General features: G+C 45.5%; 2 protein-coding genes across 2 annotated transcripts; one reads left to right on the top strand and one right to left on the bottom strand.

Annotated features, from left to right (window-relative positions):
* Positions 1 to 8,809: 8,809 nt before the first annotated feature.
* Positions 8,810 to 98,165, top strand: TFR2 (transferrin receptor 2). Its single transcript, XM_073623131.1, has 19 exons — positions 8,810 to 9,014; positions 48,681 to 48,728; positions 61,434 to 61,608; positions 65,371 to 65,554; positions 68,442 to 68,582; positions 68,661 to 68,772; positions 72,443 to 72,565; positions 72,646 to 72,723; positions 77,360 to 77,499; positions 79,421 to 79,593; positions 81,903 to 82,022; positions 83,688 to 83,770; positions 83,855 to 83,918; positions 84,034 to 84,101; positions 85,420 to 85,493; positions 85,612 to 85,696; positions 87,119 to 87,346; positions 88,673 to 88,813; positions 93,842 to 98,165. The coding sequence occupies exons 1-19, from the start codon at positions 8,970 to 8,972 to the stop codon at positions 94,067 to 94,069; spliced, it is 2,310 nt and encodes a 769-aa protein (XP_073479232.1). The 5' UTR covers positions 8,810 to 8,969; the 3' UTR covers positions 94,070 to 98,165.
* A 14,522-nt stretch (positions 98,166 to 112,687) lies between these two features.
* LOC141133637 (E3 ubiquitin/ISG15 ligase TRIM25-like) lies at positions 112,688 to 115,581 on the bottom strand. Its single transcript, XM_073623130.1, has one exon. The coding sequence runs from the start codon at positions 115,526 to 115,528 to the stop codon at positions 113,963 to 113,965; it is 1,566 nt and encodes a 521-aa protein (XP_073479231.1). The 5' UTR covers positions 115,529 to 115,581; the 3' UTR covers positions 112,688 to 113,962.
* Positions 115,582 to 116,702: the final 1,121 nt, after the last annotated feature.

Below are 116,702 nucleotides of genomic sequence, written 5' to 3'. Positions count from 1 at the left end.
AGTGTGTGTCAGTCTGGAGGAGTGGGTGTTCCAAGGTAGGCTGTATTTGCATGCACACTTTCCTAGGTAACGCCAACATGTGATGTTGAGCCTCAATGACTGAAAGAGGTGAAATCCAATTAAGAAAAGGGACGGGCCCTGGAACTAGGATAGAGGAGATCCCAAATGTCACCCTCACCTCCTGGCCGATACAGTATCGGGTTTCCTCTCTGGTGAGCGGCAAATAAGGAAGCAGCTCCTGATTGGCGCAGCTTGAAATTGCAAGCAATACACCATGTTTGAGTTGCTGCGATTAGACTGAGCCCCCCACCCCCTTCTGTTGTTACCTACTTGACTATTTGCATCTTGTGGCCTCCCCCCCCAAAGCACCCTTAGACCCTCAATGACCCTAGAGCACTCCCCAAGACTCACAGTGACTCCAGAGCACCGTGAGATTCCCAGTGACCCTAAAGCACCCTTAGACCCTCAGTGACTCCACATAACCCCAGACTCCCAGTGAATACCTACTTGACTATTTGCATCTTGTGGCCTCCTACCCTAAAGCACCCTTATACCCTCAATGACCCCAGAGCACTCCCCAAGACTCACAGTGACTCCAGAGTACCCTGGGATTCCCAATGAACCTAAAGCACCCTTAGACCATCAATGACCCAAGAGCACCCTGAGACCCTCAGTGACCCTAGAGCACCCTGTGATCTTCAGAAACCCTCAGAACACTCTGTGACCCCAGAGCACCCTGAAACCCACAATAACCCCAGAGTACCCCGAGACTCCCAGTGACTCCAGAAGACCCCAAGTCTCCCAGTGACTCCAGACCACCCTGAGATTCCCTATGACCCTAACGCTCCCTGAGATCCTCAGAGACCCCAGAGCACCCTGAGACCCCCAATGACCCAAAAGTACCCTGAGACCCTCAGTAACCCCAGAGCACCCCAAGACTCCCAGTGACTCCAGAGCACTCTGAGATTCTGAGTGGCCCTAAAGCATCCTTAGACCCTCAGTGACCACATAGCACCATGTGATCCTCAGTTACCGCAGAGCACCCTGTGACCCCAGAGCAACCTGTGATTGTCAGAAACCTAAGAACACTCTGTGACCCCAGAGCACCCTGAGATTCCCTATGGTGCTACTGCACCCTGAGATCCTCAGAGACCCCAGAGCACCCTGAGACCCTCAATGACCCAAGAGTACACTGAGACCCTCAGCAACCCCAGAGCACCCCAAGACTCCCAGTGACTCTAGAGCACACTGAGATTCCGAGTGGCCCTAAAGCACCCTTAGGCCCTCAATGACCCCAGAGCACCATGTGATCCTCAGTTACCCCAGAGCACCTTGAGATTCCCAATGACCCTAAAGCACCCTGAGACCCTAAGAAACCCCATAGCACCCTTACTATGTATTATAGCAGAAAGTAGAAAATATTGTTTCTTTATCGTACATCACGGGACACAGAGCACCATAATAATGACTATGTGGGTTATACGCTTACCTTTAGGTGATTGGACACTGGCAACCAATAGTAAGACGGTTCCTCCCATATAACCCCTCCCATACCGGAAGGGCCTCAGTTTTTCGCCAGTGTCTTGAAGGTGATGGTCATGGCTGTTGAAGCTCTTCAGTTTCTTCAAAGAATGTCCCACTGAGGACGTTATAATCGGATCCATTCGGATGGCTTACTAAGCTAAAGTGGATGGTACCCGAACCTCGGTTCAAGAACGAGGTATTGCTTGTAATGTGTCCTTTTTAGGCGCTGGACCCTTGTTAAAATTGGTATTCCTGGTCAATCTTGCCCAAGGAAACCATAAAGGGTGCTTTACAGGTCCAGGGGTGTGGACCTGGGGGGTCCTTAGAGGCGCTACCCGCCGTGATGGGGGAAGATTGGGCCTGGCAAGACAGGCTCTGCTGCTTGGGATGGTGAGTACTCCCTTTGGGGCTTTATATTATATATATATATATATATATATATATATATATATATATATATATATATATACACACACACACACACACACACACACACACACATATATATATATATATTTCCCCCTTGTAAAGCTGCTAGTGTAAGCCTTGAGCCTGTGTCCAGGATTACAGAGGCCGGTTTGGCGTGCATTTTTAAATTTTTGCGTGCGAGTGCGCATGCGCGTGCACGCCGCGTGTCCACCGCGTGCGCGTCACCGGCGTGCGAGTGCGCCGCCGGTGTGCGCATGCACCGCTACTATCCACGTCACAGGTGCGTCGCGTGCATTAGGACGGCGCATGCGCCATGCAGTAGGCGGGTCGCTGATCGCTGATGCACGCGCTCGCTCTCATGCTAGTGCTTAAAGGCATGGAGCTCCTGGCGTGCGCATGGAGGAAGCAGAGCGAATGGTGGGCACGTGAATCTGATGGTCTTGGACACAGCGGTGACAGGTTAAAAGACTGGTTGTAGTTTGTGGGGAGTACTCCTTTTTAGTTTTCTCGTATGTAAGCAATGTCTTCCAGAAAACGAGGAACAGGGAATAAGGCAAGCACAGGGGTAAGAGTCCCTCCACAAAAAACAGGAGACCAACCCCATGCTGATGCAGCCTCAGTTTCTTCTGAAGGACCTGCGGCTTCTGACCTGGCTGAGCCATTGCACTTGTCAGGCATAGTGGCCACTACCAATGTACCTGCCTCGGCTTATGTTACAAAGGATGATTTGGCATCTGCCTTAGCGGACCTTGAAGGCAAAATAGCTGGCATGATTGCCTCTGTAACAGGGGGGAAGGAAGCGTAATAGATCTCCCTCCCCGGAGCCTGGGCCAAGTGGAGAGTCACTAGAGCCCCAGGACTCTTATAGCCAGATGGGTCCAGGTGAGCTGGAACCAGAATGGGCAGAGGATCCGGAGGAGATGGTCATAAAGGACAAAGAGGTATGAGAGGCTGAAGATTCCTCAGCTGAGGATTTTAGCCTAATGGAGATGGTACGAATTGAGTTTAAGTTACCCCCGGTTCAGGAGTCTGCACTCTCCTGTTCAACCCTGGGATCTTTGCGACCTAAACAAATTTCCCAAGCGTTTCCCTTGCATCCGTTACTGGAGCAGGTGGTTTACGCGGACTGGGAGCATCCTGACAGGATATTCTTACCTCCCAAAAGGTTTTCTGTCTTATACCCTATGGAGGAAAAGTTCAGGAAGAAATGGAGCACACATTTGGTAGACGCTGCCATATCTTCTGTGAATAAAAGTTTAACCTGTCCAGTGGATAATGCTCAGATATTCAAGGATCCGACTGATAAAAAGCTAGAGTCCTTATTAAAGGCCTCCTTTTCGGTGGCTAGTGCAGCAGTTCAGCCAGCTATTGCGGCTATTGGGATTTGTCAGTCCCTAAAGGATCGCTTTAAGAGGTTGGTGAAGAACATACCTTGCCAGGAGGAATCTGCTGAGGAGCTATCAGAGATCCCTCATGCCTTGTGTTTTGCGGTAGACTCAATCCAACAGATGTCTCGTTTTGCGTTACTGTCAGTTCATATGCGCAGAGTATTGTGGCTAAAGAACTAGTCTGCTGAGACGCCATGTAAAAGGCTACTTGCTGCTTTTCCATTTCATGGAGAGCGCCTGTTTGGCGAGGATCTGGATAAATATATCCAAAAGATCTCTGGAGGAAAGAGCGCCCTGCTTCCTATCAAGAAGAAGGGGAAGCAACCCTCTTATAAAATTCCTAATGCCCCAGGTCCTGGTGGCTCTTCCCCTAAGCGGTATCGACGGCCTCAGCTGTCTGGGTTTAAGAGACCCCAGGGTCAGAAAAAGCCTTGGACCCAAAAGCCACCCAAGCCCAACTCCAAGTCTTCCTTGTGAAGGGGCGCCCCCGCTCTCATGGGTGGGGGGCAGACTTCGGCTGTATGGGGAGGCCTGGGAATAACTGGTTCAAGACAGATGGGTCATTTCCACTGTAAGATACGGTTACAGAATAGAGTTCCGGGAGGTCCCCCCGAACCGGTTTCTGTACTCAAGGGTCCCGGCGGATCCAGAGAAGAGAAGATGCCTATTTCTAGCTTTACACCATCTGCTGACGCAGGGAGTAATTGTAAAGGTTCCGCATGAGGAAAAATTCAAGGGGTTTTACTCAAACCTATTCACCGTGCCGAAACCAAATGGGGAAGTAAGGCCCATTTTGGACCTCAAGGCTCTCAACTTCTTTGTAGACGTCCGATCCTTCTGCATGGAGTCGCTTTGTTCGATAATAAGGTCCCTAAGAAAGGGAGACTATTTAGCGTCCATAGATATCAAGAACGCGTACCTTCATGTGCTGATCTTCGGTCCACATCAAAGGTTCTTACGCTTCGCTGTAGAAGGCAGTCATTTCCAGTTTGTGGCACTACCTTTCAGTCTGGCCACGGCCCCCAGGGTCTTCACAAAGATTCTGGCCCCAGTGTTGGCTTCCTTTAAGGTCTCAAAGAGTCTCCGTAATAGGATATCTGGACGATCTACTTCTACCCTGTTTCCCTGAAAATAAGACCTAGCGTGATTGTCAGTGATGGCTGCAATATAAGCCCTACCCCCCAAATAAGCCCTACCCTGTTTCCCCGAAAATAAGCTCTACCCTGAAAATAAGAACTAAAAGGACTTTAACTAGGACTTATTTGGGGGGTAGGGCTTATATTGCAGCCATCACCGACAATCACACTAGGTCTTATTTTCGGGGGAAACAGGGTAAGGGAATGCTCTCGACCTATACTAGTTCAAAACGTGTCAAGAACAGTATGGGTTTTACAACGCCTAGGTTGGTTGCTAAATATGGACAAGTCAGCTCTTTGTCTGACCCAAGCCTTGATATATCTGGGTCTCGTCTTGGACACCGCTCAAGAAAAGGTGTTTCTTCCGCCCTTAAAGGTCGCCTCCATAGTGGAACTTGTACAAAAGGTGAAAAAAAGAACTAACACCTTCTGTTCGACTGTGCATGAGATTACTGGGCAAGATGGTGTCATCCTTCAGCGCAGTGCCATATGCACAGTTCCACTCCAGAGTGTTCCAGAACAGTATCCTGAAAGCCTGGGACAAGTCTGCTTGAACCTTGGATCAACCTATGGTTCTATCTCCACAGGTTCTATGGAACCTCTCTTGGTGGTTAAGAACCAGCAACTTAAAAATAGAGAAATCTTTCCCACCAGTAGCCTGGAAAGTGGTAACCACGGACGCCAGTCTTCTTGGCTGGGGAGCAGTCCTAGAGGAAGCGTCTGTTCAGGGAGTATGGTCCCAGACAGAAAAGACTCTGCCCATCAATCTACTGGAGATCCGGGCAGCTCGTCTGGCTCTGCGATTCTGGATGTCCAGGTTGCGGGGTCTTCCTGTCAGAGTCCAGTCCGACAACTCCACAGTAGTGGCATATATCAACCACGAGGGAGGTACCAGGAGTCGGGCAGCCCAAAGAGAGGTAGATCATATACTGACCTGGGCAGAAAAACATGTGCCATTTCTGTCGGCAGTGTTTATTCCGGGGGTGGACAATTGGCAGGCAGATTTCCTAAGTCGCCAAAAATTGTTACCAGGGGAATGGTCCCTGCATCCCGAGGTGTTCTACAGATCTGCCAATACTGGGGGACCCCAGATGTGGATCTGCTGGCATCCAGATTCAATGCCAAGCTGGACAGGTTTGTATCCAGGACCAAGGATGCGCTTGCTGTCGGGATAGATGCATTAGTAGTTCCTTGGGATCAGTATTCTCTGATATATGCCTTCCCTCCGATCCAAATTCTGCCGCACTTACTACGCAGAATACGGGAGGAACGGAAGCCGGTGATCTTAGTGGCCCAGGAGATCATGGTACTCGGAGATTGTGAAATTGGCAGTAGGGGACCCGTTGGTCCTTCCTTGCTGTCCAGACCTGTTGTCTCAAGGGCCCATATTCCATCCTTCTTTACGGTTGCTGAATTTGATGGGCTGGCTATTGAGACCAGACTATTGAAAGACCGTGGTATTATGGGTTCAGTCTTGTCCACCTTGATAAACGCTAGAAAGTCAGTTTCTAGAGCTATCTATTATAGAGTATGGAAGTCATACATTTCTTGGTGTGAGAAAAGGAAATGGAACCCTCGTAGGTATACGATTGGAAAAGTTCTCGCTTTTCTCCAAACAGGAGTAGACTTGCAGCTCGCTTTAGGGACAATTAAGGGACAGATTTCGGCCTTATCGTTTTTTTTCCAAAGACCAATTGCATCCCATTCTTTGGTGCGAACCTTTGTCAAGGGAGTAACACACTTGAGGCCACCGCTTAAACCACCTTTATGTCCTTGGGACCTAAATTTGGAACTGTCAGCCTTACAGAGTCAGCCTTTTGAACCTATTAGGCATATTCCTTTTGTCCTATTGACCAGGAAATTAGTTTTCCTAGTGGCTATAACACTTTCTTGCAAAGAACCTTTTATGATTCTTCATCAGGACAGAGTGGTCATGCGACCTCGTCCGGATTTCCTACCGAAGGTGAATTCCAAATTTCATTTGAATCAGGATATCATTTTACCTTCCTTTTTTCCAAACCCTAAGACTAGGGAGGAAAGGTCGCTTCACTCACTGGATGTGGTGAGAGCGATAAAAGCTTACTTGGAAATGTCAGCTCCCTTTCGGAAGACTGACTGTTTTTTTGTCTTGCCTGAGGGTCCTAAAAAAGGACAGCCGGCAACAAGTTTAACTATATCCAGGTGGATTCGACAGACTATTGTCCAGGCGTATGGATTAAAGCGCAGGGTTCCACCCCGGGATTTAAGAGCACACTCCACTAGAGGAGTTAGTGCATCATGGGCAGTACGCCAGCAGGTCTATGGCTCAGGTTTGCAAAGCGGCCGCTTGGTCTTCAGTTCATACTTTCACCAGGTTTTACCAGGTGGATGTGAGATCTCAAAATGAGACTGTTTTTGGCCACAGTGTGTTGCAGGCTGCTTTATAGTCTCAGGCCTGTTAGGCTTAGGGATAATGTGTCCCCCCCCCCTCAGATGCATTGCTTTAGGACATCCCACATAGTCATTATTATGGTGCTCTGTGTCCCGTGATGTACGATAAAGAAAAACTGATTTTTAAAACAGCTTACCTGTAAAATCCTTTTCTTGGAGTACATCACGGGACACAGAGGTCCATCCCCTCTTTCTGGGATCGTCATTGCTTGCTACAAAACTAAGGGCCCTTCCGGTATGGGAGGGGTTATATGGGAATCGTCTTATTATTGGTTGCCAGTGTCCAATCGCCTAAAGGTAAGCGTATAACCCACATAGTCATTATTATGGTGCTCTGTGTCCCGTGATGTACTCCAAGAAAAGGATTTTACAGGTAAGTTTTTTTAAAAATCCGGGTTTTTTTTCTCTAAATTTGGGTTTTTGTTTTTTTTTTTAGTTATATTGAAAAAACCAAAAAAAGCAAAACAAAACAAAACAAAAAAAACAGTGATGATCAAATACCACCAAAAGAAAGCTCTATTTATGTAAAAAAAAGATATATATTTTGTTTGGGTAGAGCGTTATATGACTGCGCAATCACCAGTTAAAGTAGCGCAGTGCTAAATAGCAAAAAAAGGGTCTGGTCATGGAGGTGGTAAGGTGGCAGAGGCTGATGTGGTTAAGCAGTATGTAACACACAGTGCAGGGGTCAGGAGTATGTGGAGAGTGCTGTGGTCATTGCTGGGTTTAGGAGTACATAATGTACAATGTGCAGGAGTCAGGAGTGTATAACACAGAGTGCACAACATCCTATGTTACCCAGTGACCCCGGATCACCCTGTGTCTCCCAGCGACCCCAGATTACCCTGTGTCTCCCAGTGACCCCAGATTACCCTGTGTCTCCCAGTGACCCCAGATCACCCTGTGTCTCCCAGTGACCCCAGATCACCCTGTGTCTCCCAGCGACCCCAGATTACCCTGTGTCTCCCAGCGACCCCAGATTACCCTGTGTCTCCCAGCGACCCCAGATTACCCTGTGTCTCCCAGCGACCCCAGATTACCCTGTGTCTCCCAGCGACCCCAGATTACCCTGTGTCTCCCAGCGACCCCAGATTACCCTGTGTCTCCCAGCGACCCCAGATTACCCTGTGTCTCCCAGCGACCCCAGATTACCCTGTGTCTCCCAGCGACCCCAGATTACCCTGTGTCTCCCAGCGACCCCAGATTACCCTGTGTCTCCCAGCGACCCCAGATTACCCTGTGTCTCCCAGCGACCCCAGATTACCCTGTGTCTCCCAGTGACCCCAGATTACCCTGTGTCTCCCAGCGACCCCAGATTACCCTGTGTCTCCCAGTGACCCCAGATCACCCTGTGTCTCCCAGTGACCCCAGATCACCCTGTGTCTCCCAGCGACCCCAGATTACCCTGTGTCTCCCAGCGACCCCAGATTACCCTGTGTCTCCCAGCGACCCCAGATTACCCTGTGTCTCCCAGCGACCCCAGATTACCCTGTGTCTCCCAGCGACCCCAGATTACCCTGTGTCTCCCAGCGACCCCAGATTACCCTGTGTCTCCCAGCGACCCCAGATTACCCTGTGTCTCCCAGCGACCCCAGATTACCCTGTGTCTCCCAGCGACCCCAGATTACCCTGTGTCTCCCAGCGACCCCAGATTACCCTGTGTCTCCCAGCGACCCCAGATTACCCTGTGTCTCCCAGTGACCCCAGATCACCCTGTGTCTCCCAGTGAACCTGGAGCATCTCGTATTGCCTGGTTTTCTGCTAATTTGTGTAGAAGGTACAGAAGTTGGAGGTTGGCCATGACAGCCAGTGAGGTAACATTTTCAGAAGAAGGTCAGCAGTTATATAAAGGAAGGACACTGCTCGCCCTGTCCTCCCCCCTCTTGAATGACTGTGGCGCCGGTGGTGGAGCAAAGAGGAAAGTGCCAGGCAGACGGCCACCTCTGCCCGTATCGATTGTCTCTTCTTTATTTATATTATCATTACGAAATTCTCGCAAGTTTTGGAAAGTTTTCTGTATGTGGACTTTGATTTATTTGTATGGAGAGGAGAGGAGGAGCGGATGAGTGAGGGGAGAGGAGCCAATACCGAGGACACCTCGGAAGAGGTGAGTGCTCTGTCTATAGGGGGCAGAGTTGTTTGTTATGGGGGCAGGCATAGGTGAGATTTAGTGATAAGTGGAGTTTTATAAGACGGGAACCCAGCAAAGGGATGGTGGGAACCCCTCATAATGGGCACAGCAGGTGTACAGACCTGAGAACTCAGCGCAGGGATGGTGGGAACCCATAATAATAATAATAAACACAGCAGGTGTACAGACCTGGGAACTCAGCATGGGGATGGTGGGAACCCCTCATAATGGCCACAGCAGGTGTACAGACCCAGAAACTCAGCACAGGGATGGTGGGAACCCCTCATAATGGCCACAGCAGGTGTAAAGACCCGGGAACTCAGCACAGGGATGGTGGGAACCCCTCATAATGGCCACAGCAGGTGTAAAGACCCGGGAACTCAGCACAGGAATGGTGGGAACCCCTCATAATGGGCACAGCAGGTGTAAAGACCCGGGAACTCAGCACAGGGATGGTGGGAACCCCTCATAATGGGCACAGCAGGTGTCCACACCTGGGAACTCAGCACAGGGATGGTGGGAACCCCTCATAATGGGCACAGTTGGTGTACAGCTCTGTGAACTCAGCACAGGGATGGTGAGAACCCCTCATAATGGGCACAGTTGGTGTACAGCTCTGTGAACTCAGCACAGAGATGGTGGGAACCCATCATAATGGGCACAGTTGGTGTACAGCTCTGTGAACTCAGCACAGGGATGGTGAGAACCCCTCATAATGGGCACAGTTGGTGTACAGCTCTGTGAACTCAGCACAGGGATGGTGGGAACCCATCATAATGGGCACAGCAGGTGTACAGCTCTGGGAACTAGTACAGGGATGGTGGGAGAACCTCATGATGGGCACCCTGCACTATGTTTGTCCTCAGTGTCATATTTTGTATTAGAGATAAAGAAGTGGGTTTTGGGATTTGCAGATCTGAAAAGATTTCTTATTGTTTTGCACCTATATTGTAAAAGTTCTGAATCTGAGGTATTTCAGTATTTTCATCATCTACAGTTCTACACAGATACATTTTTACACTTTCCATCAGTTTCTGACTTTTATATGTTAAGCGGCTGAAAGATAATCAGGATAAAAAGTGAGATACATTGTAACAAAACTAAATGCAGATATCTCCCTGATATTGATACAATGACCGCCATGGATTATGGTGCCATCTCCTGGTGTCTTGTGGTACTGCAGAAGCTGGATCTATATGTATAACTTATATAACAGATAAATTCTGTGACACATCTAATAAATCTGACCTCAGGCCTTCCCTCCAGTCTCGCACAGTTGTACCGCCTCCTCGCCTGAACGCAAATGGCTTACTCTGATTTTACTGCACACTGTGAGCTTCTTACAATGTGCATTAGAAGCTGCAGAAAGTCACATAGAGCTCCGCCTCATTTCCTGGCTGGACGTCCGGCATCATCTAGCACTTTCTCTCCCAGCCTGACTGTCCCTGACCCGCCCCTGTCATTCATTGGCTTTCAGTGCTTTTAATTATAGAGGATCAGCATTACTCCTCCAGGTTGGCACCTGACCATCAAGGCATTTAAATATTTACACATGTAGCGCCCTGGGGGGTTTAGTCAGGGAGCTCCTCACAAATTTACTTGCCAGGAGTCATTATCTTGGTCGATTGATAGAGATTTCTCCATATTTTTGGCCTAGTTGCACTTTTCTCTTCTACCACTAAGTGGCCGGGCACTTGGAGGTATTAGATTGAAAAGGGCAACTCAAGGTCAGATTATGGGTATATGGGGTATCTCAGCCAATGGGCAGGGTTTTTTTTAATCCCTTGGCCTGCTGGGAGAACCTATATATTTGGGTGGAGTCAGGTCATCTATGTTCTGTGCCACCTGGACGGCTGTCTGGGTGGACGTGTGTTGTCTGCCCCGGGCTGCTAAGGCGGAGATCCGTCCTATCCCAGGGACATCTGGCTGCAAGGCTGTCTGTGGGCCTATCCAGAAGTAAGAGAGCAGGGTTGGGCTTGCGGCTTGCAGTCCATCCAAAAGTGACAGTTCTGCCGGCTGGAGAACCTGTTGCAGTCGGAGGTAGAATGGAAGCTTTCACCACAAAGGGACCAACCAACTTTAGGGACCACAGTGAGTAACTGAAGCAAGTACGGGAACCACATTCTCACCGAATGGGCACGGGGGAGAATCGGGAAACTTCGGGCGGTGATCAAGTGAGGGACCCATCTGGAGGAGACGCTGTGTCAAGCCAGGGACCGAGCCGGTTAGCAGGGGTGAAGCTTGAGAAGTATCCAGAGTGCCAAGCTAGGGACCCAGCAGGGAAGCGTGGGTGACGCTTGAGAGGTATCTGGAGTGCCAAGCTAGGGACCCGGCAGGGAAGCATTGGTAATGCTTGAGAAGTATCTGGAGTGCCAAGCTAGGGACCCGGCAGGGAAGTGTGGGTGACACTTGAGAAGTATCTGGAGTGCCAAGCTAGGGACCCAGCAGAGAAGCGTGGGTGACGCTTGAGAAGTATCTGGAGTGCCAAGCTAGGGACCCGGCAGGATAGCGTGGGTGATGCTTGAGAGGTATCTGGAGTGCCAATCTAGGGACCCGGCAGGGAGCGTGGGTGACACTTGAGAGGTATCTGGAGTGCCAAGCTAGGGACCCGGCAGGGAAGCGTGGGTGACGCTTGAGAAGTATCTCTAGTGCCAAGCTAGGGACCTGGCAGGGAAGCGTGGGTGACGCTTGAGAGGTATCTGGAGTGCCAAGCTAGGGACCCGGCAGGGAAGCGTGGGTGACGCTTGAGAGGTATCTGGAGTGCCAAGCTAGGGACCCGGCAGGATAGCGTGGGTGATGCTTGAGAGATATCTGGAGTTCCAAGCTAGGAACCCAGCAGGGAAGTGTGGGTGACGCTTGAGAGGTATTTGGAGTGCCAAGCTAGGGACCCGGCAGGGAAGCGTGGGTGACACTTGAGAGGTATCTGGAGTGCCAAGCTAGGGACCCGGCAGGGAAGCGTGGGTGACACTTGAGAGGTATCTGGAGTGCCAAGCTAGGGACCTGGCAGGGAAGCGTGGGTGAGGCTTGAGAAGTATCTCTAGTGCCAAGCTAGGGATCTGGCAGAGAAGCGTGGGTGACGCTTGAGAGGTATCTGGAGTGCCAAGCTAGGGACCCGACAGGGAAGCGTGGGTGATGCTTGAGAGGTATCTGGAGTGCCAAGCTAGGGACACGACAGGGAAGCGTGGGTGACGCTTGAGAAGTATCTGGAGTGCCAAGCTAGGGACCCAGCAGGGAAGCGTGGGTGACGCTTGAGAGGTATCTGGAGTGCCAAGCTAGGGACCCGGCAGCGAAGCATGGGTGACGCTTGAGAAGTATCTGGAGTGCCGAGCTAGGGACCCGGCAGGATAGCGTGGGTGATACTTGAGAGATATCTGGAGTGCCAAGCTAGGGACCTGGCAGGGAAGCATGGGTGACGCTTGAGAGGTATCTGGAGTGTCAAGCTAGGGACCCGGCAGCAAAAAGCGTGGGTGACGCTTGAGAAGTATCTGGAGTGCCAAGCTAGGGACCCGGCAGGATAGCGTGGGTGATACTTGAGAGGTATCTGGAGTGCCAAGCTAGGGACCCGGCAGGGAAGCGTGGGTGACACTTGAGAGGTATCTGGAGTGCCAAGCTAGGGACCCGGCAGGGAAGCGTGGGTGACACTTGAGAGGTATCTGGAGTGCCAAGCTAGGGACCTGGCAGGGAAGCGTGGGTGAGGCTTGAGAAGTATCTCTAGTGCCAAGCTAGGGACCTGGCAGAGAAGCGTGGGTGACGCTTGAGAGGTATCTGGAGTGCCAAGCTAGGGACCCGACAGGGAAGCGTGGGTGATGCTTGAGAGGTATCTGGAGTGCCAAGCTAGGGACACGACAGGGAAGCGTGGGTGACGCTTGAGAAGTATCTGGAGTGCCAAGCTAGGGACCCAGCAGGGAAGCGTGGGTGACGCTTGAGAGGTATCTGGAGTGCCAAGCTAGGGACCCGGCAGCGAAGCATGGGTGACGCTTGAGAAGTATCTGGAGTGCCGAGCTAGGGACCCGGCAGGATAGCGTGGGTGATACTTGAGAGTTATTTGGAGTGCCAAGCTAGGGACCTGGCAGGGAAGCATGGGTGACGCTTGAGAGGTATCTGGAGTGCCAAGCTAGGGACCCGGCAGCGAAGCGTGGGTGACGCTTGAGAAGTATCTGGAGTGCCAAGCTAGGGACCCGGCAGGGAAACGTGGGTGACGATTGAGGGGGATACCACCGCCAACCTTGGAGGAGCTCAAGGGATTCAGAGTCAGTGAATCAGAAGGTCCAGTGAGAGACCAGTGTTGAAGAACTACAAGAGGGAGTTGTAGTGAAGCTGAAGGTACTGTTACGTTTGAGTTAGGAACTGTTAAAGACTGTTGCCATAGGAGACAGCATTCCTGCATGTGCAGATGTGGCTTCTTGCTGGGGCTTTTCTCTGTACGGCTGTCCTCCTATTGAAGTCTCTGAGTCTGTCAACTGAATTTGCAACTACCTAGGGGGTGTCCTAACCCTCTTTCCCCCCAAAAATAAAAAAAAGGACTGTCAAAAGAAATAAAACCTCTTTTACATCCAAAAAGTGTCTGGCGCCCAACGACTTTTACCATCTTTGCCTCACAACCCACCACATATTGAAGGATGTCAGCTATCTTTGGCCTCGGAGGTCCTCTTTAGACTGGAAGAGGCTACATATAGCTCCTACCACTGCATGCATCAGAGCTGAGGACTCTTGAGGGAGGACGCTATGTGCAGCCCCCTGCTGGCCCCTCCCACCAGCCGTGATCTGCCCCCCAACTGATACATCTTCTCATATTAGGTGCAGCATGCTAAGCAAATCCCCCTATGTATTAATTCCCTCTCACAGAGGTCGTCATCCCTTGACAATGCCTTCATCTGCATTTCAACCCTAGAAGGATGGAGCCATCATTATTCTGGCCTCATCCAAGGTCACCATCTACTTCCCCGGCTGAGATGCCGGCTCAGAGATTACACTGCCATGTAGATCCTGGTGTTAAAAAAGTTACAATGTTGCAGTTTAATCACTGGTTGAGAGGAGACTGAGGAAATACTTCCTCCTGCCTGCAGCAGACTGATGACATCATCTCAGCCTGCGCCTGATGTAGGTCTATGACACGTACTCCAGCAGGGTGTCAGAAGCCCCTCAGTCCAGTGCAGATGTTTGCTCTGGCAGTGAGGATGGAGGGTATGCCTCGGGGTGTCAGTGGTCTGGGGGTGTCCATCATGGGGGGAAAGGGGTGGGGGAGCTGGGGGGTCTTAATGATTTTACAGTTAGAAAAATGAAGTGAATTTTAGTAGAAATGAAGAGCCGTGTGAGCTGGGATGTGTGGGAGGGGATGATTTGTACACACAGTCAGTCCTAATCAGCAGAAGACATGCATGAGAGTGGGCGGGCGGCCAGATCACACCCTACTCACCCCGTACAACACAGCACAACCGTCACTAGGATCCAGTCTAATATAACTGTGTATAGTGCTCTATGAATGGACAGTACTACTAATTCTCAGTATCTGTTCTTATTCTGTGTGTATGAACTCTGCACAGTACTACTTCTATTGTCCTGTATGTCGGGTGTAATTCTCAGTATCTGTTCTTATTCTGTATGTATGGAGATTTTTATTTGTAAAAACAAACAAGATACATAATAACAAACTAACTGACTTAAAATAACATAAATACAACAATTACTGACATGTTGTTTAGATCAAAAACTTAGCAGTTAAAAAAGGGCATTAATAGGAAACAAATGTCACAATAAGACTCCTTTCCATAAGTCTATACTTCTCCAACATTTCCTAATTTCCAAACCCTTAATCCATCGTAACTCGGATAACACTAAACCTGCAATTTTACTGGAGATAAACTGTTCATTATGCATGGCAACTTTAGTCCTTGCATGCCATTGATAGTACTTGACTACGGTAATGATGATGTACATTGTCCCTCTATCTACACCGTGTATTGTTGGGGGAACACCATAAAGCCTGTCTGAGCAACTTAGGTTTTCCAACCTTTGGATCCCAACTCCAGCAGCTACTTCCTTCCAGACTTCACGGCTTCCCCAACAATCCACCAAGAAATGCTCCATGGACTCCTCCTGATTACAGCCCAAAGGGCAGATCCTTTCAGATGCGGCCAGACCTTTCATGTTCCCCCTCACATACATCTTCCCATGGAGAGACAGCCAGGCAATGTCATGAAACTTTGAGGGTAATCTGGGGCTATTCAACAACTTTAAGCTTTCCTCCATAACAGCTGTAGTGCAGTCTCTGAGTACAAGTGGAGAACAGAAAAAGGTCCTACAGATCCTCTGGTATAACAATTTCCTTGGACTTTTTTCAAGGTAGGATTTCTCAATCCCCCACCTCCTCAGAGACTTCAGAGCTGAGTCCAGATATGGTGGGAGATAACCCTGAGTACATCTCTTCCTCTTGAGAGAACCGCCCCGCATCCAGGGCTCTGCACGAGGCAATATCCAGGCCCTAACACTGTTTACCCACGGAGGGCCAACATCGGAGTCCAAACACCCAAAATTAACTTTAAGAAACAGAGAATCAAAAAACACCTTAGGATTTATCATATTCAACCCACCCTCTTTGTTCAGCAGGTAAGTAACCCCTCTTTTTATTGGATTCAGTCTATTACCCCAGAAGAGCTGAAAAAACAGACTGAAGAGCCTTACAGAGAAAGATTCAGGCAACGGAAAAACCATAGAGACGTATAGAAAGATAGGAATTAAGTACGTCTTCAACATTTTGACCCTTTCTCTGTAGGTCAACTTGCAATTCTTCCATCGCTGAACCCTTGCATTACCAGCATCCAATTTCTCCTCCCAATTTAGCCTGGCATTATCTTCCCTTTCAAACGTAACCCCTAAGATCTTAAGACAACTTGAAGCTTTTGCAAACTGGGGCAGATCAAAATCTGGATCACCCTGCAGTGTCCAGAGAGCTTCACTCTTCTCAAAGTTGACAAGAGACCCAGAGGCCTCAGAGTAAGTTCCAATGGAAGCTGCTAGCAACTGGGCCTCATGGGAGGTGGACACCACTACAGTGACATCATCCGCATAAGCGAATACGGATAGGGCCGAGGCATGGGGCACAGGTACCCCCCGAAAATCACACTCCTGCAGTGATCTCAAAAAAGGATCAATGGCAAAAACATATAAGAGGGGACTCAAGGGGCAACCCTGCCTCACCCCAGCCTCAACCCCAAAAGTACCGCCCTGCCACCCATTGATAAGTGGAAAACTCTCAGCTTTCCAGTATAAAGTTCTCAGCCAATCAACAAATAACCTTGGGATACCATACTTTAAACAAAGTCGCCCACAGATACCCATGGTCAACCCTGTCAAAAGCTTTAGCTTGGTCTAAACTCACCATATACTAAACAAGGAATAAGGGCTAAATTGCCCGAAGGAAGGGGAAAAGGACTTTTAAGGTGCTATTTACATCAAAGATATAGTCACAAATTCTGTACAATCATATTAAAAAAATGAAAATTTTATTGAATTAAGATTAAAATATTCATGTCTCACATGGAGAGTGGGACATGCTTTTAAGAACAATATGACATAGATGATATCACCCAAAATTATTCACATTGGACAATGCAACATAAAGCAACTACTTAAAGGTGCCATGACAATCTGCCGCTCGACATGTTTCGCTCTAATACGAGCTTCTTCAGGAGTTTAAAGGCTATGATTGTAGTGGACTCTATAATAATGGGAGAATAGACAATAATCAATACATGCGTTTAAACATATTAAAGATATATCCAGTAAATGAATAAACTGGTTTATCAAAACAGAGATTGATACAGAACATATAAATGCATACACATGAATAGAAGTTTGGGGACCAAACAATTGAAATATATATGGGAAATCAAAGTTTATATATCTTACCAGGCTGTAATGCATCAATGCGACATAAATATTCCAATAGAGTAACAGATTAGTGCTGATTTCAAACCGGGAAGTTCTCACATTTATGTTCCCCTGTTCTCACTTTATGTTCCCCTGTGGTCACACTATGGCAGCGATGTCCCTATATATATGTGAGAACTTCCCGGTTTGAAATCAGCACTAATCTGTTACTCTATTGGAATATTTATGTCGCATTGATGCATTACAGCCTGGTAAGATATATAAACTTTGATTTCCCATATATATTTCAATTGTTTGGTCCCCAAACTTCTATTCATGTGTATGCATTTATATGTTCTGTATCAATCTCTGTTTTGATAAACCAGTTTATTCATTTACTGGATATATCTTTAATATGTTTAAACGCATGTATTGATTATTGTCTATTCTCCCATTATTATAGAGTCCACTACAATCATAGCCTTTAAACTCCTGAAGAAGCTCGTATTAGAGCGAAACATGTCGAGCGGCAGATTGTCATGGCACCTTTAAGTAGTTGCTTTATGTTGCATTGTCCAATGTGAATAATTTTGGGTGATATCATCTATGTCATATTGTTCTTAAAAGCATGTCCCACTCTCCATGTGAGACATGAATATTTTAATCTTAATTCAATAAAATTTTCATTTTTTTAATATGATTGTACAGAATTTGTGACTATATCTTTGATGTAAATAGCACCTTAAAAGTCCTTTTCCCCTTCCTTCGGGCAATTTAGCCCTTATTCCTTGTTTAGTATTTAATCATAGGATGTGGTGCTTACAGTTGAGTATCTCTGTCCTCCCTATATCCTAAACTCACCATATACTTCCCATGCCTAAGAACCTTACACCTCTCAAAAGCTTCCCTCAGGGAAATGAGAGCACCATAAATATTCCGCCCTTTTACCGTGCCATACTGACAGTCTGTCAATAGTGCTGGAGAAAAACACTTCAACCTAGAAAATAATATTTTTGCCAGAATCTTCCGGTCTACATTTAAAAGGGCTATAGGCCTCCAATTCTTGATGTCATTAGGTTCTCTACCCTTGAACAGCAGAACTAAGGATGATACTCTCATGGATGGAGGCATCAGGCCTTTCTCCAAACAACTTTTAAACACATCCACAAATTCAGCTGTAATGCCATCAGGTCCTGGTGCCTTCTTTTGACGTAATTTATCAATAGCTTCCCTAACTTCCTCCACCGTTATGTCTGCTGTCAAAGGAGAAAAATCCAAATTATCAACAACAGGACCTGGAACCGCCTCCAAGAACTGTGCCATCTTCTTCTTATCCAAACCCTTCTCCCGAAATAAGTCAGCATAGTATGATCTTACCACTCCCAGAATACCCTCCTGAGACTCCTGCAAAATCCCCTGGGAATCCTTCAGGCCCATCATTAACTTCCTAGTCACCTTGTCCCTACAATTTTCAAAGGGATCAGGTGTCCCTGGGGATCCATAATCCCGTTCAAATACCAGGGAGTTGTATCTGCTATATTGATATTGACTTAGCTCAGATTTAACTTGATCAATCTTCCTCCCTGCCTCCAACCCGCCAGAATAAAGCGACTCCAGCTCTTTCCTCAGCCTGAGATAATAGCTATATCTACTTTTCCCCATTTTAGCAGACAACTTCCTCAAGAGAGAAGAGATGTCCTTTTTAACATCCTCCCACCAATCCGCAGTACAGTCATAGAAGTCTAGTCTCTCATCATGGTGTTGCAAGAGGTTCTGTACTTGTTGCTGGACAGATACATCTTCTAAAAGATTAGAGTTTAGCCTCCATAGCCCCCTGCCCATATCAGGATGCTTACAGGTTCCCAGACAAAAGTAAAGGGCCACATGATCTGAGTAAGGTACCAGCTTCTCACTCATATTGGTCACCAATTCTGTAGGACTTACCAGTGCCATATCTAGTCTGCTTTTGATATTACCGCGAAAGAAGGTGAAGCCTGGCTTCCTGCCATTTTGTGCAAAAATATCACTTAAACCGGTTTGCAAAATAATACGATTAAGAACTTTGGAATCACTACCCACCACCCTACCAGAAGAACGGTCACTTGATGTCCTAGTGACATTAAAGTCTCCTACCATAACCACAGGGACTGATGTAAAAAGATATGATTTCACATCATTAAATAACCCAATTCTTCCTGCTATTGTTTGAGGCCCATATATGTTAATTAATCGGAGTCTCCTGCCGTGAATTGTTACCTCCAATATAAGACATCTTCCCATTGACACCTCAGTGAGTCTATGCACCGTCACATCCTTAGTATTGAAAAGGATGGCAACACCTGCATAAGACTCCACAGCCAAAGACCAAAATGAGGGTCCTGTGTGCCACTCCCTCTCTGCCTCCCGCATAAATCCAACAGATGTTAGATGTGTCTCTTGTAAAAAATAGACATCAGCATCCAGGTACCTGAGGTGTTCAAAAACGGCACGCCTTGTCCTCCTGTTTTTAATGCTGTTCACATTGCTGGAGACAATGTTTAGAGAAAAACCTGCCATCACAGCAAAGAGGAGAAAAAATAAGACCCCCATTATAAGTCAGAATCGGAGTCACTCTGCTGACTACCAGTTTCCATATCAGATTCTGCGGATCCAGGATCAGGGGGCGGACGCCTTTTAGTGGGCGGGTCATCCTCTGAGCCAGTCGCATACTCTTTTCCCACCCTTTTTAATTCCTGCTCCAGTTCCTGGGCCTCCAGAGAATAGGAACCCACATCCGAATCCGATAACGCTTCATACCTATTGGTGGAAAGTGCCGTACCCACTTCTGGTGCCCCTTTCACTTTTTTAGCTGACTTCTGCACTAATATCCAGTCACTTTCGGGTTTACGGGTAGACTTATCTTTTTTATTCCTCCTCTTCTGACCAGTGATCTTCACAGAGACAGGAACTGGAACAGAAGAAGAGTGCGGGGCCGGCTGCTCCTCAGCCTGCTGAACACTGTCCGCCCGCCCGGGAGTAGTCTCCTGGACCTCCGGGACCACCTCTTCCCTAGTCAATACAGCCCCATTCATTAAAGCTTCCTCCTCCAGTTGTTCTGCTGCAGCCAACAATTCATTGTCTGCAGATTCCCCATCCTTATTATGGAAGGCCTCCGGGCAATCCCTATGGAAATGGCCAAGCCCACCACACAGATTGCACTTAACCTTCTCACAGGTAGAACTGATGTGGCCAACCTCCCCACAAAGATTACACTTCAGGATCGTACAAACATTCGCCACATGGCCAGATTTACCACATTTATAACATAACCTGGGCTGACCTGCATAGAAGCAAACTCCTCTCTCCCGCCCAATGAAAAAAGAGTTTGGCAGGTGATGGGTAACATTGTTACTTTGCCTCAACTTAACAAGAACCCTCCAACCACCCGTCCAGATCCCATCACTGTCTTTAGTTTTTGTCAACTCAGAAACCATTTCACAATGTCTTCTGAGCCAGATGACAACATCCTGGGGGGGCACAGACTCATTCCAGAACATGATGGTAACATTTGCTGTGTCAGGTTTGGAGATGGGAATAAAGATGAAATTCCTCCAACCCTCTTTATCCCGCAAACCACTGAAACTGGCCCAGAACCTGTCTAAGTCAGACATGAGCTTAAAGCTGACATCATAACCTTGTCTGTCAGGGAGATTGATGACTGCCAGTATGTCTGCAGGAGCAAACCCCATCTGATGACACAGCAACTCCCTTACTACAAACCTCCTATCAGGGAGCTCCTCTCTGGAACCCCTATGCTTCAATCTGACCACATTCCTTCTCTTAAAGGCCTGACCAGTATAATTGTTACTGGTGGAAAAAGAAGGGGCCCCACGGCTCCAGGCATTCCGAGGAGGGACATGACCAGATGGACCAGCATTCCCTTGTGGAGCAGGTGGTGGATCTACCAAAGGGGGGAAATCCTGAGAGTTATTCTGAACTGACACCTCCATCGCTACATTCTCAGAGCCCTCAGACTGCTGATGACCCCATTCAGATATACCAGCATTGATAACATCAGGATTATTCACCACATCAATATTAGTGACATCATCACTGCACCTCATATCATCATTACTAGTTACCTCAGTGTTACTCCCCCCATGATCACCAGTCCCCCCAGCATGGCTCCCCCCAGCATGGCTCCCACCAGGAGTACTAGTGGCAGCAGCACTATTCTCACAATCCATGTGCTGGGAGTCCACCATGTCACTCCTCTGAGTCTCCTGTACTGTAAATGTCTGCTGGGTTATACTGATGTTCCCACCACCCTCCAGAGCTGGAAGTCCAGCAGGAGGATCTACTCCAACCTCACTGTCCTCCAGAGGCTGCACAGTCTTCCCTTCAGGAGACACATGTGGTGGCTGCGTGCGTTGGACCGGATCCCCAGAGTCTGACTCTGTAGAAGACTCAATCCTTCCACTCAATCCCACCTGAAATCGATCACGATTGTGGTACACCTCCGCCACTGGTCCCAGTTCTTCCAGAACAGCATCAATGTCCTTTGACACGCCGGCCAGTTCAATGCCCAGGGAGTTCAGTTTGCTGTCATATAAAATTTCCTTCTTGGGGTTGGCAGCTTTAAGTCTATAAACACATTCAATCTGATCTGGATCCTAGTCTTGGCTTTTCTCAGGGACGCCATTCTTTTTACAAGGAAAGGAATCTTGTCAGCCAGGTGCAGCGCAGGTTCAGACTTTAACACTTTCTGCTTCGCGGCTGCAGGACGCTTGAAATCCTGATCCACCTTCCCATTACCAGTGCTGGTCTGAGGGTCTCTGCTGGGTGTAGATGGTTTCACTGGGGCAGATTGTGGAAAATTATTACCACCCTCCTCTTTATTCTGCTGCAGCTTAGAACGCGATGAACGTCCCTGGCCGCTGCCCACCATTACACACTGTTGTAAGTTCTCTTTAATGGTTTTCTGTTCTAAGGAAGTTCTGGTGTATTTGCGAGGAGTACTGGGAGAAACCGATGTCTCTGCTCCACTCTGAGCTCTATGAGCTGCACTCTGCTGAGCTTGCTGTGGTTGTAATGGCTGACTGGATTGGATCACGCTTCCAGAACTTGGACTGTACTGGGTGGTATTAGTATGTTCCTGGACTGAATGAGCCCCACTCTGAGGGGTTCTTTGAGTTGCACTTCCAGAGTTTGGACTGTGCTGAGTGATAATAACATGTCTCTGAACAGACTGAGCTCCACTGTGCTGGGCTTGCTGGGCCTGCAATGGCTGGCTGGACTGAGAACTCTTTTGCTGAATAACATGACCAGACTTCCTCTTATCAGTATTATCGGTACTTTTCATACAAACATTTCCATGTCTACTTACAGTCTCTGCAAGTGTCTTCCCATTCCCAGAGCTCTGTCCTCCGGCTTCACCACCAACCACAGCTTCACCTGACAGTCCTTGTGTAGGCCGGAAAGCCTGGGACTCTCCTGAGAGAGATCCACGCCCAGGGGAGCCCAACCCTGGGCTTGTACCAGACATCAGAGGAGCTCAGCACCACACAGACTTCAGCTGCTCCACAAGCAGCCACACCCTCTGCACAGTACTACTTCTCTTGTCCTCTATGGTGGATGTAATTCTCGGTATCTGTTCTTATTCTGTATGTATGAACTCTGCACAGTACTACTTCTATTGTCCTGTATGCCAGGTGTAATTCTCAGTATCTGTTCTTATTCTGCATGTATGGACTCTGCACAGTATCACTTCTCTTGTCCTGTATGCTGGGTGTAATTCTCGGTATCTGTTCTTATTCTGTATGTATGGAGATTTTTATTTGTAAAAAACAAACAAGATACATAATAACAAACTGACTGAAAAGAACATAAATACAACAATTACTGACATGTTGTTTAGGTCAAAAACTTAGCAGTTAAAGGGTATCAATAGTAATAAATGTGACAATAAGACTCCTTTCCATAAATCTATACTTCTCCAACATTCCATTATAAGTCAGAATTGGAGTCACTCTGCTGACTACCAGTTTCCATATCAGATTCTGCGGATCCAGGATCAGGGGGCGGACGCCTCTTAGTGGGCGGGTCATCCTCTGAGCCAATCACATACTCCTTTTCCACTCTTTTTAATTCCTGCTCCAGTTCCTGGGCCTCCAGAGAATAGGAGTCAGCATCTGAATCTGATAACGCTTCATACCTATTGGTGGAAAGTGCCGTACCCACTTCTGGTGGCCCTTTCACTTTTTTAGCTGGCTTCTGCACTAATGTCCAGTCACTTTCGGGTTTACGGGTAGATTTATCTTTTTTCCTATTCCTCCTCTTCTGACCAGTGATCTTCACAGAGACAGGAACTGGAACAGAAGAGGAGTGTGGGGCCGGCTGCTCCTCAGCCTGCTGAACACTGTCCGTCCGCCCGGGAGTAGTCTCCTGGACCTCCGGGACCACCTCCTCCCTAGTCAATACAGCTCCATTCATTAAAGCTTCCTCCTCTAGTTGTTCTGCTACAGCCAACAATTCATTGTCTGCAGATTCCTCATCCTTATTATGGAAGGCCTCCGGGCAATCCCTATGGAAATGGCCAAGCCCACCACATAGATTGCACTTAACCTTCTCACAGGTAGAACTGATGTGGCCAACCTCCCCACAAAGATTACACTTCAGGATCGTACAAACATTCGCCACATGGCCAGATTTACCACATTTATAACATAACCTGGGCTGACCTGCATAGAAGCAAACTCCTCTCTCCCGCCCAATGAAAAAAGAGTTTGGTAGGTGATGGGTAACATTGTTACTTTGCCTCAACTTAACAAGAACCCTCCAACCACCCGTCCAGATCCCATCACTGTCTTTAGTTTTTGTCAATTCAGAAACCATTTCACAATGTCTTATAAGCCAGATGACAACATCCTGGGGGGGCACAGACTCATTCCAGAACATGAGGGTAACATTTGCTGTGTCAGGTTTGGAGATGGGAATAAAGATGAAATTCCTCCAACCCTCTTTGTCCCGCAAACCACTGAAACTGGCCCAGAACCTGTCTAAGTCAGACATGAGCTTAAAGCTGACATCATAACCTTGTCTGTCAGGGAGATTGATGACTGCCAGTATGTCTGCAGGAGCAAACCCCATCTGATGACACAGCAACTCCCTTACTACAAACCTCCTATCAGGGAGCTCCTCTCTGGAACCCCTATGCTTCAATCTCACCACATTCCTTCTCTTAAAGGCCTGACCAGTATAACTGTTACTGGTGGAAAAAGAAGGGGCCCCACGGCTCCAGGCATTCCGAGGAGGGACATGACCAGATGGACCAGCATTCCCTTGCGGAGCAGGTGGTGGATCCACCAAAGGGGGGAAATCCTGAGAGTTATTCTGAACTGACTCCTCCATCGCTACATTCTCAGAGCCCTCAGACTGCTGATGACCCCATTCAGATATACCAGCATTGATAACATCAGAATTATTCACCACATCAATATTAGTGACATCATCACTGCACCTCATATCATCATTACTAGCAGCATCATTACTAGTTACCCCAGTGTTACTCCCGCCATGAACACCAGTCACCCCAGCATGGCTCCCACCATGAACACCAGTCCCCCCAGCATGACTCCCCACATGAACACCAGTCCCCCCAGCATGGCTCCCACCATGAACACCAGTCACCCCAGCATGGCTCCCACCATGAACACCAGTCCCCCCAGCATGACTCCCCACATGAACACCAGTCCCCCCAGCATGGCTCCCACCATGAACACCAGTCACCCCAGCATGGCTCCCACCATGAACACCAGTCACCCCAGCATGGCTCCCACCATGAACACCAGTCACCCCAACATGGCTCCCACCATGAACACCAGTCATCCCAGCATGGCTCCCCCCATGAACACCAGTCACCCCAGCATGGCTCCCCCCATGAACACCAGTCACCTCAGCATGGCTCCCACCAGGAGTACTAGTGGCAGCAGCACTGTTCTCACAATCCATGTGATGGGAGTCCACCATGTCACTCCTCTGAGTCTCCTGTACTGTGAATGTCTGCTGGGTTATACTGATGTTCCCACTATTCTCCAGAGCTGGAAGTCCAGCAGGAGGATCTACTCCAACCTCACTGTCCTCCAGAGGCTGCACAGTCTTCCCTTCAGGAGACACATGTGGTGGCTGCGTGCGTTGGACCGAATCCCCAGAGTCTGACTCTGTAGAAGACTCAATCCTTCCACTCAATCCCGCCTCAAATCGATCACGATTGTAGTACACCTCCGCCACTGGTCCCAGTTCTTCCAGAACAGCATCAATGTCCTTTGACACACCGGCCAGTTCAATGCCCAGGGAGTTCAGTTTGCTGTCATATAAAATTTCCTTCTTGGGGTTGGCAGCTTTAAGTCTATAAACACATTCAATCTGCTTCTGGATTTTAGTCTTGGCTTTTCTCAGGGACTCCATTCTTTTTACAAGGAAAGGAATCTTGTCAGCCAGGTGCAGCGCAGGTTCAGACTTTAACACTTTCTGCTTCGCGGCTGCAGGACGCTTGAAATCCTGATCCACCTTCCCATTACCAGTGCTGGTCTGAGGGTCTCTGCTGGGTGTAGATGGTTTCACTGGGGCAGATTGTGGAAAATTATTACCACCCTCTTCTTTATTCTGCTGCAGCTTAGAGCGCGATGAACGTCCCTGGCTGCTGCCCACCATTACACACTGTTGTAAGTTCTCTTTAATGGTTTTCTGTTCTAAGGAAGTTCTGGTGTATTTACGAGGAGTACTGGGAGAAACCGATGTCTCTGCTCCACTCTGAGCTCTATGAGCTGCACTCTGCTGAGCTTGCTGTGGTTGTAATGGCTGACTGGATTGGATCACGCTTCCAGAACTTGGACTGTACTGGGTGGTATTAGTATGCTCCTGGACTGAATGAGCCCCACTCTGCGGGGTTTGCATTGACTGTAATGGTTGGCTGGATTGAGTTGCACTTCCAGAGTTTGGACTGTGCTGAGCGATAATAACATGTCTCTGAACAGACTGAGCTGCACTGTGCTGGGATTGCAATGGCTGGCTGGATTGGATCACGCTTCCAGAACTTGGACTGTACTGGGTGTTATTAGTATGTTCCTGGACTGAATGAGCCCCACTCTGAGGGGTTCTTTGAGTTGCACTTCCAGTGTTTGGACTGTGCTGAGCGATAATAACATGTCTCTGAACAGACTGAGCTGCACTGTGCTGGGCTTGCTGGGCCTGCAATGACTGGCTGGACTGAGAACTCTTTTGCTGAATAACATCACCAGACTTCCTCTTATCAGTATTATCGGTACTTTCCATACAAACATTTCCATGTCTACTTACAGTCTCTGCAAGTGTCTTCCCATTCCCAGAACTCCGTCCTCCGGCTTCACCACCAACCACAGCTTCACCTGACAGTCCTTGTGTAGGCCGGAAAGCCTGGGACTCTCCTGAGAGAGATCCCCGCCCAGGGGAGCCCAACCCTGGGCTTGTACCAGACATCAGAGGAGCTCAGCACCACACAGACTTCAGCTGCTCCACAAGCAGCCACACCCTCTGCACAGTACTACTTCTCTTGTCCTGTATGCCGGGTGTAATTCTCAGTATCTGTTCTTATTCTGTATGTATGGACTCTGCACAGTACCACTTCTCTTGTCCTGTATGCCGGGTGTAATTCTCAGTATCTGTTCTTATTCTGTATGTATGGACTCCTGATCACAGCCTTTAAAATCTTAAGAAGATAAAATTACAACAGAAACTACCCAAATGACCCTGATCAAAAGTTTACATACCCTGGCGATTTTGGCCTGATAACATGCACACAAGTTGGGTTTGAAAGCTATTAAAGGTAACCATCCTCACCTGTGATCTGCTTGCTTGTAATTAGTGTGTGTGTATAAAAGGTCAATGAGTTCCTGGACTCCTGACAGACCCTTGCATCTTTCATCCAGTGCTGCACTGATGTTTCTGGATTCTGAGTCATGGGGAAAGCAAAAAAACTGTCAAAGGATCTGCAGGAAAAGGTAGTTGAACTGTATAAAACAGGAAAGGGGTATAAAAAGATATCCAAGGAATTGAGAATGCCAATCACCAGTGTTCAAACTCTAATCAAGAAGTGGAAAATGAGGGGTTCTGTTGAAACCAAACCACGGTCAGGTAGACCAACTAAAATTTCAGCCACAACTGCCAGGAAAATTATTCGGGATGCAAAGAACAACCCACAAATAACTTCAGGTGAAATACAGGACTCTCTGAAAACATGTGGTGTGGCTGTTTAAAGATGCACAAAAGGAGGCCCTTGAAGAAAGATGGGCTGCATGATCGAGTCGCCAGAAGAAAGCCATTACTACGCAAATGCCACAAAGTATCCCACTTACAATATGCCAAACAGCACAGAGACAAGCCTCAAACCTTCTGGCACAAAGTCATTTGGAGTGATGAGACCAAAATTGAGCTATTTGGCCACAACCATAAACGCTACATTTGGAGAGGAGTCAACAAGGCCTATGATGAACTGTATACCATTCCTACTGTGAAACACGGAGGTGGATCGCTGATGTTGTGGGAGCTACAAAGGCACAGGAAATGTGGTCAAAATTTTTGGCAAGATGAATGCAGTATGTTATCAAAAATACCGAAGGACCATTTGCATTCATCAGCCAGGACTTGGACATTCCAACATGACCATGATTGAAAACACAAGGCCAAGTCGATCTGTTATTGGCTACAGCACAACAAAAGTGAAGGTTCTGGAGTGGCCATCTCAGTCTCCTGACCTCAATATCATTGAGCCACTCTGGGGAGATCTGAAACGTGCAGTTCATGCAAGACAGCCCAAGAATTTACAGGAACTTGAGGCTTTTTCTTGCCAAGAGGAATGGGCAGCTTTACCATCTGAGAAGATACAGAACCTCATCCACAAATACCACAACAGAATTCAAGCTGCGTTTTGATATGCAATTTGACATGTCAAATGGTATGTCAAATCGGCGGCAATTGCTGGCAATGGCACTGTGCTAATCGGTGCGACGCTGCATTTGCGGCGCCGCACCAATTTCAAAAAGTTGCTTCTGTACTACTCTTTGCGATTTCAGGGTGCAATTTCCATTGACATCTGTGCAGAAACCCACACAGATGTCTGTGAAATCGCGGCCGAAATTGGGACTGACATGCAGGAGTGAAATCGTGCGAGTTCAGCTGAACTCGCACGGCTTTATTCCTGCAGCTCAGTGTGAACCTGGGCTTAAGGTAAGATTGTGGAAGACAGTTTCATGTCACAATTCATTAGACATGTGCACAGCCAAAAAATTTGTTCATTTTCGTTTTCGTTTCATTAGTTTATTATTTTTTTCGTTTTTCGGGTCATTCGTTATGATCGCAATTCGTAAATTCGTTCATTTGTATATTCGTAAACGCGTTCATTCGTACATTCGTAAATTCGAACATTCGTTCATTCGTACATTCGTTCATTCGTACATTCGTACATTTTTACATTTGTACATTCGTAAATTCGTAAAATCGTACATTTGTAAATTAGAAAATTCGGAAATTTGTAAATTCGAAGTTTGAAAATCCAAAAACCCGAAAATTCAAAAATCTGAAATAGTAACTAACTATTAAATTATAGGTATTGTAATTTCCTTTCAAATTTGACTGTCAGTGAACGTAACAAATACGAATTTATCCGAAGTTACAAATGATCCAAAACAAATGCTGCATCTAAACAAATGGAACGGAACAAATTAATAATAAATAATAATAATAAAACGTTGTTATTATTATTATTGTTATTTATTATTATTAATTCATTACGCTCCATTCCGTTTTTTCGGATCATTCATAACTTTGGATAAATTTGTATTTGTTACGTTCACTAACAGCCAAATTTGAAAGGAAATTACAATAACTATAATTTAAAAGTTACTAGTAATTACTAATAGTTAAGTTATTATTAGTTAACTATTATTTCAGATTTACGAATTTTCGAATTTACAAATTTACGAATTCACCAATTTACTAATGTACGAATGTACGAATGCCCGAATTTAGGAATGTCCAATTTTATCGAATTTACGAATATTCGGAAAAAATTCGTTAAACGGGTTTTCGTTAATTCGGATATTCCAGAATTAACGAATTTGTCGAAATTCGTTAAAAAACGAATTTGGAACGAAACGAATTGCACATGCCTACAAGTCATACACCATAGCAAGGCTGAGCACAGCATCAAGACATAAGGTAGTTATACTGCATCAGCAAGATCTCTCCCAGGCAAAGATTTCCAAGTAGACTGGGGTTTCAAGCTCTTCTGAAGAAGCACAAAGAAACGGGCAACGTTGAGGACCGCAGATGCAGTGGTTGGCCAAGGAAACTTAATGCAGCAGATGAAAGACACATCATGCTTCCTTCCCTTCCACCTCGGAAGATGTCCAGCAGTGCCATCAGCACAGAACTGGTGAAAACCAGTGGGACACAGGTAAACATCTACTGTCTGGAGAAGTCTGACCAGAAGTGGTCTTCATGGAAGAATTGCAGCCAAAAAACCATACCTCCAACATGGAAACAATGCTAAGCCACTCAACTATGCAGGAAAACATAGTAACTGGGGTGCAGAAATATAGCAGCAGGTGCTCTGGACTGATGAGTCAAAATGTAAAATATTTGGCTCTAGCAGGAGGCAGTTTGTTGGAGGAAGGGCTGGAGATCGTTACAATAATGAGTGTCTGCAGCCAACTGTGAAGAATGGTGGAGGTTCCTTGCAAATTTGGGGCTGCATTTCTGCAAATGGAGTTGGAGATTTGGTCAGGATCAATGGTGTCCTCAATGCTGAGAAATACAGGCAGATACTTATCCATCATGCCATACCATCAAGGAGGCATGTGATTGACCCCAAATTTATTCTGCAGCAGGACAACCACCCCAAACATACAGCCAATGTCATTAGGAACTATTTTCAGAACAGGGAGTCCTGGAAGCGATGGTTTGTCCTCCACAGAGCCCTGATCTCAACATTATGGAGTCTGTCTGGGATGACATGAAGAGACAGAAGGTTATGAGGCAGCTGACATCTGCAGAAGATCTGTGCTTAGTCCTCCAAGATGTTTGGGACAACCTACCTGCTGAGTTCCTTCAAAAAGCTGTGTGCAAGTCTACCTAGAAGAACGGACGTTGCTTTGAAGTCAAAGGGCGGTCACCCCAAATATTGATTGGATTTGGATTTCTCTTCCGTTCATTTATTTTCCATCTTGTTAATTGATAAAAATAAATAAACGATCAACACTTCTATTTCTGAAAGCATTCTTCATTTACAGCATTTTTTCACACCTGCCTAAAACTTCAAGTTTTAGGTTAGAACTACAGTAGTGTAGATAGTGAAGGAAAGGGAACGATCTGAGTGTCCGTGGGAGGATCAGAAGGGTTTTTACGCCATGAGGCAAACATGGCCGTCAGAGTTCTGTTTTGTTTTTTTTCTCTGGAAGAAAACAACACGAGGTTGGAGGATATCCTTTTTTTATGGTTTCTTTGTAGCATAGATCAGATATTACCGAGGACTCCACACTGCATTATACGGATCTTCTCCAACACGAGTGCTGTCACAGATAACCGCTCCGTATCTCGTATCATTTCCAGGAAATAGCGACCGCCCCCTCCACACCTCTCCGACTGTCTCCTCGCTGAACATGCTGATCCAGCAGATTCCCGGTATCACAATACCCAGTACTACAAAATGCTATGAGGAAGTGAGATTATCAGAGAGAAATAAACACATCCGTGGTGGATACTGAATCCTATAATACAGCATGGTGTGATCAATGCTGGGACAAGGTCACCTAGAGCCCAGAGCCAACATGCCAAACTGTGCCCCCCCCCCAAAAAAAATAACACAAATTGTCCACTAATCTGCATACTTACCCCTCAAGCATAAATTCCCACTCCTCCCAGTACAAATTCACCCCCCTGCTGAAATCCCCCCTCCCAGCACAAATCTTTGCCCCCTCCATCCCCCAAATCCCCCCAGCCCAAATGCCCCCCCCCAAAAAAAAATCACCCCTCCTAGCACAAACCCTCCTCCAATTTCCCCTCTATGTACACATCCTCCCCCCACTTCAAACCCCCCCTCCTAGCACAAATATCCCCCCCCCCTAAATCCCTCCTCCTAGCACAAATACCCCCCTCCAAACCCTCCTCTTAGCACAAATACCCCCTCCAATCCCTCCTCCTAGCACAAATACCCCCCTCCAAACCCTCCTCTTAGCACAAATACCCCCAATAACCCCTCCTAGCACAAACCCTCCTCTAATTTTCCCTCTAAGTACACATCCTTCCCCCTACACCAAACCCCCCCTCCTAGCACAAATATCTCCCCCCCACAAAATCCCTCCTCCTAGCACAAATACCCCCTCCAATCCCTCCTCCTAACACAAATACCCTCAATTACCCCTCCTAGCACAAACCCTCCTCCGATTTTCCCTCTAAGTACACATCCTCCCCCCACTTCAAACCCCCCTCCTAGCACAAATACCCCCCCCCAAATCCCTCCTCCTAGCACAAATACCCCCCTCCAATCCCTCCTTCTAGCACAAATACCCCCAATCACCACTCATAGCACAAACCCTCCTCTAATTTTCCCTCTAAGTACACATCCTTCCCCCCACTCCAAACCCCCCGCCTCCTAGCACACATATCTCCCCCACAAAATCCCTCCTCCTAGCACAAATATCCCCCTCCAATCCCTCCTCCTAACACAAATACCCTCAATCACCCCTCCTAGCACAAACCCTCCTCTAATTTTCCTTCTAAGTAAACATCCCCCCCACTCCAAAACCCCCTCCTAGCACAAATATCCCCCCCAAATCCCTCCTCCTAGCACAAATACCCCCCTCCAATCCCTCCTCTTAACACAAATATCCCCAATCACCCCTCCTAGCACACATCCTCTCCCCCCCACTCCAAATCCCCCTCCTAGCACAAATATCCCCCCCACCAATGCCTCCTCCTAGCACAAATACCCCCCCAATAACCCCTACTAGCACAAACCCTCCTCCAATTTTCCCTCTAAGTACACATCCTACCCCCGCTCCAAACCCCCCTCCTAGCACAAATACCCCCCCCCTAAATGCCTCCTCCTAGCACAAATACTCCCCTCCAATCCCTCCTCCTAGCGCAAATGCCCCCAATCACCCCTCCTAGCACAAAACCCTCCTCTGATTTTGCCTCTGAGTACACATCCCCCCCACTCCAAATCCCCCTCCTAGCACAGATATCCCCCACTAATGCCTCCTCCTAGCACAAATACCCCCCCCATCACCCCTACTAGCACAAACCCTCCTCCAATTTTCCCTCTAAGTACACCCCCCCCTCCACTCCAAATTCCCCCCCCCCCCAGCACAGATATCCATCCCCAATCCCTCCTGCTAGCACAATAACGCCCCAACCACCCCAACTAGCATCCCCCCCCCCCTCCAAAAAAATTCCCTCCTAGCACAAATCCCCTTCCCCCGCTACCATATTACCTCTTCTAGCACAACATTACCTCTTCTTCCCCCCCACTACCTAACACAAATCAGCTACCTCCATCCTCCCTCCTAGCACAAATCCCCCTGAATCATTTCTTCTAGCCCCCCCTCCCCAATTTCCGCTCCTAGAACAATTATTACCCCCTTGCCACCCCCCATATTCCCCCTCCCAACACAAATACCCTCTATCCTCAATCTCCTTGCGGTGCCCCCCCACCTCGCATGATGCCATACTGCCCAGGGCAGCTGCCCCTCCTGCCCACCCCTTTTCGCGGCCCTGAGTGTGATCATTATTGATGTATGCTTGGTATTATTATACCGAATGGTGTGATTGTACTCGGTGTATACTCAGTACTATAGGCATTGCAGAGCCATGCAACACAAAAAAATGTTGGGGGGGGGGGGGTCTGTACTGGGAGGGTAGATTGGGTGTTGGGGTCTGTACAGGGGGGTTAGGCTTGGAGGAAGGCTGTACTGGGGGATGCCTATTTTGAGAAGGTGAAGCTGGAGGTGGGGCTTTAGGGGTATAGGAGAAGATCTGTATTGGAAGGGGGGGGGGGGTGCGGCGGGGGCTGTTTGGTAGAGATTTGAATTGTGGGGAATATGAGATTAGGGGATAAATTGTACTTGGAGGAGGAGGAGATCATTTTTGGTTGTATTGTGTAAAGTGGCCTGATTGTTATGCACTATTAACCTCTGCACTCTGAGTGTTATGAGAAAAAAGAAAAGGGGGCAAGAGGAGGCCTCCTAAAAAAGATGGTCCGCTCAAGAACAAACTGTTGTGAACCTGAAAAAACTTTATTGTGTCAATTTACTAAATAGAAACATAATCCACTAACCATGTATATTTAAAAAATAGGGCAATAATTTTTAAGAAAAATAGATTGTATGCAATTTGATCTATAATTATATCCTTGACTACCACATGGATGATAATACCTAGTGTGTGAGATGCAATTTATAAGAAATGGTCATTTGCGATTTTATCTCATTTCAGTTCATGTTAATCAACAGGTTATATACTAACTGAGTAGATTAAAGCTGTAATGTCTTTCACTATGGACATTCATATTTAAAATAATAACCTGCACAATATACTTTATTGTTGCCCTATGTGGGGATAGGGACACTGGAATGTTCAAACGTAACTGCACTTTTAGACCATTTGGAATCACTCTATATTTAGTCATTATGTGCGACTTTACCAGCAATAATATCCCTATCTCATGTAGTGATGACAATACACAGGATGTAGCTGTAATTCATTTTATTCAGAATCAAAGCTTGCTGCGTTTTTTACTTTTATTGTTCCATTTTTTTTTTTTTTTTTTTTTTTTTTTTTTCTGTCCACTATGTGGCCGTGAACTAACTGCGGGGATATTTACCTTTTGACTGATGATTTATTTATCTATTATTTTTTGTATGTGAGATGCAATTTAATTTAATTGGAACAATAGACCGTTCCCTCTCACCCTTATATGATATTATCATCATCATCCCACTGTTGTTTAATACACGGCCACTTATGCACAGGCTTGATCAACAAGGCAGCACTTCCTGATCGTGGGTCCTGTGTATTAATAGTAACTGTTTGACAAGTCCTTTCTTATCTTATGATATATGGTGGGAGATGTAATATTCAAATCTGATCACATACACAAGCCGATCAGATTGAATCCCTATATATCCATTACCATTAATGGTTTGTCTGTATAGATGTGTGTATGAGTGTGTTTGGCACATTTTGGTGATTGTAATTAAGGTCAGGCCAGGGTATTCAGGTGCTGATTATAAGGAAAAGGAAATGGAACATTAGCCACAAGGCTATTTAAACACTCAGCTACTGATACCACACTAGCTCTGAGGAAGCTTGGAAACAAGCGAAAGCGCTCAGCATCTGACTTATGTGCAGGTGGCACACAGACTTTCACACATCAACAAGGATATTCCCGAAATTGGATGTGAACATTTTAACTGTCTCAACCTGATCTTGGACATCAGACGGAGCCTTTGTGGTGAACATTGACTCTGAGGGTTCCCTATGACTGCTTAATCTACTAGGTATGAAATGTCAGTATGTTTGAACCTTGTGACTCACCGCACATCTTGCTGGAGGATACCTGGAAGTAACAGCCCACGTCTACAATAAACTTATATGCCGCATGAACGTGTCTTTTACCCACATGAGTGCGGTCATCAGCAGCCCTTGACTTTACTGAAGACGTCAGACGGTGAGCTAAAAATGTACCCTTACATATAGGAGGCACTTTATCTATGGCTATCCTCCGTCTATCTTCAATGCTATACATGTGAGGCTGCTCCTTCTCCACCATTCCTCCTCCTCCCCCCCTTGGAGTTGCAGTCGTTCACTAATCAATCAGGACGCTCTTCCCCCCTTTTCTCCTTGTCGGTTGACACACATATATGCCCAATCAGCTATTGGCTCACATCTGTATGGGACCCTTGTTTTTCACCAGCACTTGCACTTTATCCTAGAAGGACCGAATGTCTATTATTCATGAAGCCATCTCCTTGCTCTGGAATCCCATGAAAATTGTACAGACCCGGGTCTTCAGTGACATTAATTTGATGAGTGGGAGTGCATGAAATTTTGATGTATGTGTAATGTCTGTGGTGGCCACCAGCACACAATAGGACTTTCTTTGCCCTATTTTTTAAATATACATGGTTAGTGGATTATGTTTCTATTTAGTAAATTGACACAATAAAGTTTTTTCAGGTTCACAACAGTTTGTTCTTGAGCGGACCATCTTTTTAGGAGGCCTCCTCTTGCCCCCTTTTCTTTTTTCTCATATATATCTTTATGGTCCATTGAACAACTATCTGATAGCTTGTTAGCTACACACCATTGAGTTAATTGACAAATGATTTGGGTAACCTTAGGGGTATAATTAATTTGATTAATTGTTTCATTGGGTGGTAAATCCCCCTTTCCCCTATCCGTCTTCCCCTGAACCTATTCTTGGATGAATTAAGGTGTCCTCCCCTCTTTTTTCTGTACTCTGAGTGTTATGCACTCCTGACCTCTGCACTCTCAGCGTTATGCACTTCTGACCTCTGCACTCTCAGTGTTATGCACTCCTGACCTCTGCACTCTCAGCGTTATGCACTTCTGACCTCTGCACTCTCAGTGTTATGCACTTCTGACCCCTGCAGTCTGAGCTTTATGCACTTCTGACCCCTGCAGTCTGAGCTTTATGCACTCCTGACCTCTGCAGTCTGAGCATTATGCACTCCTGACCTCTGCAGTCTGAGCATTATGCACTCCTGACCTCTGAGAATTATGCACTCCTGACCTATGCACTCTGAGTGTTGTGCACTCCTGACCTCTACACCCTGAGCGTTATGAACTGACCTCTGCAGTCTGAGCATTGTGCACTCCTGACCTCTGTAGTCTGAGAATTATGCACTCCTGACCTCTGCAGTCTGAGCACTATGCACTCCTGATCTCTGAGAATTATGCACTCCTGACCTCTGTAGTCTGAGAATTATGCACTCCTGACCTCTGCAGTCTGAGCATTATGCACTCCTGACCTTTGAGAATTATGCATTCCTGACCTCTGCAGTCTGAGCCTTATGCACTCCTGACCTCTGCAGTCTGAGCATTATGTACTCCTGACCTCTGCACTCTCAGCATTATGTACTCCTAACCTCTGCACTCTCAGCGTTATGCACACCTGACCTCTGCACTCTCAGCATTATGCAGTCCTGACCTCTGCACTATCAGCGTTATGCACTCCTGATCTCTGAGAATTATGCACCACTGACCTCTGCACTCTGAGTGTTGTGGACTCCTGACCTCTGCAGTCTGAGCACTATGCACTCCTGATCTCTGAGAATTATGCACTCCTGACCTCTGCAGTCTGAGAATTATACACTCCTGACCTCTGCAGTCTGAGCATTATGCACTCCTGACCTCTGCAGTCTGAGCATTATGCACTCCTGACCTCTGAGAATGATGCACTCCTGACCTCTGCAGTCTGAGCATTACGCACTCCTGACCACTGAGCATTATGCACTCCTGACCTCTGAGAATTATGCACTCCTGACCTCTGCACTCTGAGTGTTGTGCACTACTGACTTCTGCACTCTGAACGTTTGCACTCCTGACCTCTGCACTCTGAGTGTTGTGCACTCCTGACCTCTGCAGTCTGAGTTTTTGCACTCCTGACCTCTGCAGTCTGAGTGTTATGCACTCCTGACCTCTGCACTCTGAGTGTTATGCACTCCTGACCTCTGCACTCTGAGTGTTATGCACTCCTGACCTCTGCAGTCTGAGTGTTATGCACTCCTGACCTCTGCAGTCTGAGTGTTATGCACTCCTGACCTCTGTAGTCTGAGTGTTATGCACTCCTGACCTCTGTAGTCTGAGTGTTATGCACTCCTGACTTCTGCACTCTGAACGTTTGCACTCCTGACCTCTACACTCTGAGTGTTGTGCACTCCTGACCTTTGCAGTCTGAGTGTTATGCACTCCTGATCTCTGCACTCTGTGTGTTATGTACTTCTGATTCCTAAACTCTTTGGGGTTGATTCACTAAAACTGGAGAGTGTAAAATCTGGTGCAGCTCTGCATAGAAACCAATCAGCTTCCAGATTTTATTGTTACAGTGCCTTGCAAAAGTATTCACCCCCTTGGCTTTTTACCTATTTTGTTACATTACAGCCTTTAGTTCAATGTTTTTTTATCTGAATTATATGTGATGGATCAGAACACAGTAGTCTAAGTTGGTGAAGTAAAATTAGAAAAATATATACATAAAACTATTTTTCAGAAATAAAAAACTGATAATTGGCATGTGCGTATGTATTCACCCCCTTTGTTATGAAGCCCATAAAAAGCTCTGGTGCAACCAATTACCTTCAGAAGTCACATAATTAGTGAAATGATGTCCACCTGTGTGCAATCTAAGTGTCACATGATCTGTCATTACATAAACACACCTTCTTGAAAGGCCCCAGAGGCTGCAACACCTAAGCAAGAGGCACCACTTACCAAACACTGCCATGAAGACCAAGGAACTCTCCAAACAAGTAAGGGACAATGTTGTTGAGAAGTACAAGTCAGGGTTAGGTTATAAAAAAATATCCAAACCTTTGATGATCCCTATTAGCATCATCAAATCTATCATAACCAAATGGAAAGAACATGGCACAACAGCAAACCAGAGAGTCACGGAGCCAGGGGGACCCTAAGCGCAGGGACGGCATGACAGTGCTGGACTGCACATCTGCCTGTCCCTGAAAGGGTTACACTTCTCCTTTTAGAGAAGGGGAGGGGCTGCAGGAAGTTTTGTGTAGGAGATGTAGGAAGGGGAAGTGACGTCAGTTTGAAGCACACCTCACCGCTCTCCACCTTCCCCTTCCTTATACACAGCATGGCAGCGATGGAGGGTTTTGTAGAGCAGCTGAGAGCGGCGGTTACCGCTAACGGCGCGGACTGGCTCCAGGAGCAGCTGCGTTTGATCACGGACGGCGGGGCGATGGTGAGCGGGGGGGGGGGGGGGTCACCAACTCCCAGGGCAAGGCGATCACGTCCACCAGAGAGATACAGCCCTGAGGCTGATATGGGCTCATCTAGAACAGCGCAGCGGGGGATGGCAGCGGGAGAGGCCCAGACACCCATCATACAGGCCAGGCAGAGGGATGGACGAGGAGAGGCCCGGGAGAATCAGAGGAAAGTTGGAGGGACTGGGGGAAGGGTGCCCAGCAACGCACGCGGCTCTTCCCCCCCAGCCAGGCGCAGATGCTTACAGCCCCCCGAGAGGTCAGCAGGAGAGGGACGGAGGGCACGAGATGCACAAGAACGCACCGCGGCAAGTGGAGGAGGGTCACGGGCGACCGAGATGGACAGTAGTCCGCCGCAGGGTGATAGCGGGTCAGAGAGAGACGCCAGTGCCAACGTGAGGGGAGGTAATAGACGGTCGGCACGCACCCCACGCAGCAGTAGACGCAGGAGTCTATCACCAGGGGTATCCAGTGGGCCTAGCGGTATCCAAGGGAGGAGTGGCCGTACACAGCACCGCAGGCCCTCGGCAACCACTGCATCCGCAAGTGGGGTGCAACGAGAAATTGGCAGGACGAACGAGCACGACGATCGGTCGGAAGGAGAGCTGTCCGGGTCTGACGGAGGCGACGATCAGGGACATCAAGCATCGCTGGTTCCAGGAGTGGCGGCTGTTGGGCGCGGTCCAGTGCAGCCCGGTGAGTGCGATTCTTCTAATCCTGTTACTATTCTTTTACATAATTTATTGGGAAAAAATGTGCAGGGGGGTAGTTCACGGTCGGGGGGTGTAGTCAGGCCAGGGGGGGGGAGAAGGTATCGGCTCCACCGTCAGCAGCAGGGCCCCAAACAGGGAATGAGGGGTTGCGGGAGTTGTTAACTGGCCTAAAAGAGCTTGTAGCACGTGTGGAATCAGGGTCAGGAGGTGGTCCGGCGACTGCGTGGACAGCAGAGAGGAATACCCCACAGACAGGGACCACACCATCTGTTGCGGGTAAGGTTCAGGTTTCGCCGGAGGCAGCTGTTTCAGCGGTCGGGGTTCCCCTCCCTGGCACTGCGGTGGCTACGACTTCGGGGGACCAGGTGAAGACAACTGAGAAAAAAGCTGATTCAGTTAGATTAGCAGATGCGGCAAGGAGTGAGGTGTATGTCTGCTTTGAGGGCCCTTTGAGGGCTCATTTAAAAGCAGAGGTAAAGGAAAAAATATGGAAAGGCGAGTACGTGGAAATTTTCACGTTGCTGCCGCTAGAAAAATTTAATCTGGATAGGTTAAAACCGGTGGAAGGAAAAAAGGAGGATGAGGAGAAGCGTAGGTATCGCTTGATCCCGCGAACGTTCTCCAATTGGCTACAAGCGTTCGCCATTTTGGCGAGTGTGGTAGGTGAAAAAGCGCCAGAACATTGTTCAGCGCTGTTTGTGTACCTAGAGGCCATTAGTGAGGCCCATAGAACATACGGGGGCATGGCGTGGCTACGCTATGATGAGCAATTTCGTCAGAGGATGGCGGTGCGACCGAATCTACGCTGGGATCACAAGAACATCAGCTTGTGGATGAGGTTGATGACGGCAGCGAGGGCCCCTAGTCAGTTTTTTCAGGCAGGGGTCGGAGGTTCAGCAACCCCAGGACAACCGGCCAAGAAAAAATGGGGATATTGCTGGCAATTTAATGAGGGAACTTGCAGATTTGGAGCCAACTGTCGTTTCAAGCATTTGTGTTCCGGCTGCGGGGGATCCCATGCATTGGCTAAATGTTTCAAAAAAGGAAAAGGACGCGCCGGAGATACTTCAGGTAAGAGGGAGGACTCCGGTACGGGTGGAAAGGATGCGGCCTTTCCTCAGTAGGTACCCTGACCGAACAGCGGCCGCCACGCTGGAGGCAGGTTTTAGGGAGGGTTTTCACATTCCTTGTGCCTTGGCGGAGGTGCCGCCTGAGGCCAAGAATTTGAGGTCAGCTTTGCTGCATGCAGCAGTGGTCTCTGAAAAATTGGAAAAAGAAGTGTCATTGGGACGCATGGCGGGTCCTTTTAAGGAAAGACCACTACAAGGGTTAGTGGTCTCTCCCTTGGGCGTGGTACCAAAGAGAGAGCACAATAAGTTTAGACTCATACATCACCTTTCCTTCCCGAAGGGAGGGTCGGTGAATGATGCTATAGCCCCGGAAGATTGTGCGGTTACGTACACATCTTTTGACGCAGCGGTCTCATGGGTTAGGAGATATGGGCAGGGGTCATTAATGGCCAAGTCCGATATCGAATCGGCTTTTCGACTGTTGCCAGTTCATCCCAACAGTTTCAGATGGCTAGGCTGTAAATGGGAAGGGGCCTACTATGTAGACCGATGCCTTCCAATGGGATGCTCTATATCCTGTGCTCTTTTCGAAACGTTCAGTTCGTTCTTGGAATGGGCGGTACGGGATGTGTCTGGTATCAATTCAGTCATCCATTATTTGGACGACTTCTTATGTGTGGATCCAGCGGGTTCCAACATATGTGCAGTGCTTTTGGGTACTTTGCAGTATCTAGCGGAAAGATTTGGGGTGCCGCTAGCCCCGGAAAAAACAGAAGGTCCAACGGCGATTATCACATTTCTCGGAATAGAGATAGATTCAAGGAGGATGGAATGCAGGATTCCGCAGGACAAACTGTCGAAGTTGAAAGAGGAAGTTCGAGGGACCATTGGAGTTAGGAAATTGCAACTTCGCCAACTCCAATCTTTGCTAGGTAAGCTAAACTTCGCTTGCTGAATCATCCCTATGGGACGAATTTTCTGCAGGCGGCTGTCAGCCGCCACTGCAGGGATCCGGGCGCCGACACATTTCGTGAGTCTGACTAGAGATCACAGGGAGGACTTACGGGTGTGGCAGGTATTCTTGGAGTCTTTCAATGGAAGGGCTTTATGGATGTCTGGGCCGGTCAGCAACTGGGACCTAGAGTTGTTTACTGACGCTGCCGGGTCAACGGGGTTTGGCGCTTTTTGTAAGGGCCACTGGTGTGCGGCTATGTGGCCGGCGGCTTGGCGGGAGGCTGGGTTCCTAAAGAACCTGGAACTTTTGGAGCTGTTCCCCATTGTGGTGGCCATGGAGCTTTGGGGCGAGTCGTTGCGAAACCTGAAGGTTCGCTTCAATTGTGACAATCTGGGGGTGGTGCAAGTGGTTAATCGGCTGACTGCGGCATCAGTGCCGGTGGTCAGGCTTTTGCGCCATCTAGTACTTCGTTGTTTACAACTGAATGTGTTCATTTATGCTGTGCATCTACCAGGGACGGAGAACACCTTGGCTGACGCTTTGTCTCGTTTTCAGTGGGACAGGTTCCGGAGGTTGGCACCAGAGGCAGATCATCAGGGGGTCGCCTGTCCCAGCTGGATATGGAACATTGCCTTGGAACAGCAGCAAAATGGATTCAGCGATCCGTGAGTATGGCTACATGGAATGCCTACTCTAAGGTATGGAAGGAGTGGTTCACCTTTCTACAGGACTTGGGCATGGGATCAGATGATCCGGACGTGGACAAGGCAGTGCTGTATTTTATAATTAGGGACTTTGAAAAAGGTATCTCGGCAGCTGCCATCAATCGTGAATTGGCAGGTTTGGCCTTCCTTTTTAAATGGCAGGGGAGTCGGGACCATACGAAGGAATTTTGGTTACGGCAAGCAGTCAAGGGATATAGAAAAGCTTATAAACAGAGGGACGGGAGGTGCCCTGTCTCTTTTGAAATGCTTAAGCAGTTGATGCTTAGTTTGGAAAGGGTCAGCAGATCCGAGTACGAATGCGCATTATTCAAAGCAGCGTTCGCGCTGGCCTTTTTTGGGGCGCTGAGGATAAGTGAGTTGGTGAGCCCGTCAAAGACGGTTCCGGGCGGGCTTTTCCACAGGGAGGTTGAAGTATGGGTAGATAGAGTCCGCATATGGATTCATAGGTCAAAAACGGATCAAGCAGGGAGAGGAAAATATCTGGAGTTTGGGAAGATTGCAGAGCATGACATATGCCCGGTTAGGCTTGTGGGAGCTTTCATGACGGTTAGGCCTGCCGTTACTGGCCCCTTCTTGATACATGTGGACGGTTTGTGTCTTTCAAAATACCAGTTTGTAACGGTTTTTAGGAAATGCGTGGCCAGGGTGGGATGTGACCCTTTACAATTCTCATCACATTCTTTTAGGATTGGGGCGGCCACAGAGGCGGCCAGGGCAGGTTTGAGTCAGGAGGTGATTAGACGTATTGGCAGATGGGATTCGGATAGATTCAAACTGTATATCCGCCCTAACATGGTTCAAATGTAATGTTAGCTGGGGTTGTTTGATGAGTGGGTGTTGGGTTTAAAGTTCATGAGGTTGTATTATCTAATTTATCTACAGGTCAAGATGCATGTCTGGTTTGGATACTCGGTCACTCCTACGTGTTTTGGGGGGCCAAGAGAGCGGACGTTCGGCCGAACGGCAGACAGCTTCGCATCCCCAGACAAGAGGCCCTCATCAGGTGGATTGGGGTTCCGGGCATGCAGTGGAATAGGGTATTGGGGGAAGTGCATAGATTCTCCCGCCTGGACAGGGCCCCTGATGTATTGTTATTACACGTGGGTGGAAATGACATGGGGGCTAGATCCATGAGGGACCTTATCAGGGACATCAAGTGTGATTTCCTGCGTTTAAAAGCCGCTTATCCCAAGATGGTCTTAGTGTGGTCTGACATGGTAGGCAGGCTATCGTGGCGCTGGGCTCTATCAGATAAAAAAGTGAATAGGGCCAGGATAAAGGTTAATAAAGAAGTGAGCCGGTTTTTTATAAGGAATGGGGGCTTAGGCCCCTTTCACACGGGACGGATCCGTGTTGATCCGCCCCGTGTTTATCCGCTGCTCAGCGGGGATCGCTCCGCTTTCCCCAGCTGAGCAGGCAGATGACAGGGCGGGACCCGCACACTGTGCAGGGACCGCCCTGTCAGATCTCCGCTCTCCCCTATGGGGGATCGGAGGAACACGGACCGTCTGTCCGTGTTCCTCCGATCCGCTCTGCAGACGGATAGAAAAATAGGATTTTCTTCCGTCCGCAGAATAGGACGAGAGCGGAGGCGGACGACATCGGGTGTTAGCGGATGTACATCCGCTGACACCCGCTATCCCATAGGGATGCATGTATGTCCGTATTTCATCCGAAAACGGATGGATGAAATACGGACATACGGTCCGCATGTGTGAAAGGGGCCTTAGCCATTCGTCACAGGGAGTTGGAGGTTGACACATGGCGTTATTTGCGCAGCGATGGTGTACATCTCAATGAGGTGGGCACGGACCTATGGTCTTTAGGCTTGCAAGAAGGCATACAGAGAGGGCTTAGTGTGTGGAGGTGCTCGCAAGGGTAAGGGGTTACCCCTTTCGTGCTGTGGCAGTAGTTGTTTGTTCCTTGAATAGGATAAGTTCTGTTACAAGTTGTAACATGTGTACCCATCCAAGGATGGGGGGTTGTTTGATTGTACCCATCCAGATGATGGGAGTTTTGCTGGTACCCATACATGGAAGGATGGGGATTGTAGTTGGTACCTTCAGGCCCTAAGGGTTAACCTGCAGGAGTTAAAATGCCAGCTCACTGGGGTATGTTGTTATAATGCCGTGTCCGGGGTTTCCGACTGGCAGGTTTTAAATTAACGAGGTTGTACCAGTGACCTAGGTCATAGTCATAGTTCTTACTGAGTAAGTTACCTTAACAAGTTATTTAAGGAAATACAGTTATTTATATATTTATGTTAATTTATATGTTTTAAATAAAAGGCCGCAAGGCCATTTTACTCCAGAAACTAGTCCGAGTCATCCCTGATGTTTTTGGAGGGAGGGTATGTACGGGTAGGATGGTATTAAGTATATGGGCTTAATTGGCAATGCAACTCCCCCCTCATGCCAATAACTGGTCACATGTATTTTCCCCCCGGGAACATTGACCCCAGATTACACTCCTGGAACCTTGGGAACTCAGTCTTACTACATCAAGTCACTAAAGACTCTGACATTTTGCCTATATCCAAGCTCACAACGGTTCCGAACCCATCGCTTATGGATCAATGGAGATATTTGCAATTATCAGATTTCATTAAAACCCTCCCTAAGCCACTGCGCAATGTGTCTAACTTAACGGTGATAGAAACAGCCTTTGTAGATGACCACCCAGTGGAGAAACCTCTTTCTTATTTTTATAAATCTCTACGATCATTGGCTACTGCAGGATATCCTAGTTTCCTCCGTAACTGGGAGAAGGATCTCCATAAGACCCTAACGGAGACCCAGAAGTCTTCCATCCTTCAACTCTCCCACGCATCATCTATGTCCTCGAAAACAGCCGAAGTTAATTATAAACTTTTGACCAGGTGGCACTACACTCCTGCTGTACTCCACAAGCTCTTTCCTCGGGTCTCACCTCTCTGTTGGAGGGGATGTGGGGAGAGAGGGACGCATGCACATATCTGGTGGTTCTGCCCACTTATCAGACCCTTTTGGCTTACCATTCTCCATTGGATAAAGGAAATCCAGGGTTCGGAGATATCTAATGACCCCTGGCAAGTATTATTGCATTGTACAGACGAACCAGCGGGACCATATAAAAAATCCATCACACCACATTTATTAAACGCTGCCAAAGCTCTCATACCTAGGGTCTGGAAAACTCCTGAGATACCTTCCCTACGCCAATGGCTGTGTGAGGTAGACCACACGTACTATATGGAGGATTTAACCTTCTCCCTCAGAAACAAATCAGACTTAGGGAGGAAAATATGGTCCCGATGGTTCGCCTTCAAGTATTCCGCGGCGTACGCGGAAATTATGGCTTCGAACACGTAATGTGCTCGTATATTAAAATGCAATGCTCTGGCTGAGGCAGACACCCTTCCCATCCCTCCTACCCCCCCCTCTCTCATCCCCCCCCCCCCCCTCATTCTCTCTTGCTTCATCACTGTGCTTTTCCTCTTCTTTCTATTTTTCCATTTTACTTTTAATGTTTAGATGTCTTTATAAGCGAAAAACATGTCGGGATTAGGTCCTGTTACAGATTATATGCCTTAATGCTTTTTGATCACCCATGCCTTGCATAAATATCTTTATATTTTGTCCTAGTATATCCTGGAACTCATAACATTTTATGTATGTTTTGTATGCCCAAGCACGTGATGGGTATTTCTTTGTATTGGACTTCCTGGCATTAATAAAAAAATATTAAAAAAAAAAAAAAAAAAAGTATATGGGCTTAAGTCCTACAATGTCATGCCAAGAGACGGGCGCACACCAAAACTCACAGACCGGGCAAGGAGGTCATTAATCAGAGAGGAGCACAGAGACCCAAGGTAACCCTGGAGGAGCTGCAGAGTTCCACAGCAGAGACTGGAGTATCTGTACATAGGACCACAATAAGCCATACGCTCCATAGAGTTGGACTTTATGGCAGAGTGGCAGGAAGAAAGCCATTACTCTCAGCAAAAAACAAAATGGCAGGTTTTGAGTTTGTGAAAAGGCATGTGGGAGACTCCCAAAATGTATGGAGGAAGGTGCTCTGGTCTGATGAGACTGAAATTGAACTTTTTGGCCATCAAAGAAAATGCTATGTCTGGTGCAAACCCAACACGTCACATCACCCAAAGAACACCATCCCCACTGTGAAACATGGTGGTGGCAGCATCATGCTGTGGGGATGTTTTTCAGCAGTCGGGACTGGGAAACTGGTCAGAGTTGAGGGAATGATGGATGCTGCTAGGGATATTCTTGAGCAAAACCTGTACCACTCTGTGTGTGATTTGAGGCTAGGTTCGAGGTTCACCTTCCAGCAGGACGACAATGACCCCAAACACGCTGCTAAAGCAACACTTGAGTGGTTTAGGAGGAAACATGTAAATGTGTTGGAATGGCCTAGTCAAAGCCCAGACCTCAATCCAATAGAAATCCTGTGGTCAGACTTAAAGATTGCTGTTCACAAGCGCAAACCATCCAACTTGAAGGAGCTGGAGCAGTTTTGCAAGGAGGAATGGGCAAAAATCCCAGTGGTAAGATGTGACAAGCTCATAGAGACTTATCCAAAGCGACTTGGAGCTGTGATAGCCGCAAAAGGTGGCTCTACAAAGTATTGACTTTAGGGGGGTGAATAGTTATGCACATTGACTTTTTCTGTTATTTTGTCCTATTTGTTGTTTGCTTCACAATAAAAAAAAAAACACATCTTCAAAGTTGTGGGCATGTTCTGTAAATTAATTGATCCAAATCCTCAAACAATCCATGTTAATTCCAGGTTGTGAGGCAACAAAACACGAAAAATGCCAAGGGGGGGGGGGGGGGGGTGAATACTTTTGCAAGGCACTGTATAGCTTAAGTTAGAAGCTGATTGGCTACCATGCACAGCTGCACCAGATTTTGCTCTCTCCAGTTTTAGTAAACCAACCCCTTTCTGTTATGCACTCCTGACCTCTGCACTCTGTGCCTTATGCACTCCTGACCTCTGCACTCTGTGCCTTATGCACTCCTGACCCCTGCACTAGTGACCTTTGCACTCTGTGCCTTATGCACTCCTGACCCCTGCTCTGAGATGAATGCACTTCTGACCCCTGCAGTTTGAGTGTTGTGCACTCCTGACTCCTGCACTTTGGGTATCATGCTCGTCTGAGCTTTGCATTCTGTGTGTTATCTAATTTTAACCCATGTATCTTGTGTGTTACACTCTCCTGACCCCTAAACACCTTGTGCGTTATACAGTCCTGACCCCTGTACTCTGCATAAATACTACTGACCCCTGCACTCTGCATAAATACTACTGACCCCTGCACTCTGCATCAATACTACTGACCTCTGAACTCTGCATAAATACTACATAAAGATGCTTTCACCATGTCAGAAAGTGGTAGATGGTTGCCACATCCCTGGTATATACAAAAAAAAAGGAAGTGCCCACTGTATGGGATTTTAAAGGCAACAACACCACTGATAAAGGATAAAAAAAGCGTTTATTGATGCATATAAAATTGGATCAATCACACATGTGATGATCAGTTAAAACCAGGACAAAAACAGAAGACAAAAAACAGCACAAAGTGAATTCATAGCAAGCATACAAGTGTATGATGTTAGTGTTACTCTCCAAATCCCGAAAAATCTCTTCGGTACCCGACGCATTTCGGCTTCAAGCCCTTCGTCGGGGGTATTGGATAGGAGAATGTATAATCCAATATTTGTCTAATGAAGAAACAAAGAAAAACATCATAGCATTGTGACACAGATAGTGGCAAACACATAAGGTATGGACACAAGGCATGCTAGTGGGACACCTACCAAAAGGTGAACAAGAAAATGGTGCAATGTTCCTTGTGATTCCTGCATGCATAGCTCAGCGAACATTGCATGTGTGATTGATCCAATTTTATATGCATCAATAAATGTGTTTTTATCCTTTATCAGTGGTGTTGTTGCCTTTAAAATCCCATACAGGGGGCACTTCCTTTTTTTTTTTTTTTTTTTTTTTTGCATTATGCAATACTACTGACCCCTGTGCTCTGCATAAATACTACTGACCCCATGCACTCTGCATAAATACTACTGACCTCTGCACTCTGCATAAATACTACTGACCCCTGCACTCTGCATAAATACTACTGACCTCTGCACTCTGCATAAATACTACTGACCCCTGCACTCTGCATAAATACTACTGACCCCATGCACTCTGCATAAATACTACTGACCCCTGCACTCTGCATAAATACTACTGACCCCATGCACTCTGCATAAATACTACTGACCCCATGCACTCTGCATAAATACTACTGACCCCATGCACTCTGCATAAATACTACTGACCTCTGCACTCTACATAAATACTACTGACCCCTGTGCTCTGCATAAATACTACTGACCCCTGCACTCTGCATAAATACTACTGACCCCTGCACTCTGCATAACTACTACTAACCCCTGCACTCTGCATAAATACTACTGACCCCTGCACTCTGCATAAATACTACTGACCCCTGCACTCTGCATAAATACTACTGACCCCTGCACTCTGCATAAATACTACTAACCTCTGCACTCTGCATAAATACTACTACCCCCTGCACTCTGCATAAATACTACTAACCTCTGCACTCTGCATAAATACTACTAACCCCTGCACTCTGCATAAATACTACTAACCCCTGCACTCTGCATAAATACTACTGACCCCTGTGCTCTGCATAAATACTACTGACCTCTGCACTCTGCATAAATACTACTGACCCCTGCACTCTGCATAAATACCACTAACCTCTGCACTCTGCATAAATACTACTGACCCCTGTGCTCTGCATAAATACTACTGACCTCTGCACTCTGCATAAATACTACTGACCCCTGCACTCTGCATTAATATTACTGACCTGTGAGCTCTGTTGCTTACGCCTGGCCTCTGAAGATTGCTGTACATACTATTAACCTTTTTGGTTTTTTTTTCATTACTTGTTTGACTTTTCTTTTTATTAGTTTTCTAAAATATGGGAGTGAGATGTTTGGACGGGGGTGGGGGGTGGGGCACAATTTCAGGTGCTATTTTCCATAAATTTCATGCTGACAGTGCAGTGTGATCATCATTGGTGTATAGATTATACAGCGCGGTGTATATACAGTATGTCGATTGGGCGATTCTCTCGCCGTCACGCCGCCTCTCGTGTCCTCGGAGTGGGTGGGTGGGCGCAGTCTGTGGTTTGGGCGGATTCATATATTGAACTCTGATATCTCTTCGTTTCAGTCTGCAGGTGGAGATATGAATTCTGTCAGAGACATATTCCAAAGCGCGGTGAGTACTTTATATTATATTTTATGTTCTGTGTGGTTGTTATAGTCGTTTATTGAATATTCTGCTTATTGCTCATTTTTGCCTTTATTCTTGGGTGGACTGTTGTTGTATTTTTTGTACACATTGGAGATGTGTCGATTTTGCTTGTTTCCATGTGTCTTCAGTCCTCCCAAGAAGGAAAAGTTCAGCATTTTCCCTCTGATCACACTGCGTTCCTCAGTGCTGTGACTTATGCCGCGTACACACGGTCGGACTTTTCGTCTACAAAAGTCCAACGGACGCCGACGGACTAAAGCTGGCTGGTAATCCGATCGTGTGTGGGCTTCTCCGGACTTTCAGCAGACTTTTTCAGCCTCAAATCCGACGGACTTTAGATTTGAAACATGCTTCAAATCTTTACGTCGTAACTACAACGGACCCCGAAATCCGCTCGTCTGTGTGCTAGTCCGACGGACAAAAACCCACGCTAGGGCAGCTAATGGCTACTGGCTATGAACTTCCTTATTTTAGTCCGGTGTACGTCATCACGTACGAATCCGTCGGACTTTTGTGTGGTCGTGTGTAGGCAAGTCCGTTCGTTAGAAAGTCTGCTGCAAGTCCGCCGAAAGTCCGCCGGAAGTCTGTCGGACAGGCTGTCGGACTTTTGTAGACGAAAAGTCCGACCGTGTGTACGCGGCATTACACTCCCCGGCCAACTTTATTTGGTCCACCTTGCTAGTAGCGGGTTGGACCTCCTTTTGCCTTCATTCTTTGTGGCATAGATACAAGGGGTTGAAAATGTTCCTCAGAGATTTTGGTCTATACATGACATGATGGCATCACGCACTTGTTGCAGATTTGTCGGCTGCACATCCATGATGCCAATCTCCCGTTCTACCACATGCCAAAGGTGCTCTATTGGATGAGATGTGGTGAGTGTGGAGGCCATTGGAGTACAGGGACCTCATTGTCCAGTGGTGAGATGATTGGAGCTTTGTGACATGGTGCATTATCCTGCTGGAAGGAGCCATCAGAAGATGGGGACACTGTAGTCATAAAGGGATGGACATGGTCAGCGACAATACTCAGGCAGGCCATGGCATTTAAACCATGCTCAATTGGTATTAAGGGGCCCAAAATGTGCCAAGAAAATACCCCCCCACACCATTACACCACCACAACCAGCCTGAACCAGTGATACAAGGCAGGATGGATCCATGCGCCAAATTCTGACCCCACCATCTGAATATCGCAGTTGAAATCCAGACTCCTCAGACCAGGCAACGTTTATGCAATCTTCTATTGTTCCACCACATCCCAAAGGTGCTCTATTGGATTGAGATCTGGTGAGTGTGGTGCTCTATTGGATTGAGATCTGGTGAGTGTGGAGGCCATTGGAGTACAGGGACCTCATTGTCTAGTGGTGAGATGATTGGAGCTTTGTGACATGGTGCATTATCCTGCTGGAAGGAGCCATCAGAAGATTGGGACACTGTAGTCATAAAGGGATGGACATGGTCAGCAACAATACTCAGGTAGGCCATGGCATTTAAACCATGCTCAATTGGTATTAAGGGGCTTAAAGGTTGCCAAATAAATACCCCCCACACCATTACACCACCACCACCATCCTGAACCGGTGATACAAGGCAGGATGGATCCATGCGCCAAATTCTGACCCCACCATCTGAATGTCGCAGCTGAAATCCAGTCTCATCAGACCAGATAATGTTTTTCCAATCTTCTATTGCCCAATTTTGGTGATCCTGTGTGAATTGTAGCCTCAGTTTCCTGTTTTTAGCTGACAGGAGTGGCACCCGGTGTGGTCTTCTGCTGCTGTAGCCTATCTGCTTCAAGGTTGGATGTGTTGTGCGTTCAGAGATGGTATTCTGCATACATTGGGTGTAACGAGTGGTTATTTGAGTTACTGTTGCCTTTCTATCATCTAGAACCAGTCTGCATATTCTCCTCTGACCTCAACAAGGCATTTTACTCCACACAACTGCCGCTCACTGGATATTTTTTCTTTTCCCCCACCATTCTCTGTAAACCAGAGTGATGGTTGTGAGTGAGAATCCCAGAAATCCTCAGACCGGCCCGTCTGGCACCTACAACCATGCCACGTTCAAAGTCACTTAAACCCCCCTTTCTTCCCCATTCTGATGCTCGGTTTGAACTTCAGCAAGTCGTCTTCACCACACCTAGATGCCTAAATGCACTGAGTTGCTGCCGTGTGATTGGCTGATTAGCAATTTGTGTAACCAAGCAATTGAACAAGGTGTACCTGATAAATTGGCCGGTGAGTGTACATGCCGCATGTGTTTTATATTGGATCTGCTCAGCGTTTAATTTTGAATTCTATGTCTGAATATTTTTGGAATAAAGAAACATAATGCTGCCTGTGACATCAAACCACACAAGTCAATGCATAATGGTCAGGGCCGGGACAAGGGGCGGGGAGGAGGGGCACCGTGGCATCATGTGGGGGAGTGGGGGGGTGCTGCAAGGAAATCGGGAGGGAGGGGATTCGTGTTGGGAGGGGAATTTTGGGGGGTGGAAAGTGTTATTCTAGGAGGGGAAATCTGGGGGCTAAGTGTGCCAAGTGTGGTAATTTAGGAGGATTTGTGTTGGAACCAGAAATGGGGGGGGGGGGGGGGTGTCAGGGGCTAAGTATTTTCCTACGGGGTGGAATCTGGGGGAGTAAGTGTGCTAAGCAGGGTCATTTAGGGGGATTTGTGTTGGGAGGAGGGATGGGGGAGGAGATGTGTACTCGGAGGAGAAATTTTAGAGGTAGATGAGTTGTGCTAAGAGGGGTTATTTTTGAGTTAGCCCACCCTTTGCAGATATAACAGCTTCAAATCTTCTGGGAAGGCCGTCCACAAGGTTTAGGAGTGTTGTCTACGGGAATGTTTGACCATTCTTCCAGAAGCACATTTGTGAGGTCAGGCACTGATGTTGGACGAGAAGGCCTGGCTCGCAGTCTCCGCTCTAATTCATCCCAAAGATGTTCTATCGGGTTGAGGTGCAGGCCAGTCATGTTTCTCCACCCCAAACTCGCCCATCCATGTCTTTATGGACCTTGCTTTGTGCACGGGTCCAAATCATTGGGTGGAGGGGGGATTATGATGTGGGGATTGTTTTTCAGAGGTTGGACTTGGCCCCTTAGTTCCAGTGAAGGGAACTCTTAAGGTGTCAGCATACCAAGACATTTTGGACAATTTCATGCTCCCGACTTTGTGGGAACAGTTTGGGGTTGGCCCCTTCCTGTTCCAACATGACTGCACACCAGTGCACAAAGCAAGGTCCATAAAGACATGGATGAGCGAGTTTGGGTTGAAGAAACTTGACTGGCCTGCACAGAGTCCTGACCTCAACCTGATAGAACATCTTTGGGATGAATTAGAGTGGATACTGCAAAGCCAGGCCGTTTCATCCAACATCAGTGTCTGACCTCACAAATGCGCTTCTGGAAGAATGGTCAAACATTCCCATAGACACACTCCTAAACCTTGTGGACAGCCTTTCCAGAAGAGTTGAAGCTGTTATAGCTGTAAAGGGTGGGCCAACTCAACATTGAAGCCTACGGACTAAGACTGGGATGCCATTAAAGTTCATGTGCGTGTAAAGGCAGGCGTCCCAATACTTTTGGTAATATAGTGTACGTCTTGGGGGGGGGGGGGGGGCGCAGTTTGGCATGTTCTCCTGGGCTCTAGATGACCTTGACACTGATAATGGTTGTAAAAATGTAGCGATTGGGAATGTGGAGTCCACACCAAATTCACTGATTCCCCAATCTGATGTTCGGGAAAAAAAGGATGTTATGGCATGGATGGTTATTAGAAAAAAGTGAAAAATCCAGGAACGGTTCTAGGGAGGGTCTTCCACTCCCCAACAGCCAACATATTGCCATACGATATGCTGCAATGCGATTTAGGAAAAATGCGCCTGCAGTTCTTTTGTGGGATTGCTTTGTATAGGACAGCCAATGAATAGTCTGCCCTAAACGTGACAGACCTAAACACACCAAAACGCAGGCATGCAGTCATACCTGCATAGGGGTGAATATAGCCTAGCAGATCTGGAATGAGTTTTAGGAAGTCGCAGTCTGGCCAGTTTCAGGAAGCCAGTCAGCAGAATACTGTAAAAAAAAAAAAAAAAAAAATAGTTATAATGTAGTTTAGAATCATTTACAAAGATTAGGATGATGTCACATGAGCGATTTTGTAGCAGCAATCTGTTGCAGTTATAGAATCGCTGTCCTTAGCGTTTTTGTTGCTAAAAAAGAAAATAATTGCAGTCAATGAGTCAATTGAGTAAATTCTTAGTCTATTTTCAGAGTGATTGACTTTTTGCATTGTTTGAAGCCAGCGACGGAATGACAAGCTTCCTATCTCCTCCTCGTGTTATTCAGTGCAGCCGATGATGATCTTGGCACACCAGAGAGATCTCTAACTCCATAGATAAACATTGTATCTGGCTACAGCAGCAACTAGCAACTAGCTACACATCATTCCCCACAGAAAACCAGCAGAGAGATCTGACGCTGCATAGACACACATTGCATGCAGCTATAGCAGCAACATTGTAACTAGCTACACATCCCCACAGAAAACCAGCAGAGAGATCTAACGCTGTGTAGACAAATATTGCACGCAGCTATAGCAGCAACATTGTAACTAACTACACATCCCCACAGAAAACCAGCAGAGAGATCTAATGCTGTATATACACACATTGCATGCAGCTATAGCAGCAACATTGTAACTAACTACACATCCCCACAGAAAACCAACAGAGAAATCTGACGCTGTGTAGACAAATATTGCATGCAGCTATAGCAGCAACATTGTAACTAACTACACATCCCCACAGAAAACCAGCAGAGAGATCTAATGCTGTATATACACACATTGCATGCAGCTATAGCAGCAACATTGTAACTAACTACACATCCCCACAGAAAACCAGCAGAGAAATCTGACGCGGTATAAACAAATATTGCACGCAGCTATAGCAGCAACATTGTAACTAGCTACACATCCCCACAGAAAACCAACAGAGAGATCTGACGGTGTATTGACAAATATTTCACGCAGCTATAGCAGCAACATTGTAACTAGCTACACATCCCCACAGAGGACCAGCAGAGAGATCTGACGCTGTATAGACAAACATTGCATGCAGCTATAGCAGCAATATTGTGACTGGCTACACATCCCCCAGAAAACCAGAAGAGAGATCTGATGCTGTACAGACAAACATTTTTTGCAGCTATAGCAGCAACATTGTAACTAGCTACAAATAACCAGAGAAAGCCACCAGAGAGATCTGTAGCTCCATAGACAAACATTGTATGCAGCTACAGCAGCAACATTGCAACTAGCTACACATCCCTACAGAAAACCAGCAGAGGATCTGAAGTTGTATAGGCACACATTGTGAAGTTGTATAGACACACATTGTATGCAGCTATAGCAGCAACATTGTAACTAGCTATAAATACCCACAGAAAACCAGCAGAGAGATCTGTAGCTCCACAGATAAACATTGTATCTGGCTACAGCAGCATCACTGTAATTAGCTACACATCCCCACAGAAAACCAGCAGAGACATCTGATGCTGTATAAACAAACACTGTATGCAGCTATAGCAGCAACATTGTAACTAGTTACACATCCCCACAGAAAACCAGCAGAGAGATCTGTAGCTCCATAGATAAACATTGTATCTGGCTACAGCAGCATCACTGTAATTAGCTACACATCCCCACAGAAAACCAGCAGAGACATCTGATGCTGTATAAACAAACACTGTATGCAGCTATAGCAGCAACATTGTAACTAGTTACACATCCCCACAGAAAACCAGCAGAGAGATCTGTAGCTCCATAGATAAATATTGTCTCTGGCTACAGCAGCAACATTGTAACTAGCTATACATCCTCACAAAAAAAACAGCAGAGAGATCTGATGCTGTATAGACATACATTGTATGCAGCTATCGCAGCAACATAACCAGAGAAAGTCACTAGAGAGATCTGTAACGCCATAGATAAACATTGTATCTTGCTACAGTAGCAACATTGTAACTCATCCCCAAAGGGAAACCAGCAGAGAGATCTAACACTGTATAAACAAACATTGCACGCAGCTATAGCAGCAACATTGTAACTAGCTACAAATAACCATAGACCAAACACAGGGCAGCTCATCACTAGTAGCAGCTACAGATGTCTCTGGTGGCTTTCTCTGTTTTGTAGAGAGATCTGTTTTGTTTTGTAGAGGGATCTGTATCTCCACAGACAAACATTGTATGCAGCTTTAGCAGCAACATTGTAACATCTACAAAAAAAACCATAAAAAGCCATCAGAGAGATCTGACGCTGTATAGACAAACATTGTAAAAAATTGTAACTAGCTAAAAAAACACAAAACAGAGAAAGCCACCAGAGAGATCTGTAGCTGCTACTAGTGATGAGCTGATCTGCCCTGGGTTTGGTTTAAGCCGTGTTCGGTGAACTTAAAAAAAGATCAATTGCCGAACCCGAACCCCATTTAAATTAATGGGAGCCGAATCTGTCAAATTAGCCACTTGCCGACCAGCCCCCGCAGTTTTACTGCGGCAGAATGGCACGGCTGGGCGAAATGACATTATGTAATGTTGCTTCGCCCTGTGGCCACTAGGGGCACGCGCAGAGCTGATGCGAGTGCCTGGCGGGCGCGATGACCGCTGGGCTCCTGCGATCGCTCGTGACACACTGAGAACTGGGATCTGTGTGTGTAAACATTACTAGTAAAAAAAAAAATAATAATAAAAATGCTATAAATCTATCCCCTATTTTGTAGACGCTATAACTTTTGTGCAAACCAATCAATATACGCTTATTGCGATTTTTATTACCAAAAATATGTAGAAGAATACATATCGGTCTAAACTGAGAAAAAATTAGCTTTTTTTTAAAAAAAAAAATGGGGATATTTATTATAGCAAAAAGTACAAAATATTGTGTTTTTTTCTTCAAAATCATCGTTCTTTTTTTGTTTATAACGCAAAAAATAAAAACCGCAGAGATGATCAAATACCACCAAAAGAAAGCTCTATTTATGGGGAAAAAAGGACGTCAATTTTGTTTGGGGACAGCGTCGCACGGCCACGCAATTGTCAGTTAAAGCGACTCAGTGCCGAATCGCAAAAAATGGCCGGGTCATTCAGCAGCCAAATCTTCCGGGTCTGAAGCGGTTAACCGGTTCCCGACCGGCGCACGCCGATGTACGTCAGCAGAATGGCACGGCTGGGCAAATGGGCGTACCTGTACGTCCATTTGAATTCCCCGCCGTGCCATTGCGTGCGCGCCGCCGGTGGCGTGCACGCGCGCCGGCCGGGAGCTCCGTGAGTCGGGTCGCGGGTCCCGCGGACTCGATCGCCGCGGGGATACCCGCGATCGCCTCACGGAGAGGACGAACGGGGAGATGCTGATGTAAACAGCATCTCCCCGTTCTGCCTAGTGACAAGTATCACTGGATCTCTGCTCCCTGTCATCGGAGCAGAGATCAGTGACGTCACACACACAGCCCATCCCCCCTACAGTTAGTAATCACTCCCCTAGGACACACTTAACCCCTCCCTGCCCCCTAGTGGTTAACCCCTTCACTGCCAGTGTCATTTACACAGGAATCAGTGCATTTTTAATCGCACTGATCGCTGTATAAATGACAATGGTCCCAAAAATGTGTCAAAAATGTCCGACATGTCCGCCATAACGTCGCAGTCACAATAAAAATCGCTGATCGCCGCCATTACTAGTAAAAAAAAATATTGTTAATAAAAATGCCATAAAACTATCCCCTATTTAGTAAACGCTATAACGTTTGCGCAAACCAATTATTAAACGCTTATTGCGATTTTTTTTTTTACCAAAAATATATAGAAGAATACGATCGGCCTAAACTGAGGAAAAAAAATGTTTTTTTATATATTTTTGGGGGATATTTATTATAGCAAAATGTAAAAAATAATGCGTTTTTTTCAAAATTGTCGCTCTTATTTTGTTTATAGCGCAAAAAATAAAAAAGGACATCAATTTTGTTTGGGAGCCACGTCGCACGACCGCGCAATTGTCAGTCAAAGCGACGCAGTGCCGAATCGCAACAAACGCTCTGGTCAGGAAGGGGGTAAAATCTTCTGGGGCTGAAGTGGTTAAAAGTGACCATTAGGTTGGGCTAATAGGCAAATGGGTGTGAAAAAAAAATGTTGCCTTTGGGAACATGTACCAATGCATTTTTTTTTTTTTATTATTACATTTGGCTGGGAGCAGTGATTTTTTTTTTGGGCACTGACATTTACAAAAGAATAATTGGTTTCAACTTGCTGGCAAATAACGTCTCCCTCCCGACTTCTTTTTTTTTTTAAAGAAAAAAAATGGCAAACAAACCCCAAAGGACCCCCAAAATACAAAGCAGTACCTTAAGGGTCTGTTAAGTATTGTGGGCATCTTTGGAGGGGTCTGTATGCGTTTTTTAAAGTCAGCAATAACGGGTTTTTTTGCCGGTCATTTCGTTTTCTTTGTAAACGTCACTTTTGTTTTAGTGCATCCTACAACAAGAACGAAGAAAAATTGCATCCCAAAATACATACCAGATCCTTTGAGTCTGGTATGGGCTGTAATGGGGTACCTCACACAAAAGAAATGTGTGATGTCCCCCAGAAAATCCATAGCAGACCCTTTGGGTCTGGTACAGATTTTTTTGCAAGAAAAAATAAAAATGCATGCGGTCCCACTAAAAAGCCATACCAGACCCTTAGGAACCAGTGACAGTGGGAAGCTGTCATACATGGAAGGAGAAGAAATAGCGCTTCTATGTGTGATTTTCAGTTCCGCAGAACGGACAAAAATTAATGGAATTGAGCTGAATGCCCAAACAGCTAAAAGTACGGTCCAAAGCAAAGCACAGACCAAACCTTCGGCTCATCTCTAGCTACTATAAATCATTGCTAGTGTGACATGAGCCCACCTTTAAATGGGCGGTACGATCAGGTCCACCTGTCAGTTTTTCAGGTGGCCTGCTCAGGAGCTCCATGTAAGCCTATGGGCAGGCAGATGTAAAACAGACGTGTGTCCTTTTATATCCGCTTACACTGAAGTCTGTCCAGGTTTAGAAAAAAAATTAAAAATAATGGAAAAGGTTTTTGTCCTTAGGCCTAAACATGACAGATTGGAGTTAGCCTAACGTATACAGAAGTCGGCCGCCCATAGATCGAATCCTTGGTCTGGAAAGCTTGAGCTTTAGCGACTTGCCGGGCACTTTCACCCCCTTCCTGCCCAGGCCAATTTTCAGCTTTCAGAGCTCTCACACTTTGAATGACAATTGCGCAGTCATGCCACACTGCACCCAAATGCTTATAATTTTTTTCACAAAATTAGAGCTTTATTTTGGTAGTAATTATTACTGGGTTTTTATTTTTTGCTAAATAAACGAAAAAATACCAAACGTTTTTGTTATTAAATTTTGTAAAGAAGTAATTTTACTCCTTCACTGATGGGCACTTATAGGCTGCACTGATATGCTGTACTGATGGGCATTGATGAGGCTGCACTGATAAGGCTGCATTGATGGGCACTGATGAGGCAGCACTGATGGGCACTGATGAGGCTGCACTGATGGGCACTGATATGCTGCACTGATGGACACTGATGAGGCAGCACTGATGGGTACTGATGGGGAGGCAATGATGAGGCTCCACTGATATGCAGCACTGAAGGGCACTGATAGGCAGCAATGATAGATGGCACTGACAGGCAGCACTGATGGGCACTGATTGGCAGCACTGATGGGCACTGATTGACAGCACTGATGGGCACAGTTGGGGCTGCACTGATCATCAGGACACTGTTGATCAGTGCCCTGATTACAAGTGTAGATGTCCCCTGTGTGGATTACCGCTTATCGGCTCTCCTCCCCTCAAGCGCTGTCAGTGCAAGGAGAGGATTGTGGATAACCGGAAAATGATGTTTACACTGTGACCAGCTGTGATTGGACACAGCTGGTCACATGGTAATAAGCCGCTGTGATTGGGAGTTCCCATCCATGTTGGGGGTATGATTCTTGTATTCCACCCAAAATCATATCTGTGGGTTCCTATCTAATTCCGGGTATTATCCTTGTATTCCACCTAAGATTATATCTGGGAGTTTCCATTTATGTTGGGGGTATGATCCTTGTATTCCACCTAAGATTATATCTGGGAGTTTCCATTTATGTTGGGGGTATGATCCTTGTATTCACCCAATATTATATATGGGGGTTTCCATCCATGTTGGGGGTATGATCCTTTTATTTCACCCAATATCACAGCTGGGGGTTCCCATCTATGTTGGGGGTATGATCCTTGTATTCCACCCAATATTATATTTGGGGGTTCCTATCTATGTTGGGGGTATGATCCTTGTATTCATCCAATATCATATCTGGTGGTTCCCATCTGTGTTGGGGGTCTGATCCTTGTACTCCACCCAATATCATATCTGGGGGTTTCCATCCATGTTCAGGGTATGATCCTTGTATTCCACCCAATATCATATCTGGGGGTTTGCCTCCATGTTCAGGGTATGATCCTTGTATTCCACCCAATATCATATCTGGGGGTTTCCATCCATGTTCAGGGTATGATCCTTGTATTCCACCCAATATCATATCTGGGGTTTCCATCTATGTTGGGAGGTATGATCCTTGTGAGTTCAGCAGAGGCTGCCTATGGCCTCTGCTTCTGATGTAAGGGAATGATGGGGCCCCCCAAGTAAGGGGGGACTCTGATAAGGACCCCAATGTAAAGGGGGATTTTGATGAGGACCCTGATACAAGGGGGGTCTTTGGTGTGGATTCTGATGTAAAGAGGGACACTGATGGGTACCCTAAATTAAAAGGGTACTTTAAGGGGGAAATAATAGAAGAAATGGCCGCACTCCGTACTGGATCAAAATTCTTTTTTATTCAGAACATCTCAAGTGTTGACAAAAGACAGAAAGCTGGTAGATGCATTTCACACACTCCAAGTGCGCTTAATCATCACCAAAGGGGGAACCTGATATAAGTGGAATTGAATGCACTTTAGCATGCCTTAAGCACACTTTAACCACTTCCTGCCTGGCCTATTCTAATAATATGGTCGGGCGGGTGCTCTGTTATCCTGGGTGGAGTTCATGTGGCATAATCTCTCGTGCATGCCCTAGGGGGCCATGCATCGGCAAGATCTGAGACCCGCTGTGTCCGGAACACAGCGGAACACTGATTTTTGGTGCGGGGCGACTATGAGCGGCCTTGTTACCATGTGATCACTGTAACCAATCACAGCAATCACATGTCAGCTGTAAACAATGGCCTGTCAATGCTAGCCATTGTGTACTATTGTGATCTCTGTGATTGGTAACAGTAATCACATGGTACAGGGCCATCCACAGCTATCACAATAGTACATGAATTAATGCCATTCACAAAGTAAAAATGATTGCTTATACAGTGATCATCCCTGTAGTAAGCAATCGCAGCGTAAAAAAAAAAAAATCCTGATCACCTTCACAGAGAAGTACAGTGTCATTATGGTGATACAGTACTGCTCTTGTGACAGTATGAAAGAAAATGTAAAAAAGCCATTGTGATCTCTGTGATTGGTAACAGTGATCACATGGTACAGGGCCATTAACAGCTTAACCAATCACATGTCAGCTGTCAAACAAACAATGGCTTGTCAATCGTAGCCATTGTGTACTATTGTGATCTCTGTGATTGGTAACAGTGATCACATGGTACAGGACCACAGTTCACAGCTATCACAATAGTACACAATGGCACAATGACTGCCATTCACAAAGTAAAAATGATTGCTTATAGAGTGATCATCACTGTAGTAAGCAATCACAGCGTAAAAAAAAATACTGATCACCTTCACAGAGCAGTACAGTGTCAATATGGTAATACTGTACTGCTCTGGTGACAGTATGAAAGAAAATGTAAAAAAAAAAAAAAATCGCTAAAAATAAAAAATAAAAAAAATCACAAAAAAAAATAAAAATTGGAAATTAAAAATGATAAAAAAAATAAAAATATTAAAACATTGTTTGTAAAACAAATTTTTTCTCTTCCTTTTTGGTATTTTTTCATCCATATAACAAAAATATTACAAAAAAACACAGTGGTGATTAAATACCACCAGAAAAAAGCTCTGTCTAAAAAAAAAAATATAAAAATGTCATTTGGGTACAGTGTTGCATGACTGAGTAAATGTCATTCAAAGTGTGACAGCGCTGAAAACTGGCCTGGACAGGAAGCGGGGGAAAGTGTCCGGTATTGAAGTGGTTATGACACCTTAAGCTCTGGGTGGAAGAGCTTGCGTTGGCATCGAAAGGTCAGAGAAGAGCGGGAGTGGAAGTTCTGATCTGCAGTCACTGTTGCCTGCAGTTCCGACGTTAGAGACCTTGAAGAAAATGTGGGAGGTGCTTAGACAATGCAGCGTTCACCCGTGTGTCAGGAGGCGGAGCTGTGACACAACTGCAGACTCAGAAAATGTTGTCACCCTTTATTGTAAAGGGGTTGTGGAGTATGGGAGTCACTGATCTTACAGGTAGCCCCCGCAGCCCTAGTAACCACTTTCACTTCCGTTTTCACTGCTGGCATAAGTTTGCGCATTTTCTTCGCTATGACGCACCTCACCATTTTGCTCTTGCCCTGCAGATGCCGTCGCAGAACTCGTTTTCTATCTACCGGTCGGTGGAGGAGGATGAGGCCGAGCTGCAGATGGAGGACTCTCCTGAGACCACAAAGAAGCCAGCTCCAAGGACCTCCAAGCTCTTGAACCTCCCGACGTGGCAGAAAATCGCCATCGCCGTCATCATCACCGCATGCTTCGGTGAGAGACGCTCAAATGGGGATTAAAGGGGAACTTTCAGGCTATAAATTAGGGAGCCGTCACTGGGGCAGAATCCAGGGCTGTTTTCTGGGTGATGACTTCACTTTAACACTTATTACATAATTTTTTTCAAACTTTACAAAAAGTTACAACATTTTTTTCAAACTTGATATACACTATATTACTAAAAGTATTGGGACACCTGCTTTTACATGCACATGACCTTTATTGGAATCCCAGTCTTAGTCAGTAGGGTTCAATATTGAGTTGGCCCACCCTTTGCAGCTATAACAGCTTCAACTCTTCTGGGAAGGCTGTTCACAAGGTTTAGGAGTGTGTCTATGGGAATGTTTGACCATTCTTCCAGAAGAGCATTTGTGAGGTCAGGCACTGATGTTCGACGAGAAGGCCTGGCTGGCAGTCTCCGCCCTAATTCATCCCAAAGGTGTTCTATTGGGTTGAGGTCAGGACTCTGTACAGGCCAGTCAAGTTCCTCCATCCCAAACTCGCTCATCAATGTCTTTATGGACCTTGCTTTGTGCACTGGTGCGCAGTCATGTTGGAACAGGGAGGGGCCATCCCCAAACTGTTCCCACAAACTTGGGAGCATGAAATTGGGGTTGGGGTTGGGCTTGGCCCCTTAGTTCCAGTGAAGGGAACCCTTATGCCGTGTACACACGGTCGGACTTTCAGCCAACAAAACCGTGGATTTTTTTTCGAAGGTTGTTGGCTCAAACTTGTCTTGCATACACACTGTCACACAAATGTTGGCCAACAATTACGAATGTGAGAATGCGGTGACGTACAAGACGTACAACGAGCCGAGAAAAAAGTTCAATAGCCAGTGCGGCTCCTTCTGCTTGATTCCGAGCATGTGTGAACTTTTCTGGGATGGACTTGTACACACGATCGGAAAATTTCAGAACCTGCTATCAAACATTTGTTGGCGGAAAGTCTGACAGCAAATGTTCTATGGAGCATACACACGGTCGGACTTTCCGACAACAAGCTCACATCCAACATTTCCCGTCGGAAAGTACGACCGTGTGTACGCAGCATAAAGGTGTCAGCATACCAAGACATTTTGGACAATTTCATGCTCCCAACTTTGTGGGAACAGTTTGGGGATGGCCCCTTCCTATTCCAACATGACTGCGCACCAGTGCACAAAGCAAGGTCCATAAAGACAGGGATGAGCGAGTTTGGGGTGGAGGAAATTGACTGACCTGCCTAGAGTTCCTGACCGCAACCTGATAGAACACCTTTGGGATGAATTAAAGTGGAAACTGTGAGCTAGGCCTTCTTGTCCAACATCAGTGCCTGACCTCGCAAACATTCCCATAGACACACTCCTAAACCTTGTGGACAGCCTTCCCATAAGAGTTGAAGTTGTTATAGCTGCAAAGGGTGGGCCAACTCAATATTGAACCTTACGGACTAAGACTGGAGGCCATTAAAGTTCATGTGTGTGTAAAGGCAGGCGTCCCAATACTTTTGACAATATAGTGTAATATAAAAAGGTAAGGGAACTTCCTGTCTCCTGCCAGCAGCACTGGAAGGTTCTTTACATGCTCAGAGTTCAGTGATACATTCTCCTCCCATATATATTCTTCTCTCCCTCTCATCTTTGTCTTCTTCTGCCGGGCCAAGGTGTAGGAAGAAGAGGTGGCCATCTTGGGTGCTTTAGCTAGAGTTGCCACCTCATCCCTTTAAACCCGAACACATATGAATTACACAGGTTCTGAAGGCTAATTTAATGCAGATAAGGTAACAAGTGAGATTAATTACCACCTAAATCAGCCTCAGAACCTGTGTAATTAATATGTGTTTGGGTTTAAAGGGATGAGGTGGCAACCCTAGCTTTAGCAGGAAGAGAGTGCAAAAGGGCAGGTCCTGCAACCATGAGAACAATTTCTACCGCACTCTTCTGAATCTCTGAGGCTAACCTCTCAGTTGCCATTCTAATGCTCTGGTTTTGCTTATTCCTTCCTAAATTACTGACCCAGAATAAGTAAGCAGATCAGAAGTTGGTTTCATGCCATGCTGTATGTTTGTGATACAAGGAGGAACCTAGCCAGGTATCAGCTTAACACTCAGGCAACCAGCAACCACTGAATGTGTATATTAGGTGTGGCTTTGCAGCTGTAGATCCCTGGTGCCCAACCTGAGGCCTGAGGGTATATGATGTGCGGCCCTCCGACCTCAGTAGTCTCTAATGGGAACTAGCAGCCTTGTCTCTACTAGCCTCATGGAACATGTTCCCAGTTTCGTATTGTTTTCTGCAGCATATCCCTAGCCAACAATGTATGCTGTCCTCACTCTCCGACCCTCATTTCCTCTATAAGGTCTGCAGTTTCTAATAGTCCTCTCAAGCATCACATACACTCACCGGTCACTTTATTAGGTCCACCTTGCTGGTACCGGGTTGGACCCCCTTTTGCCTTCATTCTTGGTGGCATAGATTCAACAAGGTGTTGGAAACGTTCCTCAGAGATTTTGCTCCATAGTGACATGATAGCATCACACAGTTGATGAAGATTTGTCGACTCCATGATGACACCACATCCCAAAGGTCCTCTATTGGATGAGATGTGGTGAGTGTGGAGGCCATTGGAGTACAGTGACCTCATTGTCCAGTAGTGAGATGATTGGAGCTTTGTGACATGGTGCATTATCCTGCTGGAAGGAGCCATCAGAAGATGGGGACACTGTAGTCATAAAGGGATGGACATGGTCAGCGAAAATACTCAGGCAGGCCGTGGCATTTTAAACCATGCTCAATTGGTAGTAAGGGGCCCAAAGTGTGGCAAGAAAATATCCCCCACACCATTACACCACCACCACCAGCCTGAACCGGTGATGCAAGGCAGGATGGATCCATGCTTTCATGTTGTTTACGCCAAATTCTGTCCCCACCATCTGAAAGTCGCAGCAGAAATCGAGACTCCTCAGGCCAGGCAACGTTTTTCGAATCTTCCATTGTCCAATTTTGGTGAGCCTGTGCAAATTTTAGCCTCAGTTTCCTGTTCTTAGCTGACAGAAGTGGCACCCGGTGTGGTCTTCAGCTTCTGTAGCCCAGCTGCTTCAAGGTTCTAGTGTTGTGAGTTCAGAGATGGTATTCTGCATACCTTGGGTGTAACGAGTGGTTATTTGAGTTACTGTTGCCTTTCTATCATCTGGAACCAGTCTGCTCGTTCTTCTCTGACCTCTGACATCAACAAGGTATTTTCCTCCACACAACTTCCGCTCACTGGATATTTTCTCTTTTTCCCACCATTCACTGTAAACCCGAGAGATGGTTGTGTGTGAAAATCCCAGAAATACTCAGAGCAGCCCATGTGGCACCAACAACCACGTCATGTTCAAAGTCACTTAAATCCCTTTTCTTCCCCATTCTGATGTACGGTTTGAACTTCAAGTCTTCACCACATCTAGATGCCTAAATGCATTGAGTTGCTGCCGTGTGATTGGCTGATTAGCCATTTGTGTTACCAAGCAATTGAACAAGGTGTACCTAATAAAGTGGCCGGTGAGTGTATATTGAACATTATGTGCGGCCTTTTGGTGATGTTCATAAGTTGACAACCACTGCTGTAGATAACGAAGAGAAGACAGGGGGAAAGATTTTGGGGGGCTCCTAGAGAAGTGACTGCACAAGTTACTTGTAAGCACAACATACACAGGGACAAAGTAAAAATATACAAATATAATTATATAGAGGCGGCAGAACATAAGATGTCTCTCCATTATCCCCCCCACCAGCCTTTTTCTTCGGATACCTGGCCACGCGCAAACCATGTGTGGAATGTATGAGTAACGGCGCCGACAATGAAATGGTGTCTGATGACTTCCTAGAGCAGGAAACACCAACAATGGATTGGACGGAGTTGAAGGATTTATTCAATAAGTTCCTAAAGGATGGAGAACAGATCGAGAGCACAATAAGGTAACGCAGTGCAACCCAAACCTTCTGTGGGCTATAAGTCTGTCCTCCCCCTGCTGAGTGACAGAGCTATGAGTGTTCTGTTCCAAATGCCACTTTACGCATTGACATACACTATATCGTCAAAAGTAATGGGACGTCTGTCTTTACACGCACATGAACTTTAATGGCCTCCCAGTCTTAGTCCGTAGGGTTCAATATTGGGTTGTCCCACCCTTTGCAGCTATAACAGCTTCAACTCTTCTGGGAAGGCCGTCCACAAGGTTTAGGAGTGTGTCTATGGGAATGTTTGACCATTCTTCCAGAAGCGCATTTGTGAGGCCAGGCACTGATGTTCGACGAGAAGGCCTGGCTCACGTTCATCCCAAAGGTGTTCTATTGGGTTGAGGTCAGGACCCCAAACTCGCTCACCCATGTCTTTATGGACCTTGCTTTGTGCACTGGTCCAAACCATTTGGTGGAGGGGGGATTATGGTGTGGGGTTGTGTTTCAGGGGTTGGGCTTGGCCCCTTATGCAGCGTACACACGAGCGGACTTTTCGACCGGACTGGTCTGACGGACCGAGTTCGGCGGACAATCCAATCGTGTGTGGGCTTCATCGGACCTTCAGCTGACTTTTCCAGTCGAAAATCTGACGGACTTTAGATTTGAAACATGCTTCAAATCTTTCCGACGGACTCGAGTCTGGTCGAAAAATCCGCTCGTCTGTATGCTAGTCCGACAGGCGAAAACCCACGCTAGGGCAGCTATTGGCTACTGGCTATCAACTTCCTTAACTTCCTTATTTTTGTCCTGTCATCACGTACGAATCCGTTGGACTTTGGTGTGATCGTGTGTAGGCAAGTCCGTTCGTTCAAAAGTCCTTCGGAAGTCCGTCAAAAGTCCGTCGGAAAGTCCGTTGGACCGGCCCGGTCAAAAAGTCCGCCCGTGTGTACGCGGCCTTAGTTCCCACAAAGTTGGGAGCATGAAATTGTCCAAAATGTCTTGGTATGCTGTCTAGGCGTATGCTGACACCTTAAGAGTTCCCTTCACTGGGAACTCCCTGTGAAGGGAACTCTTAAGGCGTCAGCATACCAAGACATTTTGGACAATTTCATGCTCCCAACTTTGTGGGAACAGTTTGGGGATGGCCCCTTCCTGTTCCAACATGACTGCGCACCAGTGTTCAAAGCAATGTCCATAAAGACATGGATGAGCGAGTTTGGGGTGGAGGAACTTGACTGGCCTGCACAGAGTCTTGACCTCAACCAAATAGAACACCTTTGGGGTGAATTAGAGCGTAGACTGTGAGCCAGGCCTTCTCGTCCTCATCAGTGCCTGACCTCACAAATGCGCTTCTGGAAGAATGGTCAAATATTCCCATAGACACACTCCTAAACCTTGTGGACAGCCTTCCCAGAAAAGTTGATGCTGTTATAGCTGCAAAGGGTGGGCCAACTCAATATTGAACCCTACGGACTAAGACTTTGATGACATTAAAGTTCATGTGCGTGTAAAGGCAGGCGTCCCAATACTTTTGACAATACAGTGTACCTCCATAGTCTGACAATATGGTCACCTGCTGACTCAACAGAACACAAACGTTGCAGCCTACACAATTTTACCTCAGATAGGTGCAGTACAGAGGATAGTCTTTCCAGTCTATTGAAGAGTAAGATAATGAAAATACTCCTAAGCCCTGTCTCCATAAGGAACTAATACTAACTGAGAGAACGTGGAAGAAACAGGGATGGTCTAGCTAGGACTGAACTAACTAGCACAAAACAGGAGAGGAGAATAAAGGGAGATACCAAATCACTTAGGTAAATCTGTTTTGGTAACCCCAAACCACCACTAGATATCAGCATAGGAAGGTGGCTACGAGTGTTCTGTTTCAAATGCTGCTTTTTGCATTGATATACCTTCATAGACCCAGTCTGTCTGGCCAGTATGGTCACCTGCTGACTCAATACCAGCCACAGGCAGCTTAACTCTTCAATAAAACACAAAAGGTCGAATCCAATGACATTTTACTTCAGATAGGTGCAGAACAGACAATGTTTCTATAGTTTATTCAAGTATAAGAAGCCAGTGAAATTCATAAATCCTGTCTCTGCATAGAACTGACTGAGAGAACGCGAAAGAAACAAGGAGAGACTATCTAGGACTGAAGTAACTAGTGCTAAACAGGAGGGTTGATACCAAATCACTTAAAGGAAATAATTAGTAGTGACCCTAAACCACCACCAGATGTCAGCATACACCAGAACTATGGTGTTCCAGTACAACAGAACTACATATACAGTATCTCACAAAAGTGAGTACACCCCTCACATTTCTGTAAATATTTTATTATATCTTTTCATGTGACAACACTGAAGAAATGACACTTTGCTACAATGTAAAGTAGTGAGTGTACAGCTTGTATAACAGTGTAAATTTGCTGTCCTCTCAAAATAACTCAACACACAGCTATTAATGTCTAAACCGCTGGCAGCAAAAGTGTCAATATTTTGTGTGGCCACCATTATTTTCCAGCACTGCCTTAACCCTCTTGGGCATGGAGTTCACCAGAGCTTCACAGGTTACCACTGGAGTCCTCTTCCCCTCCTCCATGATGACATCACAGAGCTGGTGGATGTTGGAGACCTTGCGCTCCGCCACCTTCCGTCTGTACACTCACTACTTTACATTGTAGACAAGTGCCATTTCTTCAGTGTTGTCACATGAAAAGATAGAAGAAAAGATTTACAAACATGTGAGGGGTGTACTCACTTTTGTGAGATACTGTAGGTGGAACAGAACAATGAGTCCCCTAGAGGGTGACAGAAAGTGGCCATGAGTCTGTCCCCCGCCTATGAATTTACATTGGACTATTTAGTGTAATATATTTGTATTGTGTTTTACTCAGGAGGTTCTCGAGAAGTCCTCATCCATCTGGATCCCCGGAAAATCAGAAATTGGCGGATGATATCCTCCAGCAGTTCCGGACTTACCCTCTTGACCACACCTGGGCGGAGAGCCACTATGCCAAGTTACAGTTTCCGGACAGGTAATTCTAGACACCCCTGGTGACCCCACCGGATGGTGACCCCCCTCCACTCATCACATGTCTCTGCTTTCCCCATAGGACTCGCCCCAATACACTGCAGATCATTGGTGCTGGCAATAAATCTATCGAGGGCTTTCCATTTAAAGACCCCGAGGTGTACTGCCCATACAGCGCTGTGGGGACTGCTAAGGTGAATGCGGGCTAAGTAACAATATGGGGGGTATTTGTAAAAAAATTCATAGCCATTTATTCAGTGAATCTTCATGTATCGCACATCACCCACCCGGGACTGGTCTCTGTATTGTACATCACCCACCCGGGACTGGTCTCTGTATTGTACATCACCCACCCGGGACTGGTCTCTGTATTGTACATCACCCACCAGGGACTGGTCTCTATATCGCACATCACCCACCCAGGGCTGGTCTCTGTATTGTACATCATCCACCAGGGACTGGTCTCTGTATTGCACATCACCCACCCAGGACTGGTCTCTGTATTGTACATCACCCACCAGGGACTGGTCTCTGTATTGTACATCATCCACCAGGGACTGGTCTCTGTATTGTACATCATCCACCAGGGACTGGTCTCTATATCGCACATCACCCACCCAGGGCTGGTCTCTGTATTGTACATCATCCACCAGGGACTGGTCTCTGTATTGTACATCATCCACCAGGGACTGGTCTCTGTATTGTACATCACCCACCGGGGACTGGTCTCTGTATTGCACATCACCCACCCAGGACTGGTCTCTGTATTGTACATCACCCACCAGGGACTGGTCTCTGTATTGTACATCATCCACCAGGGACTGGTCTCTGTATTGTACATCATCCACCAGGGACTGGTCTCTATATCGCACATCACCCACCAGGGACTGGTCTCTGTATTGTACATCATCCACCAGGGACTGGTCTCTGTATTGTACATCATCCACCAGGGACTGGTCTCTATATCGCACATCACCCACCAGGGACTGGTCTCTGTATTGTACATCATCCACCAGGGACTGGTCTCTGTATTGTACATCATCCACCAGGGACTGGTCTCTATATCGCACATCACCCACCAGGGCTGGTCTCTGTATTGTACATCATCCACCAGGGACTGGTCTCTGTATTGTACATCACCCACCGGGGACTGGTCTCTGTATTGCACATCACCCACCAGGGACTGGTCTCTGTAGTGTACATCACCCACCAGGGACTGGTCTCTGTAGTGTACATCACCCACCAGGGACTGGTCTCTGTATTGTACATCACCCACCCGGGACTAGTCTCTGTATAGCACATCACCCACCTGGGACTAGTCTCTGTATTGTACATCACCCACCTGGGACTGGTCTCTGTATTGCACATCACCCACCAGGGACTGGTCTCTACATCGTACATCACCCACCAGGGACTGGTCTCTATATCGCACATCACCCACCAGGGACTGGTCTCTGTATTGTACATCATCCACCAGGGACTGGTCTCTACATCGTACATCACCCACCAGGGACTGGTCTCTATATCGCACATCACCCACCAGGGACTGGTCTCTGTAGTGTACATCACCCACCAGGGACTGGTCTCTATATCGCACATCACCCACCAGGGCTGGTCTCTGTATTGTACATCATCCACCAGGGACTGGTCTCTGTATTGTACATCATCCACCAGGGACTGGTCTCTATATCGCACATCACCCACCAGGGCTGGTCTCTGTATTGTACATCATCCACCAGGGACTGGTCTCTGTATTGTACATCATCCACCAGGGACTGGTCTCTGTATTGCACATCACCCACCAGGGACTGGTCTCTGTAGTGTACATCACCCACCAGGGACTGGTCTCTGTAGTGTACATCACCCACCCGGGACTGATCTCTGTATTGTACATCATCCACCAGGGACTGGTCTCTGTATTGTACATCATCCACCAGGGACTGGTCTCTGTAGTGTACATCACCCACCCGGGACTGGTCTCTATATCGCACATCACCCACCAGGGACTGGTCTCTATATCGCACATCACCCACTCGGGACTGGTCTCTGTATTGCACATCATCCACCCAGGACTGGTCTCTGTATTGCACATCACCCACCCAGGACTGGTCTCTATATCGCACATCACCCACCCAGGACTGGTCTCTGTATTGCACATTACCCACCCAGGGACTGGTCTCTGTATTGCACATCACCCACCAGGGACTGGTCTCTGTATTGCACATCACCCACCAGGGACTGGTCTTTGTATTGCACATCACCCACCCGGGACTGGTCTCTGTATTGCACATGGCCTGTAGAGCCCACACACAAACAGGGAGAGACCACATTCATGTATGTTATAATATAATTAACAGAGATAATTGAAGTTAGTTGTTGTTCCCCGTATAACACACTGTGGGTGCTCAAAGAGTTGTGAGTAAACAGTCATTAGTGGAAGAGTGTTGCAGTGGTAATAATACACCCGCTTATTAATCAGCAATGGCACACTATTGCCCTGTCCCTACCAGGAACCTCTCCCTACTCTGATACTCTCCCTGACTTGTCTCTATCCCTCACCTATCCACTGGCTCCAGCATCCTATTATATAGAGTCCCATGCCAAGATGGCTGCCAGAGGTCATCGGACGTTTCATTGTCCAATGAGACAGCTGCAACCTCTCTGACAACTACAGAGTCTCTTAAAGTGGTGTTCCGGCCGAAATGATACTTTTCAAATAAAAATACCCCTATAATACACAAGCTTAATGTATTCTAGTAAAGTTAGTCTGTAAACTAAGGTCTGTTTTGTTAGTTTATAGCAGTAGTTTGTTATTTTATAAACTTACAGCAGGCCGTGGCCATCTTAAGTGTGGGCATCTGAAGCCAGACTGTATTTCTTCCTGGATGTCAACCTTGCAGATCTCGCACATGCTCAGTGCAGCACAAGCAGTGTAATAGGTTTCAGGTCAGGTTTCCATAGCAACGACAGTGTCAGAGGAAGTTGCCGCCCCTTCCCAGAAGGCATTGCAAACAGGAAATGATGCGATGGGCCGCGGCCAGGGAGGAGGAAGTGAAGAATGAATACAGCAGATATACAGTAGGTGCTGAGAAAAAAAATTTAAAAATATCCAATTTGTTTACAGTGCGCAGTTTAGTGAGGGATGCTGAAGAGTTGTAAAAGTGGGTGGAACTCCACTTTAAGGAACAATTTTCCTCTAGAGATTCTTCTCCTGCGGCACAGCACCACCTACTGGATGGAGGACAAGTTACACCTGCCTACAGGTCTCCTGGTCTCCGTATTTCATACTGTCACTGTAACAGGCTTAGTACTGCACTCGGAAACCAAACATAGCTTCCAACTGTCCCTGATTTCGAGGGACTGTCCCTGATTTGGAGCAAAGTCCCTTTGCCCCTCATTCCTCCTCATGTGTCCCTCATTTTGGTCTGATCTATAACGTTTTATATAAAATGCACTTTTTATCTTTCAAAAACTGTTTCCCGGTGCTAAACCTTTCATCACATTTCTAAATTGCTGCATTTGTAAATTTCAAAAGTCAATATAAAGGAATAGTAGTGGTTGTGGGTTTAACCAATCTTGTTTTTGTTTTTTTGTATAATTCTCCTTTAGGGGGGCATGGCAAGGGGTGTGTCCTGTGCCTGCATACTTTTGCTGATAGGTGTCCCTCATTCCCATCTCAAAAAGTTGGGGAGGTGTGACCAAGGACTGGTCACTGCATTGTACTGTATATAAGCCATGAAGGACCGAGCTCCGTATTATACACCGGTCATTACAGTATATCTTCTGAGTTTACACCAACCATAAGTCTGTCTCTACACACACCACACTGTGTATTATATATACGTCTTCTCTGTATACCTCCAGGCAGGGCTGGTGTACGTAAACTACGGGGAGAAGGATGACTACAGGACCCTGAGTAGCTGGGGAGTGAATGTCACCGACAACCTGGTGATTGTGAGGACCGGATCGATTACCTTTGCGGAGAAGGTGAGCGGTGCGCGTTCCTGAAGATCCACAAATATATTCACACCGCGCACACATTGATTTCTCCTCATTGTGGCTTTTAGGTGTACAACGCGGAGCGGGCCGGAGCCGTGGGGGTCCTGATATTCACAGACATGCTCGATGCTGCAGTATATGGACATGTGAGTGCTACAATTTCATAGCTCCCAACTGCCCCCTGATTTGGAAGCAATGTCCCTTCTGTCCCTCTTTCCCCCTCATTTGTCCCTCATTTTGGTCTGATCCATACAGTTGTATATAAAACGCACTTTTCATCTTTCAGAAAGTGTTTCCCGGTGCCAAGTGTTATAAAGGGATAAACTTGCGCGCTACTATGTGTAATTTTGCTTTGAAAAAATATATAAAATATATATATAGTCAAAATAAACTCAGAGAAGAAAAAATATATAATAAATGTATAGTGACCGTGAATTACCTGTAACCACTTGGTAGTGTACCCAAAAAAACTGCATAATCAAATATAAAAAGAGGAAATAAGAGTGGTGCGCTTATTCAATAACGTGCCATGAATTAACCGCTTGCCGACCGCTGCACGTACTTATACGTCGGCGGAATGGCACGGCTGCGTAAATGGGCGTACCTGTACGTCCCTTTGAATTTGCCGCCGTGCCATCGGCGCGCGCTCCTGCGGCAAGCTCCGTGGGGACATCAAGTCCGCGCGCGCTCCCGCGGACTCGATGTCCGTGGTGATACCCGCGATCGTCTCACGGAGACGGGGAGATGCTTGTTTACCTCAGCATTGCCCCCGTTCTTCCTCTACGTGAGGCGATCGCGGGTATCCCCGCGGACATCGAGTCCGCGGGGATACCCGCGATCGTCTCACGGAGAGGAAGAACAGGGAGATGCTAATGTAAACAAGCATCTCCCCGTTCTGCCTAGTGACAGGGCACTGATCACAGCTCCCTGTGATCGGGGGCGGTGATCAGTGACGTGTCACTGGTAGCCACGCCCTCCCCCCCCCACAGTTAGAATCACTCCCTAGGACACACTTAGCCCCTCCCTAGCCCCCTAGTGGTTAACCCCTTCACTGCCAGTGTCGTTTTTACAGTAATCCATGCAATTTTATAGCACTGATCGCTGTAACAATGACAACGGTCCGAAAAATGTGTCAAAATTGTCCGATGTGTCCGCCATAATGTCGCAGTCACGATAAAAATCACAGATCGCCACCATTACCAGTAAGCAAAAAAATATTAATAAAAATGCCATAAAACTATCCCCTATTTTGTAGACGCTATAACTTTTGCGTAAACCAATCAATAAACGCTTATTGCGATTTTTTTTTTTTAAACAATACAAAAAGATGCAGTGCTAAAAAATTGGTGAAAAGGAAAATGAGAGGAGAAAACTAAGGCACAGTCTCATCCACATAAATAACTAAAAATTGTGCAAAAAATTGGTAAAAATAAACCAATAGGTGAAATTAAGGTGAATATCAATAAAATACATGAGTAAACACAATATCCCAATTAATTAACATATGGTGATAAATTTTCCGTACCCATGAACCATAGGTATTACAACAAATTAATAACAAATACATAAAAATGTGTAAGAAAGGGACCCACAAGAATGAAATCCACAAGAAAAAATTATTTTTCTAAAGAAGGTGACTTGAACAAAGGTGCCAAGAAAAAGCAGGTGAAGATATTCTTCTATGTCTTGTCACACCCAGGGTGCAATATCAAATGCGCTTACCGGACAGTGATGACTGCTATCACGGCAGTCTCCCTCAGCACAGGGATATCGGTCTCCCCACAACCATAGCGTACAGCAACCGTTAGCAGCAGATGATTCCCAAGGGTATAAAACATAAACAATCCATAGTGTAATACGTCCAAATGGTTAATTTATTGAATATAAAGATTGCACAAGATCGCGGTATAAAAAGGCAGCTGAATATTGCAGCATAAAAACTTCGATGTCTCCGTCTATAGCCTCCACTTCCTAAGTTAGTGTAAAGCCCATCCGAGAACGAACGTGATGATGTCGTAGGCTCCTCCCTACGTGTTTCGTCACGATAGGACGTCGTCTGGGGATTGGCCAATGACAATGGTCCGAAAAATGTGTCAAAATTGTCCAATGTGTCCGCCATAATGTCGCAGTCACGATAAAAATCGCAGATCACCGCCATTACTAGTAAGCAAAAAATTATTAATAAAAATGCCATAAAACTATCCCCTATTTTGTAGACGCTATAACTTTTGCGTAAACCAATCAATAAACGCTTATTGCGATTTTTTTTTTTACCAAAAATATGTAGAATACAAATCAGCGTGAACTGAGGAAAAAAAATGTTTTTTATACATTTTATTATAGCAAAAAGTAAAAAATAATGCGTTTTTTTCAAAATTGTCGCCCTATTTTTGTTTATAGCGCAAAAAATAAAAACTGCAGAGGTGATCGAATACCACCAAAAGAAAGCATTATTTGTGGTGAAAAAAGGACGTCAATTTTGTTTGAGAGCCACAATCGCACGACCAACGCAATTGTCAGTTAAAGTGATGCAGTGCCGAATCGCAAAAAGTGCTCTGGTCTTTGGCCAGCCAAATGGTCCGGGCTAAAGCGGTTAATATACTTAAAGAATGAACATAATAAGTATCCAAAACATACAAATAAATAAATATAAATAAAAGTCCAACTAAAGCCCAATGGTAGGAGTCAGTTCATATAAAGATAAAAATCTCATAGGGGTAACTTGATAGAAGAAAAAACAGACAACACATCAATCCAAACATTGCTGTTATATTTATGAATTGGCCGCTCACCTCCAAAAATGACCCGAAGGTCAAACCAGGCTCGTCAGATAAGAAATCCTGCTGATGGATCTGTAAAGACATCCAGGTCCCAAGCGAAGACGAAGAACTACGTCCAGATCTCAGTATCAAAACATCTTGGGAAACTCCATATAGAGGAAACAGCTCTTCTTCTGGCACTTCTTGTATAAATGGCGCTCAAAAGAAATAAAGAACAGCCATAGCGCAATATTGCCAAATAAAAAGTTAATTTTTTTAGGTAAAAGAAGCTTCTTACATCCAGTAAGAATAAAAATCGCAGTAAGAAACAATAGGAGTAGTAACACACTGGCCTCCTCACCGCACTTCCGTAAAAAAACGCCACCGGACCGGACATCATTTCCCATTGTTTCTTACTGTGATTTTTATTCTTACTTGATGTAAGCAGCTTAAAAAAAAAATGGCCCTAAGAGCTGTTGGCGGAAGTGATGTTTTGACGTCGCTTCTGCCCTACAATGGTATGGAGACGGGTGGGGGCCATCTTCCCCTCACTCGTCTCCATACCCAGTAAGGACAAGGATCCGATCGCCTCCGCCGCTACCAACGGCTCCGGTAAGCGGTGGAGGGCACTGGAGAACGGGGGGCCCTCTCCCGCCACCGATAAAAGTGATCTCGCGGCGAATCCGCCGCAGAGACCACCATTATCGAAAACCGTACCGCCCACCGAAGAAGAGGACACAGGGGTTATGGCAGCTAGCTGCTGCCATAACAAAGATATCCCTCTTCAAAGTTAGGATGTATATCGGCGCGCAGCGGTCTGGAAGTGGTTAAGTAGCAGCACTTTTATTATTTATTTCATATTAGCGCAGTGCTTGTTTGATTATTTTCTGTGCTGGTTGAATGTTTTTCTTTGATTTAAAAAGGAAAAGACAGCTTTTGGCAACTAGATGGCGCTGTATATCACAGAAAATTCCTTTGATACATAGCACAATTTAGTGGCCAGATGCATTTACCATTATAAAATCAATGAAAAACATTTGAGCAGCACAAAAAAAAAAAAACCTAATCCCACCGACAGGGGTTTTAGTCCTTCCCTACTTCACGCCAAAACTAAGCAAAAAAAGTTTCTGGCTTGTCATATAGAGTGAGGTATAGCCAACCACTCACCTTGACCTTGGGGTGGTACACATGTGGTGAGCATGATGCTTTGTTTTGTGGCCATGGACATTTTTTTAATCTATTTTCTATCTATGTTCACCTCCGGCAGGCAGTAGTGGCACCAAACGACTGAATGAGGTGGCATCACAACCACCCTGCAGCCATATGTAATGTTCATGGCTGTGGCCTTTTAAGGGTTAAAACATAGCTCCCCCCCCAGTGCCCCCCAGCCACCTGTCAACTGCCCTCTAGATAAACAAAAAAGTCAGTGCTACTACCCATACATCACATAGAAAACAGAGCTCCCGGGTGCTCGATCCACAGTCCCTGGCTGAGTAGAGAAATGAGGAACAGATGATCTGCACTCTGGTGATTGCTCTTAAAATATGTTGTATTTGTTGTCAAGCCACAGTGACCAAACGCAAATGAGAACAGTTGACGCGTTTCAGCCTATAAGGCCTTAGTCATAACCACCAATGTGGTTATGACTAAGGCCTTATAGGCTGAAACGTGTTAACTGTTCTCATTTGCGTTTGGTAACTGTGACTTGGCAATAAATACAACATATTTTAAGAGCAATCACCGGAGTGCGGATCATCTTTTCCTCAACTGCCCTCTAGACATCCTCTGTGGATCACATTTCAGAGGAGTGACAATCACAGCTGAAGTATAAACCAGTCCTCAGTGAACTATTCCGCTTAAAATATTTATTGGCTACAAAACGTCACGTCCCGTTACGTCACATTCTGAGAATGTTAATTTCATACCCCCACCCCACAAACCCCAAATCAATGTCACTTTTCGGAAGGCACAAGAATACATATTGCTTCAATTATTTCATCCCCCCCTTGCTCTTCTCTTCCAGGTTCACTTCGGTACTGGAGACCCCGACACTCCCGGATTCCCATCATTTAACCACACCCAGTTCCCGCCTTTCAAATCCTCAGGACTGCCCAAAATACCGGCTCAGTCAATAGACAAAGCCACAGCTCTGTCTTTACTCAGGTACTGAATGCTTGCATTGCAAATATGAGACACTTTGGGGTCTGATGTATGACAAATGTGCATCAAAATAAAAATTAGCATCCAGCTGCCATTTCTGCAGGTTAATAAATCCAGTATTCTGATTGGTTGCTTTGTGCAGGAAGGAAGCTGGGAAGGGTTAAAAGTTGCTGTCCTGGTGATGACCACTCACCTTATTTCTTGTATGGGTATCACTGGAAGAGAAGGAAAATTTCACCAATATGTGATAACATACAGTAATAAAACTCCTGACCAAGTTTATAAATATTTCCCACTCTATCCAAGACAAAAAAAAATAGCTAGAGTTTGATTTTAATGAAATTTGTTTTTGTCTTGTTTACGGCTTTCTTTTTTTTTCACAAGGTGGATCAACTAATTATCCTGTTTGTGAGCTTAGCAGAGACCAGAAGACAATTGGGGACAATTAGTCTTTGGGGGAGGAGGCAGTCGGTCATGTCTTTGGTCAGTTGCAAATCTCAGGGTCGGGGGTTTTTGCTCCCTAAACTTCGTTTCCATGTGCACTTGGCCAATACAAGTGAGCATATTTTATAAAACTATTCCTTGCAAAAAATTGGCTATCAGATGTGGTTTATGACTACTGAACAACTCAACTGGCAGACCAGGTGAATCAGTCAACTGAGAAGTTTCGGATTCTCCTGAATTCAGTCATCAGTAATTAGTTACTTTACCATGGTCTTTGGTACACAGGGCTCATGTGATGCTTTACTTTTTGGATTCTCCTGAATTTGGTCATCACTAATGACTGGTTTTACGATGGTCTTGGGAACACAAGGCTCATGTGATTTTTGATTTTTTTTTTTGATTCTCCTAAGTTTGGTCATCACTGATGATTTGCTTTACAATGGTCTTGGGTACACAAGGCTGATGTGATGCTTTTATTTTTGGATTCTCCTGAATTCAGTTTGTTTGTATAATGGTCTTGGGTACACAAGACTCTCTGCACCCTTTTCTTTTCATTATCCTGAATTTGGTCATTAGTATTGAATTGCTTTACTGTGGTCTTGGGTACACAAGGCTCATGTGACACTTTTTTTGGATTCTCTTGAATTTGGCCATCACTAATGACTTGCTTTACAATGGTCTTGTGTACACAAGGCAAATTTGATGATATTCTTTTTGGATTCTACAAAATTTTTTCATCACTAATGATTTTCTTTACAATGGCCTTGGGTACACAAGGGTCATGTGATGCTTTTCTTTTGAGATTTTCCTGAAATTGGTCATTGCTAAGAACTGGTTTTATGATGGTCTTGGGTACACAAGGCTCATGTGGTGATTTTTTTTTTTTTTTATTCTCCTGAATTCGGTCATCACTAAGGACTGGCTTAATGCTGGTTTTGGGTACACAAGGCTCATGTGACCCTTTTCTTTTCACATTATTCTGAATTTGGTCATCACTATTGACTTGCTTTACTATGGTGTTGGGTACACAAGGGTCATGTGATGCTTTTCTTTTGATATTCTCTTGAATTTGGTAATTACTAAGAACTGGTTGTACGATGGTCTTGGGTACACAAGGCTCATGTGATTTTTTTTTTTATTCTGCTGAATTCGGTCATCACTAAGGACTTGCTTAACGCTGGTCTTGGGGACACAAGGCTCATGTTAACCTTTTCTTTTCAGATTATCCTGAATATGGGCATTAGTATTGACTTGCTTTACTATGGTCTTTGGTACACAAGGGTCATGTGATGCTTTTCTTTTTGGATACTCCTGCATTTGGTCATCACTAAGGATTTGCTTTATGATGTTTTTGGGTACCCAAGGCTCATGGGATGCTTTTCTTTTTTGGATTCTCCTGAATTAGGCCATCACCAATGACTGGCTTTATGATGGTCTTAGGTACACAAGGGTCATGTAATGCTTTTCTTCTCTCTTACAGTAAACTCCAAGGTCGGGAGGCACCTTCACAGTGGCGGAATCCAGCTTTTCCGTCTCATTACCTGGGCCCCAATCTGACTGATGGTCAACTGGTTCAGTTAGAGGTCAACAACGTGGAGCGCAGTGTAGAGCTGTTCAACGTGTTCGGAAGTATAACTGGACGTTTCGAGCCTGGTAAGTTGCCATAGTGACCACACCTGCACAGATCACCCCAATCGACCCTACTGGAATTTACTGGAGCTGCTATGGCCAATGTGGAAACACATGGAGCCTTGATGTGTGCCTAACAAAATGGCCAATGGAATCCCCTAAACCACATGCTAATAAGTAGTCATGCTGGAACCATTTTATTTGTTTTTGGGGTATAAGGTTGGTACACTAGGGCAGTGGTCATCAACCCTGTCCTCAAGGCCCACTAACAGGCCAGGTTTGCAAGATAACTGAAATACATCACAGGTGATATAATTTGCTGCTCGGTGATTGCAGTATTCTAGTCTGCATCTCCCCAAGGTAATACATAAAACCTGGCCTGTTAGTGGTCCCTGAGGACAGGCTTGATGACCACTGCACTAGGGAGTTCAAATCATTATAGCTAGTCATCTTCAACTGAACTGTACACCCCTTATGGATCAGGTTTCTTCTATAGGCCTGCTTATTCAATAATAACGTTGTCATTATTTAATATAAAAAATGTTTTGTTTTGTTTTTCAGTAAAAACAAGGTTTTTTTTCTTGGACAATATTGTCTTCCAATATTATTTTATTTTCAATGCAATTTATAGGAAAATAATGACAAAAATAAATAATTTACATAGACCAATGTAAGTTTAAAAAATATAGTGTTGTTGAAGATAAAAATATTAATTTTATTATATAATTTGTCCTGTTTATGACACAAAAATTTGCATTGCATTTCAACGTTATTTACAAGTACAATAATGATTTTTTTTTTTTTTAATTTGCACATTTTTTAAATGTACTGCTTAACACAAACAACAACAACAAAAAAAATGAACAAATATGTTTCAATTCCAATGGTTTTAAAAAATTGACCATCAAAATAAAATAGCAGAAAAATGTTAGCTAAGGGAAGAAGGGGGATACAAAGTTAATTAGGACTGATTAGGAAGAATTAAGAGTAATTAAGCGATTACATAGATACTTTTTTTTTTTTTTACTTGCTTTTACTGATATCACATACAGATCAAAAAGTCAACCCTTTGATCTTCATATGAATGAAACAAAGAGTAAATACAAAGTAACGATAATGTGACATTGTATTCTCTGAATCACACAGTTAAACATTTTTTATAACCACTTCCCCTTGAATGGTTAGAAGATGTTATATCGGGGCCATGGCAGCAGCTTTCGATCTTTTGAGCCAGTAAAAGTAATCCAGTGGCTAAATAGCCGCTAGATCACTTTTACATGCAGCAGGAGAGAGTCCACCCCTACTACCGCCTTCCCGGGATCTACCATCCCACTGGAAAGCCTGGGACTGAAGCTAGCAGTTCCGCTGGCTTGCCAAAGGATGAACCGGAACATCCCTGATCATCTCTATGGTCTACGAAACCAGAAGGGATCAGTATTTTATCTCGTGTAAACAGGCCGTTACCGGCATTTGAAAGCATCTGATCAAACAGATATGGGTTTGATCAGATGTCTCAGTAAAAGAGAACCTGTCACGGCTTATGCTATTACAAGGGGAATGTTGTTCATTTCTTGTGATGATAATAACAGTGATTAAAAAAAAGAGACAGTGTAAAAATAAAAAAAATCTAATAAATAATACATTTTTTAAAAAAAGTGCTCCAATCCTCTCATGCTTGCACGCAAAGGTGAATGCATACCTATGCTATATTACCAAAAGTGTTGGGACCCCTGCCCTTTTGGTGTACATAGCACGCCTAAGGTACCCAATTAGTTAATGGTAAAGACGTTTTGCTGTAGACGTTTTCCAAGACATTTTCCAAATAGGTATCTCAGTTGTAATGAGTGTCGGGAGCAAGCCTTGCTTTATACAGTATATAGTTTTTGCTTTATACCGATCCACAGATAACTCTGGAATGTGTCAAGGCAGATGTTGATTGTTCAAGAACATGATGGGAGGTGTGAAAATTTGTGAAACCACCTTGTTCCAATGACATAATCCAAGCATTCTTGGGAAGTGTGGTAGTAATTCAAGTTAAATATCTGGAAAATAAGATAGTCATTCCGTATGGTGCTGGAGCGTCAGAATAACTTGTCTCCCTGTCTTTATTGCCCAGCAATACAGTGAGATGGAGTCTTGTACCTCCAAAAGACTTGGTACATGCAGTGCAGTATAGTAAGGATTTCAAAGACCTGTACATTGTGAAGACCAAACAGCCTCCCAACAAATGGAAGGCCCAATGTAGGAGGGCAAGTTCTACAGGTCAGGACTTGCCAGAATGTTTATTTGTCTTTATATTTACTCTAACCTCTGTATTTTCTCTATGTATTCAGAACACTACATCGTGGTGGGTGCCCAACGTGATTCCTGGGGGCCGGGGACTGCCAAGTCTGGAGTGGGCACAGCCATCTTGCTGGAGTTGCTACGTTCAATGACCATGATGGTGGGAAGTGGTGAGTATCGGTGTATAGATGCAGGAATGGGGAAACTGCCCTAGGGACAATTTGTATTGTACAACCCAAACGCAACACCAGTATTACTTTAACTCACTGGTCACTGAATGGCACTGATACTAAATATTTATGTTCGATATCTTATATTTAGGCCCCTTTCACACGGGACGGACTCCTTTTGGATCAGCAAGGGATCCGTCTGGTGATCCCCTGCTGATCGGAGCAGAGTGGGCAGACGACAGGTCTGTGTCTGCTCAGTTTATACAGTGTGGACACAGACCGAGCCCACTCTGCTCTATGAGTGGTCAGGTGTAAACGGACACCGGTGTCGTTTACACCCAACTGCCCTCCAATCTGATACGCCTAGACGAAGGGGGACGGATCCACGTCCGTTGACTTAATCATATTGGAGTAGGCAGATGTAAATGGACACAAGACCATTTTGTACACCCATAGGGGTGTATGGAAGGTCTGATCAAATCCTCCTAAAAAACTGGCAGGCGGATCTGACTCTTTTTGTGAAAGGGGCCTTGCCTGGATTAAAAGAGTAAAGAAAATGTTTTTTAAAAATCAAAATTTTTAGCCCTGACCATAATAAATATAGAAAGAAAATATGTACAAACAAGGCGGGTTAGGGTAAGTAGGCATGAGTTGGGTTCAGGGCAGTCTCACACCAGAAGTGGTCCAAAAATGGACTGCCCTTGCTGTCTGTTGCAGGTGCCAATACTTTGTTAATGCAGGGCACCAGATCGCATGGGACAAGGTCACCTAGCACCCATTTCAAAGAAGCCAAACTGCACCCCCCCCTTCATTATGTGTGAACTTAGGGGATGTTACCCCCAGCAGTGATCTTCTTGTCAAAATGCCTTGTATCAGAATGAGCTCACTGGCACCCCTATCCATACAGTAAACCGCTGCGCCCAGGGCAGCCTTCCCTTCTGCCCACCCCTTGTGCACTACCATGCGATTTGGTGTGGCGCATTTTTCAGATGCATCCCATGTGCTACTTTTTGTGTTTTCCGGTGCAATTCCAGTCCATGCAAATTAATTGGTTGAAAATCGCACTGAAGGGGAACACACATAAATGTGCACCAGGTTCCTGCGTGATTCTGGTGTGAACTGGCCCCCGGTCGGGAAGGAAGCTGTTAGTGACGGCCCAATCAGCTGTGTCTGAGCCATTCCCCACCCAGGAGCTGCACGTACACAAAGGGGCGGGACATTTGTGACATCATTGACCTAATACGAACATGTGACTAATATAAGGAACCCTCTGCTAAAAAATAATACATTTACAACCCATGATACATTAGTGTGATGGTCAGTGGGAAGAATGTTCCTTACACTTCTGCACATTGGGAAGAATTACTTCCCTTACAGAGATCTAAAAAGATCAAGGGGGAAGAATGCTCCTTACACTTGTGGTCATTGGGAAGAATGATTCTTACACTTGTGGTTAGTGGGAAGAATGATCCTTGCATGTGTGGTCATTGGGAAGAATTATCCCCTTACAGAGAGCTAAAAAGATCAACGGTGTCAGTGGAAACTTATCCGAGAGGCAGAAATTGCTCATTGCTCAAGGAACCTCTAGCAACCTCTGGAGGAACCCCAGAGTTTCATGGAACCCCGGTTACCCTGCTGTATAGTAATGTCCCATATGTGTTTTAGGGTTCCAACCTCGGCGCAGTATTTTGTTCGTGAGCTGGGACGGAGGAGATTTTGGAAGTATCGGGGCCACAGAATGGTTGGAGGTAAGAGACCTCATAGTATATAAAGATTCATTGTATCCCTCTAATAATACATTGTAACATTATGACGTTGTGTGTATATTGCAGGGGTACCTCAGCATGCTGCACCTCAAAGTCGCCACCTACATGAGCCTGGACACCCCGCTTCTAGGTAACACCATCCACTGTTCACACTTTGGTGGATTGAACCTTTAAGATATAGAAAGATATTCGCTGTAAATGGAATGGAGTGTACCTTGTCACATGACTACTTTCATTTTTTTCAGGTGATGAAAAGTTTGTAGCGAAGTCCAGCCCCCTGTTCAGGACCCTAATAGAGAACATCATCAAACAGGTAAGTGAGGAGAGGACACAACTAAGGGTGGAGAAGAGTGTATACTTCTCTTCTACACGGGGGCAGCCATGGCGTGGTTATGACCGTCTTCTCTCCTGCACGGGGGCAGCCATGGCGGCTCAGCGGAGAGGTGTGGCTGCGACTTTATCCTCTCTTGCAGGGGGGCAACCATGGCAACTCAGCGAAGAGGCGTGGTTGTGACCGTATCCTCTCCTGCAGGGGGGGCAGCCATGGCAGCTCAGCGGAGAGGTGTGGCTGTGACCATATCCTCTTCTGCTCGGGGGCAGCCATGGCAGCTCAGCGGAGAGGCGGGGCTGTGACCGCATCCTCTCCTGCACGGGGGCAGCCATGACGGCTCAGCGGAGAGGCGTGGTTGTGACCGTTTCCTCTCCTGCACGGGGGGCAGCCATGGCAGCTCAGCGGAGAGGCGTGGCTGTGACCATATCCTCTTCTGCTCGGGGGCAGCCATGGCAGCTCAGCGGAGAGGCGTGGCTGTGACCGCATCTTCTCCTGCATGGGGGCAGCCATGATGGCTCAGCGTAGAGGCGTGGTTGTGATTGTATCCTCTCCTGCACAGGGGTAGCCGTGGCGGCTCAGCGGAGAGGCGTGGCTCTGACCGTATCCTCTCCTGCACGGGGGCAACCATGGCGGCTCAGCGAAGAGGCGTGGCTATGACTGTCTCCTCTCCTGCATGGGGGCAGCCATGACAGCTCAGTGGAGAGGCGTGGTTGTGATTGTATCCTCTCCTGAACAGGGGTAGCCATGGCGGCTCAGCGGAGAGGCGTGGCTCTGACCCTATCCTCTCCTGCACGGGGGGCAACCATGGCGGCTCAGCGAAGAGGCGTGGCTATGACCGTCTCCTCTCCTGCACGGGGGCAGCCATGGTGGCTCAGCAGAGAGGTGTGGTTTTGACCATACTATCTCCCGATTGGCTGCAGTGACATCTGAGAAATGAGGGTTTATATGACGGCTATGAAAACAGTTCACCACATACTGATGGAGACCCCCCCAATGTCTGCAATTATTGGTGGAGATTAGATACACACACCACCGTAATTAGTCACTGTGATCCCTTTAACCTGCACAAACCGCAATTAGTGACATTGAAATAATTATTGGTGGAGACCCTTCGAGCAGCTCCAATGACCTCCTGTCCTCCATGTCATCATCTCCCTTCCTCCTTATGTCTCCATACTACTCAAAGTGGACCTTTCATTAACTACAAATCTGCATAAATCCATTCCTGATAGGTCACAATATACAGAGACACCACCATTCTTCAAAAAAGCTCCACCTTTTGTCTGTCCGTCTCTTCCAGGTAGACAACCCGCGTCAGAGCAAGCAAAGCATCTATGAAAATGCAATATCGTACGGGGACTGGAAATCAGAGGTGTAAGTCACTGCCAAGTATCTGGACCAAGAGTACCACTAATTTTACCAGTCTCTGTACACAAAAAAAACAAGAATAATAGCAGTCTCTGACCCTTTTATTTGTACTTTTTACCCTCAGATTTGCCCCACTTGCGATGGACACGGGCAGCTTTGCCTTCACCGCCTTTGCCGGAGTTCCCGCACTGGAGTTTTCATTTGTGGAGGTAATCTTATCATGACCCCCTGCTGTATGGGTTAGTTATGGGTGCTGAAAAACTAGAAAAAAAAAAAGGTTTTTGGTTTTATGTACACTTTACTCTAAAATATGAAGTTTAATCTGCTTTCCATTTTGCGACTTTAATGAACGGGATCCGATTTTGATCCGACTTTGAGATGAGTGCAACTTGTCCTTTGACCAATCAAAACAATTCCTTTGATTCTGGTATGGATGAAACCTTATTCCAAATATATAAAAAAAAAAAAACAACGGCGTGGGGTCTCCCCCCCCCAAATCCATACCAGGCGCTTTGGGTCTGGTATGGATCTTGAGTGGGAACCCCATGCCAAAATTTAAAACAAAAACAGCATGTGCTCCCCCCTAAAGTCCATACTAGACCCTTATCCAAGAATGCAGCCTGGCAGGTCAGGAAAGGCGGGGACAAGCAAGTGCCCCCCCTGTCCTGAACCATACCAGGCCACTTGTCCTCAACATGGAGGGCGTGGGCTGATGGGGACAAGGGCCTCTTCCCCACAACCCTGGACAGTGGTTGTGGGGGTTTGCCAGAAGGGGGCTTATCGGAATCTGGAAGCCCCGTTTAGGAAAGGGGGCCCCCAGATCCCAGCCCCCCATGTGACAGTTCTTACAGTATATAGCTATGGGGCATGGCCATGCGTTGACGTAACTCGGTGACCCCCCATAGCTATATAAGAATTGTCAGACACGGGAACTGACAGAACGGTGGGAGCATTTGGCGGGGGAGGAGCGTTTTTTTTTTTTATCAGGTTGGGTATGGATTTGGGTTATTATCGTAACAATCAGTTAAGATGCTGATCCGACTTGGATGTGACTTCCATTCAATTCTATGGGCTGAAATCAGACAGAACTCTGACCAAAGTAGTGCAGGAACCTTTTCCAAAGTTGGACTGACACAAGTCGGACCATTTAAGACAGCTCTCATAGGGAACCACTGATTTTGACATGTCGATGCGACTGGTGCTCTCGAAGTTGAAGCGCTTGTCTCACCAGTGTAAACCGGTCCTCAGCCATGATGCGAACTGTGTGTTGGCTCTTGGGGGGAGTTATGCAAATATCAAAATGCCGAAGGGTGTTTGTCAGTCTGGAGGAGTGGGTGTTCCTAGGCAGACCACCCTCCTCATGTGATGCTGAGCCTCCATGATTGAAAGAACTGAAATCCATTGAATGAAAACGGAGGTCCAGGGACAGTCAGGCTGGAGAGGAAAGGGCTAGATGATGTCCTCCACCTACTCTGCTGTATTTCCTGAATACTTCAGCAACCTCCTCCTCCATCCTCTCCCACAAGGTAAACGTTTTTTATTCTGGATAAAACGACTTGTATGTATATATATATATATAATTTGTAGACAAAGTTTTGTTTCACAATACTCGTGTTGGGCTTTTCTTTCAGCGATCAAACCCGTACAAGTATCTGGACACCAAGATGGACACGTATGACAATTTGAACAGTGTTATGAGTGGTCGGTTACCAGCGGTGGCTCTGACACTGGCACAGGTCGCCGGTCTGTCTCTGATGAAGCTGTCCCATGACCGTATCCTTCCTCTGGAATACACTGCCTATAACACGCTGCTCCTAGAACATCTGATCAGCCTGAGAAAGTACACCGACAAGCTAGAGGTGAGGCTCCTGACATCAGATCTACACTCACCGGTCACTTTATTAGGTACATCTTGCTAGTCCTGGGTTGGACCCCTTTTGCCTTAATTCTTCATGGCATAGATACAACAAGGTGTTGGAAACACTTCTCAGAGATTTTGCTCCATAGTGACATGATCACATAGTTACATAGTTAGCACATTCATGATGCCAATCTCCCATTCCACCACATGCCAAAGGTGCTCTATTGGATTGAGATCTGGTGAGTGTGGAGCCCATTGGAATATAGTGATTTCATTGTCATGTTCAAGAAACCAGTGGTGAGATGATTGGAGCTTTTTGACATTATCCTGCTGGAAGGAGCCACCAGAAGATGGGTACACTGTAGTCCTAAAGGGATGGACATGATCAACAACAATACTCAGGTAGGCCGAGACGTTTAAACTACACTCAATTGGTACTAAGGGGCCCAAAGTGTGCCAAGAAAATAGCCCCCCCACCATTACATCACCACCAGCCTTAACCGTTGATACAAGGCAGGATGGATCCATGCTTTCATGTTGTTTACTCCAAATTCTGACCCCACCATCTGAATGTCGCAGCTGAAATCCAGACTCGTCAGACCTTGCAACATTTTTCCAATTCTTTATTGTCCAATTTTGGTGACCCTGTACCAATTTTAGCCTCAGTTTCCAGTTCTTAGCTGACAGGAGTGGCACCCAATCTGCTTCAAGGTTCGATGTGTTGTGTGTTCAGAGATGGTATTCTGCATACCTTGGTTGTAACAAGTGGTTATTTGAGTTACTGTTGCTTTTCTATCATCTGGAACCAGTCTGCCCATTCTCTGACATCTGACATCAACAAGGCATTTTCCTCCACACAACTTCCGCTCACTGGATATTTTCTCTTTTTCAGACCATTCTCTGTAAACCCGAGAGATGGTTGTGTGTGAAAATTCCAGCAGATTGGCAGTTTATGAAATGCTCAGACCAGCCCGTCTGGCACCTACAACCATGCAACGTTCAAAGTCACTTAAACCCCCCTTTCTTCCCCATTCTGATGCTCGGTTTGAACTTCAGCAAGTCATATTCACCGTCTAGATGCCAAAATGCACTGAGTTGCTGCCATGTGATTGGCTGATTAGCAATTTGTGTTACCAAGCAATTGAACAGGTGTACCTAATAAAGTGTCCGGTGAATGTTTGCTTCAAGTAATCAGAGTTATAGAGAATAATGGCACACAAAATGTTTCGGTCAGTTTGTGCTCCTACAGGACGGTCGTGTGACCAGGACCACACATTATTGACGTTGGACAAAGGGTTACCATAAAGCTTTGTGTGTATTTCAGCCTCAGGGTCTGACCCTTTCCTGGTTGTACTCCGCACGCGGGGATTATGCGCGAGCAACGGACAGGCTGAAGAAGGCAATTGCAAATTCAGACCTCCACAACGAGAAGATAATCCAGTACTTCAACGTGCGGATCATGAGGGTGAGTAACATCGTCTCTCAGCAGAGGACTGCTCTCTTTGCCAAGTAAAGCTGGCAGCTCGGAGCGCTCTTTCAAAATAAATCCTTTCTTGGCTACATACACTATATCCGCTTCAGCTCCAGGCCTTCTCTGGCACTTTTTGTGTAGCAATCAGCATTTTTTTTTAGCGTGAAAATGTCTTAGAACCCCCAAACATTCTAGATTTTTTTTTTTAAAGCAGAGACCCTAGAGAATAAATTGTTTTGAAAAATAAATGTATGCAACGCCAGAAACATAAAATTAAAAGTAAAAGTCTATAGTGTTTAGAATAAAGTCCTTGTTCAGGGAAAAATCTGGAACCACCCACGGTGTAGACAAAGACACGATTAGGTGAGCACGGACTTATCCTCCACCGAACATCAACACACCAGGCCTCTTACCAAAGAAAATGGACCACCGAATTACAGGTGGTCAAACATGCATGATACATCCACAGCACCACAAAACCACTTCACTTGAATAATAGATGGCTGGGTCTTGTAGTCTCACCAGATGAAGGTTCAAAGGTACATGCATAGAATACAAGAAAGCATTTCCTTATGGTGTAATATATCAAAACTAGGATCACATTTATTTAAAAACAGCCAGGGTACTCACATTTTAGCAAATAAAAACAAGCATATCAGAAGCAGCAGTCTGTTATGAATAGCAATTAGTTTCCAACCACAAAGACGACAGGGTCGTGACGTCAGAGCTCCACCCTACGCGGCGTTTCGTCCAAGAGAAACGTCATCAGGGGCGTGGACTGAACTCGTCATATATTCTTTTTATAGGAGGGAGGACGGAATAGAAACGCCCATTCTCCCTGCACTCCAAGCCTCTCTCCCATCCGCCCGAAGTGGAATCACGCCCAAACCCTGATGTTTACATCCAGGTTTAGATCTACATGGCTAAATACAGCTGCCACGGCAGCCATGTTTAGGGAGACCAGATAGGAAAACATTATACAGTATGCCCATCACGTCTCTGAGAGAGGGAAGGAGAGAAAACCGGGCCAAATTGGAAACAAAAATAGTAGATATGTAAAAATGAGAGTACTTAAGACATCCAAAAATGTAAATAAAAGTAACATTAGAATACTAATAAAATTTACAGCTTAACCACTTACGGACCGCCCGCCGCAGTTTTACATTGGTTGTTTGAAGGAGGATATCGTTGTTATGGCAGCAGTTAGCTGCCATAATCCTGGTATCCTCGTCTTCAGCGGGCAGTCCACTACAAGATAAAAGTGGTCTATGCGTCAGATTCGCTGCAAGATCACATTTATCAGCGACGGGAGAGGTGCCCCCCCTCCCGCTTCGCTTCGGTGCCCTCCGTCGGCAGCAGCGGAGGTGATCACGTCCTGCCTCCTGTTAGGTATGGAGACAAGTGAAGGGGAAGATGGCCCCACCCATCTCCATAACAATGCAGGACGGAAGCCACGTCAAAACGTCACTTCCGCCCACAGCTCTTAAAGGGCCATTTTTTTTAAATGATTTTTTTTAAATGACAATTTTTTTTTTTTATTGCATTCTAGTGTAAATATGAGATCTGAGGTCCTTTGACACCAGATCTCATATTTAAGAGGTCCTGTCATGCTTTTTTTCTATTACAAGGGATGTTTACATTCCTTGTAATAGGAATAAAAGTGACAACATTTAAAAAAAAAAAAAAACAGTCTAAAAATAAAAAATAAAAGGTAAAATAAATAAGAAAAAAAGAGCTTGCGTGCAGAAGCGAACGCATACGTGAGTAGCGCCCGCATATGAAAACGGTGTTCAAACCACACATGTGAGGTATCGCGGCAATCGGTAGATTGAGAGCAATAATTCTATCCCTAGACCTCTGCTGTAACTCAAAACATTCAGCTTGTAGAATTTTTTAAACGTCGCCTATGGAGATTTTTAAGGGTAAAAGTTTGTCGCCATTCCACGAGCGGGCGCAATTTTGAAGCCTGGCATGTTGAGTATCAATTTACTCGGCATAACATTATCTTTCACAATATAAAAAAAAATTGGGCTAACTTTACTGTTGTCTTATTTTTTAGTTAAAAAAAAGTGTATGTTTTCCAAATACACCCCCTTCCTGCCCAGGCCAATTTTCAGCTTTCAGCGCTGTCGCGATTTGATTGACAGTTGCGTGGTCAGGCTACGATGTATGACATTTTTATCATTTTTTTCCCCACACAAATAGAGCTTTCTTTTGGTGGTATTTGACCACCACTGGGATTTTTTTAAATTTTTTTGCGCTACAAATGAAAAAAGACCGAAAATTTAAAATAAAAAAAATAAAAAAATAAAATAAAGGCTTTCTTCGTTTTTGTTACAAAATTTACAGTACATTTTCTCCTTCACTGATGGGCACTGATAGGTGGCATGGATAGGCAGCTCTGATGGGCATTGATGGGCAGCACTGACTGGCATCACTAATGGGCACTGATTGCTGGCACTGGTGGGCACTAATTGCTGGCACTGGTTGTGCTGTATTGTAATCAGGGCACTGATGATCAGTGCCCTGATTACATGTCTCAATGTCCCCTGGGAGGAGATGCCGCCGATTAGACATGTGTGCTCAGTTTCGTACGAATCGGAAATTCGTACGAATTCCCGAAAATTCGTACATTCGTTAGGATCCGAAATACAAATTTTTATGCATACGAATTTTGGTCAAAATACGAAATTTCATTTACGAAATTCGGATAAATTTATCATAACGAACTTTCTTTACGAAAAGTTAACGAAACTAAAAGTTAAAAACCCCAGGAAGTCAGCACAGCACAGGGATGGTGGGAGCCTCTCATAATGATAAATTCATCATAAGGAACATTCGTAATTGTTACGAAAAGTTAACGAACCTAACGAAAATTCATATTTTATACAAATCCGAATTGAATGTCAGACACGAATTACGAATTAATCTTAATACGAAACGTATCGGAACGAAACTAAACAAATTTATTGATGGCGCACATGTCTACCGCCGATCAGCTCTCCTTGCCACACACTCTGTCAGTGTGAGGCGTTGAGGGACGATTACCGGCACTTCTGTGTTTACATGTGACTGGCTGTGATTGGACACTGCCGATCACATGCTTGAGGAGCCGCGTGATTGGCTCTTTATAGAGATCGGGGTCGCGCCTTGTCCAAGCAACATGGTGCGACCGGGGGGGGGGGGGTGCATTCTGGGACGACGTCATTTGATGGAGTCAAGCAGTTAAGCACACAGTTGAACTCTTGATTACCTCCAGACATGAACCCCTTGACAGCCAGTGTCATTAGTACAGAGACAGTGTACAGTATTATCACTGATCACTGTATTGGTGTCACTAGCGACAACAGTGTCAGTTAGTGACCCTTCCAGATAATGCCTGTTAGCGCCAGATTGTCTGCCACCCTATCACAGTCCCACTGCAAGTAATTGATCACTGCCATTACAATATAGCAAATAAGTAAATTCCAGTATATATCCCATGGTTTAAATAGAAAAAAGGAGCACTCAATTGCCACGTCCGTAATATTGGGGAGGAGAAATGGAGGTATGACTAAAAAGTACTACCCATGGTCGGACTTTATAGGCCAAGAAACAATGGAAAAAAGGGGAATAATATAAAACATAACATTTATTGGAAAAGTATAAAATATAGTTGATAATAGTAAAAAACATAATACATATACATATACATATATGCAATTAGTACAGTGAGCCCTTGTGCGTCTTTTGAACCTTGGTCGTGTCCTGAAGAAGCCTAATGGCGAAACGCATAGATGCACAAGGGCTCACTGTACTAATTGCATATATGCATATGTATTATGTTTTTTACTATTATCAACTATTATGTCTATATTTTATACTTTTCCAATAAATGTTACGTTTTATATTATCCCCCTTTTTTCCATTGTTTCTTGGCCTATAAAGTCCGACCATGGGTAGTACTTTTTAGTCATACCTCCTTTTCATATCCCATGGTTTGTAGATGTTAGAACTTTTGCACAAGCCAATTAATATGCTTACTGGGATTTTTGTAGCAGAATACGCCTCGGCCTAAAGTTATGAAATAATTTGAGTTTTTAAACTTTCTATCGGATATATTTCATAACAGAAACTAGAAAATGTAATTATGAAAAAAAATGTTTGGTCTTTTTTCGTTTCTATAAGACAAAATAAAAAACCCAGTGGTGATAAATTACCACCAAAAAAAAGCCCTATTTGCATGAAGAAAATGATATAAATAAATACAGTGTTATATGACCATACACTTGAAGTAGCGTAGCACTGAATAGCAAAAAATGCCCTGGTCCCGAATGGTGTGAAACCTTCCGGAGGTCATGTGGTTAATATTCTCAAATTTGATACCTTTATATATTTTTGGGGGTCTGCAGATACCATGTCAGTAGGTCAGTAGCATCTACTCCTGAGGAAGTGAATTATTTTCACAAAACGCGTGGAGTAGTGGGATGCACTTGATCCTGCCATTTGATTGGTATTCTGTGGAATTTTAACACTGACACTTGTTGTTTACAAGTTAAAATCAGAAAACAACTTGGAACCCCTAAACATTATATATATATATATTTTTTTTAGCAAAGACTCTGGAGAATACAATGGCGGTCATTGCAATATTTTATGTCACACGGTATTTTCCAACCCATGTGTGTGATTATATGTCAGTATTACATTGTATATCCCTGTATGTTGTGTTCGTTCAGGTGCTTATCTAATATTACATCTCAAATGAACACCAGAGGGCACTAATTTGAGTGTAACGATATGTTATTATTACTACATTCAGATTGGCGCCCTCTGGTGTTCGTTTATATAGGTTGATCAGCTAGTTCATTTTATATAGGCATGTTCCTACATACAATGTATAATTTGTCTAGCTGCCTTATTAAATAATTTTTAAAAAACATTTAATTATATAATTGTGTTGAAGCTCATTTAAAGTCCCATGGGTAACTTGGAATGTACAGCCTCATAGTATCTTCTCACTCTGGTGTTTTTCTCTTGAAGGTGGAGTTCTACTTCCTGTCCCAGTATGTGTCCGCCATCAATTACCCGTACCGCCATATCCTCATCGGGCGAGGTGAGCACACCCTAGAAGCCTTGATGGAACAGCTCAGCCGGGTCCAAATTGACAGCAGCGAGCTGCGCAAACAGATCGCCCTCTTCACCTGGACCCTGGTGGGAGCAGCCAACGCCTTGAGTGGGGAGGTTTGGGAGGTCCAAAGGAATTTCTAGATCAGGGGAGCTTGTCAAGTCAACTTGCACCTATAGGCTGCCAGAGCTCAATGCTGGACCCTTTCTACATCCCACCTACCAACCAGTCACAGGGCTCCTTGCGTCTTCATAATTTATCAGTGACAGTGATCACTATAAAGGTTTTCTTTTTTTTCTTTTTTTGTATCTGCTGGCTGCTCGTTATATTGCTGCTGCTGCTTTGCCAAACAAGGATGAAGTCATGTTTATCAGCGACAGGGCTCGCTATAAATTACTGTTACGACTTCATTGCGCAGTGCCAACCGGTGCCCACCTCCTTGCTTGAGCGGCTTTTGCTATGAATTCTGGGAAGGGCTGCTTAAAGGGGCCTATTTTATAAAGATCCATCATATAATTGTTTAAATTTTTTTCACATTGTTTCCTATCAGGCACAAAACTTTTGTCTAGTTTATAAACGTTCAAATGGAAAGTTGCAGAACAAAGTGAAACCCTGGTTGGTTTACAGCCATGGCCAAAAGTTTTGAGAATGACACAAATATTAATTTTCACAAAGTCTGCTGCTTCACTGTTTTTAGATCTCGTGGTCAGATGTTACTATGCTATACTGAAGTATAATTACAAGCATTTCATAAGTGTCAAAGGCTTTTATTGACAATTACATTACTGCAAAGAGTCAATATTTGCCACGTTGACCCTTTTTTTTTTTAAGACCTCTGCAATTTGCTCTGGCATGCTGCCAATAAGCTTCTGGGCCACATCCTGACTGATGGCTGCCCATTCTTCCATAATCAATGTTTGGAGTTTGTTAGAATTTGTGGGGTTTTTTTTGATCACCCGCCTCTTGAGGGTTGTTCACAAACTCTCAATGTGATTAAGGTCTGGGGAGTTTCCTGCCCATGGACCTAACATTTCGATCATTTGTTCCCCAAGCCACTTAGTTATTGTTTTTGCCTCATGGCAAGGTGCTCCATCATGCTGGAAAAGGCATCGTTCCTCACCAAACTGTTCTTCGATGGTTGGAAGAAGTTGCTCTTGGAGGATGTTCTTGTACCATTATTTATTCATGGCTGTGTTCTTAGGCAAAATTGTGAGTGAGCCCACTCCCTTGGCTGAGAAGCAACCCCACACATGAATGGTTTTAGGATGCTTTACTGTTGGCATGACACAGGACTGATGGTAGCGGTCACCTTTTCTTCTCCCGACAAGGTTTTTTTTCTGGATGCCCCAAACAATCGGAAAGGGGATTCATCAGAGAAAAGGATTTTACCCCAGTCCTCAGCAGTCCAATCCCTGTACCTTTTGCAGAATATCAGTCTGTCCCTGATGTTTTTCCTGGAGAGAAGTGAGTTCTTTGCTGCCCTTCTTGACATCAGGCCATCCTCCAAAAGTCTTCTCCTCACTGTGTGTGCAGATGCACTCACCTGCCTGCTGCCATTCCTGAGCAAGCTCTGCACTGGTGGTGCCCTGAATCAACTATAGGAGATGGTCTTGGTGCTTGCTGGACTTTCTTTGGTGCCGTGAAGGTTTCTTCACAACAACTGAACCTCTCTCCTTGAAATTCTTGATGATTCGATAAATGGTGTATTTAGGCGAAATCTTAGCAGCAGCAATATCCTTGCCTGTGAATACCAATTTTGTGCAAAGCAATGGTGACTGCACGTGTTTCCTTGCAGTTAACCATGGTTAGCAGAGGAAGAACAATGATTTCAAGCACCACCCTCCTTTTAAAGCTTCCAGTCTGTTATTCTAACTCAATCAGCATTAGAGTGATTTCTAGCCTTGTTCTCCTCCACACTGACACCTGTGTTAACAAGAGAATCACTGATGTGATGTCAGCTGGTCCTTTTGTGGCAGGGCTAAAATGCAGTGGATAAAAACTGAGACAGCAGACTTTGTGAAAATTTATATTTGAGTCATTCTCAAAACTTTTGGCTGTAAACTCTCTACAAAAAGAAAAAAAAAGTCTTTATACATTTTTTGAGTCCATTTGCAAAATTGGCGATTATTAGATTCACCTATCTGGTAACCATAAAGGGTTATACATTGTGAGCAGGGCCACTGATAAGGCAGTACAACTGGTCCTGTTGTACTGGGCCCAGGCTTAATCAACTAAACAGGGGTGCCCAGTGGCTTTAATGTTCATTTGTGCATAAATTAATAAATTGATTTTACTAGACCACACCCCCACTCATACTTGCTTATCAGGGCTTAAATTACATTTTCCTGGGCCCCATCATGTCAACGGAGGGGCCCAGGAGGAGCTTTTTTTTTCCATTTTCGGGGCGTAGGTGGATAAGGTCAAGGCGGGTGGGGGGCCCCGTCAGGAAGGCTGTACAGGGCCCCATTATTTCTAACAGCAGCCCTGATGGTGAGCAGCAATGCTTGGGTATGCTGTGGCTAAAAATTGTGCTCAGCCTTTCCTAAAGAACCCTATGCTGTGCCTATACACCTGCTGCCATGACCAGCCTGAACCGTTACCATGAAATAAGACGGGATCCATGGATTCCAAAGCATATAGGCCAATTCTTGGTCCTACCATCTAGATATTGTAGATTTCAAGAGTTGCCAGACCAGACAACAATTTCACAGTCTTTTGTCCAGTATTATTAGCAATCCTGTATCTATTGTAGCTTCAAAAATAAATAGACCCCTTTGAGTGATCATGACCGCTGGGTGTTCTTCACTTGACCGCCTTGCCCTCATCTCCTTCCAGGACAACATAATCATTATCATGGACAGAGCTCCATATAAATTATTGTGACAGCTTTATTGCCTGGTGCTGACCTAACCCCATACATTGCATGGCTTTTTCTAGGACTTCTGGGAAAGTACTACTTAGAAACGCAAATCCGCCTTCCTGAATATGTTCATATTGTAAGGCCGGGCCGCAAAATCAACAACCTTTTAAATAGTATTTGTGATCAGTTTTGCTCCATGAAGCTCTAGAAGTGTCTAATTGTTCTCAATGGGAAATGTTATAGAAGGGATGTGCATGTCTGTTGCTTACTACAGTTGTCTTTATACCAATGTCTCTACAGTTACCACACAGCAACAAGCTGAATGTTAAAGTGACCCTGTCGGGGGTGTAGAAAAAGTCCAAAAACAGTACCCTGTGATAAAAAAATTCTCCATACTTACCTGTCTGTTTGCCAGTGTGCAGAAATTTGCTCTGTAGCACAGCTGTCGGGATGGATACTATCCCACACCTCTGGGTGTGTAGACTAACATGTCCCCTGCTGGCTACTGTGGTTCCTCCCAAAGACTCCTACATCACTATTATTTCCTGCGGTGACAAGGGGTCAGCAGGAGGAACCACAGCAGTCAATGGGGAAATCGCTATTGGACCAGCCCGAGGAGTTGAGAAGCTCAACACTGGGTGTTCTACTACATAGTGAATTTCCTTCAAACTGGTCGATGTACAGGTAAGTTTAACGCTGTTTTCTTTACAGGGTAATACTTTTGGATTTTTTCTAACCCCTTGACAGGGTCACTTTAAAGTGCATGCATAGCCAAGATTTGTTTTTTTTTTAGTTTTGGATGGGGCGTGGAAATGAATAAAACTTCCAACATGTTTCGAGGGTATGAACACTCCCTCCTCGTCAGGGCTTGAATTTAAAATTTGAGTTTATATGAAGTTTATGTGAGTGATACAGTATTCGAAATAGGCAAAACCTTTTGCTGCTGGATCAATTTTGGAAACTGAATATATACAACATCCACCTTGAAGAAAGAGTGTTCAGACGACCAAAACGTGTTGTTTTTGTTACTAAATATCATTGAACATCGTCTATTACTTAAAAGCTTCCACAAATGATAAAAGAAAATGAAGGAACAAATACTATATAAAAGTTGGTGATTTTATCCCCTCAATTAATGATCATGTTTATTAAAAAGGCCGAGTTTTGCATTAAAGGACCAATCATCATAAGATTTCAATGAGTATGGGTTAAAAGATGTTCTCTTTACGGTTTATCACTGACAGTGATCAGTAGAACTGTACCTTACTGTTGTCCTTCAGACACAAGTCATATCTGTACAATCTAACAATGTATCCGGATTGCATTCTTGTAACTGAAAGCAACATTTTTCATTAAAATATAAGAACTTCCTTCTCCAATGTGTCCGACCTTCCTTTATATATATGTGTACTGTGTATATGATCCCAACACAGGGAGCAACTAAGCTTTTTTTAACAGTGCAGAGTATTTCAGGAGAGGAGAGTTAGATAGAGGAAGAAGCAGAGTCCTCCAGCAGAGCAGATTATTTCGGGAGAGAAGAGTTATAGAGGAAGGAGCAGAGTCCTCCAGCAGTGCAAGTATTTCGGGAGAGGAGAGTTAGATAGAGGAAGAAGCAGAGTCCACCAGCAGAGCAGATTATTTCGGGAGAGAAGAGTTATAGAGGAAGGAGCACAGTCCTCCAGCAGAGCAGAGTATTTCAGGAGAGGAGAGTTATAGAGGAAGGAACAGAGTCCTCCAGCAGAGCAGAGTATTTCAGGAGAGGAGAGTTATAGAGGAAGGAGCACAGTCCTCCAGCAGAGCAGAGTATTTCAGGAGAGGAGAGTTATAGAGGAAGGAGCAGAGTCCTCCAGCAGAGCAGAGTATTTCAGGAGAGGAGAGTTATAGAGGAAGGAGCAGAGTCCTCCAGCAGAGCAGAGTATTTCAGGAGAGGAGAGTTATAGAGGAAGGAGCAGAGTCCTTCAGCAGTGCAGAGTATTTCCGGAGAGGAGAGTTATAGAGGAAGGAGTAGAGTCCTCCAGCAGTGCAGAGTATTTCCGGAGAGAGTTATAGAGGAAGGAGTAGAGTCCTCCAGGAGAGCAGAATATCTCGGGAGAGTAGAGTTAAAGATAATAAAAAAAAGACATGTCAATGGAGTTCAACCAAAGTAAATATAAATGGGGTTAAATATCCAAACCTTGTAACCTCAGATGCCTAAACCTGCAGTTGATATAGAAGATAAAATCTCGTATAAATGATGGTCAAATTTCCTCTAACAGGGAATTAATTCTTTATTAATCTCCAAAGGTAATCATAAACTTCTTGGATCTACATTCTACAACATTTTTAATAATATCCAAATCTTATTGACATAAAAAGGAAACTAGATGTAAAATGAAGTTTAAGTTTAAAGGAATTATATTACAATGACAAACCAAGCTGCCGAGGTGAGTTGTATTAGTTGGACTGTCAGTTGGCAGTATGTGTCAGCTATAAAAGTGGCGTGTCAGTTAGCACTGTGACATGCTTTCCAAAGCAACATGAAGCAACTAATGGGGTTTCAGAAATGCCAAGTATTGGTGTTGTTTTGGTCATGGATCCTAAGTCCAGGGGATCAATCAGACCTCTGCCCCATTGCCGACACTTCAGCCGGGATTTAGGAGCTGTCGGCTGGTACTTCCCGATAGTCCCAGGCAAAGGGAGCCCAGCCCTGCTGCTGAGCAGAGTCTAGCAGCTGTCTGTAGGCGATCTCCAGCTCCCATCCCTGAATGGCTAGAAACTCCAAATCTTCCTGTGCTCAAAGCACTTCTGAAATGTTCAGTATCTAGTCTCTGTAATCCATGATTTCCTCCAAACACTACTCCAGATCACTCCCAAAGTCAGGGTCTTGTGACAGTCTCCCGTACAACAGCCCCAAGCCGCCATAGCCAAAGCCTTCCATTGAGCTGTCATCCGCTATCCAAGGGCACACTTGGGCTACATGCCACCGGATGGCTCTGTAGCTCTCATCCAGCTGCATCTCTGCCTGGATCAGCCTGCTTAACTCAGCTGTCCACTCCTCGTGTGGTTGTTCACCCAAGAACAGCACTCGCACTGTGTACTGCAACCAGTACCTTTCCTGGATGGAGGGGAGAATTTTTTCCTGGAGGCGCTGCTCTCGGTCCAGCTCTTCCTTCCAGAGTTGCTGGCAGACAAAGTCACACCATCCCAGCAGGACCTGCATTGGCACTGGTCCTCTGTGCTGCACCTGCATCCTTCACAGCCTCATTACGAATTCCTCTGCCACGGCGGGTGGTATCTGTACCTCTCCTCTTCTGCTCCAGTGGGGGTTTTGATGTCCAAGACTGCAGAAAGCATCCCACTGCTGCCACCAAATGTGACAGACCACCTGGCACCCTGCCTGGGTGCTTCCGCCAAGATACAGCTTCCCCCACACTGGATCCAGGAACCAGGTATTATAGCTGAGCATTGCACCCAAGAACTAGATGACACTAGCTTAGGTGCAAACTGGAACTGAATTTATTGTAAACTCACACAGAATATATAACACACAAGATAAGGTAAAAGCTTGATCACATTATCCTACACAATGCAAACTGTAAACAGCAATCTAAATCATCAGTACATCTAAGGAACGGCCAACATAAACATAAACAGTAATCTAATTAAACAGCAAGCTAATTAACAACTAGTCACCGGGACAAGCCTGGGTGACTCAGATCAGTGCCCACCCAGACAGTACGGCACCAGTCCCACAGATACACAAAGTACATTACACATGCTGTCTGTCAGGTGTTTGGTGTAATCTGTCCACTAAAAAAGTTATCATAATGCCGCGTACACACGAGCGGACTTTACGGCAGACTTTGCCCGGCGGACGGGATTTCGTCGGACAATTCGATCGTGTGTGGGCTCCAGCGGACTTTATTTTCTCAAAAGATGGACAGACTTAGATTTGAAACATGTTTTAAATCTTTCCGTCGAACTCGAGTCCGGTCGAAAAGTCCGCTCGTCTGTATGCTAGTTCGACGGACAAAAAGCCACGCTAGGGCAGCTATTGGCTATGAACTTCCTTGTTTTAGTCCGGTCGTACGTCATCACGTACGAATTCGACGGACTTTGGTGGATTGTGTGTAGGCAAGTCCATTCATTCTGAAAGTCCGTCATAAAGTCCGTCGAAAAGTCCACCGGGCAAAGTCTGCCGTAAAGTCCGCTCGTGTGTACGCGGCATAAGACAAAACTCATACAATGTTCCAGCAGTCTGAGAAAGTGGAATTAATTTAGCTTCATAGATTTCTTGAGGGATATTGTTTATAAATATCTCTGTCCCAAGTGGAGAAGCTTATCCAACCCAGTCTGAAGGAGGGCCACCATATTGCCTCTGACCATTCATCTGTACATACCTGTAATATTACACCTTTCCATCCACTTCAGAAAGGAAGCTTTATTGTCTTCAGAGAATAATTCCAAGCCTCGCTCTCAGCGTTCATCACATTGTTGCCCATCATTAGAGGATGATCTGTTCTCTTCATGGTATCAGAGATTGAACTGAGCTCTTTTCCAGGCTCTGACAGGGAGAAGCAGACAAAATCCCCAGTCTCCTCCATGGGCTATAATCAGTGGGTAGAAGGCTAGCCCCTAGTACTCTCCAAAAGCCCCTGTCCCGGTTGAGTTTGTCACAAGGATAATTGATGCTTAAAGTGGATCTGTCAGGACAGAAAGACGGGAGCAGCCATTGAAGACTTGTTTTCCATGGTGCAGGTTCCAGAACCGTCATCCTCATCCTTGTGCCAATGACCTGGGAAAATCAAGTGCCTGTCAGGTGTGCCAACAAGTGATATACACATTGCTCTTCCAGGTCAGGACTCAGCAGGTAGGAAGGAAAGGAAAAAAAGATGGAAGCCCTGGAACCTGCACTCTAAAAAACAAGATAAACCCAATATATTACCCCTTTTTTTTTGGTAAATTATAAAACATGAGGTTATGCTGAGTAAACAGATTCCCAACATGAGTTCTTAGTCTTAATTAGTCTTATTCTTAACACTTGGGATGTTCGCTCATTAAATAAGAATTTTGATGGATCTTGGAGTGCAGCCATTTTTTTCCGTGTTGCTCCCAAGCTGACTCTCTGTGTCAGCTAACCTGTCACTGTCAGTCTGTCCCAGCCAATGATTTATGGCTGAGACCTGCTGATCAGCTGTAGCCAATCACAGCACAGAGTCCTGTGTTTGCAAACACACCAGGCTCTGCATACAGATGAGTGATCTGGCTGTTTATTCTCCCTGCAGGGAGAAAAAACAACCAGATCTGTTAGTTAAAGCAGCACATATTACACTCATTACACTTGTTAGGCACACAGTTAATTCATTGCCACCTGAAGTTAACCCCTTCCTAGCCAGTGTCAATAATACAGTGTACAGTATTATATCTGATCACTGTAGCAGGTTGATTTTGGTCTAAATTTATGAAGAAATTAGATTTTTGATTTTTTTTTTTAAATCTTTTTATTGGATATATTTTATAACAGAAAGTAGTATATAGTTTTTTTATTTTTTTTTTTTATTTAAAATATATAAAAAATATACAGTATATAAAAAAAAACAGTGGTGATCAAAAACCAAAAAGAAAGCTCTATTTGTGTGAAAAAAAATGATATAAAGTGTTGCCTTACTGAGCAATTGCCAGTTAAAGGATAAGTTCACCTTTGGGAACATGTTACATGTTCCACCCTAAAAAACGGCTATGAATGAACTACAAGCCCCAAGATCCTTTGTGGCTGTCAGCTTGTAGTTCTCAAAGAACTACCATGGTGTTGTTGAGCACTGTGGTAGTTCATTGTGTACACTGTTAAAGCGGAGGTCCGCCCACCGCTGCAAAAATTAAAAGCCAGCAGCTACACATACTGCAGCTGCTGACTTTAAATAATAGGACACTTACCTGTCCTGGAGTCCAGTGATGTCAGCACCGCAGCTGTTGTTTCCATCAGTTGTTGGGTGCTGCCGCTGCCACCATTGCCGGTAAGGGAACCCGGCAGTGAAGCATTACGGCTTCACGCCGGGTCCCTACTGCACATGCGCAAGATATCCGCTGCGCTCTTCTACTACCAATGTACCGCGGCCAAGGCTCCCAAAAGTAGGACAGGTATCTGCTCCCCCTCCCCTCCCGAATGTGGGTGGAACTCCGCTTTAAAAACACGTTTATTTCCACACATTAACTGCACTTACTGAAAACAGTCTTGAATAATGCTCCAAAATAAACGTTCATCAGCCAACTCAGCACTCGGGCATTGAGAACAACGTAACGTCACAGGCTCGGCTCCTCCCTAGACGTGTTGCGCCCCGTGATTGGGCTTCTTCAGTCTGTGTGCAAGAAATATTTTAATAGACTGACAACTTAGTGTAATAAAAATAATTTTTATTTTCTTTCCGAATTTACCTAAAAACTTGGAAAAGAATATAAATTATAAAAATAAAAAATAAAAAAAGTATTCAAAAGACTCACTATGTCACAAAGAAAATATGTTGGGGTGTTTTCTTTCCAAAATGTGGTCCTTTTGTTTGTGATTCCATTGTCCTGGTGCTCCAGGGCCTTCAAAAATATGATAGGTAGTCAGGAAATTAAATGTGTAATTTATGTCCCAGGACACCTGAAGGTGCTCCTTGGATGTTGGGCCTCTGTGTGGCTAGGCTGTGAAAAAGTCTAACACATGTGGTATCACCATATTTTGGTGGAGTAGCTGAATGTGTTTTGGAGCGTAATTCTAAGTATGTCTATGCTGTATGCCAGAAATATCTTATTGACAACTTCATGTAAAAAAAAATACTTCTCATTTTCTTTCCTGCATGTTCAAAAGAGTCACTATGTCTTTCAGAAAATACCTTGGGGAAATCAGATGCATAATTTATGGTCCTTGAAAACCCAATGGTGTCCCTTGGGTTTTGGGTCCCTCTACTCACCTGGGCTGTGAATTTTTTTTCATTTTGCATAGGTAGGCAACAAAGACAAAAAGGTTTCATAAATTGTTTATCTGTCGAGCTATGCAGTCACATAGTAAATTATACTATTTGCTTTGACATACACTTAAAACTTGGATCTTATGTGCTGTTCTTGGCAGGCGGCCATGATGTAGACTGCATGTGCACGATGACTTCATCGGGGTGTGTTCTTGTGTGCTGGTACCTGTTTGGCTGTATCTTGATGGTCTTTTCTGCCATCAAGCAGATAATTATATAATAAAGGAGTCACTGTGCATTGTGAGGGTTCAGGGGTGTTGTACCGAGCCTGTCTTCAGGGCGCTGACCAGAAGATTCACCAACAAAAGACCCATCAGTGTGAATGTGAGGGTCACTCAAGTGTGTCTCAGACTTGTATACGAAGCAGAGGATGGTGAGTTGGCTGGAAAGCGGCTCTTCCCGAGATATTGAGAATTCATTGTTTTGAAATGCCTTGAGACACAGAGGCGAGTGACGGAGAGTGTCAATTTTAGGCTCTGTCCTCACTCGCTCCCTGACAGCAGCTGTTTATTGTTTCATTGTAACCCAGTGCAATGGCTGAATTCTAAAGGCATCTTCCCCAATGGGCCATGTGCCCAGATCTAGTGCAGCTTTCCTCAACTATCCTAAAATTGGGGAACCCTTGAAATAACTTTCTGGTCTTCTGGCTTTCTGGTCTAATTACTCTACAACTCACAGTACATTAGTCATTAGTGGGAAGAATGCTCCTTACATTGGTGGTCAGTGGGAAGAATGTTCCTTACATTGCTGATCAGTGGGAAGAATGCTCCTTACATTGGTGATCAGTGGGAAGAATGTTCCTTACATTGGTGATCAGTGGGAAGAATGCTCCTTACATTGGTGATCAGTGGGAAGAATGCCCCTTACATTGGTGATCAGTGGGAAGAATGTCCCTTACATTGGTGATCAGTGGGAAGAACGTTCCTTACATTGGTGGTCGGTGGGAAGAATGTCCCTTACATTGGTGATCAGTGGGAAGAATGTCCCTTACATTGGTGATCAGTGGGAAGAATGTCCCTTACATTGGTTATCAGTGGGAAGAATGTCCCTTACATTGGTGATCAGTGAGAAGAACATTCCTTACATTGGTGGTCAGTGGGAAGAACGCTCCTTACATTGGTGGTCAGTGGGAAGAACGTTCCTTACATTGGTGGTCAGTGGGAAGAACGTTCCTTACATTGGTGGTCAGTGAGAAGAACGTTCCTTACATTGGTGATCAGTGAGAAGAACGCTCCTTACATTGGTGGTCAGTGGGAAGAACGCTCCTTACATTGGTGGTCAGTGGGAAGAACGTTCCTTACATTGGTGGTCAGTGAGAAGAACGTTCCTTACATTGGTGATCAGTGAGAAGAACGTTCCTTACATTGGTGATCAGTGAGAAGAACGTTCCTTACATTGGTGGTCAGTGAGAAGAACGTTCCTTATATTGGTGATCAGTGAGAAGAACGTTCCTTACATTGGTGATCAGTGAGAAGAACGTTCCTTACATTGGTGATCAGTGGGAAGAATGTTCCTTACATTGGTGATCAGTGGGAAGAATGTTCCTTACATTGGTGATCAGTGAGAAGAATGCTCCTTACATTGGTGATCAGTGGGAAGAATGTTCCTTACATTGGTGATCAGTGGGAAGAATGTTCCTTACATTGGTGATCAGTGGGAAGAATGTTCCTTACATTGGTGATCAGTGGGAAGAATGTTCCTTACATTGGTGATCAGTGGGAAGAATGTCCCTTACATTGGTGGTCAGTACTTTAGCTGACCACCAATGTAATTTTAGCTAACCACCAGTAATTAGCTGGAGTCGAGGGCAGGGGAGACCCTTGATATATCTATTAAGAGAACCTGTCACTGGCCCATGCTATCATATAGGGGCCTTTTAGCTCACCCTTGTTATAGCAAAAAGGATGCACTAAAAAATAAAAACGTGTTAAAAAAATTGAAATAGAATACAATAAAAGAAATAATAAAAACTAAAAAAACTAAAAATTGCACCATACATGTGAGGTATTGTCAAAGTGAAATTAATCATTACTGGGGCGTCATTCATGGTTAAAAAAACCTGCAAAGGATTTTAAAGCCTATAGAAAATTCTGAGTACTGCAATTTTTTACCATTTCATGGGCATGCCCAATTTAAGGCTTGACAAGTTTGATATCCATTTAAGAAAGGAAGGGTAACCCCCGGAAGTCGCACGTCCATGGCGTCCCACTGCAACGAATGGAGTGGCAACCTCAGCCCAGACCCCGACCAGGCCACGCCTTTTTACGTGATATAACCCCATCTTTTAAATCTTAACAAACCAAATCAGTATTATCAGGGCCAGCCCAAGACATTGTGCTGCCTGGGCTCAAGAATAAAATGCTTTAAATCAAATTCTTTATTTAAACCACCAGGTGCCAAAGAGCCCAACTGGTGTATCCATCATGATTCGTGTTTACTAATATCCCCCACATAGTTGGAACCACTCCATTGGCGTTTGGATGCCTCAATGCCCCAAAATTGCATACCCTCTATACATTTTAGGGATGTCCATAATAAAAGCACAGAGAGGTAATGTTTTTCAAACCCCTTCCTAATGTTCCTAACATGTTCCTCCATGCGGTCCTTTAGTGCTCTTATGGTTCTACTCACATAGATTAAATTGCATGAACATTTGACTGCATACACCACACCCACTGTATCGCATGGAATAAAATCCATGAAATGCATTATACACACAGACACACAGACACACACACTCTTAATAAATGTTCCTCAGAACACAGGCAGTAAGGGCCTGACTGACCCACTGCCAATGAGAAGGTTCCCCGATCTGGGTAGTGGTGGGCTTGGGTTCTGGGGATTGTCTGCTGCTGATCAGGGTTCTTACAGCCAACTTGGATCCCACTGCTGACTCGGGTCCTTTACCTGCCTCAAGGACTTGGGATTCCCCGGTCTCCCACTCTCACAAGGGGATGACCACTCCGTCAACCGTTCCACGGACCCAAACTCAGTTGGCACTCCGGAGAAACCCCAATCTATGATCCGGCCCTCGCTTACTTCGTCCAGCTCACCTGGAGGCGCACCTCCCTCTAGATGGGCTCCTTCTGGGATGTCATCGGGCTCCTGAACACTAGCACATGCAGTGGCCAGGCCCCTGGCTAGGCCACAGGTCATGGCAATCTCCTTGCCGATGTCCTCGGTGTTCATGGAGAGGTCGCCAGGCCACAACACCTCTCCGCCTCTGGGTGGTGGTCTTTGGCCCTCTCCGTCTTCAGGGTCTTTCGTGGCTGCAGCGTACAAAGTCCTAATAGCAGGTTGACATTGTAGTACTGCGGCTCCTGCTGGATGGGTTCCAGACTGGTAAGTGGCTCCCCACAATGGCCACACCGGGCCCAAGCAGTCACCTCCGCCGTCGGAATCTGGCACCCAGGACAGAGCAGGCAGAGTCGTTCCGTCCACCACTCCCAAGGCGAGCCCTCCACGTAGCTCCAGCCGGACGCTAGTGTCCACCAGCGCCCACTCCTGCATGTCAGGTAACCACTGCACAGTGGGCATCAGGCGATTGCCCTCTGCCATCTTCAGCTACCTCGTGGTGTCTGCTGCTGGCAGGAACTTGTTAGTTTTCTCCAGGGCGTGGCTCCACCCTTCGACTCTCCGTCTGCCAGGTGCCTGTGGAACTGATAAGCAGGCTCCATTCTGCACGTGCTGCTTTAACCCCTTGTTAGATGAACTGAATTTTGCAGGCGTGCTGATGCTATCAGGATTTGCCCAGACATGTTGCTTAGCGATGACCACGCCAAAGTAACTAGAGACTGATAGCAGGTGAATTGTCCAGTGGTTGGCTGTGGCAAAAATGAAGTTAATGGCCAATGTCTCTCTGTAAAGAACTGACTTGACATAATCCCGCTCGCAGGCACCCTCAGGCTGCCTATTACCCGGGACAACAGTAGACATTCTCAGGCACACTTGCCTTTAAGCAGGACTTTGGAGCAAAGTTCAAGTTTCCTGTAATCCAGCGGGAAAAGCCCACGCCGTACAGAGCGCTGGACATATTTGTAATCCATGGGCACGATCACCCGCCGTGGTTGCCACGGGTTATGGAACATATTTTACAGTCACTGAATTGCAGGATTAGTACAAGTGTCTGCCCCAGCACTGGTTGGGGTAACTGGGTAGCAGAAACTGTAATTATGACAATCCTGAATGGTTGCTATTGACAATGGCACTTGTTAAACGCTGAATTGCAGGCAACACACAAGTCCTTTTCCCTAGGTTTAATCTTCAATGTAACAGGACAAGCAGAGTCCCTCTTTTCCTGCGTTGCTAGGGGCGAAGACCATCAGGTCAACCGTGACAGTGGAATCTCGGTGGGACCTCCAAATGTAGCGGTGCCCCTGTGGAGTCGCTGAGTGTAGTAAGTAGTTCCACCCGTCACACTGCTCGGCACGGCATTCACTTCCAGTCACACGTTGCCAGACAATGAACAGTCCATCAGCTTGTTTTTGTTGTTTTTTACTGAGGGGATTTAACTTGGAAGGGGAAAGGGACATGGGATGCCCAGATAATTGATCTTCTTAGATTGAACAAACAATTTTGAATCTATATTGGCAGTCTCTAAAGCTCCACACTCCTCCAGCACATCACTTATGAGTAACCTCCACTTTCTCTACAAAAATAGAAGAATCAGCCCAGGATGAGTGGAGCATGGCACCACATCTCAATTATTTGAAGGAACTAGGACAATAGGAAAGGGGGACTTTTAAGACTGCCTAAAGAAATAACAACTATTTCATGTATAAAAATATCTGATTTTATTAAATACATATAAAAAAATATATAACAATCTTTAAGATAAAAAAGTGTAAATGTGCAGACCAAAATGTCAGTATTTTTACTGTACAAAAAGATATTTCTCTAAATGTTTCGCTATGATGGCTTCTTTAGGAGATCCATAATTGTCTGTGTACAGCGTGTTCACCCGAAAAAATTTTCCGGTTGGCATGTGAACCTACCCGGACCTCCAGACCGTCAAGTGTGAGGATATCAGCGTGTCATAGGAGAACCAAAGTGCCCATAAATCAGGGATCTTCAAACTACGACCCTCCAGCTGTTCCAGAACTACACATCCCATGAGGCATTGTAAAACTCTGACATTCACAGACATGACTAGGCATGGTGGGAATTGTAGTTCCTGAACAACTGGAGGGCCATAGTTTGAAGACCCCTGCCATAAATGATCTGTGACAAAAGACCAACTGGTATAAACAATTTGGAAGCTGTATTTTCATTCGTCAGCCACCAGAAGGAGCCAAAGAACGAAGAGTTGCTAGAAAGCTTGCAACATTAGCAGCAAGGAAAGTACAGGTAGTTTAAGTACAGGTGTCAAACTGCATTCATGATCAAGGACATCAAAAACTTCTTCAGCTGAAAAGGCTGGTGTGGAGCTCCTCACCAGCCTTTTCAGCCTCTTTATTTTAAAAAGATCTAGATTTGGAGAGAAGGAATTTTTTTATGTCCTTGATCAGAATTCAGTTTGACACCTGTACTTGAACTACCTGTGCTTTCTTTGCTGCTAATGTTGCTCATTCTTTGTCTCCCTCTGGTGGCAGACAAAAGAAAATTACAGCTTCCAAATTGTTTATACCAGTTGGTCGTTTATGGGCACTTTGTTTCTCCTATGACACGCTGGTATCCTTACACTTGACGGTCTGGAGGTCCAGGTAGGACTTATTACTATGGATGTGATACGCTAAGTTGTACTTAGCATGAGAAATAAAGCTTTCTGGTCATGATCCATGCACCGGGATACATTGTGAAAGAAGGTCCTTTGATTCAGATAGAGGTGGAAAGCGCGCACTAATGATAACAACATACCTCTGATGACCTGGATCTTATCATATGCGATTTTTGCTGTTCTAGTCACTAGACAGCAACTATATCTGGTGAGTGCATTTTTCTGGCATTGGTGGAGGTTGCACTGGGTGATTGCGGGAATAGAGGAGGAAGATCACCTGAATCATATAACTTGATACTTCTTCACAAGATTTAGGGCTGGTTCACACTGGTCTGACATGCGCTCCGACTTCCCGTCGCATGACATGTCAAAATCAATATCAATGGCTCCCTATGAGAGCCGTCTTAACTGGACCGACTTGTGTTGGTCCGACTTTGAAAATGCTCCCTGCACTACTTTGGTCCATTCATTTTTCAGCCCATTAATTTGAGTGGAAGTCGCATCCATAATCTTAACTGATCCAACTTGTGGCATGCGACTTGTGCTCTAAGGATCTTGAGGGAGAACTCCACACCAAAATTAAATAATGCAAGTGGCATGGGGTCCTTATGTGTGCATATACGAGTGAGCACCCCACCTGAACCATACCAGGCCACATGCCCTTAACATGGGGGGGTGCTTTGGGGCAGGGGGGGGCTCTGCGCCCCCCCTGCCCCAAAACACCTTGTCCCTATGTTGATGGGGACTAGGGCTTCTTCCCGAGAACCCTGGCCGTTGGTTGTTGGGGTCTGCGGGAGGGGGGATTATCGGAATCTGGATGCCCCCTTTAACAAGGGGGCCCCCAGATTCTGCCCCCCCATGCAAATAAGTATGGGGTACATTGTACCCCTACCCAGTTTTGGAAAATACCTTTATTAAAGTGGAGTTCCACCCAAAAAAAAAGTCATTAATGTGCATGAAATAAAACAAAGTAAAACATTTGGAGACATTTTTTTTTTACTTACCTTTTTTTTGCTGTTGCTATGTGGTCTCTTGAAATCTTACTTCTTCCTCACCTAGGCGCCTTACGTCACTTCCCTCGGCGCCTCCGCTCGCTACTGCTCCTGGGAGATGTGTGTCATCATTTCCCAGAAGGCAGTGAGCAGCACCGAGGTCTAGGTTGCCATAACAATGGGGCGGGCACTTCCAACGACGACGCCCATTGTTATGGCAACCTGTATACTTTACAGTGCCGCTACATTACTGTACATATGCGAGAACGGGGCGGTGCATGCTGGTCGCTCAGCTGCACCGTATCCTGGAACTAAATACTTGTGGGCTTCACATGCCCACAAGCAAAATGACAATGGCCAGCAATTAATTATATATATATATATATATATATATATATATATATATATATATATATATATATATATATATATATATATATATATATATTATATATTATATATTTCGGCTATTAAACCTGACATTTGGGGACGAATTCATCCGAAAACGTGAGTATTAAATAGCAATGTCATTAACTAATGAAATGTTTTTTTTTTTTTTAAAAATTAGTAAATGTAGTTGAAACTCCACTTTAAAAATGAAGAATGTCCCCCATCGTAGCTCCAACGTGTGTTATTCCTTCAGTCTTCAACATGGGAGATCTGACCATGGACCAGATGGTCCCCGACCATCTCTATGACCCTCAGAGGCCAGAAGCGACGTCATGACATCACTTCCAGCACCGGCAGATGTAAATACTGGCCTTTTTTTTTTTTTTTTTTTGCTGGGAAGCTCAGGATTTTTTTTTTGTTTTTTTTCTTTGTTTTAATGTTTTCCAGCATGGAGGAGAGACCTGTGGATCTGTAAAGAGGACCTGTTATGACTTAAGAATAAAAGTGATAAAAAAAAATTTAAGGGAAAGTATAAAAATAAAATAATCAATAATAAAAAAAAAACTAAATTTAAAGCGCCCCCCGTCCTCTCGTGCTCGCACGCAGAAGTGAAAGCATATGTAGGTCGCACCTGCATATGTAATTGGCATTCAAACCCCACATGTGCAGTATCGCCGCAAACATTAGAATGAGAGCAATAATTCTAACACAAGACCTCCTCTGTAACTCTAAACTGGTAACCTGTTAAAAATTTTTAAAGCGTCACCTGTGGAGATTTTTAAGTACCTAAGTTTGGCGCCATTCCACGAATGAGTGACATATTTGGGGGTTCTGAGTAATTTTATAGCAAAAAAATGATGATTTTTACATGGAGGAGATTGGAAATTGGCCGGGTATGGAAGTGGTAAGTCCACCTGAGCCCCTGTTCACGTCGGCACGATTTGACGGGCCTACTGCCGGCGATAGAAGTGTCCCAAGCAGTGCAGGGCTGACTTTGTGGAGCCGCACCGATTTCCAAAAGTAGTTCCTGCACTACTTTTGGCGACTTTGGGGGTGACTTCAATAGACATCTATGCATGAACCCGCACAGGTGTCTTTCAAGTCGCCTCCGAAGTCTGACTAAAACGCGGCTTTGAAATTCTGCGTGTTTAGATGAAGTCGCACGATTTCAAAGCCGTGTTCAGTGTGAACGAGGGCTAAAAGGCAGGTTCACCAAGCAGACAATTAAAGGCAATTAAAATGGGGTTCCACCCAAAAAAAAATACATGAAAAATCCTAAAAAAAATACAAAAAAAGATTTGGATATTTTTTTTTTTTTACTTACCTCTAAATGCCTGTTGCTAGGTGGTCCCTCGTAGTCTGCCTCTTCCAGTGCCTGGGCTGGTGACATCACTTCCCCCTCGGCACAGGAAGGGCTCCGCTCTGCTCCCTCCCTCCTGTCAATCATCTGGGACCCATTACAGGTCCCAGGTGACTGAGCGGCCAATCACGGCGTGCGGCGCCACTCGCGCATGAAGCCACAGCCCGGCGCCCACAGTTGCAATGCCGGCGCTGCTGAACGGAGGGGGAGACGTGTGGGGCTTCGATCCCCTGCATCGCTGGACCCTGGGACAGGTAAGTGTCCAATTAAAAGTCAGCAGCTGCAGTATTTATAGCTGCTGACTTTTAATTTTTTTTTTTTTTTTTTTTTATGGACCTTGGGTGGAACTCCTCTTTAAGTTTACCTTTGTTCACTTTTTGTTTTATACATTCCAGCTCCTTTAGATAAATTTGAAAATATTCAAAAAAAAAAAGAAGAAAACAACCAAAAGACATTATAGATTATCATTCAGCATTTTGTATTCGGGTAAAATGAAAATAAACAACGCAACAAGAAATTCCCCGGCTGTGACTTCCATTACACCTGTACTGAGGGGAATATGGAGGGGCCATTGCTGGATGTCTTCTGAAAATGCTATTCTCCTGGCTGTCTGTGGTCTCAGTATTTGGGGACACTGACCTGGAACAATGATGCCGATCAGGAAATCAGAGTTAAGTCAGAACTCTGAGTCTGAATACTTGTTCCGGGTTACTGAGATAGAAAGTACAGAAGACATTGGACAAGAATGACAGCCAGGTAGCTAGTATTCTTTAGAAGTAGTTATCAATGGCGGCCACCATACTTCCTCCATACAGTTTCCTATAATACAATTGTGTGGGATGCAGACAGGTTAGTGTGTGATGATATATTAGCAGTATGTGTCTCCTTTTTATGTCCTGTACATCCTGGGGAAGGTGAGAGCTCTATGCTGCTCTGTACACACACACCCCGGGTTATACCGCTCCTCTTCCTCTGCCCCTCCCCCAACCTGCTCTGTTGTCACCCTTCACCCCTCCCCCGATCTCCATGAGTCCTCCCAGTACAGATGGAGCTCATCACCTCTCCCACCATCTACCAGACCTCACTTCTGTCCTTCCAACTTCTGTCCTTCTCTCTCCTAGATGTAGAGGTGACCACATCCTATCCCATCACAATGACCACACTGCATTCTCTGTACTGATGGTTCATCTCCACCCTCTGTGTCTGATCATGGCTGCACATAGCGCCACCATGAGGAGGAGGGGCAGAACATCGGGGGAAGGGAAATTGCTGATATAATATGGTAACTTCCTGTTTGGAAAATTAAAGTAGAACTAAAGGCAACACTTTTTTCAATTTTGGAGAGAGTAAGGGAGGGTTATATCTTTTGTCAACTGTTTATTGCCATCTGTGTTCCATTAGGGAGATAGATAGATAGATAGATAGATAGATAGATAGATAGATAGATAGATAGATAGATAGATAGATAGATAGATAGATAGATAGATAGATAGATAGATAGATAGATAGATAGATAGATAGATAGATAGAATCTATGACCAATAGAAAAAATCCCTTACTATGATTAGGCAGTTATTTAAACTAGTCACAGTGATCTATGACAGAGAGATGGAGAAACTGGAAATATATTTATCACAGAAAACACTGCAGGACTATTTGCTGAATATTCAACCAATCCCATCCTCCCTTCACCCATAATGTCACCAGTCTCTGGTTGGAGTTCTCACATCTACCGACTCCCCCCACAGATCTTTATGCAGCCTCCCCCTACCCATATCCCAGCATGGAGGGGCTCAGTGAAGGTGGTGGTGAAGGTGTGGAGATGTCGGATCGGGTCACACAGATCATAAAAAGAGATCCGCCTGGCTTCATAATCCAGATATATCCTGACTCTGTTACTGGAGATATTGGTGGGTAAGAGGATCTCTTTACTGTCGTGTCTCACCCAACATTGATTACCATTTTTGACCAAACCCCAGGACTTCTTATTCCTTCCAATCCCTGTCTGGTCTCCACTCCTGTCTATACTGGGGTAACACATCCCGACTCCCCATCTACCTGATCCCCCGACATCCACTTCCCAGTAATGTCTCCCTGAGGAGAAACTTTGACTGCTCAACACCTGAACATAATCTTTAAATCTCTCTGGTGTTACTGGATGATTCTGGTTTCTATCTGACCTGGATGAAGTTTTCCTGTCATCCGATATATGCAACTTATTATGAGCTGTGTTTACATCCAGTAATATGTCTGCAGCTTCCTGTATATAGAAGGATACATTTACCCCTGTTATTATCTCAGATAAACCTGTGTGTAATGTGTGTGATATCCCAGCTACATCCAGACCCCCTACGTCATGGAGGAGTTCCTCATGTCTCTCTCTGTCCTCATTATCTCCATCCTCAGTATCACACAAGTCACCTGTGTCTGATTCCTGTAAGACAGTCAGTGGATCCATCATGTTACACAGCTCCTCAATGTGACGTATCTTCCTGGACAGCTCCTCCTTCTTTATTTCCAGATCCCGGATGGAGATGGAGATCCGCTCTGCCCGCCCGGAGATCTCCCTCAGGACTCTCTTCTCCAGGTCCTCCAGACGTCTCCTGAGATCTCTAAACAGGGCAGTGACTCTCTCGGTGTCACCAGCTGCTTTTTCTTTCCTCCTGTGTTCCTGCAGACTCTGGACTCTTTCCTCCATTTCCTCTCTCTTTGTCAGAAGTTTCTGCAAAACATTCCTCAGTTTCTTCTTCTTCTTCCCAGAAGCCTCATCCAGCATCTCCACCTGGTGTCCTTGATGTTCTCCAATCGTGTAACAAGACATGCAGATACAGAGATCATCCTCAGTGCAGTAATACTCCAGGATCTTCTTATGGACGGAGCATTTCCTGCTCTCCACTGACAAGATGGGGTCAATTAAGATGTGTTCTGGGGACTTTTTGTGGACTCTCAGGTGTTTATCACACAGAGAAACCTCACAGTGCAGACAGGATCTAACAGCAGGTACAGGATAGTCCACACAGTGAGTACAGAAGACCCCGGACTCCTGATCTGGTTGAGCAGACAGGAAATTCTCCATTATGTTACATAGTGTTATGTTCCTGTGCAGTGCAGGCCGGTCCTGAAACTTCTCTCTGCACTCAGGACAGGAATATCCTCCAGACCCCCCCTGTGTATCCAGCACACGATTAATACAGATCCGGCAAAAGTTGTGTCCACATCTCAGCATTACAGGATCTGTATAAATGTTCAGACAGACGGAACATTCCAGCTCAGCTCTCAGATTAGCAGACGCCATCGCTGACAGGAAAGGTGAAAGTCTCAGACACCGGGGAAGAATGCTGTTGAGCCAGTTTCAGGAAGTAGTTGGGTGTATCATATCCTCTTTTACAGGGCGAGGCTAAGCAGTGAATAAATTCATATGTTCAGATAAATGGAGAGAAGCAGATAATAAAAGAATCTCACACAGAACAATACACTTTTTCGGGGAGGATAAAGATCATTTTGGGAAAAAGCATACACTGAATGTGGAAATGTATTTAATTTCCATGAAATCCTCTTCACTAAAATAGGTAAATGCCAGGTGAGGAGACATCTGCTCCTTCTACATCCCATTGCTCGTCTTTCCATGGAATTCATTTGACATACGACACTCTTGTTCATACTCTTCTCTTCTTATCACCATTGAAGAGAGAAGGATTGGTGAAAGTGCATCTGAGCTTTTCAGTCAATAGGGAAAATCTCTGTGTGCCGCAAGCCTCTGGTGGTATGGGGTGCCAGTACTGTCCTCTCAGAACATTAGTCTCTGAGCTCCCACAGGTCTGACTCAGGCACAAACACCTCCTACCAATGACAACCCTACACAACAATCTGCCTCTACTCAAGGAATAGCTCGCACAGATGTTTCCCAACACATCCAATCACCTGTCCTCAGTCAAGAACAGGACCCCCGTAATGATTCAAATAACACACCAAACAACCGCCCTGAAACAACTAATGAACAGTAACCATTAGCCTGGATAGAAAATCTTCCTCTCACACAGTTGCATAGGCCCAAATCCCCTAAGATTGTAGCCACTAGTAGCACCTTGGCCACTAACCTAGATAATGATTTTTTAGTATCTACCCCCCCGCTGGTCCTCACCAAAAGAAAACACGGAGAAGAGGACGGGGGGGGGGGACGAGGAAGGAAGGTCAGGAAAGATGCAGAAACTATAGAGATTTACATACCCAACCAACCGCATATGATATATCCCTCCTCAGTAAGGGACTCACCTTTGCCCCCACGATGCAACCCAATAGTTTTACATTATTCAAAGATCTCAATAAATTTATTAGAGACCTTACAGTCCAGAGATACTTCAATATCCAATCGTCCAAACAGGCATCTACCTCTGATGTCACAAAACCTCGTGGAGTTATATGCCGAGGATTATAATGCTGATCTTGAATGGCTTATCCAACATTGTTCT

Source organism: Aquarana catesbeiana, linkage group LG03 (genome assembly GCF_042186555.1).
Source record: "Aquarana catesbeiana isolate 2022-GZ linkage group LG03, ASM4218655v1, whole genome shotgun sequence".
NCBI lineage: Eukaryota > Metazoa > Chordata > Amphibia > Anura > Ranidae > Aquarana > Aquarana catesbeiana.
Note: the sequence above shows the minus strand (reverse complement) of the source record. Positions and strands in the feature narration are given on the sequence as shown.

Bases quoted from the DNA above. Each gene is read 5' to 3' on its own strand.
- LOC141133637 (XM_073623130.1), bottom strand. From the start codon at position 115,528: ATGGCGTCTGCTAATCTGAGAGCTGAGCTGGAATGTTCCGTCTGTCTG.
- TFR2 (XM_073623131.1), top strand. From the start codon at position 8,970: ATGAGTGAGGGGAGAGGAGCCAATACCGAGGACACCTCGGAAGAG. The intron at 77,500-79,420 runs GTACTGAATGCT...TCTCTCTTACAG, and splicing joins ACAGCTCTGTCTTTACTCAG to TAAACTCCAAGGTCGGGAGG. The intron at 79,594-81,902 runs GTAAGTTGCCAT...CTATGTATTCAG, and splicing joins AACTGGACGTTTCGAGCCTG to AACACTACATCGTGGTGGGT.